Source organism: Homo sapiens, chromosome 7 (assembly GCF_000001405.40).
Source record: "Homo sapiens chromosome 7, GRCh38.p14 Primary Assembly".
Classification (NCBI taxonomy): Eukaryota; Metazoa; Chordata; class Mammalia; order Primates; family Hominidae; genus Homo; species Homo sapiens.
Genome location: NC_000007.14, coordinates 143,800,177 through 143,944,355, shown reverse-complemented (window position 1 = coordinate 143,944,355; position 144,179 = coordinate 143,800,177). Strand labels below are relative to the sequence as shown.

The 144,179-nt window shown below is 39.1% G+C and overlaps 2 protein-coding genes, 2 long non-coding RNA genes and 2 pseudogenes across 20 annotated transcripts, besides 10 other annotated features; 2 read left to right on the top strand and 4 right to left on the bottom strand.

Moving 5' to 3' along the window:
* Positions 1–8,169: 8,169 nt before the first annotated feature.
* OR2F2 (olfactory receptor family 2 subfamily F member 2) lies at positions 8,170–9,123 on the bottom strand. Its single transcript, NM_001004685.1, has one exon. It carries the CDS (start codon positions 9,121–9,123, stop codon positions 8,170–8,172), a length of 954 nt encoding a protein of 317 aa, NP_001004685.1.
* Positions 8,275–8,774: an enhancer, noted in NCBI's record as "NANOG-H3K4me1 hESC enhancer chr7:143632675-143633174 (GRCh37/hg19 assembly coordinates)". NCBI's record gives its function as "activates a minimal SCP1, AML or CMV promoter by ChIP-STARR-seq in primed H9 embryonic stem cells {active_cell/tissue: H9 hESC(primed)}" and the evidence as "EXISTENCE:reporter gene assay evidence [ECO:0000049][PMID:30033119]".
* Positions 37,010–37,566: an enhancer, noted in NCBI's record as "OCT4-NANOG hESC enhancer chr7:143603883-143604439 (GRCh37/hg19 assembly coordinates)". NCBI's record gives its function as "activates a minimal SCP1, AML or CMV promoter by ChIP-STARR-seq in naive H9 embryonic stem cells {active_cell/tissue: H9 hESC(naive)}" and the evidence as "EXISTENCE:reporter gene assay evidence [ECO:0000049][PMID:30033119]".
* Positions 38,107–38,607: an enhancer, noted in NCBI's record as "H3K4me1 hESC enhancer chr7:143602842-143603342 (GRCh37/hg19 assembly coordinates)". NCBI's record gives its function as "activates a minimal SCP1, AML or CMV promoter by ChIP-STARR-seq in primed H9 embryonic stem cells {active_cell/tissue: H9 hESC(primed)}" and the evidence as "EXISTENCE:reporter gene assay evidence [ECO:0000049][PMID:30033119]".
* Positions 42,020–42,159: a silencer, noted in NCBI's record as "silent region_18728". NCBI's record gives its function as "represses an Ori minimal core promoter by ATAC-STARR-seq in GM12878 lymphoblastoid cells {active_cell/tissue: GM12878}" and the evidence as "EXISTENCE:reporter gene assay evidence [ECO:0000049][PMID:35858748]".
* TCAF1 (TRPM8 channel associated factor 1) lies at positions 42,180–92,981 on the top strand. 8 transcript variants are annotated; one of them, XM_005250077.3, is made up of 10 exons: positions 61,504–61,620; positions 62,257–62,433; positions 67,734–68,367; positions 80,560–81,554; positions 81,843–81,940; positions 83,048–83,261; positions 83,909–84,148; positions 85,195–85,532; positions 87,006–87,256; positions 90,214–92,981. In XM_005250077.3, the coding sequence occupies exons 3-10, from the start codon at positions 67,748–67,750 to the stop codon at positions 90,221–90,223; spliced, it is 2,766 nt and encodes a 921-aa protein (XP_005250134.1). In that variant the 5' UTR covers positions 61,504–61,620; positions 62,257–62,433; positions 67,734–67,747; the 3' UTR covers positions 90,224–92,981. The 8 variants fall into 8 exon arrangements, with proteins under 8 accessions (XP_006716254.1, XP_005250131.1, NP_001193867.2 ...); XM_006716191.3 differs by lacking the exons at positions 61,504–61,620; positions 62,257–62,433 and adding an exon at positions 42,180–42,282; XM_005250074.5 differs by lacking the exons at positions 61,504–61,620; positions 62,257–62,433 and adding an exon at positions 42,180–42,329.
* Positions 42,403–58,905, bottom strand: LOC105375549 (uncharacterized). Of its 2 annotated transcripts, XR_002956526.2 has the most exons (4): positions 58,806–58,905; positions 57,711–57,849; positions 46,995–47,144; positions 42,403–45,404 (listed from the first exon to the last, which is right to left on the bottom strand). It is a non-coding gene; the product is annotated as an uncharacterized LOC105375549 (long non-coding RNA). The 2 variants fall into 2 exon arrangements; XR_007060574.1 differs by having other exon boundaries at positions 42,403–47,144.
* Positions 42,675–43,212: an enhancer, noted in NCBI's record as "H3K27ac hESC enhancer chr7:143598237-143598774 (GRCh37/hg19 assembly coordinates)". NCBI's record gives its function as "activates a minimal SCP1, AML or CMV promoter by ChIP-STARR-seq in primed H9 embryonic stem cells {active_cell/tissue: H9 hESC(primed)}" and the evidence as "EXISTENCE:reporter gene assay evidence [ECO:0000049][PMID:30033119]".
* Positions 42,950–42,999: an enhancer, noted in NCBI's record as "active region_26796". NCBI's record gives its function as "activates an Ori minimal core promoter by ATAC-STARR-seq in GM12878 lymphoblastoid cells {active_cell/tissue: GM12878}" and the evidence as "EXISTENCE:reporter gene assay evidence [ECO:0000049][PMID:35858748]".
* Positions 59,091–59,150: an enhancer, noted in NCBI's record as "active region_26795". NCBI's record gives its function as "activates an Ori minimal core promoter by ATAC-STARR-seq in GM12878 lymphoblastoid cells {active_cell/tissue: GM12878}" and the evidence as "EXISTENCE:reporter gene assay evidence [ECO:0000049][PMID:35858748]".
* Positions 59,181–59,230: an enhancer, noted in NCBI's record as "active region_26794". NCBI's record gives its function as "activates an Ori minimal core promoter by ATAC-STARR-seq in GM12878 lymphoblastoid cells {active_cell/tissue: GM12878}" and the evidence as "EXISTENCE:reporter gene assay evidence [ECO:0000049][PMID:35858748]".
* Positions 84,147–107,593, bottom strand: LOC112267988 (uncharacterized). Of its 7 annotated transcripts, XR_002956524.2 has the most exons (4): positions 105,321–105,406; positions 103,865–104,227; positions 101,104–101,263; positions 94,222–99,994 (listed from the first exon to the last, which is right to left on the bottom strand). It is a non-coding gene; the product is annotated as an uncharacterized LOC112267988 (long non-coding RNA). The 7 variants fall into 7 exon arrangements; XR_007060571.1 differs by adding an exon at positions 84,147–84,248 and having other exon boundaries at positions 99,854–99,994; positions 101,104–105,405; XR_002956525.2 differs by lacking the exons at positions 103,865–104,227; positions 105,321–105,406 and adding an exon at positions 107,248–107,593.
* Positions 107,505–107,644: a silencer, noted in NCBI's record as "silent region_18727". NCBI's record gives its function as "represses an Ori minimal core promoter by ATAC-STARR-seq in GM12878 lymphoblastoid cells {active_cell/tissue: GM12878}" and the evidence as "EXISTENCE:reporter gene assay evidence [ECO:0000049][PMID:35858748]".
* On the top strand, positions 107,639–132,388 carry LOC154761 (family with sequence similarity 115, member C pseudogene; annotated as a pseudogene). The gene is given in 3 exon segments (NR_015421.1): positions 107,639–107,716; positions 110,473–111,109; positions 130,577–132,388. The product of NR_015421.1 is annotated as a family with sequence similarity 115, member C pseudogene (transcript).
* Positions 107,665–107,764: a silencer, noted in NCBI's record as "silent region_18726". NCBI's record gives its function as "represses an Ori minimal core promoter by ATAC-STARR-seq in GM12878 lymphoblastoid cells {active_cell/tissue: GM12878}" and the evidence as "EXISTENCE:reporter gene assay evidence [ECO:0000049][PMID:35858748]".
* TCAF2P1 (TRPM8 channel associated factor 2 pseudogene 1) lies at positions 128,967–134,366 on the bottom strand (annotated as a pseudogene). Its single transcript, NR_110549.1, has 5 exons — positions 133,375–134,366; positions 132,670–132,767; positions 131,179–131,392; positions 130,600–130,839; positions 128,967–129,690 (listed from the first exon to the last, which is right to left on the bottom strand). The product of NR_110549.1 is annotated as a TRPM8 channel associated factor 2 pseudogene 1 (transcript).
* Between the last annotated feature and the right edge of the window lie 9,813 nt (positions 134,367–144,179).

Here is a 144,179-nt window from a genome sequence, read left to right as displayed (position 1 = left end):
GAGAAATTCTAGACGACCTTGAGTTTGGCAATGACTCTTTAGATACAAGACGAAAGCCGAAGGAATGATCCATGAAAGACATAACTAATAAGCTGGACTTAATAAAATTAAAATGTTGTGTTCTGTGAAATAAGCTGTCAAGAGAATGAGAAGACAAGACACAGACTGGGATAAAATATTTGCCAGCAGCATTTAAAGGGTCATTTTAGAAAACGACAAATTATTTCCTTGTAAAATTAACTGCAGTTGTAGAATGAGACACTTGAGTGAAAAACACTCTCTTTCTCATGCATAGTGATAGTTATTTCTACTATAAAATAACTAAGAACAATAAAAAATGTGAAAATGTCTAGAATAATCCATACCTAAAATAGACCCTAATTATTACTTTAACACTCAAGAAAACTGATTAGTTTCTGCTCTTATATTGGATAAAAAAGGAAAGGAAATCTAGTTCCTTTCTAAGACAGAATATGTAATAAAATTATAAAACTCACGAAATTTACTCTTAGTTTTTTATATAATGTACCTACAGAGTAAAAAGTTAAGGTCCTTATGATTAAGACTAAGTCATATAAGCTTATACAGCCTATATTAATTTTTCAAATACTTTTATTTAGTTTGGAAAATAATGCGTTCATACTTTGAAGTTCTTATACTGAATAAAATAATAACATTTTTTCCCCAGGTCTGCTATTTTCTGTGTATCTGACTCAGTTACAGACTAGGAAGTTAGGTTTTAACTAACCTAAAGAAAGCACCCAAGAAATAAATTATTTGAACTTCTTTTTACTGCCTTGTGTTATTACAAAATATGTGAAACATAATATGAGCATACCTGAAAATATCTGTGCATTTATGTTGTAATTCATGTTAATGTCCTCATTTGAATATAGACAAAATATACTTAATTCATAAATTGTGAAAAAAAAGAAAATATTTGCAAAAGACATATCTGATATAGGACTGTAATCCAAAATCTACAAAGAACTCTCAAAACTCAAAAATAAGAAAATAAACAACTTGATTACATAATGGGACAAAGACCTTAACAGTTGACTTACCAAAGGAGAGATACAGGTGGCAAATAAGCATATGAAAAGAAGCTCCACATTATATATCATAAGGGAAATGCAAATTAAAACAACCACAAGATATCACTACGCACCTATTAGAATGGTCAAAATCCAGAACACTGACAATATCAAATGCTGATAAAGATGTAGTTCAAGGGAAGACTCATTCAGCGCTGGTGCGAACGCTAAATGTTACCATTTTGAAGGACACTTTGGCAGTTTCTTACAAAACTAACCATGCTTGTTATGAACTGAATATTGGTGTTCACCCAAAATTCGTATGTTGATGCCACAGTGTGATGGTATTGGGAGGTGAGACCACTGGGAGTTAATTAGGTCAGAGGGTGGAGCCCTCATGATGGGATTACTGTTTCGTTTTTCTTTTTTTCCTTGAGACGGAGTCTTGTTCTTGTCGATCAGGCTGGAGTGCAATGATCACTAGTCCTTCAAAAAAATTCAAATTAAAACCACAATGAGATGTTACTATGAATCTATTAGAATGTCTAACTTCAAAAATTGTATTAAATTTCATTCCTAACAAGAGCGTACAAGGGTCTTTTATCTCTACGCCCTCACCAACATGTTGCCTGTAGTATAATTTGCAGTTGGGTAGCTTGATGCCCCCAGCTTTGTTCTTTTGCTTAGGATTGCCTTGGCTATTCAGTCTCTTTTTTGGCTCCATATGAATTTTAAAATAGTGTTTTCTAGTTTTGTGAGGAATGTCATTGGTAGTTTGATAGGAATAGCATTGAATCTGTAAATTGCTTTGGGCAGCATAGCCATTTTGATATTGATCCTTCCTATCCATGAGCCTGGGATATTTTTCCATTTGTTTGTGTGTTCTCTGATTTCCTTGAGCATGGTTTTGTAATTCTCATTGTAGAGATCTTTTACCTCCCTGATTAGCTGTATTCCTAGGTATTTTATTCTTTTTGTGGCAATTTAATTTGGCTTTCAGTTTGGCTGTTGTTGGTGTATAGGAATGCTGGTGATTTTTGTACATTGATTTTGTATCTTGCAACTTTGCTAAAGTGGTTTATCAGCTGGAGGAGCTTTGGGTCCCAGACTGTGTGGTTTCCTGGATATAGAATCATGTTGTCTGCAGGGATAGTTTGACATCTATGCAGCCATAAAAAAGAATGAGATCATGTCTTTTTCAGGAACATGGATGGAGCTGGAGGCTATTATCCTTAGCAAACTAACTCAGGAACAGAAAAGCAAATACTGCACATTCTCACTTATAAGTGGGAGCTAAATGATAAGAACTTACGAACACAAAGAAGGAAACAACAGACACTGGAGTCTCCTTGAGAGGAGAGGACGGGAGGAGGAAGAGGAGCAGAAAAGATAACTATTGGGTACTGGGGCTTAATACCTGGGTGATGAAATAATATGTACAACAAACCCCCATGACATGTGTTTACCTATGTAACAAACTTTCACATGTACCACCAAACCTAAAATAAAAGTTTTGAAAAAAATCTTTAAAAAGTTGAACTCATAGAAGTAGAGAGTATAATGATGGTTACCAGAGGTTGTGGTGGGGGTAGGGTACAGAGGGAAACAAGGAGATATTGGTGAAAGGGTAAAAAGTTTTCAATGGACAGAAGGAATACATTTTGAGATCTATTGCGCAGCATAATTACTATAATTAATAATGATGTATTGCATATTTCAAAATTGCTAAGAGCATAAATTTTAAGTGTTATCATCACAAAAAATAAGTGTATGAGGGGATGGATATGTTAATTACCTTGATCTAATTACTTCACAATATATGCATATATCAAAACATCACATTGTATCTCATAAATATATACAAGTATTGTCAATTAGAAATAAAATAATATAATAAATAACTACCAATAGTAAATGTGGAAAATGATGTGGAATAACTAATATATGATAGTATGGATGCAAATGCAAAGGGTACAATCACATTTAAAAATAGTTCAGCACCTTCTTATGAACATAGACATGCTCTTGGCATATAGCCTAGCCATACGACTCCTATGGGAGATTTCATCTTACCCAATTGAAATAAACACGTATGTTTACCTAAAAATCTGTACTCGAATGTTTACAATAGTTTTTGTCACAATTATAAAATGTAGAAACAATGCAAATGTACTTCAAAATAGCAAATTGACATATTGTGCATGCATACAATAGAATATTAGTCAGCAATAAAAAAGAATGATCTACTGTAACTTGTAACATCATGAGTGCAACTTAATGCATTATGCAAGGAAAAAAGTCAGAGTAAAGAAGCTACATGCTATACTATTTCATGTATATGATATTTTGCATAGGCAAGCATATAAAGACAGAAATCTAATTAGTGATCACCAGTGGGTGATGTCCAAGAAAATAAATTGAGCACAAAGGAACACAAAGGTATGTTTGGGGAAATGAAACTCTTATATAACCTGATTGTGGTGATGTTTATGCAATTACATGCATTTTTCAAAACTTACAGAACTGAGAATAAAAAAGGGTGAATTTCACAGTATATAAATTATACCTTAATAAAGAATGCAATATAAAAAAGTATTCCTTATTATTTATTAATAGTAGCATAGCATTTAGGCTCAAAAAAGTCAAATGCAAATTACGGACTTTGCAGTGTTGGTTCAACATCAGTTTATACCATAAAGACTTGAAGCTTTTTGATTGAGCATTCTTGGTACTGGTTATTCACTTTAAAAGTTGAAAATCTAAAGCCATCTAAACACATTTATAGTACTTACAAAGTCCAGGTTATAAGAAATAGATAACATTGTGAGTTACTCTAAGACAAAAAGCATTTGTAATTTATAAGAAGTACAGTGCTAAATAGATATCCTAAGGATATTTCTGAAATGATTATATTAAGAAAAATCTTTGTGTGTTCTTCAGTAGGCTAATTGCTGAAATAAGCAATTCCAAAATAACCATCAATTAGCACAATAAAACTTTCTTTCTCATTTACACAAAATTTTTATGTAGGTGACTCTGGTGAAGTGGTTCTTTTGGGAAACTCTCGTCCTGTCAGTGACTCGGGACCCACACCTTCTCCACCAGTGACTCTTCTACTGCCCAGGCCCACCCTGTTCTAGATTCCCGAGATTGAGATGATTTCAGAGCAAGACAATAAGCACCAGAGGCTGGCGCTCAGGAGGTTTCAACCGGCCAGGCCTGGAGGTGGCATATTTTCTGTGTATGCATGCTCCAGTGGTTAGAACTTCGTCCCGTGGGCCGGGCGCGGTGGTTCGCGCCTGTAATCCCAGCACTTTGGGAGGCCGAGGTGGGTGGATCACGAGGTCAGGAGATCGAGACCACAGTGAAACCCCGTCTCTACTAAAAATACAAAAAAAAAAAAAAAAAATTAGCCAGGCGCGGTGGCGGGCGCCTGTAGTCCCAGCTACTCAGGAGGCTGAGGCAGGAGAATGGCGTGAACCCGGGAGGCGGAGCTTGCAGTGAGCCGAGGTCGCGCCACTGCACTCCAGCCTGGGCGACAGAGTGAGACTCCGTTTCAAAAAAAAAAAAAACTTTGTCCCGTGGCCATAGCTGCCTTCGGAAATAGGCTCATATTTAGTCTAATTCTGTACCAAGGAGAAGAAAACAATGAGTCCAATTAGCAACTAGCCAGTCCCTGCCACAGAATTAGACACTGATCGGATCAGGTCACACTTGAAGTCACGTGTTTATTTCAGACCTCTACAATTTAAGAGGCGTATTTAGAATTTTCAAGCCCCTTAGAGGAAAGCCCAGAATAGTGAGAAGTCTAGGATTCAGGCTAATGAATACGCATTTGGAAACATTTAGCCTGATAATTTAATTCTCTGCATAACCTTAGTTTTAGAAAAATTACACCCTTACATACACCTATGATTTCTCACTATTAAGATTTGACTGATAGTCATTCTGCCACTTATAAAATTCTTCTCTCCTAAATCTCCTTATATAAAATTATCTAACCAGTTCTAGACACATCTATGCTTTCTTGATCACTAGAGCAGAAGGGATCCATTCCCTTCTTGAAAGTTTTTTGGCTGTATCTTTATTCATTTCATAACTCAGAAGAAAAGGACCGAGAGGCAGAAACTATAGTGACCCACCCAGCCTTCCAGCCCAGCCATGGAGGCCCCAGACCAGTCCATCTCTCAGGAAAGTCTGTGGAACCCAACCTACTTCCCTCCACAGGGAGGGATAAGGCCTGGGTAGTGTCTGTTCCATCTTGACACCATACACTTCACACTTCTTAACTCCCTGTCTACAGGAGTCATCTTATGAGGACTCAGCAGGAGCACATGGTCTTAAGCCTCAACAGACCAGACCACAGAATCTGATCCAGATTGGAGATCCAGTTTCCTTCTAACTTGGTTTGCTCTTGATCCAAGAAACAAGTAGTGCAAAGAATAGGTTGAAATATAGGCAGGGGACACGTTGTATTTCATTAAAGCTCATCATAAGTCAATGATCCTTGAAGCCCACACAGAGTGAGTCATTCATGTCAGTATCTTCAACATTACACCGTATACAGCAATAACTTTTCTAATTAGTGAACTAGGTCATCAAGGCCTAATGTCTGGGTAAGCAGCCTTGAAATTTTTACTATAATGATAATGATGCAATTTCCTCTTTTATCTGCACCTATGCTTCAAAACTCAGTGATCTCCACATTTTTCCATTTGATATTTACCGTGAACTGACCTGTCTATGCTCACCCAGCCTGCTGAGCTCAGCCCTGCAGGCCTAAGACGACTGTCACACCCTTAGTTCAGATTCCTCTAGTGTCTAAATGGCATTAATGGAGCAGCCCACTAGATTGACTTCTTGCTTCCAATTTTTTATTCCTCTATCTCATTTGCCAGTGATATTTCAGAAATGTAAAATTTATCAAGCCATTCTTCTGCTTAAAAATCATTACTGACTTCTGGCCGGGCGCAGTGGCTCACGCCTGTAATCCCAGCACTTTGGGAGGCCTAGGCAGGTGGATCACGAGGTCAGGAGATCGAGACCATCCTGGCTAACACTGTGAAATCCCATCTCTACTAAAAATACAAAAAATTAGCTTGGCGTGGTGGCAGGCAACTGCAGTCCCAGCTACTAGGGAGGCTGAGGCAGGAGAATGGCGTGAACCCAGGAGGCGGAGGTTCCAGTGAGCCGAGATCGCGCCACTGCACTCTAGCCTGGGAGACACAGCAAAAGTCTGTCAAAAAAAAAAATCATTACTGACTTCCCATTGCTATTAGGATATAGTTGAAAGATAATGTGGCATTCAGTGCCCGCCATGAACCAATGCATACCTACCCATCCACTTCATCCTCACTACTTCTCACTACTTCCTCACTCTTCTCTGCCCTACAAGTGCAGCTTCCAGATATTTCTGGATACTCAAGTCTCGCCCTCTGCACTTTGGCTCAGGTTTTTCATTTCCTCCAGTTCCTTTTCATCTGGATAACTTGCTCTCACTTTCCTGGTCTCAATCTAGACATTTTATGTTGTTTTCTTTTAACAGGAAGACTTTTGTGACACCCCTGATGGGCTTACTCTATCTGTAATATTTACAACATTACTTTATAATTGCTTCATTATCCATCATCCCTGCTATGCAACCCAGAATTGTATCATATTCACTACAGAGTCTCCAGAACCATTCATTGTCACTGACACGTACTAGACACTCCATTGATAATGCTTAAGTTAACACCAATAGAAATTTTAGTTTGCTGCCATTGACATTTTTGGGGATGCTTGCCTACCTTGCAAAATTTAAGATAGAATAGTAATTAAGGTAAAACTGATATTTCAAAAGGGCTTTGGATTATATGAACCTTCATAAATACCTGAGGATCTGTGACAACGTGGTCACCAATGGAAGAACAGAAAATTAACTTACTGAAAGAAGAGACACGACTTAGGTTACTTCAAGCAAGTGAGATGATCAGCTACTATCATAATTTTTCTCCTCTTTCCCCTTCTTTACCTTATATATTTGTTTCTTCTTCTTTTGTATTATTTATAAATTTTAGCAGCAGTGAGGCCCACTCTCGAGCTCAGATGACTAGGTTTAGAAAGTTGACTAGTGCCCTACTGTATGTGTGAGAAGAAATAAGAAAAGTCCTTAATATGGAAGCTTGAAGGTAACATTTGCACAGGTGAGGCATCTATCCTGACTCCTCAAAATTCATGTTAAAATTGTCTTCTCTTTCATTGGTATTGGCTGAAGAGTGTCATTTCTTAGATTAACTATGTCTTTGATGTTTTATAAATTATCTCATAATTTATTGCTTATTTTGTTTCTAAACATTAAAAAATGGAGTTTGTGAATTTTCCTGAGATTGGACAATTTTAATATGTTAAATGATACCTCTTATACAGTAAAATTTCTCTCAAACTGAGTGCTGTGAGTAATGCCTGAAACTTAAATTTTCCTTGGCTAATAATAGTCTTCATTACAAACAACCATTTTTTAACCCTATCAGGGCAAAATAAGAACTTTCATTGATATTTCTTCACTGAATTACTTCCAGCACTCAGAGAAAGACATTTTGTTCACATTTCGAAGGTCCTGCACAAAATCATTTTAATAAGCCTTGACAAACAACATCCTTCTCGGAATGTTGATTCATAATTATTGTATGTGGCTACATAAACAACCAATTATTTTCAGTGAGTCTTCAAATGTGAAAATGCATTTTGTTTTCAATGCAAACACTACAACCTTTACAAAATGTCAATAAATAAGAACCACTGGTCCAAGGTAAGATGTATGAATAGGTCTACGGTTATAAATAATGTGACAAACCAAAACAGTAAGTAGTACTTTTTTTCAGTTTTTATCAGAACATAAGAGTGGAGATTGAGAAATTGTGGAAGGTTCTGTTACAGCAGTAGCTAACTCCACTAATCATACTGCTGGGATATAAAATTATCCCCACATCCCACACCCCATCCAACTCAACCACTCAGCCTCCTACATAACATCCCCAGTACATGTTACATCATCTCCTTCCCGGTTGCCAGAGCAACATAGTTTATCCCTGCCATATCTGAGCTGGGTGGAGAAAAATGAGGCAAAGCTTCTTCTTAAAGTAATGTTCATGAGTCAAGTTCCCAGCTTGGATGTTAACCCAGAGAATTTCTCTAATAGTTTATGCCAGGCCCCCTTCACCTCTTTATTCCTTAGACTATAAATCACAGGGTTCAGCAGAGGCATAACAATGGCATAGAAGACAGAGATCAGCTTCTCTTGAAGGACTGAGGGACCAGAGTGGGGCTGGATGTAAGTGAAAATCGTTGTGCCGTAGCACAGGGCAACCACCGTGAGGTGAGAGGCACACGTGTGGAAGGCTTTCTTTCTTCCTTCTCTGGACTGGATCTTTAGGATGGTGGAGATGATCCGGATGTAGGACAACAGAACCAGGCAGAAAGGTGTCATCAGAAGAACAATGCTAGACACCATGATGGCAGCCTCATTGGAGGAGGTGTCCACACAAGCCAGCCTGACCACAGCTAGGAGTTCACAGGATATGTGATCAATAAACTTGTTAGTGCACATGGGCAGCTGAAAGGTGATAGCAGTCTGCACAAGAGAGTTGATGGAGCCACTGACCCAGGATGTGATGGCCAACCTAGCACACAGCCCTCCATGCATGATGGCCGAGTATCGCAGGCGGTCAGACACAGCCACATGGCGGTCATAGGCCATCACTGCCAGGAGAACAAACTCAATCCCACCCAAGGCCAGGGAGAAAAATAACTGGGCTGCACAGCTCTGGAATGGGATGGCTTTATGTTCTGCAAGAAAATGTGCCAGCAGCTGGGGGACTACGCTTGTGGCATAGGAGACATCGACAAGGGAGAGGTTGGTGAGAAAGAAATACATGGGAGTGTGGAGTCGGCTGTCCAGTCTGATCAGAAGGACAATGAGACAGTTCCCCAGCACTGTCATGAGGTATGTGACCAAGAACAGGGAAAACAGGGATATCTGAGTGCACCAGTCACTGGATAAGCCAAGGAGAATAAATTCTCTCACCCACGTCTGGTTATCTATTTCCATTTAAAAATGTGAGGAATATTAATCTGTAGAAAGAGTCAGAAAAAAACAGAAGCTGTTGAATCAAAGAATCATAAGAATAACTTCTTAGGAATGCATACTGTATACGACATTCCAGCCTTGGCCAAATATTTTAGATAATTCACAAGGCCAAGATGACAGGCTTGTTTCCAACATACACTATATTTACTTTGCATTAGAGAGACAGTAGTGCTTTCATAAGGACATGATGTGGACTCAAATAAGCCAGTTAAAGCCTGTAGATAATGCAGTGCAATTTTTGGAAGCTTTACCTCTTTACTAGCTTACCTCAGTATCCAGGGCAGGGAGTTTGTTTTCTGATGATGTCAGCAAAAAGGAAGAATAGAAAGTCCCAGGCTCTACTCTTCTCCACAGAACATTCAACTAGCAACTATCCCCAGACCAGAATATCTCTTTTAAAACTCCACTACTTGGACACTAACATGAGACAACCACAAGGTACGTGGAATGAAAATTGAATTAGAAGGCTAAGAAGCATAGTTTCACTTCAACCCTGCCACCTTGCCTCCTGCCAAAGTCAACACAACACCAGACAAAGAGGGTTTTCCTGGGCCCATGGTTTTTACAGGAGGAAAGGAAAACTAGAGGCAGTCATTCAGCATCTCTAGTTTTCCAAGATGCTTCTCAGAAATCCCACTCTGGGCTTATCTCATGGAGAACACTGGGGGTAACAGCATAGCTAGACTACCTGGTGTCAAGTAAAAACAAAGAAAGGAGGCAGAGGTCTTAGTGACCAGCACACAGATCATGGCATTACCTCTGTGTTCTTGCTAGCTGTGGTGCCCAATCTGAGACACTAGTCAACTTCATAGTTCATTTACAAAGCTAAGCTGGTCATCTTCAGAAGCATGGTGGGAAGTACAACCTAGCTTGAGGCCTTAGATAGCTAGTCCCCATGTCCAGTCTCAGAGCCCACACCAGTGACCTCTGCCAAGACAAGGAGATACACACCTCCACCCATTTCAGAAACACACATGAGGTAGACCTGCTTAACCCAGGAAGTCAATCCATGGCTCTACTCAGCTAAAAGGCCCCATCAAGGACATCTACATGCCTTTCAGAGAAGCATGAGGGCTAGAACTGTTTGACCTGGGAAGTCAAACTCAATTCAGCCAAAAGCCCATCTTAAAGGGAAGAAACCCTACAAGGAAGCTCCACCTTAACAGGGAAGCAACCATCAATTGTGTTTTTCTGAGTGTAGCCTCTGGCCTCAATCATTCTAAGCAGCAACTTCTCCTAACTTTGGAGTTCAGCCTACAGCCCTGCCCAACTGCAAATCCCAGAAAGCATAATTTTCCAGCCAGGGAATAAATTCTGTGACTAGTCTGACCAGAAGCCATTGCAGTACGCAGTCAGTAGCTCTGTGTGATAACAGAGCTCAGCCAGTGGTCTTGCCAGACAGCAGGGCCCAGTCAATAGCCCCAGCCAATATCAGAGCAAAGACAGCATCCCAGGCAGGTAGAAAATCCACAGTTAGCTTTGCTTGCCCAGGGCCATTACCAGCTGGCCCTTGAAGAATTACAGGCTACACTAAATAGTATAGGTCTAGCCCTGCCAAAGAACACCTGTAAAGGCCAGAAGGAGGGGGTATCTCTTCAAATGAAAAGATAACAATGCAAAGACACAAGGATTACAAAGCACTGGGGAGTTATGACACCTCCAAAAGAAACTAATAAAGGGCTAATAATGGACCCTAAAGAAATGGAGATTTATGGGGTGACAAAAAATTCAGAATAATCCTCTTAAGTTAAAAAAAAGTACCAATAGAAATTTTAAAAAATTTGGAAAAAAATACACAAACAAGATGAGGAGTTTTACAAATAAATAGAAACAATAAAAAAGAACCAAATAGAAATCCTAGAGATGAAGAATAAAAAGACTGGATTGAAAAATTCAATTAAAAGTTTCAATGGCAGACTCAAGCAGAAGAAATATCAGTGAGCTGAAAGAACATTTGAAATTATCCAGTCAGAGGGGCAAACAGACAAAAGAATGAAAAAGAACGAAGAAAGCCTGTAGGAATTATGGGAGACCAATCCTTTATATAATAGGAGTTGCAGAAGGAGGAGAAGGAGAAAAAGGGGCAAAAACCATATTTAAAGAAATAATGGCTGAAAAATTCCCTAATCTGGAGACAGAAACCAACATCCAGGCACAAGAAGTTCAAAGATCTCCAATCAAATTCAACCCAAAAAGGAGTTCAGCAAAACACATAATAATCAAACTATTGAAACTCAAAGACAAAAAGAAAAGGATTCTAAGAGGATCAAGAGATAAGAAACACATCACATAAAAAGGAGTTTCAATACAACTCTTAGCCGATTTCTCAGCAGAAATCCTGCAGGCCAGGAAAGATTGGGATGATATAGTCAAAATGCTGAAAGTAAAAAACTTGCCAATCAAAAATACTTTACCCAGAAATACCTGCATTTCAGAAATAAAAAAGAAATAAAAACTTTCCCAGACAAACAAAGGCTAAGGGAGCTCATCACCACTAGGTCTGCCTTATAAGAATTATTAAAGAAAGTTATTCAATCTGAAGCAAAATATTACTAATTAATAACATATAACTTACAAAAATAGAAAATTCAGTAATATAAGTAAAACAGAGCCGTACTCAGAATACTCTAGGACTGTAATGATGGTGTATAAAGCAATTATATCCCTAGTACAAGTATTAAAAGACAAAATTACTAATAACAACTACAGCTAAAATAAGTTACTGAAAGATACACATTAAAAGCAATGGTAAATTCTGGGCCGGGCATAGTGGCTGACATCTGTAATCCTAACACTTTGGGAGGCTGAGGCATGTGGATCATTTGAGGGTCAGGAGTTTGAGACCAGCCTGGCCAACATGGGGAAACCCTGTCTCTACTAAAAATACAAAAATTAGCTGGGCATGGTGGCAGGCACCTGTAAACCCAGCTACTTGGAAGGCTGGCACAGGAGGAGAATTGCTTGAACCCAGGAGGCAGAGGTTGCAGTGAGCTGAGATCATACCATTGTACTCCAGCCTGGATGACAAGAGCGAAACATGGTATCAAAAAAAAAAAAGTAATGGTAAATTTCAATATCAAAAACATAAAATGTGGCTGGGGGACTAAAAGTGTAAAGTTGTTGGATGCAATCAAAGTTAAGTGGTTATCAGCTTGAAATAGGCTGTTTTAACTGTAAGATATTTTATGTAAGCATCTTGGTAACCACAAAGCAAAAATATTTAGTCAAAGCACAAAACAAAAATAGAATTGATTCAAAACATACCACTACAGAAAATCATCAAACCACAAAGGAAGACAGCAAGAGAGAGAGGAAGAAAAAAAAAAAAAGTAGAACCAGAAAAAAACAAAAACCAGAAAACAATTAACAAATGGTAGTAGTAAGTCATACCTATCAATAATTACTTCAAATGAAAATGGACTAAATTCTCTAATAAAAAAGACATAGAGTAGCTGAATGGATTAAAAAAAAAAAAGAAGACTCAACTATACGCTGCCTACAAGAGACTCTGCTCACTTTTAAGGATACACATGGACTGAAAGGGAAGAGATGAGAAAAGATAATCCACACAAATAGAAAACAAAATACAGCGAGGGTAGCTATACATATATGAGAAGAACAGATTTTAAGTCAAAACTATAAAAAAAAGAAGGCCAGGTGCGGTGGCTCACGCCTGTAATCCCAGCACTTTGGGAGGCTGAGGCGGGTGGATCACCTGAGATCAGGAGCTCAAGACGAGCCTGGGCAACATGGTGAAACCCCATCTCTACTAAAAATACAAACATTAGCTGGGCACAGTGGCATGTGCCTGTGATCCCAGCTACTCAGGAGGCTGAAGCAGGAAAATCACTTGAGCCTGGGAGGCGGAGATTGCAGTGAGCCCAGATTGCGCCATTGCACTCCAGCCTTGGTGACAGCGCGAGACTCCATCTCAAAAAAAAAAAAAGACAAAGAAAAGCATTATATAATGATAAAAGGATCAATTCATCAAGAAGATATAAATATTATAAATATATATGCAGCCAACATTGGAGCACTTAAATAAATAAAACAAATATTAAAGGATCTGAAGTGAGAGATAGACGGCAACACAATAACAGTAGGGGACTTCAATACACTAGGTTCAACAATGGAAGAATCATTTAGACAGAAAATTAATGAGGAAACATTAGACATGAAAAACACTTTAGACCAAATAGACCTAACAAACATATACAGAGCATTCCATCCAACAGCAGCAGAATACAGCTTCTTTTCAAATGCGCACTGAACATCCTTCTGTACAGTATCCAGGCGAGGAAGGATGGTAGGTAAAATGGTAAACAATGAATATAAACATGGTTCAAATATCTACCTTGCATATATATCTACCCTGCATATATATCTACCCTGCATATATCTACTACATCAAACATGATGAAATGTATAAATAAATTACCAAAAAAGATTCTGAAGAGACAGAGGTATAGTAACAACGGAAAGATAGAGTATTAGAGAATCTGGATGTGAATCTTGTTTCTTATGACTTACCAGGTGTGTGATTTGGGTTATAAACTTAATTTTTTATATTCAAAATGGGATAATATTACATAACTCACTAGGATATGTAAGCTCAAATATAGATAACTCATGGAGAAACCTCTTCATAAACTGAGCCTCAGAGCCAAACAATCCACAACCCTTTCTGCTTCTTGAGACCTGGAACAAGCTACTTAGCCTTTATGCACTTCATATTTCTTTATCTGTAAAATATGGATGAATATTGGTTAATTGAAAGGTATGTTGGTGAAAGGTATGTTAGGTAGTAGTACTCTAGCAGTACAGGTATTAGTGGTAATATGACCTCTACTCTGGGGGAGACAAAGTAACAAACAAGTTTTCCCCTTACATCCCCTCAAGTTCAGACTTTTTGAAAAAGGAAGCAAAACTGTTAATATATTTAAAGTCTTGGAGGTAACTTATACTATTTGAAGTTCCTGGGAACTTTGGGTCTTACTGAGGATTTAGGCTCTTTCAATCTTTGGCAAAAGAGGAAGGGGAGTGGTAAATATATCTTGTTATTTTTATTTTTCTATTGTTCTGTTTATTCCTACTCACTCTTTTTATTTTTCTAAGAAAGCCTTTGCATATGGTCTCAGAAAAAAGATGGTAGGAAAATGGCTGCTTAAGCTTTCTAGCATAAAAGAAAAAACACATCTGGAAACCTTTGTTGACTATATAGCAGATCTGCCTCCACAGCAGGTATTTCATTTTCAATTAATTTGGCAAACAACTATGAAGTGCCATTTTTACTAGATGCTGAGATTTCAAGGTGAATATTACATTTCCCTGTCCTCAAAGAGCTGACCTGGCAAGTGGAGTGAAAGACACAGAACAAATTGTTATCACAAAATTTGTTCCTCTGCTGCACTATGACAGCTGCCTGGAGAACATGCAAGCCCATGACTCATATGCTCTTCTCACCCACTCTGCACATCTCTCTACTACAGCCTTTGTCTCACTATGACTGATTGACAGCATCACATCCTAGAAAAAGCATGAGCCTCAAAGCCAAACAATCCACATCCCTTTCTGCTTCTTGAGACCTGGAACAAGCTACTTAGCCTTTACGCACTTCATATTTCTTCATCTGTAAAATATGGATAAATATTGGTTAATTGAAAGATATGTTGGTGAAATCTAATGCACTGAAGATCTAAAGTTGCTACACTAATGACTGAATCACTTTAGTGCTCATCATTTACTGATGATAATTGGTTGACCTTTCATTTCATGCCCTTGATAACTTTCATAGCATATTCTTTCATTATTCCCCCTCCTAGCATCCTCTGGTTTATCTTGCTCTTGATCAGCTCCCACTTGCTCATTATAAAAACTATACAGTTCTTTTGGGGAGAAGACCTTTTGCTACATAATTATCATTTTAATTCTCTCTTTTCTTTCACATCCAGCATTCCCAAAGGATTGGTATCCACTTGTTGGGTTTATTTCCTCATAACATTCATTCTTTAGGCCCTGAAAATCTAATTTCCACCTTCACTAATCTATAGAAATTGCACTCTTAGAGGTCACTTGTAGCTTTCTAAAAATCATATCCAGAGACTTTTATTCTACCTTCATTGTTTGTCTTTTAACACATTTAACTACTTGTTTCTTAAAACTCTCAACTCTGTGAAACTCTTCTGTCCTGATTTTATTCCAAACTTATTTTTTTTCTGTATTCCTGGATAATTATTTCAAATTTTTCTTATTCCATCGCTGTAAGTATTTTCTAAGTTTCTGTGCTCAGAACTTGCTCTCTCCTTTCTATAGCTTTTCTTTGAAGGACTTATCTTAACTATAATAATTCTTATCAACTTTATATGGCCCAATCTCAATTCTATATTTATCTCCTATACTTCTCTCCAAAGGTTCAGTTGCCTCCTTCAACAGCTTAATGAATGTATTCTAAATATTTCACCATAGACTCAACTCACATCTCTACAAGCACCTGACTCCCTTATTTCTATCAATGGAACTAAAATTCTTCCACTCTCCCAATGTATCATGTTTAATTTTTCTCTTTCTTGCCCCTCCTTGGAATATATCAGCTTCTTGTATTCTTGTGTTACATACCTCCCATCTATCCTTAGTTTTCATTCACACTGCTAATGCCTTAACACATGCCCACATGCCTCATCACTTCCCATCTGATGAAATACAATCACCTGCTTATGAGTCTCACTGATTTGCCCTGGGCCCACTCCAAACCACCTTACACTGTAAACCAAACTGATTATCCTAAAATATATTCATACCTAAATTATAATCATGTACAAACATATCTTACGATGTCTGACTACAGGGCTAAGTATATTCTGGACAGAGGAGTGTCCAAATTCTTGATAATAGGTCCTATCCTATCTTTTATTTTATTAGTTGTAGCATTTATTATCATGATGTGTTTAGAGCAAAGTTTTCACTAAAATATCCCTCTAATGCTAAATACCATTCACAAGTATGTCAGCTAATTATTTTTAATCCATCAGACTATATTTAGCATTGCCTTGATTTTAAAATAATTTAAACCTAAAATAACTGATATCCAAATATTCCTGGTTTTTAGCCATAGAGCCCTTCTTAGATTCATGGCAGATAAAAAAAATAGAAATAGTGTCTGCATTTATAAAGATAAATGGAGGAGGAAATGTGTTAGATGATTTTGACACACCTGCAGTTAACACCATCTCCTCATTATCTTGGACTCAGCTTTCAGCTAAATAGAGCTGGATTCCTAATCTGTCTTCAGAATGAAGAATGAAATACTTGCTAGATGGTGTTCTGCATATCCAAACACTTGGTGTCAGAAGTCTAAAGCCTGGTCTACTCCAGTGTTTCAGGGGATCTGAAACTATCCCAAAACCTGTTTCTCATTGATATCAACATCAGTGAAAGACAACATCAAAAAAGATAGATTTTTGAGAACATTTGATCCATTTTTCTCTGTGCAAAGAATTCTGGTTTGGTTACCTGACTTTTCACACATCTGAGTCCAATTATCTAGACCCAGTTTCTCAAATATGTGCATCTCTGACATTCACCTTTGGTAACATAGTTTATTATGGTCTTATTGTGTAAATTTTCACCTTTATATTTCTCATTCCCCTAGCCTTAAGGGGGATAAGAAACAGAGCCTTGAATCATATTTTCTATTTCTCCTTTTTTTGTTTTTTTTTTTTTTTTTTTTTTTTTTGAGATAGAGTCTTGCTCTGTTGCGCGGGCTGGAGTGCAGTGGCACGATCTCGGCTCACTGCAACCTCCACCTCCCAGGTTCAAGTGATTCTCCTGCCTTGGCCTCCAGAGTAGTTGGGACTATAGTATAGGGCAAAGGATGCAGCTTTTGTTCAAAAGTCAGTTTTGAATGTGAGCACAGATAAGAGTCAGCTCTGTTGAGATCTTCCTCCTCTACAAGCCTGTTTTTGTGCTCTTTTCTCAGTACTCATCCCAACTCCCGCTGTTTTATCTTTTTGAAGACACCCCATTTTCCTTTAATAATAAAATCCAATTTTACATCCGCTGGGTCATATTATCCTCATACTGGACACACCTCAAACCATACCTCTCTATATATGTTTTGAGATTTTGTTGTCCATTCAAAAATAATGTGTGCTGTCTGTTCAGAACATAGTATTGAAAAATGACATACCTCTGAGGTTCATCTTCTTAGACATGAGCACCAAGAAAAAAAGACTTCCTCATGCCTGTTTTATGAATTGTAGTGGATATAGAGTAATTTCTTTGGTCATAACAAATAGAACACAATAAGTGATAGAATAAGAAAGTTGCCATTAAAATATTCTGCTACAAATTATCTCTTTTTTGCCATGACTAATGCTTGAAATTCCAATATTAGTAATTTATTATTTTATATTGAAATTGTCTTTCTTGTGAATTTTTAGATGTAATTATTCTAAATGGAATTTTTAAAATATGAATTACCTGGCCTTATTGTGACCCTTTAAAATAAGTCATGCAAGAGCAGAAAACTGAGACCCTTACAAATGGGTAGAGAGGAGGAATGACATTTACATTGTAGGGAAAATTAGACATGAGGTATAGATAGCAAAGACCAAACCTCATTGTTAAAATATTACTTTTGTTTGCCCTAGTTAAAAGTATCATCATGTACTGTCTGTTATTAGCCTTTATTAATGGTTACAGTAAACAGAGACATGATGTCTTCTTCCTATGACAGAGGATACAAGCAAAAAACAAATTTTTAGATTCCTAATATATAAAACATTTTATACAACAATACAGATAATTAAAAGTTTCTATTTTAGTTAGTTATGGTTTTTTGTGTAAATCAAGAGAATCTAATTATTTAGCATTTAACATATTTGACCTTCCGTATTGGGGATCTAAATAATCTTGGCTAGGACAAGTGAAAGCCTAAATACAGAAACAGAGCAAAAAAGGGCAAATGTTTCTTTCTACTAGTCAAAACAACTCAAAGTCATACCTTTACGAAGTTGAGCTGTCAATAGAAATGGCACCTTCATTTAGAGAAAGATTTCTCTGACTCATGTTTGAAGGGTTGACTGATGTAAACACAGTGTGCGTCCACCATGAGCAGGAATATTTGCATTATCCTAATATTTGGAAAAAGAGAACCCCAGGACCCTTTGGATGATGAATATCTCAAAGATAGGTTTGACATCCTGGAAGAACAATTTTTTTTCCTCTTTGGGATCTTGTTATCCTCTTCCAGTCTGGTTTGGTTATCTGACTTTTCACATATCGGAGTCCAATTATTTAGATCCTGCTTCTAAAATACGTGCAACCCTGATGTTCACTTTTAATAGCATATTTTACTATGGTCTTATTGTGTAAACGTTCACCTTCTTTATATCTCTTGCCACCTGTAGCTAAGAATAGTGCATTCTTTTGCGGTATAAAGTATAATTCTTTCCGTTAGCAAGTCTTCATAGTGCAATCCGTACAGCCAATTCTAGGGAAACCAACCCTAGAATAAGATTTAGGAGACCTAAATTCTAGCTCTAGGTCACTCTCTGAGTGCCAAAGTTCTTTGAATAAACTGTTAATCAACTTACATTTCCATTTTTCTGTTATTAAAAGGAAAATCATAATTTTGTGTAGATGAAACCCTTAGGGAAATAAATTGAAACAGGAAGCTTTAAAGCAATTGGCAATTTATCTTACTTGGAAATGTACTATACTAATATTCCTACCACCTGCTAATCAATATCAATACCTAAATAAAAATTTTATACTTCTGGGATTCTCTAAGTATTATTCTCTCTCTAGGTTAGTACTAAATATCAAAATTGAGAAGTCTGTTGAAAATAAAATGTACCCAAGTCTCAAGCTTCTGCAAAGCAGTTATTTTACATTTGCTATAATACTTAGGATGAGAGGATTTTTACCAGCCATGTCCCATACTCCTAATCCAAAGTCCCTAAGAAGTCAAATTATTTCTATTTCATTCCCTTCTAAACCTACAATCCCACATCCTGTGGAAGCCTCTCTAACATTAATCAGTGCCTGACAAAACAGACATGCCTACTTCAGTCCAGGTTTAAGTTGGCTTTTAGCCTTCCTCCAACAAAGTGATAGACCATGTAGATTAGATATCCCAAATTCCTTGGGCTCCTGAACTCATAAATCACTGAGGATTAATTGTGATTATGAGAAACACTGCTGGGAGGAAGTTGACAAGAGCTCTGAAAACAGCTAGAACACAGGCCTAACAAAGCTTGGCAGCAGCTCCATTGACAATGTAGAGTGGACGGATTCCCCTTAGGAGTCTTAGAATGTTAATTGTTGTCACCACTCCCATTTCTCAAGGGCAGGGCCTCTCTTCTGCCCTTCTTCTCCCTGTGGAAAGCTGTTTTCCTCCATTCCTCTCTCCTCTAACATCTTCACTGAAGTCTTAGGTCATTCCAAAAAGTCAGAGAAGCTAGTACATTTCTTATGGTACAATTTAAAGTCCAATTATAGTAGCATCACATAGACATATTGAAAACTGCAAATCTGCATAATGTTGGTAAAAGGAGTATTACTGGCTATTGCAAAAATAAAATAAAAAAGAATCAAGATCATCCAAAATCCTTAATTTTGTGAAAGTATGAAATTTCTACACCTCTTCAAATTTTATTGTCAATTAAACTTTGTATTTTCAGATCATTGTGGATTCATGCATTATTTTACGAAATAATACAGAAGTATCCCTTGTGCCCTTTATCCAATTTTCATCAATGGTAACATCTTGCAAAGCTATACTAAAATATCATAACCAAGATATTGGCATTGATATATTAAAGATACAGAACATTTCCATCACCACAAGAAAACCTAATGCTGATATTCTTTCAGAGCCACACCCAACCCAATTCTGTCCTGCCCCATCCTCTCCATAACCTCTGGTAGTCACTATCAGTTCTCCATATCTATAATTTTGGCATTTTAAGAATGATCTATAAATGAAATCATGCAGTATATCCCTTTTGGGGTTGGCTTTTTTCACTCAGCATAATTTCATGAAGATTCATTTAGGTTTTCATGTATGTCAATACTACATTTCTTTTTATTGCTAAGAAATACTCTGTTGTACATACCTTTTGTTTAACCATACTCATGTTGAAGGACATCTGGATTATTTCTGGTTTCAGGCTATAATTAATAAAGCTGCCACAAATGTTCATGTACAGCTTTTTGTGTGAACATTGTGTTCATTTCATTGGGATAAATGCTCAGGGATACAACTGCTGGTAGTTGCTTGATTAGGTCTTGGGGTTTTTTGTTTGTTGTTTCAGGAAAGTGCCAAGCCATTTTCCAGAGTGGTTGCATTGTTTTACATTTCTCCCAGAAATGGATGAATGATCCAGTTTTTCTTCATCCTCATCAACATTTGGAATTGTCAGCCATTTTTACTCTAGTCTTTCTGATGGTTTTTCTTTTCATTTTCCTAACAGTTAATAATGTTGAAAATCATATGTGCTTATTTGCCTTCTGTATATCTTACTCAGTAAAATATCTCTTTGTGTCTTTTGTCCAAGTTCTATCTGGATTGTTTGCTTTTCTACTGTTGAATATTGGGAGTTTTTATGTACTCTAGAAAGTAGTACTTTGTTGGACATGGAGTTTGCAAATATATTCTCCCAGCCTATAATTTAATTTTTTGTCTTCTTAATAGAGTCTTTCTCAGAGAAGAAGTTTTTAATCTTGGTGAAGTATAATTTAATTTTTTGTCTTCTTAATAGAGTCTTTCTCAGAGAAGAGGTTTTTAATCTTGGTGAAGTCCAATTTATCATTTTTCATTTTATGGATCTTGCATTTTGTCTCAAGTCTAAGAATTCTGCCTATTCTACATGTCAAAGTGTTTCTCCTATTTTTTTTGAAAAAAAATGTATAGTTTTGCATTTTACATTTAAGTATATGACCCATTTGGGTTAACTTTTTTATAAGTTGTAAGGTCAATGGAGTTGCTTTTATTTATTTATCTAGTTATTTTTGGCCTATGGATGGCCAATTTCTCCAGCATCATTTGTCAAAAAGGCTATATTTCCTCCACTGAATTGCTTTTGCACCTTTGTCAAAAGTCGGTAGATTGTTTTTGTGTGGGTTTATTCCTGCTTTTCTATAGTGTTCCAGTTATCTATGTGTCTATTCCTTTGCCATTCCAATGTTGACTTGATCACTGTAAATCTATAATAAATATTAAAATTGCATAGACTAATTCCTCCCACTTTATTTTTCTTTTGCAAAGTTGTTATTAGCTCTTCTACATTCTTTGCTATTTTATATAAATTGTAAAATACTCTTGTCTATATTTATGAAAAGAAATCTTGCTGAAACTTTGTTTTTTCTTTTTTTATTTTGTTTTGTTATTTTTTTGTTCTTACTGAAACTTTGATATGTTAAACGTATATATTGATTTGTGGAGAACTAAAAGTTTTACTATTTTGAGTTTTCTAATTTGTGAATATAGTATGTCTTTCTAGTTACTTAAATCCTTACTAAAACTTTATTTCATTAAGAATATGTAGTTTTCTACATGTTTCTGTAATTCCTGTACATAATTTGTTAGATTTCTACCTAATTATTTTGTTTTTGAGCTCTTATAAAGGGTACTATACTTTGAATTCCAGTGTCAGCTTATTTACTACTAGCATGTAGAAATACAAGATTTTTGTATATTTATCTTGTATCCTCTAACTTTGCTTAACCCACTTATTAATTCTAGAAACTTTTTAGAGATTTCTTAGGATTTTCTGTGTACACAATTATGTTTCCATCTGCAAATACAGACTGTTTTATTTCATATTTTCAAATCTATATGTTTTTATTTTCTTTCTTACTTTATTACATGGATAGAATGTTTAGCACTATGTTGAACTGAGAGAAGATATCATCATCTTGTTCCTGATCTTGGGAAAGAGCACTCATTTACCACTGAGTAGAGCATTAGCTGTAGACTTTTTGTTGACACGTTCATCAAGCTAAGAAGTTCCCTCCTATTCCCATTATTCTGAGGGATTTTTAATCAGAAATATGTATTGAACTTTGTCGAATGCTTTTTCTGCAAGAATTGATATAATCATGTAATTTTTCTTTTCTAGACTGTTAATATGGTGAATTACATTGATTTATTTTCAAACATTGAATAAGTCTTACATTGCTGAAATAAATCTTGCCTTGATCATGCTGTATAACTTTTTATGCATTTATTAATTCTATTTGCAAGTATTTTGTTAAGAATTTTTGCATCTATATTCTAGAAAGATATTGGTTTGCAGAGTAATACTAGCTTCATAAATAAAATTGGAAGTGTTCCTCTACTATTTCTGGTAAACACTAGGTAGAATTAATGTTACTTCTTCTTTAAACATTGGTAGAAATTTCCACTAAGATCATATGAGCCTGTGGAGTTCTTCAGGAAGTTGTTATTGTTTTTTAATTACTACATCATCTGAAATGAGATGAGATCAGGCATATTTTGGGAAGTAAAGACACTATAAAGCAACTACGCAATCAAGTCTACAAAACAACTAGCTAACAATATGATGACAGGATCAAAATCTCACATAGCAATGTTAACTTTGAAAGTAAGCCATCTAAACATTCCACTTAAAGGCATGGTGTAGTAAACTGGATAAAAAGACAAGACCCAACTATCTGTTGTCTTTAAGAGACCCATCTCACATGTAACAACACGGACAAGCTCAAAGTAAAAGGATGGGGAAAGATCTATCTCGCAATCAGAAAACAGAAAAGAACAGGGATCACTAGTCTTATAACAGATAAAACAGATTTTAAATAAACTATAGTCAAAATGGACAAAGAATGACATTATATAATGATAATGGATTCAATACAACAAGAAGACAACTATTATATAGAAATATATACATCTATTATATATTCTAAATCTATCTATACATATGCATATATAGATGCACCCAACATTGGAAACACCCACCTTCATAAACGATTTTCTCTAGACTGATTAGAAGAGTTATGAACACAAAGAGGGAAACAACAGACACTGGGGTCTACTTGAGGGTAGGAGGAGGGAGAGGAGCAGAAAAGATAATTATTGGGTACTAGGCTTAATAGCTGAGTGATGAAATAATATATACAACAAACCCTCATGACATATGATTACCTAGCTAACAAATCTTCATATGTACCCTCAAACCTAAAATAAAGTTACAAAAGAAAGACTTAGACAGCCACACAATAATAGACTTCAACATCTGATTGACAGCATTAGACAGATCATCAAGGCAGAAAATTAACAAAGAAATTCTGGACGTAAACTCAACACTAGACCAAATGGACCTAACAGACATCTACCAAATATTCCACTCAACAACCACATTCTTCTCGTCTGCACATAGAATATACTCTAATATCAACAACAAGTTTGGCTGTAAAGCAAGTCTCTATAAATTAAAAAAAAAATGGAAATCATACTAAGCACACTCTCAGACCACAGGGCAATAAAAACAGAAATTACCACCTAGAAGATATCTCAAAACCACACATTCCTTGGAAATTAAACAACTTGCTTCTGAGGGACTTTCGGATAAGCATCAAAATTAAAGATAAAACAAAAAAATTCTTTGAAATAAATGAAAATAGAGACACAAGATAGTAAAATCAGAGCAGAATTGAATGAAATCGAGACACCAAAATCCATACAAAGATTGATAAAACCAAAAGTTTGTCCTTTGAGAGAATGATATTGATAAACCACTAGCTAGATTAACAAAGAAAAAAACAGAGATCCAAATAAACACAACTAGAAGTAACAAAGATGACATTATAACTAATCCCACAGAAATACAAAAGATTATCAGAGACTGTAATGAACACCTCTAAGCACACAAATTAGAAAATCTAGAGAAAATAGATGCATCCCTGCAAACACCCAATCTCTCAGGATTGAACCAGAAGAAATTGAAAACCTGAACAGACCAATAATGAGTTCAGAAATCAGTAATAAAATATCTACCAACAACAACAAAAGAAGCCCTGGACCAGATGGATTCACAACCATAATCTAACAGATGTACACAGAAGAACTGATACCAATCTTATTGAAATTATTTCAAACCATTGAGGAAGAACAACTTCTCCCTAACTCATTCTATGAAGCCAGCATTATCCTGATACCAAAATCTGGTAGAGACACAATGAAAAGAAAAAACTTCAGGCCAATATCCCTGATGAACATAGATATAAACATCCTCAAGAAAATACTAGCAAATTGAATCCAGCAGCCTATCAAAAAGTTAATTCACCATGATCAAGTAGGCTTTATTCCTGGTATGCAAGATTGGTTCATCATATTCAAATCAATAAATGTAATTCACCATATAAACAGAATAAAAACAAAAATCATATGAGCATCTCAATAGATGCAGAAAAAGCCTTCAATAAAATTAAACATCGCTTCATGATAAAAACTTGCAACAAACTAAGCATCAAAAGAACATACCTGAAAATAATAAGAGCCATCTATGGCAAACCAGCTCCCAACGTTATACTAAATGGGCAAACGCTGGAAGCAATGCCCTTGGTAACTGGAACAAGAAAGGATGCCCACTGTCACCACTCCTATTGAATATACTATTGGAAGTCTTAGCCAGAGCAATTAGGCAAGAGAAAGAAATAGAAAGCATCTAAATAGGAAAAAAGAAGTCAAACTGTCTTTCTTCACTGACAATATGATTCTATACCTAGGAAACCCTAAAGACACCACCAAAAGGCTCTTGGAACTGATAAACAACTTTAGCAAAGTTTCAGGATACATAATAAATGTAAAAAAAATCAATTGCATTTCTATACACCAATGATGTTCTAGCTGAGAGCCAAATCAAGAATGCAATCCCATTTACAATAGCCACAAAAAGAATAAAATACCTAGGAATAGAGCTAACTTAGGAGGTGAAAGACCTTTACAAGGAGAACTACAAAACATTGTTGAAAAAAATCAGAGACAACACAAATAAATACAGAAACATCCCATGCTCATGGATTGGAAGAAAAAGTATCATTAATATGACCATACTGCCCAAAGCAACTTACAGATTCAATGCTATTACTATCAAATTGCCAAATCATTTCACAGAATTAAAAAAAAAACTATTCTAAATTTATATGGAACCAAAAAAGAGCCCAAAGAGCCAAAACAATCCTAAGCAAAAAGAACAAACCAGAGGTATCACATTACCTGACTCCAAACTATACTATGAGGCTATAGTAACCAAAAAAGCATGGTACTGGTACAAAAACAAACACGTAGAAGAAGGGAACAGAATAGAGAACCCAAAAATAGAGCCACACACCTATAAATATCTGATCTTCAACAGAGTCAACAAAAATAAGCAATTTGGAAAATACTCCTTTCTTCAATAAATGGTGCTAGGATAACTGGCTATCCATATGCAGAAGAATGAAACTGGATCCCTACCCATCCCCATAAGCAAAAATTAACTCAAAATGGATTAAAGACTTAATGTAAGACCTCAAACCATAAAAATCCTGGAAGAAAACTTAGGAAATACCCTTCTCAATATCGACCTTGGCAAAGAATTTATGATTAAGTCATCAAAAGCAATTGCAACAAAAACAAAAATTGACAAGTGGGACCTAATTAAACTAAAGAGCTTCTGCACAGCAAAAGAAACTATTAACAGAGTAAACGGACAACACACAGAATGGGAGAAAATATTCACAAACTATGCATCCAACAGAGGTCTAATATACTGAACAACCTATAAGGAACTTAAATAAACCAACAAGAAAAAGTAAATAATCGCATTAAAAAGTGGACAAAGAACGTAACGGATACTTCTCAAAAGAAGACATATAAGCAACTCACAGACATATAAAAAATACTCATCATCACTAATGATCAGAGAAATGCAAATCAAGACCACCATGAGATACCATATCATACAAGTCAGAATGGCTTTTGTTAAAAAGTCCAAAAATCACAGATGTTGTTGAGGCTGTTGAGAAAAGGGGTCACTTACACACTGTTGGAAAGCAAATTAGTCCAGTCATTGGGGAGGGCAGTTTGGAGATTTCTCAAACAACTAAGAGTTGCACTACCATTCTACCTAGCAATCCCATTACTGGGTATACACTCAAAGGAAAATAAATTGTTCTACCAAAAAGATACCTGCACTAATATGTTCATCACAGCACTATCCACAGTAGCAAAGACATGGAGTCTATCCAGGTGCCCATGAGCAGTGGACTGAATAAAGAAAATGTGGTGTATGGAATACTATGCAGCCATAAAAAGAACAAAATCACGTACTCTGCAGCAATATGGATGTAGCTGGAGGCCACTATCCTAATTGAACTAACACAGAAATAGAAAACTAAATACCACATGTTCTCACTTATAAGTGGGAGATAAACATTGGGTACACATAGACACAGACACAAAAATGGGAACAATAGATGCTGAAGGTTCCAAAACATGACAGGAAAGGAGGGGGGCAAGTGTTAAAAACTACCTACCAGGTATTACTTTTACTACTTAGTTGACAGAATCATTAGAAGCCCAAACCTTAGCATCAATATACCCATGAAACAAACCTGCACATGTATCCCTAATTTCAACATTTTTAAAATCCAGTAATAAAATAATAATAAACAAATCTAAAAACCAATTTTCAAAATCTTGGCTCTATCCCCTACTAACAATTTCGCATTAAGGAAGTTTCTTAACCTATTTGTGCCTCAGGAATAAAAGTGCCTTCCCCAAAGGGCGGCACTCAGTGCTAAATGAGTTAACACGTCGGAAGTGCTTCCAAGCACTCCTAGTAAGAACTGAAAACTCAAAATTTTCCCTATATTGTTGAGAATTTTTTTAAAGTAATTAGTCTAATGCTTAAGGGTCCACAAATTTCATAAGGTAATCCATTATCCAAGTATAATAACTTATTGAAGAATGAATATGACTCCAACTACAAAACAATATTTTGTGAGGTTGCTTTGTTGTATATGCTCTCGCTGAGTGGTTCTCGATTGGGGCAAATGCCCAGCTGTGGACATTTGGCGGTGTCTGGAGAAATTTCCGGTTGTCTAATGAATAGAGGCCAGGGATGCTGCTAAACCCTCTACATTGCACAGGACAGTCCCCCACAACACAGTACTGTATGACTCAAAATGCCAATAGTGCCAGGGTTGAGAAACTGCTCTCATCTGTGACCAGCATATGGTTCTGTTGCCTCCAGAGCCAGAAGAGTAGTCAGATCCAGGTTCCAAAGGGTATATTTTTCACTGTTAACACCTGTTGTATCAAAAATTACTCAAATGCATCATTTTTAAAATTAGGAATATACTAAAATCCTTTGTTCGCCTTTATACAATGCAGAAAATAGAAAGACAAATCAAGATATTTTTGATTAACCAAAAAACGACTATTTATACATGTTCTAAAATTACACATATTAAGTAATGTTATCCATAGCGACCAATTATCATAAAGGCCTATGGAGATTTAAAGAGAAGTCAGTCTTTGAAAGCCAAATGTCCATTGCTTCTCAGCCTTTTGGCTAAGATCAAGTGAAAGAAAATGTCCCCAGAGGGCTTGTTTTACAGGTAACCTTCAAAGATGTCTTCATGCCTATTGGAAAATCCGATTTTTATTCTCAAATATTTTCTGGTGCTCGATTTTAAAAAACAAATTTCTTCTTAACGGCTTTCTTGGTTAGAATTTCATCTTATTTTGCCCTTGTATCAATAGCTCCTTCCTTCCTCCTATATGTCCAAATATCTTTCATAAGCAACTACTAAGTAGGAGTGCCTGTAGTCTCAAGCTGGCCCACAGGAATTTAATTTATTAGCACTGGCTGGTAAAATGCTATCCTAAAAACTTAAGGCTGGGCTGGGCGCCATGGCTCATGCCTGTAATCCCAGCACTTTGAAAGGCCGAGGCGAATGGATCACGAGGTCAAGAGTTGAAGACCAGCCTGGCCAAGATGGTGAAATCCCGTGTCTACTAAAAATACCAAAAAATCAGCCAGGTGTGGTGGTGGCTGCCTGTAATCCCAGCTACTCGGGAGGCTGAGGCAGGAGAATTGCTTGAACCTGGGAGGCAGAGGTTGCAGTGTGCCGAGATTGTGCCACTGCGCTCCAGCCTAGGTGACAGAGCAAGACTCCATCTCAAAAATTAAAAAGAATTAAAAAAAAAACAAGGCTATTAAATAAAAAAGAGAAAAATAGAAGTCTAATAGATTGACTGTGAGGTACATGATATTCAGTTTCCACATACTTAATGCCCACTCTAACATTCCTTCTTCAGAATGAAGATTCGGATAACCCCTTGGGTGAATAATCCAAACAAGCTAAGGAGCTGGGTGAGGGCAAAGGGATTATGGAATGGGTGGAGCAGAAAAGTCACAAACACTGTGACCACGTGGCCAGTCACAGAAATGAGGATATAGCGTCTTCACAAATTTTTCTCCTTGATGTGTCACATGTATATTGGTATGTTTTATTAATTCTTCATTCATCTCCTGTCCCTTACTATTTTATTTGGGTTTGTTCATAGCAGCACATTTTTCAGATTGGTCCACAGGTTATAGAATATCAAGGCAGGATTTTGACATTCCAGAGGAGGCCTGGTATTTGTTGAAAACATCCAGTCTCGGAGATGGGTGAAACTCTGACATCATCTGAGAAGACGGCTAGTGTGTTCCAACTGTGCACAGTGTCAGATGAGAACGTTTTAAGTGGGAGGCATTGTTAACATGAGAAGAAAGAAGTGTATGTATGTTGGAGGAGCCAAAGATGTGAAATGTAAACATCTGTCATGATGTTGTTTTTCTGTCCAGCGTCTTCTTCCTTTGATGCTTGGGGTATCCTCTCTTAGGAGAGGCTAAAATATTCTCAGCATCTTCTGCAGTAGGGGCACAGGTTTGTGACCCGGTCTCTATTACTCAGGTGTTTTTGTGCCAGTCAAGGACTAGTGATACAAAAAGGGAGGAACTGCCCAGAATTAAATGTGGTGAGACTGACACTAGAGGCAGTAGCAAGTCCAGTTTCCTGAATAACTAGTGTTAACAATTCTAGGATTATCCGGTGTACCATGGGTATCAGCAGCACACACTACCCTGTCTGTGCCTCCCCCCCAAAAAAACTGCATCAATGCCTTCATAGAATCACTTCTGTAGAATGATTTTTTAAATGTTTTTCTTGACGGTAGTCAACTCCAAGCATTATTCTCAGAGATTACGTGAGCTATTAATACTCCTTAATAAATGTGTTTTCTGCTAAAACTAGCCAAAGTTTTCATCTGTTGCTTGCAACTATAAATACTGGATGATGATGATAATGATGATGATGATATATGGAAACTCGGTAAAGGCCACCGCCACAACACTCGGCTAATTTTTGAATTTCTGGTGGAGACGGGGTTTCATCATGATCTTTTAAAAACACCACACTTTCTTAATTACTGTAGCCTTATAGTAAGGCTTAGATGCAAATAGTGCAAATCCTCTGAATTTGTAATTCTTTTTCAAGAGAGTTTTGGCTGTTATACACCATTATAAAATACTTGAGACCAGAAAATAACTACCTTCAAGGGTTAAAAGGAACAAAACCCAGCGCTACAATGGGCCAGTACCAATGCTTATTCCCATCAATCAGACCAGAAAAAAAAAAAAAACCCTGATAATTTATAACCCTTTGCATAGAGTACTTAGAGCTTCTTCCCTCAGCAGTGGTGAATAATTAACCCTAGGGTAAATGCTGCTCTGGTCCTACCTAACAAATTCGAAAAGCAAGACCCAAAAGGATCAAACTAATTCCAGGTAATTTAACTGAATGCCAGAACAAAGTTCATGAATATTTAGAGGAATACAAAAATATCCAGCACGCAAAATGACAAAAACTCACAATGACTATCAACCATGTATACAAAGGAGCAGGAAAATATGACCAATTTTAAGAAGGAAACTATCAGTCAAGAAAGACCCACTTGGTAGGCTGAAGTGAGAGGGTTGTTTGAGCCCAGGAGTTTGAGGATGTAGTGTGGTATGATCTCACCTGTGAAGTAGCCACAGCACTCCAGCCTGAGCAACATAGTGAGATTCCACCTCTAAAAAAAAATTAAGATTAAAAGAAGACCCAAATCTAGCACAGGCATTTGAACTAGCACTCAAAAACATCAAAGCAATTATTATAACTGCAATCATATGTTTAAAAGATTAAAGTCATGGAAAATATTTTTAAAGAACCAAAACTAACTTCTAGACATGAAAAATACGGTTCCTAAGAGAAAAACACAACTGGATGGAATTAACAGCAGGATTATGCACTGTAAAAAAAAAATTAGTTAAGTTGGTGACACAGCAATAGGAACTATTCAAAATGAAATACAAAGAGAAAAAAGAGCAAAAATCTAACTGAGCATATATAAAATATGAGAAACTTAATCTACCTAGTTTACATGTAATTGGAAAAATATTTGGAGAAAGAATTCCCCCTCAATTACCAAATTGGACGAAAACTATAAATCCAAAGTTCAAAGAACCTTGGTGATCCCCAAACACACACACACACACACACACATAAAACTATACTAAGACATATAATAAATTGCTTAAAATGAGTAATAAAGAGAAAACCTTAAAAATCGTCAGAGGGAAAAAATATACATACAAAACTACAAAAATAATGATGAAAGCTGACTTATCATAAACAACGCAAGCCAAAGATAGAGGAGCCACATCTTTTAAGTCAGAGATGAGTAGAAGAGAGGGATTGTAAATGAGCATAGGGAAAGTCTTGGAGATCATCTCCAAATGTTCATTTTCTTGATTGTAGTAATGTTTCCACTGGCATATACAGATATCAAAACTTATCAAGTTTTACACTGTTAATATGTGCTGTTTATTGTAGGTCAGTTACACCTAAATAAAGCTATTAAAAAAATAAATGCATGAAAACAAGGTCAACTTCACTGATAATGAAATGAGTATGAATCAAATCAACAATGATATTTCTTTGTCTCTTTCATGTGCTTGAATATATTATCTCGATCTTAGTAATTAATGATCTTGATAGTTTAGTGAGAAATGACACTCAATGCATTTTTAATAGAAACAACACTTTGGAAAACAACTTGGAAGTAAGCCTCAGAAGCTTTGAGCCATTAGTTCCACTTCTAGTCATATAGCAAGAAAATCTCAAACATAAGAAATATTTAATCCGGAATGATTTTTCAAGGCAATATTATATGTAAGAGTCCAAAAACTGAACTCAAGGCTACTACTGTGAAAATAAACAACACGATGGCTTTGCACACAGAAGTTTCTTTCTTCTTTACACAAAAATGCAAGCCAAGGGGCATTCTTTCATCCACTGATCAGAGATCCATACTTGCTCCATCGTGAAATTCTGCTATCTCAATATATGGCTTTTACAGGCACTGTGGCAGGGGAAGAGAATATGACAAACTCATACCTTAATTGCTTCTGACCGGAAGCGAACCACGTAATTTTACTCACAGCCCATTGGCAAGCACTAATTCCATGTGCCCTATCCTGAATAAATGAAAGGCTGGTAACTGTGGAACATACAAAACAGCACTACAGGCGCTACTATAATCCACAAGACAGGAATTGCTTTGTAAAACATTGCCTAGCATAGCTCATGTCTTGGATATCCACCAAAAAATATTACATAGAAATTTAAATAACATTTTAAAAGAGCTGTTAATAACATGAAAGAAAGCTTATGCCAGGATGTTTTAAAAAACACATTATAAACTTGCGTATGTTACTTATTCATCTTGCAGCCTTGTGATTTCAGATTAAATCATTTAATCTTTATACACCTTATTTTGTTCATAAGCAAAAGGCAGAAAATATACCTCCCTCATCAGATTTCTGCGAAGAAAAACAAAACAGCTATGCATGTTGAATTCTTAGCCTAGTGCCTAAATCTATAAGCTTGTCAAGAAATAATACCAATTTCAAAAATGTATTTTTATCTATAGAACTCATCATCTAATACCTATTATATTATATGTTCAGTTTTTGGAATTGCTTATTTTTTGTCTCTTCTCAATAGAGCAGAGACTTTTACTTGCTTAGTGATGCATTCCTAGTATCCAGAACAGTGCTTGGTACATAGAAAGTGTGCAAAAATTAGATGTCGTTAGGGGTCTATGTGGCTATAGAGAGGTAGCGTAAGGGAGCTTTGTGGTAATGGAATAGTTCTGTATCTAGATTGTGATGGGTATACAAATCTAAACACATGATAAAGTCACATATAACTATATACGCATACATACAGATGAATGCATATAAAAGTGGTAAAATCTGAATAAGCTCTGTAGATTATTCGGATAATCTATTTTTTGATTGTGATATTGTACTATAATTATGCAAGATGTTACCATGACAGAAAACAAAGTAAAGGGTGCACAGGAATTCCCTGTACCTTTTTCTGCAACTTCTTACAAATCTATCATTATTTCAAAATGAAAATGTTTTTTAAGTTGTTGCACAAATAAACACAATTTGCAGCTGTGTTTTAAAAATAGAAATTTGAAAAGCAAGACGTAAATATTTAATACTGTTAAGACTGTCTTTCTTTGGACCTTGCAATGATGGGATATTTATTTTTATCTTTCTGTCTTTCTGTTAAAATTCTTAATGGAAAAAAATTAACATTAGGCCTTAATTTTTGGTTTGTTCCTTTATTTCTTCTTTAGCTATTCATTTAGTCTCCTGCCACAGAAAGAGGCCTTCAAATAATGTTTGGAATTTAAAGGCATCAACCCTACCTCAACCTCGGCCCCTAATCCAAGCCCCTAATTTGCACTAAGGTGAGAGAAGGTCCATGGAGCACAGTGAATCACATGGATTGTCAGGGAAGCTGTTTGGAGGTTTTCTGATACTCACAGTCTCTCTCAAAGTCTTTCTAATCCACTTGCCTGCCTTCTGTCACTGCAATAGTCTACTCTTCTTGCTTAGATTTGAAAACTCATTGAAGGAACAGATTTAGTTTATGCTTTTTAGCTACTTTGCCTAAAGGAAATATTTTCTCCTTGCCCCACCCACCTGAAACAGAGAGAGATGCTCTGTGGGCAAGTAGTTGCAAAGCCCAAGCCCACGACTAATTCTTTCCATTCCTAGAAGGCAGTGCAGCTTTTACAATCATACTTATTTAGTTAATTTAATACAAAAGAACCTCCTTTCTTCTCCTCTATGCCACTTTACCAGATAGCCACTTGGTGATAATTTTCAGAAATCTGTTGGAACTAGTAATCGCCCATGGTGCAGAATGTCTCTGACAGTACTTCAATGAGAAGGCTGTATCAGAACCAATGCCTAAGAAAGAACTTCATTAATAATAATAATACAGCACATTTTAACAAGAGTACACTATTTTTGAATGGTTTTGTAATTTCCACACAGCTCTACAAATTTCCTAAGCACAGAAGTCCCATAAGCTGTTTCTATAAATAAACCTCACTGAATCATGGGGAAGCTCCACAGCAAAGCTCCGGCCCCCTCTAACCTCCACTCAAGCCCAGAAAGAAAGATGGAGATGTCTATGAACAATAGTTCTCCTTTTCACACTCTTTTCCTACTTTTTTAATCTCCAGGCTGTTTGTCTGTCTCCTCACCATTTCTCTGAAGGTAAATCTCACACTAAGCACATCTGAACTACAACATTAGTAGCAAAGAGGGTGTCGTTACCCCTAAGAGTGTCTGAAATATAACACATTTAACTTAAAAGGCTGCAAGGACAAGGGGACAGATGGACAGTTCCTTGGAAAGCAGTCCCAAAGGATGTGTGTGGTGGGATCTTTGGAAATGTGTGAAACACAGGAAGGTATGTCTATGGGTTAGAGGTTCTGTGAGCCCAAAGGGGACAAAAGTGTCCTTGATGTTTATGCTTCTGTTTGTCTCATCTCAGAATTTTACAGTCCTGACCTATCATTTTTTATTGTGCAGTGTTGAAAGAGATTCCTCTCTCCTCATTTCCATGGCATGAAAGTTAAGGTCCCAAGAAGAAAAAGGATTGCTCAGCATTACACAAGAGTTAATAACAGAGCACAGGCAGCTTTCCCAAAGTTCTCTCTCTTTCATCTTGCTCTTCTTACTGCATGACCCTTAGAGCTGAGCTTATTCACCCGCTGGCTCCCTATGTCGGGAGACAGGAGGCAGGGACACCCCACCCACTCTCACTCTTGGCACACAGACTTAGGTGCAGGCATGATTCCTGATGGTGGAGGAGGACACTGCTCTCCCTCTTCAGTATAATTTTCCCACTTCACCCCGTCCTGACCTTCCCTTCAACTTCAACTTCTTCTCATTTGAAAATCAAAATTGTACTTTACATTTAATTTTCCAACAACCTAATATTTAGACAAATAATTTGAGGTACATATATATATAGATGTGTGAACTTGATTTGTATATACTTGATTTTGTATATATATGTAAATACACATATCTATATACTTAAGTTTGTTTCTATACAGAATAAAAGAAATTCTTTGGTCAGTCTTCCACACAAGAGATTGCAATGACCTGAAAAAATAAACTTTCTGCACATTAATGTGTATATTAAAAGTAAGATGTTGGAAACCAGTGGTATGATGTTCCTATGTGTATATTAGGAACAAGTGATACTGCATATCAAAAAAAAAGAGAGATGTTCTAAATAATTAAATAAAAAAGGCTTATGTGATACAAAACTGTACAAATAAAAATAATGCCAAATTAGTGGCCTTAATGACGCCATTGGTGCCACAGTTGGAAGGAGTGACTAGGTGGGGCTGTAAGGTAGAATACACTAAATTAACTATATTATACGAGAGCTTGGAAGATACACCTTTAATCAGGTAATGATCATGAACATCATTAGTAATTGGATACATTGAGATCATGTGACATCTGACAGAATGAAGAGCTCAGCTTCACAGAAGTGATGATCTTGTTAAAATGCATAACCTGAACCTAATCATAGGGAAACACCAGGAAAGTCCAAAACAAGGAAATATAAAATAATTGGCCTGTAGTCTTCAAAAGCATCAGTCATAAAAGTCAAAGAAAGACTGAGGAACTATTCCAAACTGAAGGTTAAAGAAACATAACAACCAACTGGAACACAACTCTAGACTAGATCCTATTGCTATTAGTGCCATTATTGAGATAACTGGAAAATTCAAATGGGGTCTGGAGATTAGAAAGTAGTGATGTACCAATGATAGCTTTTCTGATTGTGATGATTATATGATGCTTATAGAGGAGAACCTTCTTAATATTCAGGGGTGATTTGTGGCACTATTTTAGCAACTCGTTCTCACATGTTTCAGGTAATAAAATGTTCTCTGCACTTTAAACTCCAGTAGAGTTTGGACAATTTAAATGGTGCTGATTGCATCCTTATAATGCCCTTTTACATACTCCTTTGTCCACTATTTTTTAATGTGTTTCTTTAAAAAAGTAGTTCATTTTCTCCACATTTTAAAGTATGCTAAACTAGGGTGCTTTTTATAATCAGTGTCAAAACAACCGGCTGTTTTCCAAACAGAGGAGAACTCCAGGCTTGAACCAGAGTTGTTAAGACACTTTTAATATCCTGCTTTAAAATAGATTGGTTTTTTGTTTTTCCTTTAGGAGGACGTTAGGACATTTTTTCCTTTCTCCAAACCACCCTATTTGAATTTCCTAAATGGGATTGAGGTAGGGCGGGAGAAAGGGGTTGCAGGTTTAGGGTACAGAGGCTATATATTTCAGTGACCAGAAAAAAAAAGCTTATAAAGTTTTCCATTAGATAGTGTAAAAACTATGACGGCTTGGGAATTCTGTCAAAGAAAATTGGTGAAATCTTTCCAGGAATGAGTTGGCTAGCATAAATGTTTACTTCTGTTAGAAGGCAATGGCAGAAATTGCCAAATAAAGACGCCAGAAAAGTAGATTTCCTATCAATATGTCATAAAATTAATTTAAAGAAACTTTTAAAAACATAAAGAATTTTGTAGCATAAACCAACGTAGGAATGGGACACAACCTCATTCCATAAACTTCAAACAGTGAATATAATTTAATAGAAAATACAGGCAAGGCACAGTGGTTAACACCTGTAATCCCAGCACTTTGGGAGGCCAAGGCAGGTAGATCACAAGGTCAGGAGATCGAGACCATCCTGGCCAACGTGGTGAAACCTGTCTCTACTAAAAATACAAAAAAAATAGCTGGGCATGGTGGCACGCACCTGTAGTCCCAGCTACTTGGGAGGCTGAGGCAGGAGAATTGCTTGAACTCGGGAGGCGGAGGTTGCAGTAAGTCGAGATTGCACCACTGCATTCCAGCCTAGCCACACAGCAAGACTCCGTCTCAAAAAAGAAAAAAAAAAGAAAAAGAAAAAGAAAATACAATGGCATTTGCTGAGCATTTACTATGTGCTGAGCATTTACTAGGTGCTAGGCTTTCTTCACACTACATCTTACATAAGAATGTATATTTGAAGCCAGACTATTTGGTTGCAAATTCTGCCTCCATAAAAATAAGAGTCTGGTTCATCTTGGAATGATGCTTAAACACTATCACTCACTCATTCTGCCAAAGGGCCCACTCTGAGAAATTGTACAAAGGAAAGAAGTAAGTTTATAAAACACTAAGAATTCCAGCCGATATCACCCTATCTTCAAATAGTGGCCTGAGGTAATGAGTAGCCCCTGAAAACGTCAGAATATTATCCTTCAAGTGTAGAAATGTCTTCCTACCTCCACCAGTGTCTTCTCAGAAACTAAAAAATAACCCAGCATCATTCATAGTTTCCACCATTCATGGGTACTGTTCCTTAATGGGATATCCCCCAATCACGTGGAGAAAACCCCCACACAGAACACTTAACAATATTTCAAATGTTCATATTGTGGAGAACCACTTACCTGAGCAATTCCTTGGTTTCCTTATTGAATTCAAGTGAACCTTTTCTTCTGGAGCATTCCCAAAGGCCTGTCAGGTCACCTTGCGGGGCTGCATCCGCTTTTCCTACTCAGGTTGCAACACTGCAGGAATCCCTTTGACCCACCGCAGGGAGTACTACGCAGTGAAAGGGCATTGTTGGGAAACATTCAGGACCTGATTACAAGTCCCACTGCCTACAAAGGTCAGGCAGTAATGTGAAGGGGAAAAGTGGGCCTGGTACAGGATGTTGGGAAGGTAAAAGCGCAGTCTAGGCAGCAGAACAGTCTTCTAAAGGGGGACTTTAGATTGTCATGCTTTGAGAATGCAGGCCCTCTGATGCTCAGTTTCCAATTTATTCAAGAGAAGCTGGGAGTCTGCTCCTTATGTGAAAACTCCTGATTCCTTAAATGTTGGAAATTAGTGAAAAGATTTAGACAACTACCCAGTCCCCCTAAACACACCCTTGGGGACCAAGTCTAGCCTATGGGCTGCTGATCTGGAACCTCTATTATAGGTAAATTTGGAAAAAAATCTTTCTGCTTGCTCATGAGGCAAGTATCAGTCTCAGTTGAAAATTTCATGTATGTAAACAGAAATGATTTTGTTTTTATTCAGTCAACTCAATGCTGACGTTGAGTTCCTATCCCACTGATTTAACAGAAAATTCTGTCATAGTCATCGACCGGGTCCTGGGCATCCCCTCTGGGGTCTGGCCAGCTCCTTAGGGTACCACAGTAACACATGCATAGGTCAGTTAGCCCATCACTGCTCTTCTATGGTCCACAGGCCCTACCCCAGGTCTCTGCATTCTCTCCTCTTGGCTTTGGCGGTTTTCCAAGGCCCTCCCACCCTCACCTCACTGTCTAAGCAGCTTTGGTAATCTGTCCAGTGGCTCAGGCTTTCACTAAAGACTGACTCCTTCGGGATGCTTTGCAGAAGCAGCTACGTAATTTGGAGGCACGGTGCAAAATGAAAATGTGGGGCCTCTTGTTCAAAACGTATTAAGAATTCCAAGATGGAGACAACAGCGCATTAAACCAAGGGTGAGGCTCTCCTAAGTGTAGGGGTCCACGGGACTGCAGTGGTCACACATCCGTGAAGTGGCCCTGACGCTTTGCTTTCTGCATTGGAAAAGTACCTGAGGCAAGGAATTACACATCCTAGCTACCGGACTGAGAGATGGCAGGGAGGTTGGGAAATGGAGAAGATTACATTGCCATGTTTTCGAGAACCGGTTCAGGTTTAGATTCCTAAACTATAGACAAGACTACAAATTTCATAAAGCTGAGAGCAATTTGCTGGCCATGTTACCGAGGGCTGGTTTCAGAATTCAGCACCAACCCTCTCCATCCATCCTTTCCAGCTTCCAGTCAAGCCAGAAGGAAGGGAATCAGATGGATTCTGTCTCTGTCTCTGTCTCTCTCTCTCTCTTGCCAATGACCTCACTCTAATATAAATAAGACCTTCTTCCTGCACTGTGGGTTCCTTCACTCCCACTGCTGTGTCTCTCCTCCCTACAGCACCTTTCTCAAAAGCAAAACCCCTCCACTTCCCTTCTGAGCCTGTTTGACCTGTTTTCCCTTTCTGCCCCAATCTCACAGGTCTCCCTCAATTCTAAACCCTGCTTCCCTTTTACTGCTCATTTCCCTTGGGTCTTTCTGTCCATCTTCTCTCTTACATATTGTTCACCTTCATCCCCGAGATAATTTAATTCCTTACAGGTAGAGAGCATCGTGGGCAGGAACTCTTACCAACAGACCACTTGCCTTGTTGTCTAGTACTGCACTTACTAGCCACCAAAAAGACTGCTGCTCTTCAGAGCTATAAAACATGCGATGACGTGTAAGAAAGGTCATCTTAAACTCCTAGGGGCTGTCAGCACTCTGCTTGCAGTCTGGCAGGGCTCCCCTCTCTCCTCCTTTCCTCCCAGGATCACAGCCAGTCCACAAAGAGCAAGCCTGAGAAGGAGAGGAAAGGGGTGGGGGAGTGGTGGGTGAGGGGGTTGGAGGAGCTGAGGGGTGGCCAGTAGCGGGAGGAGGCAAGTGAAATGGAAACTCCTGGCCTTGGCTGGCCCAGAACTCGCACTGGCCCAGGTTCAGGAGTCTTGGTGTGCTTGCTGGTGAAGGGGTTTTCTCTGCTGCACTGGCTCCGTGTCCTTCCATACCCTAAAACATATACACACACAAACACACACACACACACACACACACACACACACACACACACACACACACAGAAACATGAGGCGCCGAGAGGACTAGCCAGTGATCTCAGCCTCAAGGACTTTGTACTGCAAGAGCGCTGGCATCTGAATTCCAAGGTCATGCTCCACCTCTACCTGCTGCAAACCCCTTCTGCTGCTTGCATTTCAGTGTTCCTTTTTGTATTAATATAAAGGAGGAGAGTGGATGAGATGTTGTAGCTCTGAAATTCTATGACCAATTGCACAGCAAAAACAACAGCAACTAAAAATGGTGGGTTTTGCTTGTGTGCCTGGAGAGGGAGTGGGGGTGGGCAAGCTTATGTCCTGTTGACTGTCAGCTTCTGAGGGGAGAAGGGATCTGGCAAGAGAGAAGTGCAGCTGTCTTGGCAGAGAGAATGAGAAATGAGAGAATGAGAAAGAGAGGTAACTGCAAGCAATCCTGGTCTTTCAGACACACTCAGTCTACAATCCCCAAACACCCACCTGCCCCCACAGTTTCCCCCCAGACACCCCATTTAACCGCACAAACACATCCAGACGCTGGTTTTTCCTTTCACCATAGTAGTCATAAACTATGCCTCTGTGCTAGTAGCTGGGTGCATTCACTTCTAGAAATCTCTTAGAAGTAAAGTCCCATCCATGTCTGCCCTCCAATCTCAGGCTAGGCCTATGTAGTTTTGAGGGGAGACTAGATTTGCAGGGAAATGAGGAGAGAACACACAACTTGGAGATTTGAAGAGCAAAGGAGACAAGGGCCAAGGAAATCATGGAAGAAGTCTGGAAGGATCTGTCCATTCTCTGGTAATGGTGAACATTCACATAGGGTTTTCCATGTGCCAGACACTGCTTTAAGAGCTTTATCTGTATTAAGTCATTTAATCTTCATAAAAATTCCATGAAGTAGAGACAATTATTATCCCCAATGTTACAGATGAAAACACTAAGATAGAAGTTAACAAGCCCTCTGTGATAGGCAGAAAAATAGCTCCCTAAAGATGTTGATATGGTTTGGCTATGTGCCCCCACCCAAATCTCATCTTGCAGCTCCCATAATTCCCACGTGTTATGGGAGGGATCTGGTGGGAGATGATTGAATCATGGGGGTGGGTCTTTCCCCAACCGTTCTCATGATAGTGGAGAGGTCGCAGGAGATCCGATGGTTTTAAAAACGGCAGTTTCCCTGAACAAGCTGTCTCTTTGCCTGCCGCCATCCACATAAGATGTGACTTGCTTCTCCTTGCCTTCTGCCATGATTGTGAGGCCTCCCCAACCACGTGAAACTGTGAGTCCAATTAAACCTCTTTCTTTTGTAAATTGCCCAGTCTGGGGAATGTCTTTATCTGCAGTGTGAAAATGGATTAATACAGATGTCCAGATCCTAATTCCCAGAATTTGTGATACGCAATGCTACATGGCAAGGGAGAATTAAGGTTGCAGACAGAATGAAGGCTGCTAATTAGCTGACCTTGAGATGGGAAATTATCTAGATTATCTGGATAGGCACAATGTAATCACAAGGTCCTTCTAAGTGAAAGAAGGAAGCAGGAGACTCAAAGAAGGAGATGTGACACAGAAGCAGAGGCTGGAGCCATGAGATTGCTGACTTTGAAGATGAAGGAAAGGGCTGCAAGCCAGGGAATGCGGGAGCCTCTGGAAGCTGGAAAAAGCAAGGAAAATAGATTTGTCCCTAGATCCTGCAAAGAGAAACACATCCCTGCCTACACCTGGATGATAGCCCAGTGAGACCTGTGCTGGACTTCCAGGACCTACAGTCCTGGAAGATAGTAGTAAATCTGTGTTGTTTTAAGCCACTAAATGTGTGAAAATTTATCACAGCAGCCTTAGCAATGAATACACTGCCCAACTTGTAAGCAGAGGATGTGGTGGCTTCAAAGTCCAGGCTTTTTCCCTGCTACTCCTTTCTTTCTTTCCTCCCTCATGCCCAATATCTGTCATCTGTTGATTGGTTAGTAACATTCTCAACGCCTTACTGTTTTATTAAACTTATAAAAACAATGTATTGGTTTAAAAAAAAACAATTCAGTGGTTGTGAAGGTAAGAATCAATAGACAATTTCTCCACCGTTAGCCCCGCCTCTTATAGAAGCACATGCAGCATGTCTTCTTCATACACGAATGTAATGCTAAAGCTGATGCAGTGGCTCAGGCCTGTGATCCCAGCACTTTGGGAGGCCGAGGCGGGAGGATCACTTGAGCCCTGGCGTTCGAGACCAGCCTGGGCAACAAAGTAAAACCCTGTCTCTAACAAAAAATCAAAAAGTTAGCTGGGCGTGGTGGCGGCGCACTTGTGGTCCCAGCCTCTGAGGTGGAAGGATCGCTTGAGCCTGGGAGGTTGAAGCTGCAGTGAGCTGTGATGGCACCACTGCACTCCAGCCTGGGTGGCAGAAGCAGACCCTCCCCCTGGAGGGGAGGGGAGGGGAGGGGAGGGGAGGGGAGGGGAGGGGAGGGGGAAAGAGAGATCCTACTCTCCATTTTAATACAACTTGCTTTTTTAATTAAAAACTATAGCTAGAACCGATAGATTTCACTCGTCCTTAAAAATAGTCCTGTATTATTTTATATAAACATCTCTCGCTATTTATCAAGGCCGTCACTTGTTCAGAAGTATTCTCACTTTTGTTTTGTTTTGTTTTGTTCTTAACAATTTGCTCCCTATATTCCTGGGCTGGCGCCTAGGCCTGCATCCGGGATTTGGCGCCACATCTGCGGGCAGGGCCTCTGAGGTCTAGGGGAGGGACGGCGCCGGCCAAGTCCCGCCCCCGTCCGCGTCGACCAATCAGCTCCCTGGAAGGCCCCTCCTCACCACCCCCCACCCCCGCAGTCTCCGCCTAAGACTTTCCAAGTCCTGTAGTTTCGAGCCCGCTGCCCTTTGCCTCCTGGGCGGAGAAGCTGCTTCCTCCTGGGAACAACCGCCTCCCGCTCCTAGCAGGTTGCTACTGCCCCGAACCCGCGCTGCAGGGAACAGCGGGGCAAACAGTGAGTGGGGTTCAGCGTAGACTCTGGACCAGGAGAGGCCCGCGGTGACCGAGGCCTGGGCCCCGGGTTAGTGTCCGGGGCGGGGAGCGGTGGGCGGGGTGCGACGTTTAGCGTCTGGGGAGGGCCGGGCGTGGATTGCGGCCTCTGCGCGCGCCCCCAGGTGATAGAGCCGTTCCACCGAGGATCCCTTCCTTCGTCTCTACCCCGTTGATGATTTTTCTCTGCAGCTCGGTGCCTATTTCATTCTCGCCGCATTGTTATGCCCTCTGCTGGGCAGGAGGCGATGACCCCCCCTATTTTCGTAGGATTTGTTTTTTGCTCCGCAAGGAGCCATTAAGATCTGAGCTAGCAGGAACCCTCGAGGCGATTTGATCTCGCCAGCTGGGGGCTTGCATTCTTCTAGGCTAGCTTGTCTCCGTTAAGCCCAGGTGGAAGTTCTCATCCACCCCAGTGCTCTAGGCGCCCACGGGCGCAGTGTGGGTTTGTGGTGGGGGAAGGGACCTGGGGAGGGGTGGCGGTGAGAGCGGCGCGGGGATTCAGGCTGAATGTTAGTCTGGAATGCATTTGGCCTGAAGCAGCAAGTGCTGGGTGATACAGTTCCCTGGTAAACAGCCGAGAGCTGGCCGCTAGTTTGGCCCAACCTGCAACGGAAGAAGGCCTTAAGTACAGGAGAAAAAGATCTTTGCCAATTGGATAATCATGGAAATTTAGAAGAAGTACAGCTCGAACTAGACGTAAAGGACAGAATGTGTCTGTCTAGCTGACCAGCCAACCATCGGTCCATCACTTTCATCCTCCAAACTAGTGATTTGTTGATGAATTGGTTTCAATACTTTGTTTTAAAATGTTGAATAAAAAGTAAATGAAATATCTCAGAATGGTCTAAAAAATAATGAAACGAATGCCTGACCATCTCCTTGGGTCAAGAAATAGGGCGTCACAGTACCTTAGAAGCCCATGAGTCCCAACTGATGCCCATGGTCCATTCTCCTCCATTCTCTGAGATGTGACATCTTTCGTGATTTTTGTCTTAATTTAATGAATCCCTTGCTTTTCTTTTTAGTTTTACCATATTTGTGTGTGTATTCCTAAAACATATGTATTGGCTTTCTCATTATAATGACATTATATTAATGACATTATCCTGTACGTATTCTTAAGTTTTATAGATTCATCTTTCATGCTTCCTTCCATTTTCGTTTTCGTCATTTAAGGTGTAAATGTACATAATTTATCCATTCTACTGCTGATGGACATTGGATTGTTTCTACTTTTGGAGGTGTATGATTTATCTATAAGCTATGTAACAAATTACCCCAACACCTAGCAGCTTCAAACCAAAGCGAACAAACAAAACAAGTCCTGTTACCTCCTATCTTACAGTTTCTGTGATCAGGAATCCAGGAGGGGCTTAGCTGGGAGTCTCTGACTCAGGGTCTCTCACAAGCTGTATCAACAATCAAGGTATTGACTGGGCCTCAGTCATCTCAAGGCTAGGCGTAGGGTCGAGGACCTCTCCCAGGCTTACTCACATGACTGCTGGCAGGCCGATTGGCCTCACTGACCCTGGCTGTACACATCAGTTCTTTGCCACATGGGCCTCTGTATAAAGAATGGTTGCAACATGGCAGCTTACTCCCCCCAGAGAGAAGGCTCCCACAGAGAAAAAGAGAAAGACAGAAGTCAGATTCTTTCTGTAACCTCAGAAGCGACATCCCATTATTTTTGCCATTTTATATTCATTAGAAGTGAGTCCCTAGGCCCAACTCACACTGAAGGGAAGGGGGTGACACAAGGACATGAACACCTGGAGGCAGGGATTATCGGGGCCACTTTAAAGCCTGCCCATGTCCTCTAATATTCAAGTACACTTGTGTGGGAGCTTCCCTAGAGTATATAGCTGGGAGTAGAATTGCGGAGTTATAAGATTTATGTGTATTCAATTTTATTGGGTCATTTCTAAACTTTCCAAAGTGTTAAACCAGTTTGCACTCCCTCCAGCAGTGGATGAGCATTCTTGTTGCTCTACATGCTTGCCACAGCTTAGTCTTGTAAAATTACATTTTTTGTCAGTCTGGCAGGTATGAAATAGCATTTAACTGTGATTTTAACTAGCATTTTCCATAACTAATGAGATTGACTTTTTATATGTTGATCAGTGCTTTCTCTTTGTGAAATTCTGATTCCTGTCTCTTTCATTTTTGTATTGGATTGTTTGTTTACCTTTTTTATTGACTCATTGGAATGCTTTCTTTATATAATCTGGGTACGAAGCAGTAATTGTTAGCTATATATGCCACAGACATCTTTCCAATTTGCTTTTGAGGTTTTCTTTCTCTCTATGTCTTTATATCTGTTTCTTTCTCTGTTTCTATCAATGAATCTAAGTTTTGAATTTAATTTCAAGTTAGTAGTACTTTCTTTTATAGCTTTTCTTGTTTGATAATTGTTTTCTCAAGATCATAGATTAATTTTAGTGTATCGTTTTCTAAAAGTGTTATAGTTTTGCCTTTGGCAATTAGTCTTAATCCACATGGAAACTGATTTTTATGTTGTTTATTCCATATGGATAATCTGTTGCCCCAGCACCAGTGATTTGCATGAATCAGGATTTCCATATAAGCATGAATTCGTTTTAAGCCCCCATTCTTATTTTCTATTTGTCTAACTCTGCCTCAATACTAAATAATTTTTAACCACTATAGTTTTATTAAAAGCCTTGAAATTTGGTAGGAAAAGTCCTATCACCTGTTTCTTCTTCTTTAAGAGTGTTTTAGCTTTACTTGGACCTTTGACCTTCCATATAAATATTTAAATAAACTTATCAAGTTCTCCAAAACAAGAAACAAACAAGCAAATAAACCTGTTGGAATTCTGATTGATAATGGATCAACTCTGTGTCTTAGTCTGTTTTGTGCTACCATAGCAGAATACCTGAGACTGAGTAATGTATAAGGAACAAAAATTTATCAGCTCACAGTTCTGGAGGCTGGGAAGTCCAAGATTGAGTGGCTGGCATCTGGCAAGAAAGAGCCTTCTTACTGTGTCATTCCATGGCATAAAGGCAGAGAAAGGCTGAAAGAGAGTGTAAAAGGAGGGTGAATGCCGCCTTTTATAATGAACTCACTCCTACAGTGATGGCATTAATTCATTCACTCTGCTGTCATGACCTGATGGCCTCTCATTAAGCCCACCTCTTAACACCATTGCATTGGGGATTAAGTTTCCAACACCTGCTTTTTGAGGGACACATTCAAACCATTGCACTCTATAAATTATTTTGGGCAGAAATTATTTCTAAGACATTGGCCCTTTTCCTCAATGAACATGGTATATGACACTATTTAAGTCATCTTCAATGTTTTGTACTATTTTTTATTGTTTTCTTTTGGCTCAGTTTTTGTTAAATTTCTAGGCACGTCATATTTTTACTGCTATTGTAAGCATTTTCTTTTGTAAAAGTTATATTTTGTAGTTTATTGTTGCTGGCATACAGAAATTCAGTTGCCTTTTATATATTAATTATATATCAATCAAACTTGAGAAAATTAATAATTCTAAATTTACCTGTAGCTTCTTTCAGATTTGCTACATAGGCAATCATATCATCCGAAAATAATGATAATTTTGTTTATTCGTTTCTAATTCTCATACCTTCAATTTATTTTTTCTGTCTTATGACAATGACTAGGAGCTCCAGTACACTGTTGAATAAAAGTAATAAAGGGCATCTTGTTTTGTCCTTAAGATAATAATGAGAAATATTTCATTATGTCAACTTAAAAATGACATTTGCTATAGTTACTTTGTAAATGTCTTCCCCATCATAAGAAAATTCTGTTCTTCTTTTGGTAAGCACTTTTATTATAAATGGATGTTTTTTCAAATGCTTTTCCTGTAGCTGTTGAGAATATATATACTTTTTTTCCTTTAACTATATTAACAACATAGTAAAGTATAGTATTTAATTTCTGATATTAAACCAATTTTGTATTCTTGGAATAAACCTTTTGTGGTAAATATGTAGTAATTTCTGTATGTGGATATAGATACAAAAGGTAAACATTGGATATTTATATTTATACGTGTGATTTAAGATTGGCATGTAATTATACTTTTCTGTACTATCCTTTTCTGATGCTGGTATTATCATAAAATAATATGAATAGTATTCTCCCTTATGCTATTCTTTGGAAGAATTTGTGCAAGATTGGGATTATCTGGTCCTTGAATATTTCCTTGAATCACCTGTAAAATCATCTGTGTTTGGAGTGTATTTTTTCAGAAGATTTTAATGATTATAGTACTATTTAGGTTTTCCTATGGAGTCAGTTGTAGTAAATTGTATTTTCCAAGATATTTAACAATTTCACATATACATGAATGTATCAGTATACGTACATGTATATGTTTATTCAATATATATAAATACATTTGACCATTGAACAATGGAGCAGTCGGGATACTGACCCCCCTCAGAATTGAAAATTTGTATATAACATTTGAGTCCTACAAAACTCAATACTAATAGCCTACTAATGAGTGGAAGTCTTACCAGTAACATAAGCAGTTGATTAACACATGTTTTATATATGCATTATATTCTTAACTAGAGAAAAAGAAAATGTTATTAAGAAAGTCATAAGGAAGAGAAAACATATTTACCATTCATTAAGTAAAAGTGAATCATCATGAAGGTCTTCCTTGTCATCTTCACATTGAGTAGGCTAAGGATGAGGAGGAAGGGAGGAGTTGGTGTTGCTGTCTTTGGGGGTGGCAGAGACAGAAGAAAATCCAGACCAACGCGGTTCAAACCTGGATTATTCAAGGATGAAGTGTTTATATATGAATATATATATATATATATATATATATATATATATATATATATATATTCAAGATTAACAAAATAAAACTGTTTATAAAATCCTCTCATTCTGTTTATAAATCTTTCCATTATCTATTGATATGGCCACTTTTTCATTGTTAATATGTGTACATTTTCTCTTTTTGTTTTAATTTTTCCAGAACATGGTCTACATTATTAGTTTTTCAAACACCAACATAAAAGCTTTATGTCTTTTTCTAATTTTTACCTATTTTATTACTTTCTTCTTTCTTTGAATTTTTTCTGTGATTTATTTTCTAAGCTTTTAAATTATATGCTTAGCTCATTAATTTTGAGCTTTTCTTCCTATGTAAGCTTTTAAAGCTATACATTTCTATCACTACTTTTTAGCTACATCTGACAAGTTTTGATATGATTATTTTTGACCATGTAGCTTTAATTATTTATAATTTTCCTTATAGTCTGTTCTTTGAGACATGAATTTTTTATAAATGTACCTTTTAAATTCCATTTGGCCATATGAAGTTTCTTTTGTTATCTTGTAGTTGTAGTTGCCTAATTTATATTGTAGTCAGAGATTGCATAGTGCCAATTCTTTTAAATTCGCTGAAGCTAGCTTTAAAACCCAGTAAGTTTTCTTTGTGTGCGTAAAAAGAATGTGTAGTCTGTAATTACATGATGTTCTGTGTATCAACTGTTTTAATTATACAACCCAATCTTACATATCTTTAACTTTTTATTTGCTTGAGTTGCCAATTACAGAAATAGGTATGTTAAATATTCTCACCATGATGGTGGATTTGATAATTTCTCATAAATGTATATATTTTTGCTTCATATATCTTGAGGCTATGTTATCAGTGAATTGTTGTAAATTGAACATTTTATCATAATGTAGGGACCTTACATTATGATACCTATTAATGTTTTCTGTTTTAAAATCGTATTTTTTTCAAAGATCAAATCAAGGTTTCTTTGGTTTTTGCCTCATTTATCTCTCTTTTATCGTTTGACTCTAACTCTTCAGAATCTGTTTTAAATATATATGTAGTAAACTTATTTGGATTTTTTAAAAGTCTGGATTTTTAAAATATTGTTTGACAATTTATAACTTGTCATTGAATAATCTGTGTATATTTATTGTGATTAGTAATACAAAGTTAGATTTATTTCTACCATCTTATTATTTGCTTTTTATTTTTCCTGCCTTTTATGTTTCTTTCCCTGCCCCTCCCCCCACCCATTTTTTTCCTTCTTTCTTTCTTTGCCCATTTTTTTCTTTCTTTTATTTGGAAGTTACATGTCTTAGTTCTGATGTTTTAATTTTATAATAGGTTTAACGCATATAATTCCTAATTTTTAAGATGTTTAACTAGTTTTATAACAGATTTAATTTAGCATACTTAAGTTAAATTGATCCTTAGTACCTTGTCTCTTACCCCGCAAGTATCAAATGATTATTGTTATTTAATACCATCAGTGTATTAAATATATGTTTACCAACATGTGTTTACAGATTTTTCTTTTTACAAAAAAAAACCCTGAGTTATAATGTGCGTAGAGTTAGGTTCACAAATAATAAGTGTACAGATCAGTGAATTTTATATATGTATATGGTCCTATCAGGATATAGATTTACAACACCTCAGAAGACTTTGTTTTTCCCTACTCTAGGTAATTTTCACTCTCAAAAATAACCACTATTCAGACCTCTGTCATGATATATTGGTCCAATCTTGATCTTCACATAAATTGAGTCATAAACAGGTATCCTTTTGTGTTTGTTTTATGCAGTTTTAGGTCGATGAGATTCTTCCATATAGTGGCATATAGCAGTACTTTTTTTTCTATAGTATTGTATAAGTATATCACAAATTATCCATTCTACTGTTGATGGACATTTATTTTTTCCAGTGTTTCTGACTATTACAAATAAATCTCATTTGAACATATCTTTGGTAGACATAAAAACTTACTTCTCATGAACATACATCTGGTCAGCCTAAATAATGTCAGACAGTTTTGCCACATAGCTGTATCGATTTATGTTCCCATCAGAAATATATATAAGTTCATCAGCTCCAGATCCTCATCACAATTTGATATTGTCACTATAGTTAATTTTAGCCACGTGAAATGGATATAGGTATCTTATTATGGTTTTAATTTGTATTACTTTGATGACTAATTATATTAAGCATCTTTTTGTATGCTTATTGGCCATTTGAATACCATATTTTGTGATGCACCTGCACATGTATTTTGTCTATTTGGGGGTAAAGGGGTGGTTTCTTTTTTTAATTAATTTTGTGAGTGTGTTAAATTATATTCCGAATATGCATATATATTTTTTCTTGTATCAGCGATTTGCAAATATCCTCTTCCAATCTTTGGCTTGCTTTTTCCCATTGGTAATTATGTCTTTTAATAAAAAGAACCTCTTTATTTAATTTTTATAATATCTAATTTTTATTGTTAATAAATCCAAACATTTATGCTTAGGACTTGAGTTGTATTGACGAGAATTTTGCCTACCTCTAGGTCACAAAAAGATTCCTTATGCTTAATAGTTCTACCATTCACATTTAGTTTTATAATTTATCTCAGAGTATTTTTTGTATATGATATGAGGTATGGGTTAAGGGTTCATTGGTTTTTATATAGACATCTAATCAATCAAGAACTACTTATTGAAAAGGCATTTCACACCATTAGACTTTTTGAATCTATGTTCATTGAGTAATATTCGTCTCTAGGTTTTTGTTCTTATAATGTACTTACGAGATTTTGCTATCAAAGTTATGCTGGGTGTAATAAAAATGAGTTGGGAAGAGTTTCTTCATTTACTAGTCTCTGGAAGAAGTTTTATGATATTAGTATTATATTTTTCTCAAGTGTTTAGAAAAATTCACCATAAAAATCCTTTTGGGACTAAACTTTTTTGCAGAATGTTTTTGATTTTGGACTGCATTTTTTTTATGTATAGGATTATTTATATTTTCTGCTTCTTCTTGCTGTTTTGGATAAATTATGTTGTTTAAACAATTTGCAAATTCATCTGAGTTTGTTAAATTTATTGGCATATGATTACTTGTAATATCACTTTGTTATATTTTTAATGTCTTTTGGGACTGCAATAATGTCCCCTGATAATTATAATGGATTCTCTCTCTGTGTCTCTTTATTGATCATTCTTAGTTTGGTTCATTAAAACCAACTTTTGGTTTTACTGAATTTCTAAATTTTTTAAAATTTGATTCTTGCTTTTATGTTTATTATATTCTCTGATTTACTTTAAATTTGTTATTCTTTTTCTAATGTTTTGAAATAGTTTACTTTCAGTCTTTCCCTTTTATTAATGTATGCATTTAGAGCTATAGAGTTTTCCTTTATTAAGTAATTCCTTTATTAAGTAATTGCTTTTGCTGCCTCCTGCAAATTTTGATAAATTGTATTTTAATTATTATTTAGTTAAGATATTTTCTAATTTCCATTGTGATTTCTTCTCTGACCTAAGGGGTGTTCAGAAGTGTGATCCTTAATTTCCAAACGTGGGAATTTTCTAATTAAATAAATAAAAATTATTTATTTCTGGTTTAATTCCATTAAGATCAGAGAATATATTCTACATCTTTTTGAGTTTCTTGAGACTTGCTTCATACCCAGTATATGTTTTATTTGAGAAAATGTTTGACACGCACTAAAAATCATGTATATTCTGTTGTTGGTAGGTGTATATGTACCATATGTGTCAACAGGGTCAAATTTGTTAATTATGTTATTCAAATCATGTATATCCTTACTGATTTTTATGCACTTGTTTATTCAGATTACTGAGAAAAATGTACTTAAATCTTCAACTATGCTTGTGGACTTGTCTTTTCTTCTTTTATTATTGTCAACTTTGCTTTATAAATTTTGAAGTTATTAAGGATACAAATTTAAAATTTTTGTATTGCTGTACTGAATTGATCCTTTTATCATTATGAAATTTGTTTTATATCTACAGTAACACTTGCTGACAGTAATGTTTACTTTGCCCATTGTACATAAGCCATACTAGCTTTCTTTTGGTTAATGTTTGCTTGGTGTACCTTTTTCCATCCTTTCACTTTCAATATTTCTCTTCTAAATGAACTCTTTTTCTAATTGGATTTTTAATCCATTTATATTTAGTATAATTATTTATATAGTTGGTATCTTAGTTGTTTTGGGCTGCTGTGACACAAATGTGATAGACTGGTGGTTAAACAACAAACATTTAAAGATAAACCAGCAGATTTAATGTCTGGTGAGGGCTGGCCTCCTAGCTTATAGACAGCTACCTTTCTCACTGTATTTTCACATGGCCAAGAGAGGGAGCTCTAGTCTCGTTCTCGTCTTATAAAGATACTAATCCCATTATGAGTGTTTCACACTCATGACATCATCTACATCTAATTACCTCCCAAAGGCCCACTTCCTAATACCATTCCATTGGGGGTTAGAATTTCAACATACAAATTTTGGAGGGACACAAACATGCAATCTATAAATATTGGGTTTAAGCAAGGTTGCAGTGAGCCGAGGCAGCAGTGAGCCAAGATCGCACCACTGCAATCTAGCCTGGCAACGGTGACACTCCTTCTCCAAAAAAAAAAAAAAAAAAATTGGGTTAAAGTCTACCAATTTGCACAGTTTTCTCTTTGTTCCATTTCTTCTTTGTTATTTTCTCTTTTCTTGATTTCTTTCGAATTCAACACTTTCTATTAATTTTTCTTCAATATTTTGAATTATAATTTTTTAAATTATTTTAATGGTTACTTTAGATATTACAGTTCACCTTATTGATTTATTATGACCTACCTTAAATTATTACTTCTATGTATTCTCAATGCAAAATTTTAAGTTTATCTCCATCTTGCAGCTGTACTATTGTCTGTTTTATTTTTTATATGCTTCTGTATTCCATAAGGCATTTTGTTTATTTAAACAGTCAATATTCATTTATATTTGCCTATGTATTTACTCTTTTCAGTGTTCTCTATTAATTCCTACAGCACTGTACTTCTATGAGGAATAATTTTCATAAAAAATTAGTTTTAGTAGTTATATTCTAGTGGAAAATGCTTTCAGCTTTAGTGTATCTAAAATTACATTGCCTTTATTTTTGAGGAATATTTTTCTTGTGTATAGAATTTTAGGTTGGCAGATTTTTCTTTTTCTTTCATCTTTTAGGAATTCTGTTGTGTTCTTATTTTCATCACTCTTTTGAAAAATTAGCTGTATTTTTTGTTCATTTAAATGAAAAGTATCCTTTATCTCTGGCTGCTTTTCAGATTTTCTCTATGAATTTGGTTTTCAGCAGTTTGAATGTGATGTGTCTCAATGTAGTTTTCTTTCTGTGTATTCTGCTCGGGGAACATAAAGTTTCTTCAGCTTGTGGTTTGATGTTTTTCAAATCATTAATTGATAACATTTTGCTTGTTTTATTATCTCCTTCCTTTCCGTCTGGGACTGTGATTACTCATGTGTCACAACTTTTCACCCTATCTCATAATCCTGTTACACTCTTTCTGTATCTTTTGATCTCTTTGTGTATCATGTTTTCTTTCCTCTTATGTTATGTATGGATACTTTCTACTTACCTTTGCTATACTTCACCAATTCTCTGGTCTTTTGTGTCTAATATGCTATTAAAGCAATCTATTAAGTACCAATTTTAATTATTATTATTTTTCTTTTTTAATTTTTCATTTTACTTTTTTATGAGTTTTATTTCTATGCTGAAATTCCACAGCCTTGTTTCTAATTTCTTAACGTATGAATCACAGTTAAGTTCTCTAAGAACTCAAGTATCTGAACCACTTGTGCCTGTGTTTATTTTCTGTTATTTCTCTTGAGTTATTGGCAACTTATTCTGTTTTTTTAACTGCTTTCCTAATTTTTGATTCAATGCAGAATATTGTGGATGAAAAAATATAAAGGTTTTGATTGATGTTATTTTCTTTCAAGAGGATTTTTTGGGGAAGTGGGCAGATAAAGTACCAGCAGATTACTTTGATGCTATCAAATATTAGTTTTAGGCTTTGTTAGGACTAGCCCATTTAAGGTTTGATCTTTCTCCAAGAACATAGTCTTTAAACCATAAGATATGCTTCTTCATATGTCAGGGATTTTCTTATGTGTCAACTGAAATCATGGAGTGTTTATTAGAATGTTTCTTTTTGTTGGGGCATAAACTCCATTGCTTTTCTCAGAACAATATAACCACTGAAATGACTGCTCAACTGTTTAGCTCTTTGGCCACTATTTCCTACAAGTTTCCTTGAGGTCTCTCCTATTGCATGCATAGCTTAGGAATCAGCCAGTGACATTAGGGGAATTCATATATAAAATTTTAGATTAACTTGTCTGGTTTCTTCATGTCTGAAACTTTGCCCTTTGAGCTCCACCTGGTTTGATAGTCTTGAACCAGTAAGACTGACACTTCCTTTTCAGCCTCAGTAACCCTGCACTGTAAAATGAAAAATGCCCGAAAGTAAAAAGCAATAGCGAATATACAACTCATGTCCTGTGTTTTCTGTTCATCAAGGATTATAGTCCTTTTGTCCTGTTTATGTTGTTTACTTTTCTGAGTCTTCAGTTGGTTTCCTATATTTTGTTGAGCTTTTATTATTGTTTCCAATGGGAGGATTATTCCAAAGATATGAGGGAATTTCAAGAAGTTTGTGGGAATAATGGAATTAAAAATTTTTTGAAAAATAAATGTTGCCTCAACATAAGCCCCTTCAAGTTCAAGACACTTTTGTAAGCAGTGATAACAGCAATTTAGTCCATCACTAAGAAACTGAAGGTCCTAGGAATTTAGCCATGTAGATACAGTATTTTTACATTATTAACCAAACAAAAATGGGTGCCCTTCTCCCAGCACTTTGGGAGGCCGAGGCGGGCGGATCACAAGGTCAGGAAATCGAGACCATCCTGGCTAACATGGTGAAACCCTGTCTCTACTAAAAATACAAAAAATAAAATAAAATAAAATAACTGGGTGTGGTGGCGGGTGCCTGTAGTCCCAGCTACTCGGGAGGCTGAGGCAGGAGAATGGCGTGAACCTGGGAGGCGGAACTTGCAGTGAGCCGAGATCGAGCCACTGCACTCCAGCCTGGGCAACAGAGCGAGACTCCGTCTCAAAAAAAAAAGAAAAATGGGTGCCCTTCACAGATTTTTTGAGATTAGGAAACGAAGTCAGAAGGAGCCAAATCAGGACTCTAAGGTGGATGCCTAATGATTCCCCATTGAAACTCAAAATTGCCCTTAGTTGATGAGAGGAATGGGCAAAGTCATTGCCATCGTGGAGGAGGACTGTCTGGTGAAGCTTTCCTGGGTGTTTTCCTGCTAAAGCTATGGCTGACTTTCTCAGAGCACTACAGTAATAAGCAAATGTTATCATTCTTTGGTCTTCCAGAAAGTCAACAAGCAAAACACCTTGAGCATCTCAAAAAACTGTCACCATGGCCTTTGCTTTTGACCCATCTGCTTTTGCTTTGACTGGACCACTTCTGCCTCTTGGTAGCCATTGCTTTGATTCTGCTTTGTCTTCAGGATCATACTGGTAAAGCCATGTTTCCTCTCCTGTTACAGTTCTTTGAGGATATGCTTCAGAATCTTGATCTCACTTGTTTAAAATCTCCATTGAAAGTTCTTCTCTTTTCTGCAGCTGATCTTGATGCATCCCATCAAGTGGAGAGTTTGCTCAACTTTCATTTTTCAGTCAGAATTGTGTAAGCTGAACCAATTGAGATGTCTTTGGTGTCTTCTCTTCTTTAATTCACTACAGATATTTAGATGAGTATTTCTTTTTATCATTTTAGGATTTGTTAGACTCCCTGGATCTGAGGATTGGTGTCTTTCAAGATCTCTGGAAAATTCAATCATTTCTTTCAATAATAACTCTCCCACAATCTTTCTATTATATCTATTTGAACCTCAGATCAGATGTGTCTTAGGTCTTCTCACTATATGCTCTATATCGTCTATCCTTTTTCATATTTTCCATCATTTTTTCGATTTTAGACTGAATTATGAATAATTTCCTCTACTCCAGATCCAGTTCAGTAATTCTTTCTTCAACTTTGTTTAATCTTCTATTTAGTCTCTTCAATAAATTTCTATTTTGAACTATTTTATTTCAATTATTTTTTAATTTCTAGTTTTGATTCTTTTTTATAAATACAATTATTTTCTGTTCAAGTTTCTAGTTTCTATTTTATTTTTCAAATGTACAAAACATGGCTATTCTATGTTCTGTGACTAGTAATTCTGATATCTAAATTTTGCCTGTTTCTGATTCTCTTGTTTGTAATGGCTGTCTTTCATTGTGCTTTATTTCCTGAGTGTTATGTGGTTTTAAAAATTATTAATGTGAGCTTCTCCTTTCATGTGAATTTTTGTCCTAGAAATTATTTCTAGATACATTAAAGTTAAATTTCTCTAGAAAAGATATGCATGTGCATCTTCCAATTGAATACATTAGCAAATTGGGACCACCTCAAATTATTTGCTTAGGGTTTTTGAATTCACAGATGTAGCATGAATTAATATTGCAAACCTATATGGAAAACTGGTTTGTGATTATTCATTCTCATTGATCTTTTTCCCCTTCATCTTTCAGCAGGGTCAAGACAAGCAAATTGCATTGATTTCTTCTGTGACATGAATTTACTTCCTATTTACCTTTACCCTGTTGGAATACCCCTTTGGTGTGTGAGCTTTGTGCTGGGATGTCATTTTTAATTATATTCTTTTTGTGAGCTTGGTCTTAATATCCTAGGCTGGAAACCCCATAGAGTCACTCCCCATACATTCTCCAGGGTTTTGTGGAAGCATTGTGGTGAGAGCCAGCTTTCATGCTTGCTTCCTTCAATGTTTCCTGCTTTTAGTTTGTTTCTGGCTTTGTGTACTCTCTACTTTCCTATCATTTCATTGATGAATTTATAATATTTTGTGTATATATGTTGTTTGCATCAGTAGTATGTTTTGGGACATTTATCTACATTCCTAGAACTAAAACATTATTTTTAACACCTTATTAAAGTTAGATATTTGCATGTGTGATTATATATCAGTATATCATAAATGTACAGCTTGATACATTTTTACAAACTGAACACAACCTTGGGCCAGCACCTAAATTAATTAAGAGAACATTACCAGTAACCCAGAAGTCGCCTTTGTGTTCCTCTCTAGTCACTACCTGGCCCAAGAGTAAATATTATTCTAAGTCTTAATATCAAATATTAGTTTCACCTGTTTTTATATTTATGTAAATATAACAATATAGTATGTACTCTCTTGTTTCTGGCTTAGTTCACTACAGTATGTTGGTGAGATTCAGCTATATTGTGAAAAATGCAAATCATTCATTCTCATTGCTGTACCATATTTCATTGTGAATATGCCACAATTTATTTAAACATTCTACTGTTGATGGTACCCAGCTGATAGAGAGCAGGGTGGATTAGAGCTGAGAAAGCAGGGAGGATAGGATTTGAGTAGTTTCCAGTTTTAGACTACCTTGGATGGTGACACTTTGAGGATTCCAGTACGTGTCCTTCAGTGAAAATGTGTATATTGGGTACACACCTAAAAGTGGTATTACTGAATAATAGTCTTATTTTGCGTTGCAAAATAATACTTGTAACATTTTCAAAATCCAAAGTGTCTAAAGAAAAAAATTACTGCTCAACCCTCCCCCACTTCCTGAAGTAGCCAAATTTGTCCTTATGTTTTCTGTGCTTAAACATAAACACGCAATTATAGAATTTTTTCCCTGCAAAAAGTAGGATCATACTTTTATTGCTGAAAATATACATTAAGACAATTTCTCAAGGTATGAATTGAGCTCATTTTAAAGAATTGCGTAATATTTTTGATATGGATTTTTAATTGTTCATTTATTCACATGTTTCAGAATATTTACCAAACTTAGTATCTCAAAAGTTATTTGAATACTTTCAGGATTTCATAGCAGTCTTCGTTACTCAGAGCTACTCCAGGCAGAACATTAGAAAGGAAAACAAACTCAAGGGGAAGTAGAAATAAGAAAGGATCCAGCATTTAAAATTTAGCTTATAATGTGGTGTCTGAGACTGAGAAAGAGGAGATAGAACCAGCTCAAAATTTGAGGAAGCAGCCAGACAGGGTGGCTTATGCCTGTAATCCCAGTACTTTGGGAGCGGAAGCAGGAGGATCACTTGAGCCCAGGACTTCAAGACCAGTCTGGGCAACAAAGTGAGACCCCATCTCTACAGAAAAAAAAAAAAAAAAAAATACAAAAACTCCCTGGGCATGATGGCGCGCACATCTGTAGTCCCAGCTACTGGGGAGGCTGAGGTGGGCGGATCGATTGAGCCCAGGAGTTCGAGGTTGCAGTGAGCCTCGCTCCACTGCACTCCAGCACAAGACCCTGTCTCAAAAAAAAAAAAAAAAAAAAAAAGGTAAAATTTGAGGAAGCATTAAAAGAGCATGAAGGAAGGAGAAAACTTACTTACAGCACAGGAGGTGTGTAATTTCATCCATTTTCTGCTTTAGGCTGCTGTTTGTTTTTTTGAGGAATGATCCTAAGGATTTTCTTTCTTACCCCATTTCATCCATCCATCCAGTGGACATTACAGAGCACCTGTTTGTGACCTAGTTGAAGTGGGGAATAGAAAGAATAAAATAGAGTTCTTAACCTATGCTTCCTGTAGTTGGAGCAGTTGAAATGAAACCCTTAATTTATATGGGATGTCGTACCCTGTCCCTTTCACCACTGAAGCCACCTTCCCCTGGAAGGTCCACTCTGGACACTACACTTTTGTAGTAAGGGAGAAAGCTTTGTGATGGTCTCTTCCAGAGAACAGTTTGGTCCCAGGACAACCCTTCCTTAGGTACCCAGCAAACAGGGGCCAGGGCAGTGAGGGGTGAGGAATCTGGAGACAGGACAGGGGCCATGCAAATCTCCCTGGGGCCCTGGGGACCAGCCATAAAAAGAGATGAGTGGTTCCTCCAGGTTTTACAGTTGAGCTCTCCAGGTTAGATGAGTAGATGCGAGTGCAGGACCTGGTCAGGCATAAAGCCAGTTCCTGCTCCATGGTCAAGTCTCGTGTTCCACTCAAATAACATGGATCAGAACTAGCAACAAAGTTCTCCACAGGGAGAAATCATATTTGTAGAGAAGCCGCTGCCAGCTGCTTGGGTGAGGATATTTTATGTAGTTTTTTAGTTGATTAAATTTATTTTTATTACAAAATAATGCGTGTGACTATTGAAACGCTAATGAGGTGTATCAAGAAAAAAATAACAAGTAATCCACTTTCCTGTCTGAAGTAACTGGTTCTAATAGTTTATCTTCCATACAATTTCTGTGTTTATATAAGTACATATGAACAGTTTTGAAGTTTTTTTTACACAAAATGGAACGTTTTTTACTATGTTAGATGTTTATTTTAAAAATAATATATAAATATATAGATAGAGGCAATATATAAGTAGATTTATATAAGTAGATTTAACCCATCCTTGGAAATAGTTGTATATTATTTTACACAGAGATCATCATTATTTATCCATCGCTCCCTTGTTAATGAACAGTCTCAACGATTTACTTTGAAACAAATCGTCCTGCTGCACTCTGAGGGCGGGCGTCTGGGTCTCCATCCCGGATCTGGGGCGGCATCTTGGGGTAGAAACTGACACAAAGCCGGGCCTCTGCGGTCCGGGGGCGGCGGCCAAGCTCCGCCTCCACCCGCGGCAGCCAATCAGCTCCCGGGGACGCCCCAACCCCCAACCGTCTGCACTGCAGCCCACCTCCCCCCACACGCCTCCTCCTAGCCACTTCACTACCAATTTGCAAATTCCCAAGGCGTCTGCCCCAGCGCCTTCCCACATCTCTGTGGAAGACTCCCCACTCCAAAGTAGCCTGGTGTGGAAATTGCTGGACGAAAGGGTGAGTCTCGTCCAAAGCTGGTTTCGGGGACCAGACCAGGCCCGGGCACACGGACCAATTCAGGGGCGGCTCCCGATGCAGTCCGCTGAGGTGCGGGTGGGAGAAGGAGGCACTGGGTCGGGGTCCTTGGGGAGCGCGGCCGAGGGGGGCGCACGCGGGGCTGCCAAAGTGGTCGCGTTTTTGGCCTGGGACCCCCTTGGGTTTTGGGTCCAGGGAGGTAGATGTCTTTCAAAAAGGGTTGCCTGCGCTTTCTCCATTGCTGTTTCTATTTCAGCTTCTTTCTACCAGTCTCTTATTTCTTTCATACTGCATTTCTTCTCCAGGAACATAACCAGCAACATATTTTATTTTATTATGAAATATATTTCAAAGCTACGCGCAGGAGATAATATGACAGATTTATTATATGCTGACATTTTATCACCTTTGCTTCAGCGCTCCCTCTCTTCCTCCACCCCCCTTTCTTTCTAAGAAATAAAACACTTAAAAACCCCTTCCCCCCACCAAATCTCATGCCCCCATCCTGAGAGGTAAGTTAGCTTGCATCCCTTACCTTGTATATTTTGTCCTTTATTATTAATGTTTATTTTTAGGTATGCGTTTTTGTTCTGAATTTAAAATTTTTGCACGAGATTCAGTATTACAGGGTTTTAACTTGCGGTGCTGTTAGTCCTGACATTGCAGACCCGGAAGGGACTTAGTGAGTGCCAGTCACTAGCCCGCTTCATTTAGCTGAAAAATCTGAACACTGGAGAAGATAAAAGATGTGCTCACTGTCTCTCAGGTGGGCCTTGACTTGGCAGAATCTTGAATTCAGGTTCTCTTGATTTCTCTCCCTGCCATTTCCTTTACATAAAACCTGCCGCGGAGCTCACCTATCTACATGGCCTTCTGACTTGTTCCTAATGATCCAATTTGGAGAAAGGGAGTTGAAGGGAGATGGGGAAAGGGAGTATGGCTTGGGTTGGGACTCAAACCCCAGTTAGGATTAAAAGGTATGCATTTTCCTGAAATATGAAATATTGAATTTTAGGATGATTTGAATATTTATTTATGAGGCACTCATCCAGTCTTACCGTATACCAGACATTGATTCAAGAACTTTACAAGCATAAACTCACCTAACTTAAGCCTTATAATAAGGCTTAGTATAGGTATTACTTTTCTCATCCCCGTTGTATAGGTAATAACACTGAGGCACAGAGGAATTAGGTAACTTCCCCAAAGTCACACCGTTGGTAAAGTGTAGCTCTGGGATTTGAATCCAGTCCACTTAGTCTGGGTCCCTGTCACCACCCTGCATTTCCCATGCTGGAGCCAGCACCTGTGAGAAAGGTGAAGTGGCCACATACACAAGAGAGAGGAGCAGCTCTCAGCTGATATCATAAAGGAAAGAAATGGGGAGCGGGCACGATGGTGGCTCACGCCTGTAATCCCAACACTTTGGGAGGCCGAGGCGGGCGGATCACTTGAGGTCAGTGATTTGAGATCAGCCTGGCCAACATGGTGAAATCCCGTCTCTACAAAAATAAAAAAATTAGCCAGGCGTGATGGCGGGCGCCTGTAATCCCAGCTATTTGGGAGGCTGAGGCAGGAGAATCTCTTGAACTCGGGAGGCGGAGGTTGCAGTGAGCCGAGATCGCGCCATTGCACTGCAGCCTGGGCGACAGAGCGAGACTCCGTCTCAAAAAAAAAAAAAAAAAAAAAAAGAAAAAGGAAAGAAAGAAATGCGATTTGAACTGTACACCGAAAAATACATTTTGGTTAACTATTGTTTGAACTGTATATTATTTTTAATTTACAAAAGTAAGACACGTAACTGCAAACAGTGCAGAGTTATATAAAAAGTTGCACCTCTCCTATTTCTCAAGTTAAACAATATTAATGGGTAGAAATGTAGCCTTCCCTTCTCCCCACCATAATACAAATATATACGGGGTTTGTTTTTCCTATAAAAACAAAAGCATATTCAACAATTTCTACAATTTGTATTTTCCCCTTGGCAATATATCACGGTATATTCACCGACTAAATGGAGATTCAAGCTCTTCCTAAGAACTGAATAATACTAAGCAGAATGTTTGTCCCACAATTTGCTCAGCCTTTCCCTTACTAATGTAGAGTCAGAGAAGTTTGTATCTTTAATGAAACAGCCGTCCACACTGCCAGGATGGGGTCTCCAGGCGTCCCTAAGCCACAGCAATGCCAAGCCACCAGGGCCGGCGACACAAAGAAGCGCTGTCCCCCGCCAAGCGCCGCCCCCTGGAGCTCCCACTCCAGCCTGGGAGGAAGTGGGGAGGAGGGGACTCCCGTGGAAACCCCTCCTCTCCTCCAGCTCCAGCCTCCTCCCCGCTCCCAAATCCCGGCTCGGTCGCCCAGTCACTGGTACAGGGAAGCCTCTTCCCTGTGCATTCCTCTCTGCGCCAGGCTCTGCCCGCTCCCACCTGCCCCCGTGGAAATCGCAGGGTGACCTGGTGAGTGGCCCTCTCCAAAAGCCTGGCAGGCTGGAGAAGGGGCCAGCAACGGTGGACTCGGCCTGGGTGCTGCGGGGGGGAGGGCAGGGCGGGAGGCCGGGGCGGGGGTGCGGGGCGCGATGGGTGCGCCGTGGGTCTGGGTGTGCCGAAATCAGAAATCATCGGGGACAGAGAATCCCCTTTGTGTCCGTATTTCTGCTGGTGATTTTCCTCTGCGCTTGGGTCCCGCATCCCCCTGCCGCATTGCTCCTCCTCTCCAGGTTCTGACATCTGATGTTTGTGTGTGCTTGCTTTGTGTGGTTGAGTTACCTGAGGGCCTGACCTAGAGAACCGCGTCTAATCCGCTGCTTTGTCGGATGAGAAGGCCCGGGGCTTGAGCAGGGTCGCGGGTAGCTGGTGACAGAGCATTACTTGTGGCCTACTGTCCTACTGCCCTTTGATCTTTGTGAACACTGGCTTTGGGACTGAGCTCTATCTCCCACTGGCACTGGCCCCTGGAGACTTGAGTGAGCGTTCGTGTGTGTGTGTGTGTGTGTGTGTGTTTACGCGCATGGAGGAGCTCCCCTCCTCCCTGCCGGCTGCCCCCCACTCCCCAGCCCCCTCCCTTCTCAGACGTCACCGTTGTGCTCTTTGCAGACTGGCTTTGGGCCTGGGAGGAAAGAAGAGAGTGGAGCCCCGCCAGACTCCAAGCTGAGTGCTGACAGCCTCTGGGAGTTTAGAACATCCCTTCTCACACACTGTGCATTTGATAGAATACTCCCTGAGGCACGCAGATCAACAGCTGGGGGGTAGGCAGCGCCCACATTTAAAAAGGTAATAATACCCAGGTCTTCTCACTCCTGGGCTTGTGCTCCTCAATTATGTCATCCTCTTGAGTGACCTAGGAGAGAAGTGAGAGAATAGGAGTAAGAGAAAGACAGAGCCTCTGGGGAACTTGAGAATTAAGAAGGCAGTTCGGTAAGGTAGAAATAGAGGACTAGAAGAAGCAAAGACTCCAACCCTGCTTACTCCTATGGGGATGGTAGAGGGGCTGAATGGGGAGGATCACAGGAGGGGCTTCAAAGATGGTGGTAAAGGTCTATTTTTTAAGCTGAATGGTAGGTATATGGGAGTTTGTTTAATTTTTCAGATTGTTTTATTATTACCATCTATATCCCTCCACATGTATTCCATATTCTTACAGGTGTATGAATTAAACAATCTTAAGTGAAAAATAAGACTGAGCTGGGAATGTCTAGGACAGAATTCAAAAAAGGGGTTGAACTAGCCCGATGTCTTGGAAAAGACACTGGATATAGAAAGGAAAAGAAACAGAAGGTTCATGAGAAAAAAACAGCATGAAGGAGAGAAGACCTATGGAATTGAATGTGTGTAATATAAACCAGTTTTCGAGGTCAGGCTAGCTAGTTGCTGAAAAAATGATCCTGGGTTTACCCTTATACCCTCATCTGTCATTTAATCATCCAGACATGGAATGTCTATTCATCCAAAGAATAAAATGTATACTCTGGCCTCAGACACTTACTCTAGTTTCAGGATTTGAAATCACACTACCATACGGGATATGGGTGGTGCAGCATCCAGCATGGCCCTCCATCCACCTGCCCTTCCACGCATCTCTCAAAGGGAAAACCAGGTTTACGAGCCATGGCGCTGCTCTGTGGTGGGAGTGGAAGCTCTGCTCTCTCCCTGAGTTACAGGTTGTGCCTTCAATACTTTCTGCTTTGGAGTTGGCTTTGGTTCCAGCAAGCTAAAAGGGGCCAGAGGTGGGCCCAGGAGAAAGAAAGCAGGAAGCATGGGAGGGGTTAGGGAGAGAAATGAAAGGACATTTCCCCCAGGTTTTATTCATTTGAGCTCACCAAGCTTGGAGGACAAACATGGATTCGGGCATAGAGAGGGAGCATTTGGTTCAAAAGTCAAGTGATGGAGTCACTGATAGCTGGTTAAAGTGGGGACACAACCAGCTGCAGAGTTCAAGGGACCCCCATAGAGGAGGAAATCAAATTTATAGATGGGCAGATGCACAACCTGATCAGAGATGGAGGAAGACCTTTTAGGTCCAGTGAGCCAGGATCAGTTGATCAGTCTACCTCATCATGTAAAAACTGTACCTAATCTTTTAATGTGTGTTTACATGCTTAACTGAATTTGTATTAACTCGGTGTTGTTTCTCATTGTAGTAGCAATACATACAACAATTCAAAGGATGCAGATTTGTATAAAGACAGAGAAAATGGTTCACCTCTTTCCTTCCTAATGTAATCAATGTGATTATGTTGAAATGTGGCCTCCATAGATTTTCAATGCATATAAAAGCCTGGTATGTAACAGGTACTTATGTATTCCTGGTGCTTAAGAGTATGGACTCCAGCACTGGGTTTCCTGGATTTGAATCCTAGATCCACCACCACTTAGCACCTGTGTGATTTTGAGCAAATAATTAATTCTCTGGGCATTATGATTTTGGAGTTTTTGTTTTGCCCATCCATAAAATGGGGATAGTGATAGTAAATATCTCATAGGTTTATTGTCAGCATTAAATAAGTTACAGAAATCACGTGTAGTAATGCCAGGAACCTGGTAAGCATTGTGTTGTTACTACTACTAATAATAATTACTACCACTACTAATTACAACTATTACTATTATCTTTGCCCATACAAAAATGACTTCATGTTCTGCATATCATAGTGACTTGAAATTTTCACTTGAAATGTATCTAGGACATTCTTCTAGGTGGATGTAAAATATATTCAACTCATCCTTGAACTAGCTCAGAAAACAACTAGTGAGACAGATATGTGAGGTCCCTGTTCTGCTTGTACTCGTGCCAGCGTTAGAGGCAGCAGAGGCTGAGGGAGAAGGGTTCTGATGGGCAACTCTTTAGTGGGTGTGTGTGGATAGATGGCTGGGGACAGTGCTACAGGGTCTTATGCTGGGTACAATGGGGTATCTGGGGGCTATGTGGAAGTTGGATAGGTGTGGGTTTGGGTTAGAGATCCTGCACCCACAAGAATCAAAAATGGTTCTAGGAAACATTCTTTGTCATTAGTCTATCTGTCTGTACTTCTAGGTTTTCATTTATCTCCCTTTGTAATTTTGTGTGGCAGTAAGCATCCTGTACGTATATCTTTGATACTGCCCTTCTTAGTTCTGTAAGAACGGTTATTAGAAGAAAGGTTGTTGGGTCTAAAGATAGGCACACCTTTGAAGCCAAGTAGGCACCATAAAATTGTTTTTGAAAAAGAGCGCAGACATTCTCCGTCATTCCTGCCGATTGTGATGGTCTTTTAAGTATTAAACATTATTAGCCTTTCAAATATTAAACTTTACTAGCCACCTTTGTCTTCTTCATCTTCATCTCCTTCCCCTTCTTCTCCTCCTCCACTTTCTCCTAGAAAGAAGTATCATCTTTTTTAACAATATTATGAGCAACACATGATATATTTTCCATTACTTGACTACTAGTGAGATTGAGCATTTTTTCCACACAAGTGGCCATTTATATTTTCTTTTCTGTGCCATATCTTCTCTTAGAAGGACAGGATTTCCGTAGATAGAAAGATTTGGGAGAGGGAACAGAATGGAAAGAGATTAGGAAGATAATCTAAAATGAAAACAGGGCATGTCCAAGGGCGCCTGGCAGACGGGATGCTGCAGGGAGAAAGGCAGCAGGAGAAAAGGCAGGAAAAGCCAGGGAGCAGCCAGCTCTGCAGGCAGTCCACACCAGGAGGCAGTAGATGGTCCCCAGAGACCAAGGTGGAGCTTTGAGATTAAATAACATGATTAGAGTGGTTTTAGAAAAGTAAAGGTGGGAAGAGGTCTTGGTAACTTAGAAATTGGGTCGGTTGAGTCCAGGCATGAATTACTAAGGACCTAAACTAGGTTAATGGCAGTGTGATTGGAAACCATGAACAAGGACATTAATAGGACTTGTGACCAGCTGGATATGGCAGCAGCAGGGAGAAGAGACATACTGTGACACTGTGCACTTTGCTATCCTGATTATTTGTGGGCATCAGGAGGAGCAGGGAAGAGACAAGCTTCTTGCTTACCAAATGTTCATATCAGTATCTTCTCAATAGTCCCCTGAGGTAGGTAGGTCATTAATGCTTCTGTTTAACTACTAGAAACGTTGAGCTTATGTAATTTGCCTTAAAAGAGCTCACTTAGAGGGAAATTAATAAATTCAAGACTTTTTTAGTTTAGAGACTGGCTATAAATGGCCAGTATGGTCTTGAACTTGTTACCTCAAGACTGGGGCTATTTTATCCTGGCTTGTGGAAGGCCCACAGCCTGTGTGAAGGGCTTTCTCAAGGGTACACAGAGATATATGAGAAATGAATGTAATAGTAATTAGCATTAGTGTTAGTGTTAGTATTAGTATGGTACCAAAATATGAAAACTATTAAATCAGAATCAATACATGCTCAATTCAGTGCTTGTAAAATCTATGTTAGGTTAAATTGTTTTTCCACTGCAAGAATTCTCTATTATTCACATGCTTAAATTAAATGGTTTATTCTTAACCAAATAATTATAAACATATACGTTTATGCATATAAATAATACTTATGAAAAGGCATTTAACCTATGTTATTTCCCTTAATCCTCAGGACAAGCGTATATGGCAGATATTATTATTCCTATTTAATTAATAATGAAACTAAATCTGAGATGTGTTGTCCGCGTCTCACAATTGTTAAGCAACAGAGCTGAAATTCAAACTCAGACTGCCATAACTCCAGAGCCCAAGTTTATAATCAGGTTGCGTATTATGTTGGGAGTGAGCATATTATCTGACAAGGGAGATAGACAAGTAGTAAGGGCCAGTGATTAAATTGTAAGGGCTGTCTGCATATTCCAAGAGGAGGTCAGAAAAGGACAGAAAGTAAGTGGTTCTAGAGGTTGGATATAAAGAGGTTACCTCGGGCCGCACTGACAGAGGTGGTTCAGCCTCATGGACTGAAGAGCAGTGATGTCCTGTGCTGCTGAGTGGTCACTGAGGATGAGACAACCTGCATGACCTGACCATGAAAACACATCTGTCCTTGGAGGAAGTGTTTCAGTACAGTGCTCATAGCAGAGGTCAGACTATAGAGCATCATTAGTGGGGATCTCATTGTGAAGAAGCCGAGGATATTTGTGAATTCACCTCCACACTTTTGTCAGCTGCATCCCAGGTGCAATTAGGATGCTGCAGTAATTGCATATCTTGTTACCTTCTGCTCCTGGTTATGTGAGACTTGCATTTAAACCACAGAGGACTTCCACTTTCCTCTTACCTAGCCTGTGGCTTTGACCAAAGAACCTTTTCTGAAAGCCCAGGCATTTCAGATGGAAGTTCTGAGTTCTCCAAGCTGGGATTAATCTGATTAGTGTGGGAGCCAAGAGGGATGGAATGGGCTGGGAGCACAACATGCCGCACCACTGTATGAATTCCCAGCAGCTGCTGTAGCAAATGACCACAAATGGGGTGGCTTAAAATAACAGGAAGACATCATCTCACAGTTCTGAAGGCTTAGAAGTTTGAAGTCCAGGTGTCAGCAATGTGGCGATTCTGAGGCAGAATCTGTTCCCGGCCTCTCACTTAGCTCCTGGTGTTTGCCAGCAATTCTTGGTCTTCCTTGGCTTGTAGACTCATCGCTCCAATCTCTGCCCCCATTTTCTGATAGCATTCTCCCCTGTGTTTCCAAATGTCCTCTTACAAGGACATCAGTCATTGGACTATGACCCATTTGAATCACATATGACCTCATCTTAGCTTGATTACATCTGTGAAGACCTCTTTCCAAATAAGTCCTATGGGTTAGGACTTCAAAATATCTCTTTGGGGGACACAATTCCTTGCTCATTCTTTCATTCTGTTTGTTTCCTTCTGTGATGGAAAAGTATCAAGCTCTCTAAGTTTGACTGCAGAATTTAAGAGGAGAGGGCCCATTGGGGTCTCCTGGACTTCAGACACTAACACCGAGTGCTTAAATCATTTCCCAGTGTCAGCCTCATCTGCATAGTGGGAAGAATAGCCCAGCTACTGGAAGAGTGAACTGCTCTATTTGTTTCTTTGTTTATCCATTCTTCGCTAAGCTGAGCCTTTGCTTTCTTCTCTGCAGAAACCAATAGAGCCATGGCGACTCCCTCTGCTGCCTTCGAGGCCCTTATGAATGGTGTGACAAGCTGGGATGTACCCGAAGATGCTGTTCCATGTGAACTGCTTCTTATTGGAGAGGCTTCATTTCCTGTGATGGTGAATGACATGGGCCAGGTCCTCATTGCTGCCTCCTCCTATGGCCGTGGCCGCCTGGTGGTCGTGTCCCATGAGGACTACTTGGTGGAAGCCCAGCTCACGCCCTTTCTCCTGAACGCAGTGGGGTGGCTTTGCTCTTCCCCTGGGGCTCCCATTGGTGTACACCCATCCCTGGCACCTTTGGCCAAAATCCTCGAGGGCTCTGGAGTGGATGCAAAGGTTGAGCCAGAAGTGAAAGACTCCCTGGGGGTTTACTGTATTGATGCCTACAATGAAACCATGACAGAAAAGCTGGTCAAGTTCATGAAATGTGGTGGCGGCTTGCTCATAGGAGGACAAGCCTGGGATTGGGCCAACCAGGGGGAGGATGAAAGGGTTCTGTTCACGTTCCCTGGGAACCTCGTGACCAGTGTGGCTGGCATTTACTTTACTGACAACAAAGGGGACACGAGTTTCTTTAAAGTCTCCAAGAAGATGCCCAAGATCCCAGTGTTGGTTAGGTGAGTATGTTACCCCACTGGGGAGTTGGCTCCAGGGTTGAAAAGCAGACCCAGTTCTTATCTTCAGGTTGCTCCAAGGCTAACAGAAGAGTGCTCCCAGGCACTCAGATATGGAATCACTACATATCAACTAGATTTTTTAAATGCCCTGAGACATAGGAGGGGCAAGGTCCTCACTGCCCCTGTCTTCCCAAACCAGACCATTTAGCTCTTTGATAATTTGAACTTAATGGTGGCTATGGTCCCAGTGTCTTGCTTAATCAAAACTGTGCTGTTGGCCCCAACAGTTGGCATAGTTAATCCAGATGGTTTATAGGAGAGGTTGCTTTCAACAGGAATGTGAAGAAAAGGAAAACAGGCATGAAGGACCCCATGAGCCAAAGCCTAGAGAGGTGTGGGGAAGGTTTTGAAATGTCTATCCAGATGAGGTTAGGATGCAATAGGAAGTAGAAGCCTTCAGAAGTTAAGATATCAGAAAAGATGGTTCAAGTTATATGTGCTAAATCTAGGATTTAGGAGGGGCAAAAGGTTGATGATCAGTAATGAAGGAGTCAGGTGATGGGTGCAGGAGAGCCTGCACTGAAAGTTTTTGGAGTGTACTGCCCTGCCTGCTTTGCTCTCACTGCACTCCAGCACCACATATAGTGCCTAACAGATAGCAGGTCAGTAGGTGCTCAGTAAACATCTCTTGCATGCATGACTGCATGAATGAATGAGAGGGATTATAAGCTGGATTAGTCCCGGGAGCAGAAAAAGTACATTAGGCCACTCTCTATGTTGTATATTAAAACTCTCAGCATTCTCAGAACAAACAACACTGATATTTCTGACTGATGGGAATGGAGCAAGGTAGGATTGGGTGAGGACGACACACCAAGGGTACTACGAAGGTATGGGGAATGAGCTATGACTTCTCCTTGGCATGGGACTTTTAGGGAAGTTTTAGGAAGATCAACCAGAATAGTTAGTCTACTATGTTTTTGGACAAAAAGATGACTCGTATCATTTTAGCCCAAATATTGGGCTTCTGCAAAGGAGTTCAAACTCTCTGTTCATTCATCCATTTATTTAGCCAGGGTTTATTAAACATATTATATATCCCAGGCATTATTTCTTATTTCAAGAACCTGATTTGCAAAGATCTGAGAATTAGGGGCACAGGAACATCTCCAATTACAAGACTTGGAAACAAAAGTCAAAAACCAAGTAACTGTTGTAGGAAGAGGGTTATGCTATCATTGTTCATAAAACCTGGAAACCTGGGATCTATAACCAGTAATGGCACAGTGTGGCACTAGCATGTCCTTTCAATTCTCTTTTTCTCTCTAAAGGAAAGTGGTGGCATAGAAGCTCCTACTGTCCCTTGTAGGACATTTTTCAGTCTACAGTGATCTCTGTATGTTCACAAAGTCATCAGAGATGCATAGAAAAGAACGCCGTACAAATGGTCATACTCTAAATGCCCAAATGCTCCCATAAATTTGGTTTGAAAATACCCTCACGAAACCTGAATTGACCAGCCTTATAAATTGATGCTATCCATGCCCCCTTCAGTTTGAAAAATGGTGAAGGGATATTAGACACAAAAGAGACTTGGTTGTAAGTTTATTTATAATAAGGATCTTGCACATCCTTGGAGGTCGTTGCTGGTTATTGCTGGTTATATGTTAGGCATATATAGAATCCTAATTATAGGTTTTAGGTCAGAATCAATGCCCAGGCATGGTGGGGTGAATGTATTTACCTAACTCCTGCTTTGTACTTCTTACTATATGCTTAGCCATATATACTAAAATTGTTTTAACTGATTTTCACAAAATAGAACTTTTTAGAGAGTGAGTACAAGTGGCAAAATATGCTGTTTTATAAGAGAGATTGCCAAATCACAATTGTTTTCTTTTCCTTTTAATGAACATTTTTCCTTTTTAATTTTAAAATATGTGCTTCTTGGGAAAAAAGTAAAATAATTCAGAAGCATACAAAGTAAAAAGTGAAAGATCTTTGTCCTCCACCTCATCCTCTGCCTCTCGCTAATTCTTTTCTTCCCCCCTTCCAAAGAAATGATCACTGCTAATGGTTTGGATGGTATCTTGTCTGATGTTTTTCCTACATTTATGTATTGGGGTTAGAGTTGGGAGAGCTGGACTGGTAGAAAGAGACACAGAGAAAAAGAGAGAGATCTGCAACTTGCTCTTTCACTGACTATATCCTGAGCGTTTTTTTCATATCCCTGTAAAAAGATGGGCATCATCCTTTTGAAGAGCATCTTGCATTCAGTTGGATTGTCCTGAAATTCATTTAACCATTTGCCTATTAGCACATTAATGTTATTTCTATTTTTTCTTATAAATAATAATACAATGACTATCTTTTCGCTACCACCCCTAAGCTTGACATACACCTCTTCATTTTAAAGACTTGGTAATTTCCGTTTAGAAACATCTTATTTTGGAAATTTTCAAACACGTAACAGAAATAGAAATAGAACAATGAGCACATGTACTCATCACCCAGGTAATGGTATCAAATCACACCCCACCCACTCCTTAACCTTTCCCGTTTGTTTTGAAGCCAATCTCCAACAGTGTGTCATTTCACCCATAAAATAGTATATCTCCAAAAGATAAAGACAAAATTTTAAATGTAGTCACAATACTGTTATCCCATTTTTAAAATTATCACTATTTTTCTGTCCTAACAAAATGTCAAAAACCATATCATTTTCAAGAGGATTCCATAAGTGTCATCTGTTATGTACCTATATCTGTACTTACCCTTTAGATCAACTGATTATATAATCAGTTAAGTCATGGAAATATAAATAATATATTTATATTATATATTGGTCTAAAGGATAAGTATAGAGATGTATATCACAATTGTTTCATACTCTCAGTGTGATTTTAGAATTGAATTTGGCTTTTGCTTTATATATTTCAAAGCTATATTTTAGGTTTATAAAAACTCATGACTTTTTTATGGCTCATACATTTTTGTCATCTAAAATATTATTTCTTGCATTTAGTATTTTTCACCTTTATTTTGTCTAATATTAATTCTGACTCCTACTTTGTTTTACTTGTTGATCTTTTTATTCTTTCTTTTGCTTTTAAAGATACATCTCTTAGTACAAATCTGATTTTTTAACCCAATTGAGGGTTAAAAATTTATATAATTAAGGACATTGATGTTTTTATATAATTAAGGACATTGGTGTTTTTCTTCTAGTTCCATCATCTTATTTGATGTTCTTTGTTAAACAGTCTCGTTGCTTCTTTTCAAATTTTCCTTTGCTGCCTTTAGCTTGATTGATGGAGTTTCTTTTCCCCTTCTCTCTGTTTAGAAGTTATACACAATTTTTGTATCATTATTATAGCTACCTTTAATTTTTCCCAGCTCTTTCTTTCAAATTTTTCACACTTAAGGAAAAGTTGTCAGAATAACATAATAATCACCGCACCCTTTACCTAGATTCACCAGTGGTTACATTTTGCCACATATGCTGCATAAGTATACATACGAAGAGATTATTTGGCCTAGCCATTTGAGAGTAACCTACAGATCTCAAGAATGAAGGAGGCAGGTGATGGATATGACACTTCATACCTGAATACTTCAGCCTGTATCTCCTAACAAGGACATTTTCCCATATAACCACAATACAGTTATCTCACTCAAAACATGTAACATTGATAGAATGTTGTTATCTAATGTCCATGTTCAAACGTCTCTAATTGTTCAAAAAAATCCCTTTTTTAGATTTTTTAAGATATAGGATCTAATCAAGTTTCCATATCATATTTCTTTAGTCTCCTTTAATCAAAATAGTTCCCTAGCTTTTTTTTAAATCTTTCAGGACATTAGTATTTTTGAAGTATGCAGTCCCGTTGTTTTATGGAATGCCCTTCAGTTTGGCTTTGTCTAATTGTTTTTTTTTTTCATGATTACACTCAGTTCACACATTTTTGGCAAGAAAATAATTTATGTTGTTTTCATCACAGTGTCACAAATTAAAGGTGCATGAGGTCAGTTTGTCCAATTACTGGTGATGTTAAAATTGGTCATTTAATTAAACTGGAGTTTGCCAGATTTTCCTATTTTACTGATTTTATTTATTATATTTTATTTCTACTTATTTTATTCCTTTCCCCCTTTTTTAAAACTAATTTAGTGTGTGACAATTTGAGATCTGTATGAATATCCTGTTTGCCAACAACCTTTCACCCAGTGGTTTTAGCTTTCATTGGTGATCTGTGCCTGAGTAAATATTTATGAAAGTGGCTACTTCTACCACTTCAGCCACTTCTGAACCTTTCTTCAAAATTCATCTCAGGTATCACATCTTTAGAAAGCTGTCCCTTACTCCTCTCCTCTCATTCTGATATAGATGAGTCTTTTGTGCTCCCATACTAACCTAACATCTTAGCACTTACCTCAGGCTAAGTGTTGGTTTACTTGTAGATTTCTATAAGAACTGATTGACATCCTTTGGTAAATAAGACCTTCGCTTCCCCACCTTCACATTTACTGTTAGGGTTGTTCTTCTTTTTAAACGTTTGTTTTAGTATCACCCTATACTCATGGATCCTTTTCTTTTAAGATCGAATACATTACAATCCATTTATAGTCAGTATTTTTTGAAGGCTAAGTTGTCCCAAATTTGGCAAGTTAAAGCCTCGTTAAGCTGTCTCCTGAGCCCATCAGTTTTTTTTTAGTATTTACTTAGTTTCTGACATAAAAAGATGTTGCAAGGTTACCTTTTACTTTTCTGGTTCAAAACCTGGATTCAGCCATTTCCTCAAGGAATGCTAGTTCCTTCTAGTGGTGAACGGTATTTAGAAACCAAGATCTAAAGCATGCTCAGTGCTATGGTGTCATCATTTCTGGGTTCTGAGAGAGCCATATCTTTTAATCATACATTCACACTGATACCCCCAATTTTACTTCAAAACCACAGGATTCTTCTTCTCTTTCACTCATTCCATATTAGTATTTTTCTTCTGCCATAGTGAGAATCCTGGTTTCAACAGCTTCAACATTTACCTATTTGCTCAGTCCAATAATACACACAAACGAGTTTCATGATTCCTATACCCATACTATTGCCAATAACAAACTTGATAAGTTATTTTTGCCTTCTGAATACACCACACTGAGCATATAGAGTCCAGCAAGTACTATATTCAAAAGTATTCAAATTGCTTTTTACATTTGGGCCTGTTTTTATTCCATGTGGGGTTTTCTCCATATTTGTTTATTTAATTTTATTTTATGAATGCTAACAGCATGGCTACAATAGCAGAATACACATTCTTTTATGTGCACATGAGATAGTCATGAAGATAGACCGTGAAGATAGACCATCTGCTGTGCTATAAAATAAGCCTTAGCAAGAGTAAAAGAATTGAAATCATACCATATATGTCCTCATCACAGTGGAATTAAATTAGAATTCAATAACATATCTGAAAAATTCCTAAATATTTGTAAATTTAAAAATGTTTCTAAATACTCCTTAAGTCAAAGCAGAAATTACAAAGGAAATTAGAATATATTTAGAACTGAATAAAAATGAAAGCATAACATGTCAAAAATTGTGCAATTCTATTAAAACAGTGCTAAGAAAGATATGCCTTTAAATACTTTTATTAGGAAGGAAGAAAATTTGAAACTCAGTGAACTATGTTTCCATATTAAGAATCTAAAAAAGGAAATTGAATTAAACCCAAAATCTGTAGAAGAAACGAGGAAATAATAGAGCAGAAATCTGTGAAACAACTTTAAAAAAAAAAGTAAACAGTAAAACCAAAAGCTGATTAGTTGAAAAAAAATCATTAAAAGTGATTAACCTCTAGATAAGCTATGAAAATAGGAGAGATAACACAAATTATGGATTTCAGGAATAGAAGAAGGAATATTAGTACAGATCCTACAGACATTAAAAGGATAGTAAGGGAATATTACAACTTTATGCCAATAAATTTGACAATTTAGATGAGATAGATAAATTTCCTGACAGCCAAAAATTACCAAAATGGATACAAAAAGAAACATGAAATATATGCTAAATAAATTGAATTGTAATTTTAAACATTCCAACACTAAATGCAATGTGGTATCCTGGATTGGATCCTAAAAGACATTGGTGTGAAGAGTGATGATATTTATATAAAATCTGGAGTTTAGTTAGTAGTGTTTGATCACTGTTGACTTCTTAGTTTTGACAAATGTATAATGGATGTTTTACTATATTGCAAGTTTTCGATTTTCTTACATTTTAAAATAGAAATTGTATTTAAAATCAACAACGCAAAGAAAATTCCAGGCCCAGACAGCTTCATTGATGAATTTTATCAAACATTCAAGGAACAAATAATACAAATCCTACATAAACTCTTTTTAAAAATAGAAAAGGAAGATCTTCCAACTTGATTTATTAAAACAGCATTTCTCTAATACTGAAACCAGAAAAGGACATCGTAAGAAAACTACAAAACAATATCCTTCATGAATATAGATGAAAAATTATTAATAAAATATTAATAGAATACGGAAATATATAAAAAGAAGAATACTTCATGACCAAGTAAGGCTATCCTAGGATGAATGACTGGTCTAACATTCAGTAATCAGATTAACTCACCATATTAATAGAATGAATGAGAAAAACCATGTAATTCAAGGCTGGGCATGGTGGCTCATGCCTGTGATCCCAGCACTTTGGGAGGCCAAGGTGAGTGGATCATTTGAGATCAGGAGTTTGATTTGAGACCAGCCTGACCACCATAGTGAAACGCTATCTCTATTAAAATACAAAAGTTAGCTGGGCATGGTGTTGTGTGCCTGTAGTCCGAGCTACTGGGGAGGCTGAGGCATGAGAATCATTTGAACCTGGGAGGCAGAGGTTGCAGTGAGCTGAGACCGTGCCTCTGTACTCAGCCTGGGCAACAGAGTGAGACTGTCTCAAAAAAAAAAAAAAAAAAAACCAAAAGAAAAATAAAAACCATATAATTCAATAATACACATACAAAATATTGACCAAATTCAATACCAAATCATACCAAATTATGATAAAATTTCAGCAAATGAGAAATAAAAAGGAACTGCTTCAACCTGATAAAAATGTCTACGAAAAATATATAGTTAAAAATATTCTTAAAGGTGAATACTGAACATTTTCCCCTAAGACTGAGAACATGACAAGGAATAATACCTGCTCTCACCTCTTCTATTCAACATTGTGCTACAGGTCCTACCCAGTGTAATAAGGCAAGGAAAATAAGGCATAGAGATTGGAAATTTAAAAAAATATATATATATGTGTTTTGTTTTTCTAGAACACTGAGCCAAAAGACAGGAAATGTTTGAATCTTGGTGTTGGAAAACAAATTTAAAAGAAAAAAGTATTTTACACATTTAGAAGATTTTTAAATGACAAGATCCATTTAAACATAAAGTTAGAGCATTTCCTAGAATGGAATTATTTTATTTTTAGAAGTATTTGCAAAAAGCATGATCATCTATGTAAAAAAAAATCCTAAAATATCTACAGTAAAGCTATAATAATTAATTTTAACAAGGTTGTAAGATACAAAATTCAATTTACAAAACCCAATTACTTTTTTAATATATTAGCAACCAGCAATTGGTAATTACAATTTTAAAATACAACATTTAAAATAGAACCCAAATTATGAAGTAGTAAGTGTTAAATTTAACAAAATATGTCATGAGACCTGTATGGTGAAAACTACAAAACATCTCTGAGAGAAATTAAATAAAACCTAAAGAAATGGAGAAATATACCATGTTGATGGATCAGAACACTTGATATTTTAAGATGTCAGTTTCCCCATTAACCTACAGATTTAATGCAGTCCATAGTTCAAACCGATTCTAAAAATATACAAATGAAATGGAACTAACATAGGCTAGTTTTAAGACTTTTTACAGAAATGAAGTAGTCAAAACACTTTGATATTGGCATAAAGATAGACATGCAGATCAATGAAACAGACCAGATAGTTTAGAGATAGACCCACAGATTTATGGTAAATTGTTTTTTGACAGAGTTGCTCAGGTAATTCTATGAGGAAATTACAGTCTTTCCAACATATGGTTCTGGAACAACTGGATACCCTTATGGAAAAAAGGTGAATTGTGACCCTCACCCTACTCCATAAAAGCAAATATTTAAAAATAGATCTAGACCTAAATGCAAAAGCTAAATTTTAAAAACTTCTAAATGAAAGCATAGGAGAAAATATCTGACCTTGACCTTTGCAATTTTTGCCTACATAGGACACAAAAAGTACATGAACCATAAAAGGAAAAGATTAATAAATTGAGCTTTATTTTTAAAAAGTAAATAGCTCTGCAGTTCAATAGACAGTATTAAGGAAACAAAAAGGCAAGCCATAGACTGGAAAAAAAAATATTTGCAATACTTATATCTGACAATGGACTTGCATTCAGAATACATGGAGAACTCTTATATTCCAATAATGAGACCACCTATGTTTCTTTGTTTTTGTTTTGTTTTTTGAGACAGGGTCTCCCTTTCTGTCTCAGGCTGAAGTACAGTGGCACGAACATGGCACTCAAGCAATCCTTCCTCCTCAGCCTCCTGAGTAGCCAGGACTACAGGTGCACGCCACCACACCTGGCCATTTTTAAAATTTTTTGTAGAGATGGAGTCTTGCCATGTTGCCCAGGCTGTTCTCAGACTCCTGGGCTCAAGCAGTCCTGCCTTGGCCTCCCGAAGTGCTGGGATTATAGGCATGAGATACCACACCCTGCAAGTTTTTTTTTTTTAAGCCAAAATAGTTTAACACACTTCACAAAAGATAAAATATAAAAGGCCAAAAAGCCCAAATGATTCTCACTATCATTAGTCATCAGAGAAATGCAAAAAACTAAAATCACAATGAAATGCCCTATGGCCCCATAAAAATGGCTAAAATTAAAGACTCGCTATATGAATTGCTGACAAGAATGTGGTTTTATACATTGCCAGTGGGAATATAAAATGACACAACCACTTTGGAAGACGGTTTGGCAATTTCTTATAAAGTTAACTGACAATTAACATACAATTTTGCCATTTCATCACCCTTTATCCAAGAGAAAGGAAAACATGTCCACACAAAAACTTGTACATTAATGTTTAGGGCAGCAAGCCCAAACCAAAGACTACCCAAATGTCCATCAACAGATGACAGGATAAACAAAGTGTAGCCTATCTCCAGAATGGCATAATACACAGCTGTAGAAGACGATGCATTACGGATAGATGCCACAGTATGGATGGTTCTCACAAAGTTATTCTGAGTGAAAGAAGCCAAACTCAAAGGAGTACATACTTTATGATTACATTATATGAAGCTTTAGAAAAGACAAATGTTTATGGATAGAAAGCACATCAGTAGTTGCCTGCGGTTGTGTGTGGGACAGTCTCAGCTCACTGCCAGCTCCACCTCCCAGGTTCATGCCATTCTGCTGCCTCAGCCTCCCGAGTAGCTGGGACTACAGGCGCCCACCACCACGCCTGGCTAATTTTTTGTATTTTTAGTAGATGGGGTTTCACAGTGTCAGCCAGGATGGTCTCGATCTCCTGACCTCGTGATCCGCCCACCTTGGCCTCCCAAAGTGCTGGGATTACAGGCGTGAGCCACCACGCCCAGCCTAATCAATAATCTTTTAGAGTAGCCTGTCCCATTTTTTCACGAGAGAGGTAATATATCTTCTTAGAACTTTCTGATGATATGCAATACCTACTTAGAACGTTCTTCTCCATTTGTTGCTATTGTTCCCTTGGGAGTTTAGTTGGGTGCTTCTCTTTCATGCTGTTAATTTTCGTCAGATATTTGGTGGTTCTTGTCTATTTAAATTTTAAATTACATTTAAATCCTAGGTTGATCATTATTGGTTACTGCAGAGCATTTTCTTGGGACAAATGATAATCTTTGGTCCTTTGTTCCCCTGATCTTCTCTTTCACATGTACGCAGTTAGATTCTTCTGTTCTCATGGCTTTCCAATCAATCAGATACCATTTGATTTATATTTTTTATAAATGTCCCCACTATCTCAGTTTGTTGATGGCACCCTTCTCAAAATCCAATGCTATTATGGATTTACTGAGTTTCACTCTGTCGCCCAGGCTAGAGTGCATTGGCATGATCTCAGCTCACTGCAACCTCTGCCTCCCAGGTTCAAGCAATTCTCCTGCCTCAGCCTCCTGAATAGCTGGGATTATAGGCACCCGCCATCATGCCCCGCTAATTTTTGTATTTTTGTAGAGACAGGGTTTCACCAGGATTTATTTTTTTAAGTAACTTTTGTTTCACTTCAGAAGAGGGTAAGGAAGAGAAGTAAAATCCAACTCATTTTTTCAACACATGAAAGAATTACTTAGCCCCTACTGTATATAAATCGTGGCTGTTGGAACTAATAGACAGATGCCTCCGAGGGTGCCCCCTGGCTAAGCACTGAGCAAGACCTCATGTAGTCTCATTGTTCAGATGAAGTTCTAATAACTCAGTGTCTGAATCTCAGCTTTGTAGGTTTAATTTCTCTCATCAGTAGGCTCATGTAGAAATCCTGAAGCTGATGTATTCACTTAGAGCACAGTAGCCCACCTCTTCACTGATTTTACTCTTAAAAAAAAATAATTGCATGAACTTCGTAAACAAGGCCAGGTGCCATGGCCTATAATCCCAGCACTTTGGGAGGCCGAGGCAGGAGGATTGCTTGAGCCCAGGAGTTCAAGACCAACCTGAGCAACATAGTGAGACCCCCCCCCTTCTCCATTAAATTAAAAAATCAAAAATAAAAGAGAAAAAAATTATAAACAGAACTCTAATTATAAGAACTAAAACACATTTTTCATTAAATTTTGTATACATGTTTAAAGGACTACAATTGAAAATGAATTTTAAAAAATTTTAAGAGTCACCAAATTAAATACAGACTATCCAAAATGTTGCTTGAATAAAATAAATAAATGTTACAAATCTAGAATATTCTGGTTGGCCTAGCCAGTGACTTCTTTCTCTCATTAGGCAGGTGATCATGGAAAGCAGTATTACAATCACAGAGTTGTTTGGTAAGCCTCGAATCAGAGCAAGAAGAGATAGTTGAATGATGTTAATGATAGTTCTTTACCGAGTTAGAGAGTCATCCACCAATTAGTATGGTGGTAGCTTTATCTTTAGTAAAGGTTCATACTTGCTAAGAGGACCATAGCTTTCCCATCAGTAGAGCTCTGCCAGCCATAGAGAGTACAGCACGAACACTGCAAATTTGTTGTCTACCTGACCCCCATTTTTTGGTGTTATCTTACAGCTGCATCCTACTATACTATAGTAGCTGCATCCTACTATACTTTACCTAACAAAAGTGACAGAACCAACTCTGGAATCTCAAGCTCAGAGAGGCCACTCTATTCCTTAACTCCACCTTATCCAGTGTTCCATCTCATTTTGGATTTATGGGCATCTTGAGGGCTTCTAGGGCTGGATTACCCACAGACAGTAAACAGATGGTGCTGAGCAAAACCTTACAGCATGGATGTGCATCACTCCTGTTGGGCAGGCAGTGAAAAAGTGGAGTTCTAGATGCAGACAGTAAAGTCCTCTTGGGCTCAGGTAACCAGAGGGTCTCACTAGAGTTGAGGCCAGTCAGTTCCCCTACCCCACCTTTTGAGATAATAATGATTCTTCACTAGCACTACTGACTTGTCCTTCCACAGACTTTATTTGTAGGAAATTAGCTGCAATTTCCTGCAATTTATAAATAAGACTCCTTATAAGGAAAAAAAAACATGATTTCCCATTTTTTTATATGTATTGTTTAGAGGGTTGAAATAACCATGAACTAAAATCTGGAGTATTTAAGACATGGTACTGGATAAACACAGCAGGGCTCCCTTTGCAATTTCCATTGGAGAATTTGTGCTCTAAGAATGAGCAGAGCAGAATTAATGCTGAGTCCCTCTGCCACCCCTCCAACAAGTCTCCATACCCAGTGAGGTCAGAGCTGTCCATTTTGTTCTCCCAACTTTCCCCTAAGAACTAAAAATAACAATATTAGCAAAGCTAACACATCTATAGCGCTCACTGTATGCCATCCACTGTTCTAACAGCTTTATATAGAACTGTACCTCTAATAAAGAATGCATGTGTCTTTTGCAGTTGTGAAGATGACCTCTCCGACGACAGAGAAGAGCTTCTGCATGGGATTTCAGAGCTGGACATCAGCAACTCGGATTGTTTCCCATCCCAGCTGCTAGTGCATGGGGCTTTAGCCTTTCCTCTAGGGTTAGATTCCTACCATGGCTGTGTTATAGCGGCTGCCCGCTATGGCCGGGGCCGGGTGGTTGTGACTGGCCATAAGGTATTATTCACTGTTGGTAAACTGGGCCCCTTTCTGCTCAATGCTGTCCGCTGGCTGGATGGGGGCCGCAGAGGCAAGGTTGTGGTGCAGACAGAGCTGAGAACCCTGAGTGGCCTCCTCGCAGTGGGGGGCATAGACACCAGCATCGAGCCCAATCTGACCAGTGATGCAAGTGTCTACTGCTTTGAACCCGTGAGTGAAGTGGGGGTCAAGGAACTGCAGGAGTTTGTAGCAGAGGGTGGCGGGCTATTTGTTGGAGCCCAAGCCTGGTGGTGGGCCTTCAAGAACCCCGGAGTGTCCCCTTTGGCTCGATTCCCAGGAAACCTCCTCCTCAACCCCTTTGGCATCAGCATTACAAGCCAAAGCCTCAATCCAGGGCCCTTTCGTACTCCTAAAGCAGGGATAAGGACCTATCACTTCCGCTCCACCTTGGCCGAGTTCCAGGTTATAATGGGCAGGAAGAGAGGAAATGTGGAAAAGGGCTGGTTGGCAAAGCTGGGACCAGATGGTGCAGCTTTCCTGCAGATTCCCGCAGAAGAGATCCCTGCCTACATGTCTGTGCATCGACTCCTGAGGAAGCTGCTAAGTCGATATCGGCTTCCAGTAGCAACCCGAGAGAACCCTGTTATCAATGACTGCTGCAGAGGTGCTATGCTTTCCCTGGCCACAGGGCTGGCCCACTCTGGAAGCGACCTCTCTCTGTTAGTCCCAGAAATTGAAGATATGTACAGCAGCCCCTATCTGCGCCCCTCAGAATCTCCTATCACCGTCGAGGTCAACTGCACCAATCCAGGTAAGGAACAAGGGTTGGAAGCTCAGTATTATGGGAATGGGGGAATGGGGACAGGCTGACATCAGCAGTCCATTTCAGGGACCCGATCATGTCCAGAAGGTGGTCTCCATTTTTTACCATGAACTTTGAAGAAGATAAGGGTTGGGATTTTAAGTACTGTTTGGAAGAGTTGAGTCAAGGCAGCATGTAGGGGAAGATACGTGCTTACGAAGGGTCTCTGGTGATGCTGGGTGGAGGTGGCATCATGGAGGAGGGATAAAGTCTGCCTACCCCTCCTGCTTTTGGCAGGCACCAGATATTGCTGGATGAGTACTGGGCTCTACATACCTGGAAGGCAAATTATAGAAGTCTCACTGCCTGAAGCTGCTGCCTCTGCCGACCTGAAGGTAAGGCCATGCCCCACCTCACCATGTAACATGGAAGCCAAAGGCTCTTCCTAGCACAGTCAGTATCTTATTTGATTCTCACAAAGCCCTGTTGGTAATACAGAGCAGGTGATTTTACCCTTGTTTTAAGGATGAAGTAACTAAGGTGCAGAAAAGCTGATTGATTGATTGATCGATTGAAATGTATAGAGCTAATACAAATAAGTGCCCAGGACTCAAACCTAACTAATTTCTGGCTCTTAAGTTTTGTGCTTTTGACCTACATCCTAGAGTAGGGAATAAGAGGTATCAAATGGAAGGTAACCTAGCACAGAGTAGGCATTCAGTAAATCTGAGTTCACTGTTCATCTCCGTATCCATTCCCATGGTAGCACAAGGTCTTTCTGACTTCAGCTTCTTCCCCATGACATCCAAGACCATTCCTCAATTGCCCAGTTCACCTTCCCTCTGTCACTTTCACATAGAACCCATTTGCAAAGTTAGTTTGCTGTCCTTCCCTATCCCCCTTGGGGGTCACTGTGATGGTTAGCATCTATTCTGTGCCTGTACCTATCCTGGAACTTGATTAGCATAAACCCAGGGAAAAGAATCCTAGGACTCTACCAAGTACCTGCCCAGGAAGAGGGCTTGGAGAAACCCTCCACTATCTTAGCCAGATCACACCACCTCCCACTGGGCCCTCTCTCTGATCAGCAAAAGGCAGGGTTCCCTCTGCCCCATTCCAAATGCCAGAATCACCACCATGAGATAGGCGATCAAGTGTTCTATTTGTTAGCAACACCAGGAGACCGGGTGTGGGAGTCAGCCCTCCTCAGAATTGGCCTTACAGGTTACACCTGGCACTTCTCACATTAATGTCTATCTAACATGACCCATTATGGAGCTGTTTGAATGCTTTGGGAAAATATTTATATATACTTCAGTCCATATGCCCCAAGGAATGCTACAGTTTCTTGGGGTATCACACATGGTTCATCTGTGGTGGGAAGGCTGGGCTCGCTTGGGTTCATGGCTGAATGACCCATCCTGAGTCCCTTGCTGGGCTCTCTTCTTCCACCCACTCGTGCCCCATGGTGACTCCTTGAGGGGGGGATCTTTCTGCTCCAGATACAGATTGGCTGCCACACAGATGACCTGACCAGGGCCAGCAAGCTTTTCCGAGGCCCACTCGTAATTAACCGGTGCTGCTTGGACAAACCCACAAAATCGATCACGTGCCTCTGGGGTGGACTCCTCTATATAATTGTGCCTCAGAACAGCAAACTGGGTTCTGTGCCTGTCACCGTGAAGGGGGCTGTGCATGCTCCATACTACAAGCTGGGTGAGTGGGAGCTCTGGGTGCCCCTGAGGGAAGGGGAAGAACTGAGATGAGGATTCCAGAGAGCATGGGAGTCCAGGAGGTGACTAGAGTCTGTTTGGTGCAGAAGGAGAGAGACACGGGCTAACAGAGGAATAAGGGTCAGCTTCCTTAGATTCAGCTTTGGGGTTGTACAGATAAAGACCAAACCACATCCTTGGAGACTTCATAGAAGGATAGAGAAAAGGGATATAGCCTCAGCAAACTAACACAGGAACAGAAAACCAAACACCACGTGTTCTCACTTGTAAGTGGGAGCTGAACAATAAGAACACATGGACACAGGGAGGGGAACAACACACATTGGGGCCTGTCAGTGGGGTGGGTAGCGGGGGTGGATGGAGGGAGACCATCAGGATAAATAGCTAATGCATGCTGGGCTTAATACCTAGGTGATGGGTTGATGGGTGCAGCAAACCACCATCACACATGTTTACCTATGGAACAAACCTGCACGTCCTGCACATGTATCCCGGAACTTTACATTTTTTAAAAAAGAGGAGGGATATGGCAGTTCATGATTTTGTTGTTCTCTTCCTGGAGTCTAAGTTGTATGTTGTAATTTAAGGGATTTGGGAAAGGATTTCAAGCTCCATGGTCTCTCTTCCTAGGGGAGACCACCCTGGAGGAGTGGAAGAGGCGTATCCAGGAGAATCCAGGGCCCTGGGGAGAGCTGGCCACGGACAACATCATTCTGACCGTGCCGACCGCAAATCTTCGTACTCTGGAGAACCCTGAGCCGCTGCTCCGCCTCTGGGATGAGGTGATGCAGGCTGTGGCGCGACTGGGAGCTGAGCCCTTCCCTTTGCGCCTGCCTCAGAGGATTGTTGCCGACGTGCAGATCTCAGTGGGTGGGTGCTCCAAGCAAACCCTCTGTGCATGCTGCCTCTGAGCGCCTTCCTGTCTTTCATCAGCCATGCAGTGGGCAGCCAGTAGGGGAAACATATTTTGCTAGCAAGACATATAGATGTATCCTTGTTATTTAAATGGGAAGGAAATATATATAATATATATTATATATTATATATATAATATATAATATATATTATATATATATTATATAATATATATTATATAATATATATTATATAATATATATTCCGTAATATATATTATATAATATATATTATATAATATATATTCCGTAATATATATTATATAATATATATTATATATATGTATATATGTATATGTGTATATAAAACAGTTTAGGTCAGCATGTCAAGGACATCAAGAAATGCCACCTGAGCTTTCACAGGTATTCATCAGGGACTTCAAGCCGGTAAAAATGGCAGAGGGCCGTGACCTAGGTCAGAGTTGTTGGGTTGGAAAAGGGAATTTTACAACTTTAAGAACACACTGAATAAAGCGATCTTTGCCTATGGTCAAGGAACATGAAAAGTGAGGGAAATATACAGACATTAAAGAACCATGGGAATTTCTCTGGACCCTCATTTTCTTTCTTATACGGATGTTCACTGTAAACTTGTGTTGATATGGCAACTCCATATCTGAACAATGAGAGAGGAGCTACCCTTAAAGAGCTCTGAATTTTGAGAAAAGGTTATAGTGACACAGATTCACATGGATAAGGCATCCTCATCAAAATAGAAAAATTGAATGGTAACATGAACAGCTCCTTATATATAAGCTGCATCTCCTTCCATAGCCACACTATTCTGGGTCAGAGTAGAGATGAAGGAATTCTTCCAGAATGAAAAGAGGAGAAGGAACACCTAGCAGGGTCTTGGTTTGGGTTGCTTTTCTGAGTATTATGGTGTGCTGGAATTTGGCTGGGGTTACTGAGTGTTTTGGAACACACACAAAACATAGAAGAATATTACGACTTAAATGGGGAGGACCCTAACTCTCTCTTCCCTCCTTCTGCATTTTCCAGGCTGGATGCATGCAGGGTACCCCATCATGTGCCATCTGGAGTCAGTGCAGGAGCTCATCAACGAGAAGCTCATCAGAACCAAGGGGCTGTGGGGCCCCGTCCATGAGCTGGGCCGCAACCAGCAGCGGCAGGAGTGGGAGTTCCCACCACACACCACCGAGGCCACCTGCAACCTGTGGTGTGTGTATGTGCATGAGACGGTCTTGGGCATTCCTCGAAGCCGTGCCAATATTGCTCTGTGGCCCCCAGTTCGGGAGAAGAGAGTCAGAATCTACCTGAGCAAGGGTCCCAATGTGAAAAACTGGAATGCATGGACCGCACTGGAAACGTATTTACAGGTACTGGGCAAGAATGGCGGGTGATGGGGGACCCCTACTGCGGGGACCATCAGGGCAACTATCGGATAATGTTCTAGTGGCCCAGAAGACCACCCATGGCCCCTGTCTCCCACACTGGGATATGGGAGGCCCTGACAAAGTCCAACTGTGACAGTCGTATTGATGATGTCTCTTAGTGCATCGCCTTGCATGACCCTCAAGTGGATTTCATTGCCTGAGCCTCACCTTCCACCCCATAGAGATATATGATAGTAAATAGAAAGCACTGAGAAAGGTTAAAAATGGTAGAGACAAATAAAGTACTATACATATATTCACTCTCTCTGGCTTTAAAGCCAGACATACCTGAGACTGAAGCCAAACTCTCCTACTTAATAGCTATCTAAAACCAGTTCCCCCCAACCATACACATAATCCATAGGATATGACTTATTTTTTTTTTCCTTAGATGAATGTACCATCTTCTCACTATGCCTTGGCCGTGCCTCAGAGCCCCCATTATGTAGGCAATCCAAGAGTCCTCACTGACCTGGACAAGGAGGTGGCCTTGCCTTTGACCAGTTGTTTAATGCCTAGTTCCCTCCCTGCAATGCCTGGATCAGTTCCTGGCATGAAACTGGAGAGTTTCATCACCTTGAATTTCAGAACTCAGTCTCAGGCCAAGCATGCTCTATTCTGGTTCTTCCACCTGCTGGAGGCTCTCTTATTCATTCCCACTGCCGTGAGAATTATGGGAAAACCAAGGAGGCTCCACTTTAACCTTGTTATGGCTGCTTTGCCCCAGGAACACCAAGTTTCTCATTGGTGAAATAAATGTGAAGTTGGTCTGGGGAACTGCTCAAGTGCCTCATAATTCAAGCTCTGTAACTCAACAGCCTCAAGATGGCTGCCTTTTTCAAAAATTACAACTTATTCTTAATTCTAGTTACCCAGACAATCTGCAGTCTTCTACTTCTATCCAACTCACTTTTTTTCCCCAAAAGCCATTTTAATACCCTTGCACATTGACAAAGATCTATGATTAATGAGGATTTCTTTGTGCCAGGATGAGGTGGAAGTTTCCCTATTGTTGAGGTTTCACTTTTCAACTCTTGAGAAGAGGATTTTTCCAATTCTGCCAATTTTAAATCCTTGTGTAATATCCTATCTCTATTTGCGTGATCTAGTGGGATACGTGGGTAATGATACTGGTAGAAAATATTGATATTAATCATTGCAGTTGTTACCATGGCCCTCACTGATTTAGTATCCACTTGGTGTTGAACACCGTGCTGGTCCCAAGGCCCTTCCTAAGATTAGAATGTGGAAGAGCAGGGCATGAGGCCAGGAGGCAAAATGGAGGAGAGCAGGTCGGTGATAGACGTGAAGCTGATGGGTAAGGGGTTACATATACTAAGTTCACTTATTATAGTGGTTGTTGTTGGACCCTTTTTTATTTCCAAATCTGATCTGTATTTTTCTTTCTCTTCCCAGCTCCAGGAAGCCTTTGGTTGGGAGCCATTCATCCGTCTCTTCACCGAGTACAGGAACCAGACCAACTTGCCCACAGAAAATGTTGACAAAATGAATCTGTGGGTCAAGATGTTCTCCCACCAAGTGCAGAAGAACCTGGCTCCGTTCTTTGAGGCCTGGGCCTGGCCCATCCAGAAGGAAGTGGCTACCAGCCTGGCCTATCTGCCTGAATGGAAGGAAAATATTATGAAATTGTACCTCCTCACACAGATGTAAGGAGTGCCCATCGAGGTGGCAGGTAGAGAGGTTTGGGGAGGTAGGCAGAGGTGGGGATTCACTCCTCTACCTCTGCCTCCCAGGGTCTGGCCTTGTCCTCTTAGTTCATTGCCCTATACCTTATTACCGACCTCTGTCTCTAGGAAGTGGGTTCAGAACACAGCCAAAAGTGGAATCAGAATTTCTCAGGTGCAAGGGCTTCTGTTTCTGCATCTTGTTCGTCTGCTTTCAGCTGTCACATTCCCTCCTGACCCTGCACTGGCCCAGTTCCAAGAGCTTTGGCACCTGCTTCTATATCAGCCCTGGATTCACCATCATAGGTCATAGCCCAGAGGGGGTAGTTCTCATGTTGGCATCCTGAAGACTCCCTTTGGGCTTTTGTTTTTGAACAGTTGTTCCAAAAACTTGACCATAAAACTCAACTGGAACACAAATTTACCGTGAGACCCAGATAGCTCTTGGATGGACTCATATATTTTGTGACTTGAGTAGTTTTCAAAGTAGACAAGCATTCTGGTATAGTGGGAAGAGCCCAGAACTAGGTAGGGTTAGCTCTCGGGAAAGTCATTTCAACTTGGTACTCTCATTTCCTGTGTGTAAAATGGGGATAAAAATTCCCAGTTCACAGGGTTGTCGTGGAGGTTCAGAGTGATAAATTCTGAAGAGGCTTGTGAGGTCTGCAGAGCATGTCATCTAAGGGGATTTTCTATTTTATGCTGGTCCACAGGATAATGAGCTTACTACTTTCCATCCTGTCTCCAGAATTTAGAGGTTAGGATAACTCTCTCTACAAGTAGCTTCCCTGTGTTCAAATCCTGGTTCTTTCACCTACGAGTTGTATAACCCTGGCAATTTCCTTAACTTCTCTGTGATTTAGTTTTCTCATCTATAAAATAGGATCTATCTCATAGGATCATTGTGAGGATTACATTTTATAATACCTTTAAAAAGCAATGAGAACCGTCCCTGGCAGGTAGTAGGTGTTGAGAAAATGTCTGCTGCCATTATTATTATCTAATTGACTCAATACTCTTTATGAGCTAGACTTTATTTTTAGATGACATTTACAGAGGCAGTTGTAGTTAATCCTAGCCCATCTTGCACTTTATACAGCAACTTCTGAAAGGATTCTGCTATGTTGCCTTATGAATCTAAAGGAAGAACTCTAAATTCACAATGGGTTTTTTTAAATAGCTAAAAAATTTTGTTTCTTTTTAACTTAGATTTGTAAAGCTATTTATAAGAACCTCATTGTGAATTTGGAGCTCTTCCTTGGATCTCCTTATCCAATTGTATTTTACAGATCCAATTCCTTCTTTGATTAAATCAAGAGTAGATGTCTTGAAGAAACCAGATCAATTCCATAATGACATTTGTCCTTAGCAAACAGAGGGTATCTGGTTTCATGACAGTGTTTTTATTTCTGTAACACAGATTCAAGACATAGTGCCTGTCAAGAGTTACTCAACAGTTTGGCAGACGAAGTCCACACACATAGAGGACTTTACTCTGAAACAAGATGATTGGATAGAGTTGACCCAAACTTATTTCTTTTTAATTTTATTCAGAATCCCCTATTTCTTTACAGTTTTAACTAAAGTTGGGTCCTTTTGGTTGATGTCATATACATCCAGCCAGTTTTTCTTTAGCTCACTTTTTATTTTAGTTATTTTAATATATCATTTTATTTGCTTAATTGGTAATTGGGTAGATATGTAGACTGTAAGATTTGACCTATAGAGTTTTTTCTTTGGATTTTTGTTTGTTTGTTTGAGATAGCGTATCAGTCTTGTCACCCAGGCTGGAGTGCAATGGCACCGTCTCGGCTCATTGCACCCTCTACCTCCCAGGTTCAAGCGATTCTCCTGCCTCAGCATCACAAGTAGCTGGGCTTACAGGTGCCCACCACCACACCCAGCTAATTTTTTGTATTTTTAGTAGAGATGGGGTTTTGCCATGTTGGCCAGGCTGGTCTCGAACTCCTGGCCTAGGTGATCCACCCACCTCGGCCTCCCAGTAGATTTCTTTGTCATGTTATTTGTCGGTCCTAGGATTATTTCTCCTGATTGCACAAATATCCATTGCCTAGGTGCTTTAAACATGAGACATTGGATATTTGTTCAACATTTAAAATAATTGTTATCAATTATTGGGTGTGTACCAGTTATTGTAGTGATTCCTTTCTATAGATTGTTTCATTTAATCTTCACAATAATCTCATGACATGGCAACCATTATCACTCCCATTTTATTTTATGAACGAGAGAACTGAAGTTAAGGAAGATAAGGTAAATTATCTAAGGCTATATTGCTAATAAGTGGTTGATCTGGGATTTGAATTCAGGCATTCTGATTACAGAATGGGCATTCATAACTACAGTGCTTTGAATGACCCCATCAATGGGTAAATAAAGAAGCCGACCAGCAAACCAAAGGATCATTATGTTCCTACTTGCCAGAGCTTTGGCTGCATATACTTACCTATCATCTACTTTTATCAGAACAAAAAATCATTTTGTTTATCCCAAATGACAATTCAAAGAATTTAAGGTAGGCTCCTGAAGTGCTTCCCAATAGATAGTGCTGGAGTGAGCCCTTTAGCATCAGCCAGATCTTTTAGGTTCTGCATTACTCAAGTTTCAGTTATTCTTTCTAGGGTACCATGAAAGTGTTCTCTAGTTTGTTGGATTTTGAATGATGGACTATTTCAGTGAAGTGCCTGACTCCCAGAGATCCCAAACACTGCATGTTCTCAGAGAGGAAATTAGATCCTCCATCTTTGAGAATATGTGTATCCATCCTTGCCCTCTTTAATATATTTTTAGCAGTACATCCCGGGGATATATTTAAAATATAAAGTTATCCATGTTACTTCCGTGTCTAAAAGCCTCCACTGGAATTTCTAATTTGAGATAATGGAGTAAACATAAGTTTACCTTCCCTCCCTCCCCAGGCCCCACTGAAATTGAAGTCAAGAAATGCAAAAAGGAACTGACACATCTCAGCAAAGAAAACTGAAGGGATTTGGTTATAAGTGGAGAGGATCTCAGCATATTTCTGGAAGATAGAAAGTGGATGAAGCATGATAATGAAAGAGTGAAGAACCTTTCAGATAAAATGTAAGCTGATCTGAACAACATAACCCCAAAGAGACTTGCGCACCTGAAAAGCTTGTCTACTGAAGAATTACTCCAGTTGTAAGATTGAGCCCTCTCCTACTCTCCCCCAACTCTTATGCACAGAACACAGGCAGTCTCCACTATTGATACCAGTTAAAAATTTCTTGTTATTGTTGCTGTTGTTGTTTGTATAAAGGAATTGAACAGGCTGCTTGCAGAGAGATAAGAGTTGGTGCTCCAGAAAAAAATTTCTCTTCTAGTGGAAATAAGTGCCCCTACCCCCAGCCGGTCAGCTAATTCTCTACTGACAGCTGAGACCTCCTACTCAAGTGCCTGTTGCCTTCAGGTATAGAAGAGGTTTCCTGAAGAAACAGACCTAACTGTACAACAGCAGAGGAAACCCATGCCAACTGTTATACAAGTTAACAGTTATGTTGATTTTTAAATGGGAATGGTGAGTTAGAAATTCCCAGACATGGGCGATGGGGAGGGAAGAGGAATAAGAAAAGTCACGAGGTAGAATTAGGGGCCTTGAAAATATGACAAACTCTGAGGGAAACAAAGACAATGTGGAAAGAATAACTTAATTTTAATTCCATCTCCAGAGAGATTTGAGGTGTATTTAAGATGAAAAACAGGATACTACAAAGAAACGGAAAACTCAGGAGTTCGAGACCAGCCTAGGCAAGATGGCAACATCCCGTCTCTACAAAATAATTTTTAAAAATTAGCCAAGCATGGTGGCATGTGCCTGTGGTCCTAGCTACTTGGGAGGCTGAAGTGGGAAGATCACTTGAGCCCAGGAGTTCAAGGCTTCAGTGAGCCATGATGGTGCCACTGCACTCCAGCCTGGGGGACAGAGTGAGACCCTGTCTCTTAAAAAGCAAGAAAAGAAAGAGAAGACTGAGAATAAGAAGATCTCTTTGAAAATAAAATAAGACTGCTAAAAGTATTTGGTATACAGTCTGGAAAATAAAGTTGAGGGAATCTCTCCAGATAAAGAGCAAAAAGAAATAGATAGAAAAATATAAAGAAAGAAAAAAGACATAGACAATCAATATGTAATGTTAGGAGTTCCTGGAAGAGAGAACAGAGACAGTGTAGGTGAAGAAATAAAAAGAAAAAGAATTGAAGAACAGAGCAAGCTAAGTCTCCAGATTGAGAGGGCCCAATACAATCTACATCTAGACACAATATTGTAAAATTTTGGAATATTAAGGATAGAAGGAAGATATTAAAGTGGCCAGGGAGAAAACAAATGAGGTCATCACGATTAGCTCAACACAAAAATGGATGAGAAATAGACTGCTAACAGATTTGTCATCAGCAACACTGAATGCCAGAAGTCAATGGATCAACATCTTCAGAGCTTAAGGAAAATTTTTGTACCTAGAATTTCATAGTAAGGCAGACTGTCAAGAAGAACATCAAAGTGAAGACATTTTCTGTCAGGCAAATTTTCAGAAAGTCTCCTTTGCACCCTTACTGAGGAAGTATCTTGAGGAAATTCTCCAGCAAAATGAGGATGAAAACCAGGAAAGAAGAAGAAATGGGATCCATAAAACAGTGGACCTTACTTAGGATGTCTCATTCTAGAGTGACAGCCAAAAGGGTATCTCACCCTAGAGTGACAGCTATCCAGCAGACTAATTTCAGATGAGAGCATACTGTCTCGGGCTTTCTGGGAAGAATGTGCATTCAGTGCCATAGATAGTATCATTGAAGAGCTGGGATGCTTGAGAAGATTATTTAGTCAAGAAAAAAGAAAGACAAATCAACAATATGTCAAAAAATTCAGGTCCAATTATAGAGCAAAATAAAATGAGGCATGATTTTGAGTTATTCATGAAGAATAAGAAGAGGCTTGATAGGTACATTTCCTTTTCTATGGCACAGGCATGATGATATTGGGTGTGTAGGGAAGAAAATATCCTAGCTTATACTAGGCTCCCAGTAAGAAGTATTTAAATAGCCAAAATAATGTGGATATCATTTATTAGTATTCAATGTTCAGATCAGCCTATTAACAAAGTGTGAAAGGTTTCATTTTTTATTCAGAACTGAAGTTGAAAGTAATTAATGCTGACAAAGGGAAAGAAAGCAGAAAGAGATTGAGAATTAGAGGAAGAGAAGTGGAATCAAAGGTAGAGATACTTATATATTCAAAGTGGGGATGAAAAGATCTTCAGTTAATGGAACAAGAACTAGAGGATTAGTGTATTGTTCAAAGCTATAAAATCAAACCAATAGATGTATTAAAAAGTGATGTAACTATCAGACATTTGGAGAGAGATGGACAAAGGAAAGTGGCGATAGTGTAAGTTAAATCCTTATCTTTTGTAATGGGGAATTATTAAAGATGTTGTAAAGTCAGTAAGTCAAGAAATTATTGCTCAAACATATTATTTAAAGTTAGAAAGTTACCAGACGATCTAAAATAAATATTGTTAAAAGCATTACCTCTAGGGAATGGGATTTAGATTTAAAAAGGGTGGGATGGGAAACTGTGTTTTTCATTTTAAGTCCTTCTGTACTATTTAATTTTTTACCTTGTGCATGTATTACTTTGAAAAAATTTTTAATAAACCCAAATAAAAATCTTCCAGTGACTTCACATTGATTAAGATGCAACCCAGCTAAAGCCTTTAAAATGGTTTTCAAGGTCCTCAAGTATCTAGGTCCACTTGATGTGTCCAGGCTCATGATATCTCCCCACAAGTCTCTATTTCCAACCAGATTAAGTATCTTCCAGTTATTAAAACACACTTCACATTCTTTTGTTTGTATAGGTGTTCCACAAAAAACAAAGCCTACTGCTGATCTCACCATGTCTGCTGAGTAAGCTTACCATCTAGTGGGTTTTAATATTTGTTGAATGAAGGAATGTCCAATACAGCATTGAATGAAGTTTGCCAACTTCATTCTTTTCCAAGAAGGCCTTTGATGTTTGCCCCTGTTCTGGGAAACATTTCAAGAAGGACCATCCAGGGCCCTAAGCTTTCCTGCACTCCCCTTCATTTGACAGCTTTAATAAGTTTTAGTCTTATATGAGGCCAGCTAGTGTCAGAGCATTTCTGTCCATCTGTCAGTCTCCCTGGTGTACTCTTTGCTACTTTCCCTGAACATCGTAACCTCTTTTCAGCTATTTTTAACCCTGTACTTGGGAGAAACAGCCAACTATCTAGTGGAAATCTTTAGGCCACCAAGTTTCTTTTTTTTAAGTTTTATTTTACTTTTAATTGACTCATAATAATTGTACATATTTATAGGGTATAGTGTGATGTTTTGATACACGTATATATTTTGTGATGATCAAATCAGGGTATTTAGCATATTTTTCACCTCAAACATTTATCATCCCTTTGTGGTAAGAACATTCAAAATCCTCTCTTCTAGCTATTTTGAAATATACAATATAATATTGTTAACTATAGTCACCCTACTGTGCAATAGAACACCAGAACTTATTCCTATCTAACTGAACCTTTGTACCTGTTGACCAGTCTATCCCCATCTCCCCTGCCCCACTACCCTCCCAAGCCTCTGGCAACCACTATTCTACGCTCTGCTGCTATTAAATCAACTTTTTAAATTATAGAATCCACTTTTGTGTGAGATTGTACAGTATTCGTCTTTACATGCCTGGCTTATTTTACTTAACATAATGTCCTCTGGGCCCAATTACGTTGCCACAAATGACAAAATTTCTTTTTATGGTTGAATAGTCTTCCATTGTATATATACACCACATTTTCTTTATCCATTCATCCACTGATGGACACTTAGGTTGATTCCATGCAACTACTGTGAATAATGCTGCAATAAACATGGGAATGCAGATATCTCTTCCACATAACTGATTTTATTTCCTTTGGATATATACTCAGTAGTGGGATTCTGGATCATATGGTACTTCTATTTTTTAACTTTTTTAGGAACCTTCATTCTGTTTTCCATCATTGCTGGACTAATTTACAACAGCATATGAGACTTCCTCTTTCTTCACATCTACCCCAACATTTGTTATTTTTTGTCTTTTTGATAATAGCCATTCTAACTGGACTGAGGTGATATGTCATTATGGTTTTATTTGCATTTCCCTGATGATTAGTGATGCTAAGCATTAGTATGTCTTCTTTAGAGAAATGTCTATTTAGGCATTTTGCCCATCTTTAAATGGAATTATTTATTTTTCTGCTATTGAGTTATTTTTCTATATATTCTAGGCATTAACCCCTTGTCAGATGCATAGTTTGCATATGTTTTCTCCCATTCCTTAAGTTAACTTCAATCTGTTTCCTTTGCTGTACAGAAGCATTTTAGTTTAATATAGTACCATTTCTCTATATTTGCTTTTGTTGTATGCTTTTGAGGTCTTATTCAAAAAATTCTTGCCGAGACCAATGTCATGAATTGTTTCTCCCATGTTTTCTTCTAGGATGCTTACAGTTTCAGGTCTTACATTAAAGTTTTTAATCAATTTTGAACTAATTTTTACATATGGTAAGAGACAGGGGTCTAATTTTATTCTTCTACATGTGGATATTCAGTTTTCCCAGTGCCATCTATTGAAAAGCCTCTCCTTTTCCTAATGCATGTTGCTGACACTTTTGTTGAAAATCAGTTGGCTGTAAGTGCATGGATTTATTTCTGTTCTGTATTCTGTTTCAGTTATCTATGTGTCTATTTTTATACCAGTACCATGTTGATTTGGTTACTATAGCTTTATAGTATATTTTAAAGTCAGGTAGTGTGATGCCTCGAGCTTTATTTTTGCTAAGGATTACTTTGGCTATTTGGGGTCTTTTGTGGTTCCATAGAAGTTTTAGGATTTTTTTTTCTATTTCTGTGAAGAATAGGGATTGCATTGAATTAGTAAATTGCTTTGGATAATATGGACATTTTGACAATATTAATTTTTGCAATTCATTATTATCTTTCTATTTATTTGTGTCCTCTTCAATTTATTTTATCCATATTCTATAGTTTCCACTCAAGATGTTTCACCTCCTTTGTTAACTATATTCCTGGGTATTTATTTTATAGCTATTGTCAGTGGATTGCTTTCTTGATATCTTTTTTTAGGTAGCTTGCTACTGGCATATAGAAACACTACTGATTTTTGCATGTTGAGTTTGTATCCTGCAACTTTATTGAATTTATTTATTCTAACAGTTTTTTGTGGAATCTTTAGGATTTTCTATATATAAGATAATGTCATCTGCAAACAAGGACAATTTGACTTCCCCCTTTCCTATTTGGATGCCTTTCATTTCTCTTGCCTAATTGCTCTGGCTTGGATTTCCAGTAGTATGTTCAACAAAAGTGATAAATGCGGCATCCTTGTCTTATTGCAGATCATAGAGGAATAGCTTTCAACTTCTTCAGTATGATGTTATCTATGAGCTTCTCATTTATGGCCTTTATTGTGTTGAGGTATATTACTTCTACATCTCATTTGCTGAGAATTTTTATCATGAAGGGATGTTAAATTTTATCAAATTTTTTTCTTTGTCTATTAAAATGATTATGTCATTTTTGTCCTTCATTCTGTTAATGTGATGTATCACATTTGTGATTTACATATGTTAAACCATCCTTGCATCCCTGGGATGAATCTCACTTGATTGTGGTGAATTATTTTTTCAATATGCTGTTGAATTTGTTTCACTTATATTTTGTTAAAGATTTTTGCATCTATGTTGATAAAGGAGATTGGCCTGTAGTTTTCTTTTTATCAAGTTATCCTTGTCTGGTTTTGATAATGTTGGCCTCATAGAATGAGTGTGGAAGAATTTGCACCTCTTCAACTTTTTAGAATAGTTTGAAAAGAAGTGATATTATTATTTACATGTTTGGTAGAACTTAGCAGTAAAGTCATCAGTTCCTGGGCTTTTCTTTGACGGGAGACTTATTATTACTGATTCATTCTTGTTACACATTATTGGCCTGTGTAGGTATTTTATTTCTTCATAGTAGTTCAACTTTGGTAGGTTGCATGTGTCCAGGAATTTATTTATTTCTTTTAGGTTTTCCAGTTTATTGGCATATAATTGCTCATAAAAGTCTTCTATGATCCTTTGTATTTCTGTGACATCTCCTTTTTTAGCTCTGATTATATTTATTTGAGTCTTCTCTTTTTTGTTAGTCTAGCTAAAACATTTGTTTATCTTTCAAAGGACCAACTTTTTGTTCTACTGATTTTTATATTATTTTCAGGCTCTATTTCACTTATTTCTGCTTGATCTTTATCAGTCTTCTCTTCTAGTAGTTTAGGGTTCAGCTGGCCCTCGTTTTTCTCATTCCTTGAGGTGCCACATAAAGTTTTTATAAAAGATTCTTATACTTTTTTGATGTAGGCATCTATTGCTATAAACTCCCTCTTAGAATAGCTTTTGCTGTATCCCATAGGTCTTGGTACATTATGTTTCCTTTTATTTGTCTCAAGGAATTTTTAAATTTTCTTTTTAATTTCTTTATTGATGCCCTGGTTTTGTAAAAACTTGTTTTTAGTTTTCACATATTCGTATATGTTCCATAGTTCCTCTTGGTATTCATTTCTAGTTTTTATTGCATTGTGGTAAGAGAAGATACTTGATAAGATTTTGATTTTTTTGATTGCTTGAGATATGTTTTGTGGACTAACATATATTCTATCGTGGAGAAAAGTTCCATGTGCTGTTGAGCAAAATGTACATTCAGTAGTTATTGAGGGGAATGTTTTATAAATATCTGCTGGGGCTATTTGGTCTAGAATGTAATTTAAATCTGATAATTCTTTGTTGATTTTCTATCTAGATGATCCATCCATTGCTGAAAGAGGGTGCTAAAGTCCTTTTTTATTTTATTTTAATTTTTCTCTCCCTTTAGATCTCATAATATTTGCTTTATATATTTACTTTATATATTGGGTGTTCTGGTGTTGTGTGCTCATATACTGACAACTGTCCTAACCTTCTGCTGAACTGATTTCTTTATCTTTCTTTATATAATGACCTTCTTTTCTCTTTTGACAGTTTTTTACTTAAAGTCTATTTTGTCTGATGTAAGTATTACTACCCCTGCTTTGTTTTGGTTTCCATTTTCACAGAATTTCATTTTCTCTTCTTTCACTTCAGTCTATGTGTGGCCTTATAGGTGAAGTGCCTATCTGGTAGGCAGCATGTTGCTGAATCTTGTTTTTTTTTTTTTTTAATTTAATCCATTCAGCCACGGCGTATGTTTTAATTGGGAATTTATTTCATTTACATTCAAAGTTATTATTGATAGGTAAGGACTTCTGCCATTTTGTTCATTATTTTCTGGTTGTTTTGTTTATCCTTTGTTCCTTTCTTCCTCTCTCATGTTTATCTCTGTGGCTTGATTAGGGTATTTGTTGTGTTAAGCTTTGATTCCTTTCTCTTTCTCATTTGTATATCTGTTGTAATTTTTTCTTTGTGATTAGTATTGGGGTTACATTAAAAATCTCTCATACTTATAATAGACTATTTTAAGCTGATAACAAGTTAACTTTCATTGCATACCAATACTCTAGACTTTCATTCTGCACCCAAATTTATAATTTTGTTGCTTTAATATACATCTTTATATATTGTTTATTCCTTAACAACTTATCATTGCTATAATCATTATTACAATTTTCACTTTTTGGCATCCCACAGAGCTGCATTTTTTTAATTATTATTATTTTTTAAATGGGGTCTCATTATGTTGCCCAGGTTGGACTCAAACCCCTGGGCTCAAATGAGCCTTCCATTTCAGCCTCCTAAATAACTGGGACTACAAGCACATGCCACAGCACCCAGCTGTTTTGGCCTTTAACCTTCATACTAGAGGTTTGAAACATTACATATCACCATTGCAGTAATGAAGCATTATGAATTTGATAATGCATTTATCTCCAGCAGTGAGATTTATACTTCATGTTTTTTTATGGTAGCAATTATCATGAAAACTTTTTTTTCCAATAGAAATACTCAAGCATTTCTTGTAAGTCTGGTCCAGTGGTAATGAGTTCCCTCAACTTTTGCTGATCTGGGAAAGACTATTTCTCCTTCATTTCTGAAGCAAAGATTTGCTGGTATAGTATTCTAGGCTAGCAGCTTTTTTTCTTCTAGTATTTTAAATATATCATCCCATTCTCTCCTGGCCTGCAAGGTTGCTGCTGGGAAATCTGCTAATAGTCCAATGGCAATTCCCTTATATGTGACTTGATGTTTTTCTCATGCTGCTTTTAGTATTTTTTTCTTTGTCTTTGACTTTTGACAGTTTGGTTATATGCCTCAGAGAGGACCTCTTTGAGTTGAATCTTTGTGGGATCCTTTGAACTTCATGGATCTGGATGTCCATATCTCCCCAAGACTTGGGAAGTTTTCAACTATTACTTTGTTAAATAAGCTTTCTTTGCCTTTCTTCATCTCTTCTTCTTAAGTTGCCAAAATGCAAACATTTGTTCACTTATGGTGTCCCATAAATGCCATAGGCTTCTTCATTCCTTTTTTTTTTTCTTTACCTCTGACTGGACTATTTCAAAAGGCCTGTTTTCAAGTTCAAAAATTCTTCTGTTTGATCTATTTTGCTGTTGAAGCTCTCAATTGCGTTTTTTTATTTCATTCATTGAATTTCTTGGCCCCAAGATTTCTATTTTGTTCTTTTTTATGATATCTCTCTCTTTGTTGAATTTCTCATTCAGATCATGAACTGTTTTTCCCGATTGTTGAATGATCCGTTTGTGTTCTTTCATGTCTCACCAAGTTTCCTTAGGCTCACTATCTTGAATTCCTTTTCAGGCAATTCATAAATTTTTATTTTTTTATTGGGGTCAGTTACTAGAGAATTATTGTGTTTCTTTGGTGGTGTCATGTTCCCTTGCTTTTTTATGTTTCTTGTATCCCTGCACTGGCATCTGTGCATCTGATGGAATAATCACCTTTTCTAACTTGGTAGCATAACTTTCAGCGGAAAAGACTTACACCTGCAGATGTGTCCTAGCATGTTGGTTGGGTAAGGTACATTTGTTTTTGTTCTGGGTGGATGCAGTAGTGTAGTCTCCATGCAGCTTCTTTAGCTGTAGTTAATGTCAGTGGTGCCTGCAAGTACCTCAGTGGCCTTGGCTGCAGAAGTTTGTGTGGCTGGTATGCCCACTCAGCTGCTTGTCCCCTGAAGGCTGGGCACTTAGCTGGTCTGTTTTCTGAGGATCCATGGCTGGTAGGTTCTCCTTCGGTGCTTATCTCTTGGTGGCTGCATAGTGAGCTGGTCTGTGCTCTAGGGAAGTGCAGGGCTGGTTGTCCAGTAGCTCTGCTCAGTTGCTGCTCCTCTGGAGGCAAGGCACCAGACTGGTTCATACTCACTACCAGGTTACCAGGTTTTTTGTGTCCTACTATCCCTAGTTTCTTGGTAACTGTTCCTTCTCCATCTTCATTAACATTTCTGTCTGAAGGTAAATATTTGTATAATACAAAGACCTTTTCTTACCTGAATTAGCATCTGTCCTATTTTCCATGTATCATAATAGAGATTTACCCTCACAAATGGGAGTAGTTTCCAGATTGCCCATGTTATCACAGAAATAACCCAAATTATTTTATCTTCTGCCACACCACTGAGTCTGAATTTCTGTAAAGAGAAATTGAAATATGTCATGAGTTTACTTTCCTCTGTTGTCTAACTCCCATAGTCAACTGGAGCTCTCTGATGAGTATTGGCCTTGCAGCCAATCTTCAAAGCAGTATTTATCAGAAACACTTCCTATCTCCTCTTCACGGGATTAATCTGATCTATTTAGTGCTTAAAGCAATGTCCTCACCCAAGGTCAAAACCTCACCTAATATATGTACCTAACAGGCCAACAGGTAACTAGGCCTTAGATGTTGACTCTTTTTTGCCAACAAAAGTAGCAGACTCTATCCCTTCTTTCAAGACTATTTCCCTCCTCTGTTCTCTACTCCTTACAAAGCCTTTGTACTCCTGCTTGGCTTCTACTCTTAAAATGATTTCTTTCTTTGACCCACATCATTGCAGTCAGTCTTCAATAGGGAGTGGGCAGAAGGTGATCTTCAACTTCTCAGAGATCTTTCTTCTAACTACACAAAAAAACAACTTACCTCACAATCAAGACAACTAAGAAATGCTTCCTATGCATTTGGATTCTTGTGCATTTCAGTGCTATAAAGAAGCATTTCTTTGATAGGAAAGCTTGAGTAGCTTAAGTTATTGATGTTCTAGTCTGAGACTGGGTGCGTTTCATAGGTGCTCATTATATTAGAAATAAATAGAATAAAGGGATGAGTAAATAAATGAAAGATAAATAGAGGTTGGGAAGCAACTGCAACTTAAAAAAAAAATGTAGTGACCAATGATGACAGTTAGGAACCAAGGTTTATTTTAATACAAATATGTGTACCTGAAGGTCATTAAAAAGTTACTTCTATTCTTAGGAACTCAAATATACATAATTGGTTAAGAAATCTGTACATGTAGGTACTAAAAAAATATTTCCATGAATCGCTTAGTGACATAAAATTCATTTTTCACATACTGCCAAAATTATTTAGAATATTTAAAGTCTGAGATAGTGCCCAAAGGGGGTTAGGGGAGGACAAAATGATCAAACATACAATATAAAAACAATCTATAAAAGAGTCTAGAAGAGATCTCACAGGTTTAGAGAGAAGACCCCTCTTCTTCCTGAACAGACCCCGTAGGCCAGGGCCCAGCAGGCTTACCTATTGTCTGTGGTTTCTGTGCTGCAAACAGGAGCCTAAAACCTGCAAATAGGTTATAAACCTTTTCTTGACCCTCCACCAAGGTAGATAGGCAAGTGGAGCTTTAATAAAACAGAGTTTTTCCTTTTCTTCTTGCTGCTTGTGTAGCCTTGGAGCCGACCTATTCCAAAGGAGAAAATAATAAGCCTTAATTAAGGCTTTTGACATTTAACCACAAGACAACTGGCACTATGAGCTTGTTGCTCTCAACACCTAGAGCAGAGTTAAATCTCAGATCCTCATAGAAAACTCTGAGATAAACTATTTCAGCTGGCAAAAGCATTAAAAGACAAACAACTGACTTGTGTCCGTAATGTTAGAGTGACCTTTAGCAGAAAGCCTGGTGGATCTCTAGCACTGGTAAAAGTACTTTTGGCTATAGGGCATTATTAATGTTATTAACGCACTAATAGTACATAATATTATTAATGCCCTACAGCCAAAGACCAATGGAAACACACCTATAATTAAACAAGTTGAATCTGTTGTTCATTGCAGCTAGGGAAAATGCACACCATAGAGAACTGTGGGTATATCAGTAAAAAGGTGTCAGAAAGAACCTATTATAGGCTGTGGGCTTTGGTTGGATAGTTTTGGGAAGTGTCTGAAGAAGGGAGACTTTGTTTTGGATGACATACTGTCAAGAACCAGAAACAATTCTACAACTACGATCTCAATACATATACAAGGAGAGCTGACTAAAATAAGCATAAAGGCTGGGCGCGGTGGCTCACGCCTGTAATGCCAGCACTTTGGGAGGCCAAGGTGGGCAGATCACCTGAGGTCAGGAGTTTGAGACCAGCCTGACCAACATGGAGAAACCCCGTCTCTACTAAAAATACAAAATGAGCCGGGCATGGTGGCGCATGCCTGTAGTCCCAGCTACTCAGGAGGCTGAGGCAGGAGAATCGCTTGAACCCAGGAGGCTGAGGTTGTGGTGAGCTGAGATTGCACCATTGCACTCCAGCCTGGGCAACAAGAGTGAAACTCTGTCTCAAAAACAAACATAAATAAAATGAGAATAAAGCTGCGATTGGTTTCTAAAACGTGCAATTACTCATTTTAGATAACAGAAGGATGATCAGTATTTTGTGGGTTGCATGGTGATCGTGTATGTGCCTTACTTTATGACGGTCTCTGAGTGACCTTATCTGATGTTGATGTTTTCTGAAATTGTTTTTGTACAATGGGAGAACAATATGGCCTCGCTGTTAGCGCCAGACAAGTTTCTGGATGGCAGGAGCTGCTGCTTTTTTTTTTTTTTCTCAGTTCAAAGGTTTAAAAAGGGAGAACCTTTGCTCTTCTTATAGAGATTCAAGTCTGCATTTCTCTTGATTGACCACAAGGGACAGACTGAAAAAAAAAATAATAGCAGAAAGTATGCATGATGTACCTTGGGAAAGGATAGTTCCGTACAGATCCCCTAGACTTGGTGGAAGTCTTGGGGCAAACCAAAATGAAATTAAGACTACACGTCTCAATATATAGTGAAAAGCCTTGAGAAGGAATGATCTTGATGTCACAGGAACTTTGTAATTAGTCCACTGGGAAATAATTGTTTACATTTTCAAATAAGTAAATAAATAGACAATAATAGTCGCTGGTCCCATAGGAGTAGGGATTTAGACTCACTCTCTGTAGGAATTTTCTTATATAGTATTGACCTACTATGACCCTCAATTCCCATACACTATCCCCCGGCATATTGATATCTACAACCCTTGTGGGATTGTGAATGAAGACATTTATATTACACTGATGTAGGTGCAATTAAAGAAAATTGGATCTACTGAGCACCTGTCCAATGAACCTGATATTTCAAAGGCAGAAAGAGAAAAAGGACATCCACTCTCATTCTTGGGCTAACTCAGTTCCACTGGCTCCAAGACAACTGAAATCTTCAGGACAAAATCAAACTTTATGTCTGGTCTGGTGGTGGGAGAAACAGTTTATAAATGTAAGAATATCTCTTCTCACCCCCACCCCAGCCATGTTCCTTACTAGAGGAAGAAAGTTTCAGTACCTCTGGAGTGGCAGTGATGTGTTCCAAGACATCCTCTGTGATTGGAATATAACTGGCTCTTACCACGTATGTTTCACACACTTATGATCCAAACAGAAAAAAAAAATGTATGCCCAAGTATATTTTACAGATATGCCAAAAGCAGAATATGAAAACTTTTATAACTCTGAATTAGGGCTGGCCGCTTGTCAAGAGAAGCAACAAACTCCCCCATTGCTTCAAAGTTCCACTGTTTTCAATGAAGACGCAGGCAGGAACTTGCCCTTGGAGATAGACCATGCTACAATTGGAATAAAAGTTATTATAAATGTACTAAAGAATGAAACTTAATGGGTGAGTGTTTCATAGATACTCTCAAGTTAGTAACCTTGCTTTTTACTTCCACTACAACACAATTTTAGTAATTACACTTGAGAGATTTAAAGTGAGGAGATATAATTATGACAGTACTTGTGTTATTCTGGGTCCTCCAAGAAGCAAAAGCCAAGACAGGATCAGATATGCGAGAGATTTATTAAAGGAAATGCCTGTGAGAGAAAATGTCGAGGGAGCCAGAGAAGGCCGGGAGAGCCACCATTAGACTGCAATGTAGGTTTAACCCTTGGGAAGGAGACAGCAAAGGAAAGACAGGCTTCCACTGAAGTACAGGTCTCAGAGAGTTTCTTTCAGGACCATGAGGAGTCCTTGAGCCAAACTCACCTATCGGGAGAGTCCCATGTCTTCCAGGAATGGGCCTGCCTGAGGATCCTCACTACATTTGATCACCAGCCTGGAGAAGCCCCTGGCAGCATGGCCTTGGCGCCAAGGATTCCAGAGCACACCAGCTGGGGCCATCTGGCAATTTCATACCCACCCCCTGCAGTTGGACATCTGAGAGGAACATTTTCATCACCACCATAGTACTCATTCTTAAGGCAGCTGTAGACACCTGTTCTGGATCATCTTAAATAGTGACTTAGTGAACTTCCCCAGTGACTCATACCAGTAAATGTCCATAGGTGGATTCATCCATCTCTGTTCCTAAATTAGAGTGTGGCTAATTCTTCCCAGATTCTTAAGGTCCTTAAAAGAAAGAATATATGGTACCACATTAAGTTAAGCTCATGACTGAAAATAATTTAAGAAGGAGGCCAGTGACTATTAATAGTAGCCCACAATTAGAAGGCATATGTATGAGTAACCCCTGCATCTGGCTTAGTGATAAACTGCAATTACTGCAGCAATTGCTCTCTATTTGACAAAAAATGGACTCATGTACCACTGGTAAAGATAATATTTCTGATTTGTGTTTGCCTCTTGTATATGCTGGACAATGAAGTATAATATTGTTTATGTATATTTATTACGTATAACCCAGAAAGAGTCTGTCATGGAAGCACAAGAAGTATGAGTTAGCCTGCCTGATTTAAGCTAATACAGATCTATCCTTGGAAATGGAGATGAATTCATTGTCCCCTGAATCTCATAAAGGAGAGGTGGATTATCTGATTTAAAAAAAAAATGGATTTGGTTAGAAAGGACAATAGGGGTAGTGTAGGGAATAGATGTTGAGGAGGCAACCACAGTGTTTACTAAATGGTGCTTTTAAAAAATCTTCCTCCACACTGTAGAATGGAATCCAAACTCCCTAGTATGGCAGCCAAAGTCCCTCTAAACCGAGCCCAAACTTCTCTTTAGAGCTAGCACTATGCAAGTTCTGCTAACAAGTTTCAGTCACTATGAACATTTTGTCTTTCTCAAATTAAGCCTTTCACATTCATATCTCTGTGCTTTGGAATCTTATACAGCCTCACATTGTAATACCTTCCCCTTTATCTCCCCGCAAATATACATTTTTCTAAGCTGAGTTTCTGTGTCACCTTCTGTGCACATTCTTCTCTAATCCTTTGATCAGAAATAATTGCTGCTTCTTTTATGTGCCCTTGCACCTGATTCGTAGCCAATTTTGGTATAGTTGTTTTCTTGTCTTTTTTCCTCTCTAGATTTACTGACCATAATAGCATTTCTATCTCCCAGAGTGCCTCACAGAATAAGTGTCCAGTAAGGATATGTTGACTTTCACTGAATGGCGTCTGTTTTCTCCCAAGTAAAAGGAAAGATCTGGGGCCTGCACCTTTGCATAAGCAGTAACCATTTCGAAGCTTATCCAACCCACCTTATTTTCGTTGTTGTTGTTGTTGTTCCGTTTTCTTTTATTTTAGGTTTCTAGCTGCCTGAACTCACGGTTTTTAGTTTCTGTCTCTAGTGAAAGGGGAAAAGAGGGATGAGGAAGGGGTTTTACTCGCCTAACCAAAAACAGAAACTAAGAACCCATGACTGTATTCTCTCTCGGACACCCTTTAGTCAGAACGTAAATGCTGGTTACCATCTTTAATCTTTTTTTTCTTCTTTTTTTTTTTTTTTTTTTTTTTTAGGAACCGTTATGCCGTTCCTATGTTGTTAGGTTCCATTCCTCAGGCAGCTCCTGCTCCCAAATGGCAGGTACTTTCTGCTCTCTGACCCTGGAAAAATCACCTTTGTTTAAAGCCCCTTTCTTCTATTAGAGCAACACCAAAATACTCTCAGGAGTTAATTTAGAACAATAGTAGTACTTTACCATGAGGAGTGAGGTTGATGTAGGTGGAGACTGGTTAAAACCTAAGAGTACAAACACACAAAAGATACCGAGCCAGCTTTTTGTTGTTGTTGTTGAGACGGAGTCTCGCTCTGTCGCCCAGGCTGGAGGGCAGTGGCATGATCTCTGCTCACTGCAACATCCGCCTCCCGGGTTCAAGCAATTCTCCTGCCTCAGCCTCCCGAGTAGCTGGGATTACAGGCCTGTGCCACCACGCCCGGCTAATTTTTGTATTTTTAGGAGAGACGGGGTTTCTCCATGTTGGCCAGGCTGGTCTTGAACTCCTGACCTCAGGTGATCCACCCACCTCGGCCTCCCAAAGTGCTGGGATTACAGGAGTGAGCCCCCGCACCCGGGCCTGAATCAGCTTTTAACGTGGAACTTTACTGACCCACTTTCTTTGATGTCCATCTCCCACTTCAGCTCCCAAAGGTCAGTTGTTCCCTGATATGAAGCCTAAGAACTCAACGTACTTCACCGCACGTTGGATTTCTAGCCGGAATTATTCCAAATTCTGGCAAGTCTTATCCACAATTTCTTTTCTGTGTAAGTTTCTCCTTGCTCTTTATTTCTGAAACCTGAATGTATTTGGTCCTCTGCCAATCAGATTTCCACTAGTCCTCCGAAGAGTCAGTTATTAACTCACTAATTCGACAGATATTTTTGGACGTTCACTATATCCTTATTTATTTAGCATATATTTAGTTATTTATTAAGAAACTAAAGCCTATTCTATGTCAGAAATGAAAATAGGCAATGAGGACTCAATGGTGGGCAAAATGCAGACAGACTACTTTTTTCCCCTCATTCTAGCACAGTCATCACTTTCCTAGGTAAGACGTTCCTAAACTCCAGACTACACCAAATCCTCCTCCTGACCACACCCTTCCACCTTGATTTTCACCTTCTGACCTCTCTTGCGTAGAAATTCGAGCACCAGCCACTCTATAGCTTTAGCTTAATTTCTCCAGCCATGCACGGACGAATCTGTGTTAGTGATGCCACAGGCACGTTTCCCTCCCAGCAAGAATATAACTTGCTGGGCAGCATTTCTGTGGATACTTTGAGAGAAAAATGCCCTAGTTGAGCACCCCGCACCATGGCCATAAGCATCCACCGGGCTCGAAGTGCATGGCCCGCCGCTGACCACTAGGGGGCAGCCCTCCACGCAGAGGCTCGAGCGACGGAGGCGACGCGGCGGCTACCGGCTCTGCTGAGCCCACCCCAAGATCGGAGGGAAGGGAGCCTGATTCCACGCGGGGCCTCCCCCGTGGCATACGTTGTTGTTAGGGAACTATTCGCCCCAAATATGGTTTATTGGAGACTTAGGGTTTGCTTTTCTTATCAAGTGCGACAGCAAACTGGCTGGGTCCCCTCTCGCATCCAAGAACCCGCAGAGACCCTGAGGGAGCCGGTTTGGGGCCCCATGCAGGCCAAAGCATCCCTCCGGGAAGGCGGGGTCGCTCACCTGGTAGGCGCCCCGAGAGCCCGCAGCACGGCCCGAGGTGGGGTCCACCGATGGAACGGGAGACCACGGGCGTGGCTCAGGGAGCGGTAGCCGCGCCCCGGGCCCGCCTCAGGGTCGGCTCCGCCTCACCCCAGCCTGTGCCCCGCCTCCGGGACAGCCCAGTTTCCGAGACCTCCTAGCCTCCAAGACAGCCCCGCCGCCAGAACAGCCTCTCCTCCAGGACCGGCCAGCCTACGAGAGAGCCCCGCCTACGGTACAACCCGCCTCCGGGACCGCAGGACTCCACCTCCGAGACAGCTCAGTCCCCAGGACAGTCCCGCCTCCGAGACGGCCCCGCCTCCAGGACGGCCCCTACCTCCGAGACCGCCCCGCCTCCGGGACCGCCCCGCCCCGCCTCGCCTCCGACACGTCCCCCGGGCGCCACTGCAGAGCCTGTCCGTCAGTCCCTAGGTATCCGCACTGCTCAGGGGTGAGTTTTCCAATCCCAGCGGGTCCTGGGGTGGGGGCGGTAGCTGAGCACCTAGGGCACTGGGGGTCGCCGCAAAGTGCTGGAGGCCCCAGACCATACCCGGCGTCAGGGGGTGTCCCTCCCTTCTTAGGTCTAGGTCTTTGGTTTCATTTCGTTTTGTTAGTCTGGTGCTATTTGCAGTTTGTCTCAAAACACGTTTCTCCCTCCTATTTGAACTTGTAAATTACGAATTTGACAAAGATGTGCATGGTGTGTGCGTGCACGAGGGCACATTTCGTTGCGGAATGCTGGGTCAGCTTTCCGGGACATATTACTCATCTGAGGTTTTTTGTCTGTTTTTGTTTATCCTGTCAAACTGGTACTGCCCCAGAAGTGAAAGACGTCGCTTGTCTTCTGGGAGGTAGCTAGCACGATCTTGAGCTCAGGCTTCCGGATCTCTCTCGGCTGCTTTTTTCCACTGGTAACTTCTGAGGCTGAGATCAGGTACCCGCATTCTCAATGCTCTGCCGAGTATTGGCTCTCTTTTGTGAATTTCTTTCCCGCGAGCAGTATTAAGAAAAAGGTGGCGGATAGGAAGGGAAGAGGGGAAGAGATGGAATTCTACAGGAAATGCAGGGCATGCTCAGAATGCCAACCTTTCCGAGCTTGGAGAGATTTAGTGGAAGAAAGTAGCAGGAAAAACGTCCAGTAATCACTGGCATGCCAGACCCTGGAGAAGCCAGGCTGAGGCGCTCTGCAAGTTTCACCTTAGAGAGAGTGGACGAAATGTAACGGTTCTTGTTAGAGTTCTTGTAGAGGACGATTGTGGATGAGAATACATCCTGGGGACTAAAACCATATTGGTTTAGTCTGGAATGATTGCCAACTAAAGGGACTGATGTTTGAGAGAGATGGTGAGAGATTAACCAAATGAGGTGGTTGACTGCATATAGAAGCAGGAGGGAGAGAGGAAGGAGGCACTTGTGGCTCAAGGGCTTGGTGTGTGTTTTAGTTTAGATTCTGCCCTAAAGCAAAGCCTTATGCAAGGGCTTACCTGCAGGTAATTTTTTGGGGGTAAGTGAGACCAAAAAGCCCAAATGAGGAAGTGGAGAGAATGAGACAAGGAAAAAAGGGAAAGCCAGGAGGAGCATGTGGCTGAGGGTCTTCCACATGGCGCTCCTTTCCTCCGGGTGCCTTCCGAGGACCTCTGATGGGCACCTCGGGAAAGCCACGGGGCACTCTTCTGTGAATCCCCGCTCTACTGGGCGAAGCTCACCCTAGTGTCAACTCACCGCTACTTCAGGGCTGCCTTGTGCACCTGCAGAGGTGAGAAGCCATCAGAGCACAGAGGAAAGTCCCTTACAGTGGGCTCGTCAGAGACGCGCAAAGGGAGGCGGCACAGGCAGCCAGGGGACTACTGCACTACTGCAATCTGCAACGCTGCCCTCGGCAACCCGGGAAACTTAAAAGGACAGCAAAGGGACAGACACTCTCGTTTATTCCGTGCTCACTGTATGTGTACCAACCCCAGACAAGGCATTTTTAGACATATTCTTTGCTTTATTTTATTTTACTTTACTTTATTTTATTTTATTTTATTTTATTTTATTTTATTTTATTTTATTTTTTGAGGCAGAGTCTTGTTCTCTCGCACAGGCTAGAGTCCACTGGTGCGATATCGGCTCACTGCAACCTCCGCCCCCCACCGTCAGGGTTCAAGAAATTCTCATGACTCAGCCTCCCCAAGTGGCTGGGATTACAGGTGCACGCCACCATGCCCAGCTATTTTTTGTAGATTTAGTAGAGACAGGTTTCGCCATGTTGGCCAGGCTGGTCTCAAACTCCTGAGCTCAGGTGATCCACCGGCCTCGGCCTCCTAAAGTGCTGGGATTACAGACATAAGCCACTGCGCCTGGCCTATCCATATTCCTTTAATCTTCAAAAACAATCTTCCCATGGCTGTATTATTCTCTTTTTGTAGATGGGGAAACTGAGACTGAAGTCATTTATCCAAGAGGGGCTGCTTAAAGGGACAAATAGTCTCAGTGTTAGGCACAGCCAATTTTAAAAGACCTCCGGAAACTGCATAATGCTACCAAATAGAGGAGGGTCCTCTCCATTAGGGCAGATTTGATAAATTAGGGGGCACTTTCCAACTTAGCAAAGCTGTCAGAAGAAAGGCATGTTTTGACAGGTCTATGACCTTTCTGTTCAAAAAAATCAAGCACTGTGTCCACTCAGGCACACGAACTTAACTATCACCTTGATTTACTGGCCCTGCAGGATCTAGCCCGTCCCTCCCTCCTCCTGGGGTCCTGCTCCTCCCTGCTCCTGGCTCTCAGCCACCCCAAAGTGGTCTCGTTGCTGGAATGCCCTTTGCTCACTGCATTTCAGGTTTCAGCTTCAATGCCACTTTGTCAGAGTCCTTTCCTATCACCCAATCTAAAGTAGTCTTCCAGTTCCTCCATGTCACATCATTGTGTTTTATTTTCATCATAGTGATTGTTGCATTTTATTTATCTGTTTATCTACCTATTTATTCATTATCTTTCTCCTTCTAAAATATTCAAATCACGAAAAGGGAAACCTTATCTGTTTTGTTTCTTGCTGTACTCCCAGTGCTAGAACAGTGCTTGGCCCACAATGGGGAATCCAGTAAAATTTGGAGGTGAATGCATTTAGTTGTTTGCTTTTTTCACCTGTTCCTTCATCTGTTCTGACCAGCAGTGCTTATCAGTATCTCTTAAATACATGAAAGTCTTTGCTTCCCCCTGCAGCAGCTGATAGAACCATGGCGACCATTGCTGCTGCTGCGTTTGAGGCCCTCATGGATGGAGTGACATGCTGGGATGTCCCCAGAGGCCCCATCCCCAGTGAACTCCTTCTTATTGGAGAAGCCGCCTTCCCCGTGATGGTGAATGACAAGGGCCAGGTGCTCATTGCTGCCTCCTCCTACGGCCGAGGCCGCCTCGTGGTTGTGTCCCATGAGGGCTACCTGTCGCATGCTGGCTTGGCTCCGTTTCTCCTCAATGCAGTGAGCTGGCTCTGTCCCTGTCCTGGGGCTCCCGTGGGAGTGCATCCATCCCTGGCACCTCTAGTAAACATCCTACAGGATGCTGGGCTTGAGGCACAGGTCAAGCCAGAACCAGGAGAGCCCCTAGGGGTTTACTGTATCAATGCCTACAATGACACCTTGACTGCAACGCTGATCCAGTTTGTGAAACATGGAGGGGGCTTGTTAATCGGGGGCCAGGCCTGGTACTGGGCCAGCCAGCACGGCCCTGACAAGGTGCTCTCCAGGTTCCCTGGGAACAAGGTGACAAGTGTAGCCGGAGTGTACTTCACTGACACCTATGGGGACAGAGACCGGTTCAAGGTCTCTAAGAAGGTGCCCAAGATCCCACTCCATGTCAGGTGAGTGTTTGTTCCCCTCTTAGGGAGTCTGACTCAGGATAAACAATAGAGTTGGTTCCCCTCTTCAACAAGCTTCCATTGCAATACAGGTGATTTTCCACTCAGTTTGGAACCACCACAAATCAAAAGCAGGATGATTAAAATGCACCAAGACACAAGAGAGGCTGGGCCCTCACTGCCACTCCCTCCTGTGGCCAAAGCTGAATAGAAAAGCTTGTCTTACCACTTTATCTCCATGTCTAGTAAATAGAACCTAGAGAGTGCTCATCAGTACCTCTTAAATGCATGAAAGAATATTTGTTTGTTTGCGTGAGCACCGATTGTTGATCATGCTGCATTCTGGACAATGGGGGTCTAGCAGAGATCGAGGCAGGCAAGTCATGCCATCATGAGGTTTGTATTCCAGGGGAGAGATAGGTATTAAGGAAACTAATATATATGTGCTCTATCAGGTATTGCTAAGATCCATGAAAGATGATAATATAAGTGGATAGCATGACAACAGGAAGGCTGATGGAGGCTATTTTATTTAAGACGTTCAGGGAAGTCCTATCAGTCAGACCAAGTTGGATTGGTCAGGATTTGTTGGCGTTGCTAGCAGAAGGGATTTAGTATGGGGAATTGACTATACCCATGATAGAGGAGCTGAAAATACACACAGGGGACAGCAAGTAACCCAGAGATCAGCAACAGCAGAACCAGCAGAGGGAGATGGTGGTATTACTGAAGTCCAGGTGCTGCGGCCACCTGGTAGAAGCTGGAGCCATGCTATGCCTTCCCAGCAGGAGCTGGAACCACAGATGAAAGGTCTGTCTGCTAGAAGCTGGAGTCTCAGAGAAGACACTGTGGTTACCAGAAATACAGCCTGAAGAGAGAAGCAAACACTTAAACTCCTTCCTTCTTCCTTCCTGATTTCAGTCTTCTACCTCTCTCTCCCATGGGCTGAACCCACCAGGATCCAGGGAACAGGAGAACCAAAGAAATGCAGTTTTCTGCAACACGGAGGATGACCAAGATGAAAGGGGAATAGAGATGAGTGCAAACAAGCTCATGGCCGGCTTGGAAGGCTGGTCTGGTAGGTAGCACTTGAAAGGAGACCTCAAGGAAGTGAGGGAATGAGCCATGTGGGCATCTGTGAGAGGAAGATTCCAGGCAGAGTGAGGAGTGAGGGTGAGAAAACCTGGAAGGGAAGCCTGCTTAGTATGTTCCAAGGGAAAGGGAGTGGCCCTTCTATAAGGTCGGAAGGCTCTGCAAAGCTCCAGGGGAGAATAGCTGAAGGCAGCTGTTCTGTGACCCTGAGGCAGAGGGCAAGGAGTAGGTACAAGGGAGTGTAGGAGAATTTGTCTTGATCAAGCCTGTTTGTTTGAAGTTGTCCAGGAGCTGACATTTGAACATCCGCACACATGATGTTCTCTGAATGAGGAACAATAAATGTTAGTCATTTACAGATTGTGTAGGCTCCAGGCTTTCGGCATTATGCCTGCAGTAAATAAAAGCAAGCAGCTTCAGCTTCTCGGGGCTGCTCTCTGGCCACTACAGCCAGGCAGTCACCTAGCTGTTCTTACACTGCATACTTGTGTCTGAGTACTCATTTCATCCATTGGCCAGGGACACACCTGGCAATCAGGGAAGCCAGAATGATGGGAACTCAGTGAATGATAGCTCAGGTCATGTAAGAACTGACAGGCCAGGAGTAGAACTTTAGACCTTATTTGCAGTGAGATGGGAAGACATTTTGTATTCTCTACAGAAGATTGCTATGATGTGACTTAAATTTCAAAAGGAACCCTCTGATTGATGGTGGAGAACAGACTGTGGGAGGCAAAGATTGAAGCAGCAGACCAATCGGGAGGCCACTGAAGTAGACCACAGGAGAGATGGTGGTGGCCCAGACAAGACTGATAGAAGCTGTGGAGCTACTGAGAACAGGTTCCATTCTGGACACACCTCAAAGGGAGAACCCAACAGGCTTGGCTGATGGAGTGAGTAAGGAAAAAGAGGAGTTGAGATTTTTGGTCTGAAAAAGACCAAAAATTAAACACAGGTGCTGCTGTTTAGTGATCTGTGAAAGGACAATGAGAAGATGGATTAGAGGAGATCAGGAGTCTCATTTTGGATGTTTTAGGTTTCAGATATTAGTGACTACTTACTTATGTTTGGCCACATGTAGCAGAAGCCTTAGTATAGCAGATTAACCATGTAGCAGTTTATTTTTTCTATGAAACATGAAGTACAGGTAGGTAGTCCAGCTCTGGGGCAGTGACTCTATGATGTCCCATGGTCAGTCTCTGTCTCCCTGTCACTGCCTGACCCTGTCATGGTGTGTTATTTTATCCTTATGGCTACAAGTTTGCCACTACTACTCCAGGCACCATAATTACACCCATGCAATAATAAATTGGAATGGATACACCTACTTTTAGTTTATAAAACCATGTATTTCCTGGAAGCCCTAGACTTCTATTTATATTTTAACGGCCAGCCTAGTTAAATCAGTAGTCCCTAGCCTTTTGGTACCAGGACCTGTTTTGTAGAAGACAATTTTTCCATGGACCTGGCAGGAGTTTCAAGATAATTCAAGTGCATTACATTTATTATGCACTTTATTTCTATCATTAGTACATTTTAATATATAATGAAATAATTATACAACCCACCATAATGTAGAATCAGTGGGAGGCCTGACTTCCAGACCTAACTACCAGGAGATCTGAAGGGCTGGCTATTTTTAAATGGGCACTGGCGTCTCTGAAGAAATCAAGATGCTGTACAAAGAAGAAGGGGCATACAGATACTAGTGAGCAGCTGGCAGTGCCCTGAACCCTCAGCCCCAAGCTCTGGACCTCTTTGAATTCCTTCCCTTCTGAGAGATTTGGGGAGGGGATGGGTTTACTCAGAGACATTGGAGTGGATCTGATTCGCTTCAACTTTTTTATTCTAATGCGAAGGGACAAGCAGGTGAAATCTCATCACTATAATGCCTCTTAATTGCCCCAAGGGATTCTCCTCTCTAGCTAACTCAACCTGTTTTTCTTCATCTATATCTACATTTTTAATCCCTGCCACCGATTCTAAGGTATATTTTGTGTGTTTGTTATTTTAATTCTTAATTACTGAAAATATTAAACATATGCAAAAGTAGACAGAATAGTACAATGAACCCCCATGTAGCCATTCCCCAGTCCCCAAAATAGTCAACTCCAGGTCTGTCCTATTTCACCTGTAGCCCCACTCTTCCCCACCCAAGATTATTTTGAAGCAAACAGCAGACATCATGTCTTTTCATCTGTAAGTATTTAAATATATATCTCTAAAGGTATGAAGTCTTTTAAAAACATAACTGCAAGTCATCATTATCACACCTAAAAGAATAATTCCTTAGTGTCATCATTTATTTCCATGATTGTCTTATTTTTCAAAATGTGTTAACATTGGGCCAGGCATGGTGGGTCATGCCTGTAATCCCAGTCCTTTTTGGGAGGCCAAGGCAGGTGGATCACTTGAGGTCAGGAGTTTGAGACCAGACTGGCCAACGTGGCAACACTCTACTAAAAATAAAAAAATTGGCCGGGTGTGGTGGTACGCACCAGCAGTCCTAGCTTTTTGGGAGGCTGAGGTAGGAGAATCACATGAACCCGGGAGGTGGAGGTTGCAGTGAGCCGAGACCATGCCATTGCACACCAACCTGGGCAACAGACTGAGACTCTGTCTCAAAAAAAAAAAAAAAAAAAAGTGTTAACATTGAAATTTAAATAAAACCCAAATATTTTGATTTCTTGATACAAATTTTATATCTCTTTTAAGATACGCGTTTCCTTTCCAACTTTCTATTTCTTGCAGTTTTGTTGCTGTTGTTGAAGACACCAGCTACTCTTTGTTGAACAGTTTACTTCAGTCTGGACTTTGAAAGTAGACCTCAAGGAAGTCAGGGAATGAGCCATGTGTGCATCTGTGGGAGGAGGATTCCAGGCACAGTGAAGCGCAATGGTGAAAACCTGGAAAGGCAAATTGATTGCCTTCCTGTGGTATCATTTAATATGGGGGTACCAGTCCATGGCCTGTTAGGAACCAGAACACACAGCAGGATGTGAGCAGCGGGTGAGCAAATAAAGCTTCATCTGTATTTACAGCCACTCCCCATCACTTGCGTTACCACCTAAGCTCTGCCTCCTGTTAGATCAGTGGCAGCATTAGAGTCTCATAGGGGCACGAACCCTATTGCAAACTGCTCATGCAAAGGGTCTAGGTAGTGTGCTCCTTATGAGAATCTAATGCCTGATGATCTGTCACTGTCTCCCATCACCTTCAGGTGGGGCTATCTAGTTGCAGGAAAGCAAGCTCAGGGCTCCCACTGATTCTACATTATGGTGGGTTGTATAATTAGTTCATTATATGTTACAATGTACTAATAATAGAAATAAAGTGTGCCATAAATGTAATGCACTTGAATTATCCTGAAACCCCTGCCAGGTCCATGGAAAAATTGTCTTCTATAAACAGGTCCCTGGTACCAAAAGGTTAGGGACCACTGATTTAACATATTCATCTTTTGCTTGTATTTTCTGTATAATACAAATTAAAAGTTAGATCTCGATTTTAGGTCAGGATTGACAAACTGAGGCCAGCCCCTGTTTTTGTGAATGAAGTTTTGTTGGAGCACAGCCATGCCCATTCATTCACAAACTGTGGCTGCTTTCAAGCTACAGTGTCTGCCATTGTTGAATAGTTTCAGCAGAGACCATATGGCCCATATTTGTCTAAAATATTTGTCGGACCTTTTAAGGAAAACTTTCTCAGCTCCTGATCTAGAGGTTTGATCAGATTCATGTTTGAATTTTTGACCTATTTTATAGGTGGTAGTATGCACTTCTACTGGGTAGAGCACAATGGTCTGATTTTCTCTCTTACTGTGAGGTTGGCAGTCCTTAATAACCGTTGCTTAGCCCTAGACCCATTAATTTGTGTTTATAAAATGATGGCTTTAAAATTTTAATATTCCTTTTATTTGTTATTTGGAATAGTTTTATAAAACACACTTTCCTTCACCAATTACATACTCTATGGTATAATTTATATAGAAAAGGCAAAATAAATATTTAATTCTCTCTTTCTCATTTTAAAACCAGTTTCCAATATTGAGTTGTTTCCCTAGCATCTTCCAGAGGTCACCAATGTGTTTAAATTTTTCTTAGAATTATTATGAAATCATGATTGGAAACACAATGTGTTTCATTTATTATCCTTATTGATGTTGAAATTGTCCTGTTTGGCCATTGGGAGCCAATTCAAGATGATTCCTGAATCTTTTCCACCCAACCTTAATGGGCTTCCTGGTTTTTTAATATAACAGGAGGTTTCAATTTCATCTCATGTATTTCCTGCTCAGGCCCAGAACTGCCATTTCTCCAAAAAGCCCTATTTTTTTCTTCCTTCTTTTTTTAACGTACAGCCCATATTTCTGGGAGTCCTAATTTGCATTTAGAAACTCCAGTCCGGGTGTTAGAGTTGTGCATTGTTTGATCTTTGTTTCTAGGCCTTCTAAATAGGCACAGCTAAGAAATAGATATTTTTGGTTTATATTTTGATACTTCGGATCAGATTTGGGGCTACAGGGTTTTAATTTGATTTCAACAATCTTACCTCTGTATCTCCTATCTCTCATGATGAAAAATTCCGGTTCTATAAGACACCAATGTAACGACTCATTTGCTCTATCCCAAGATATACAAACAACAGTTGCAAAATATGAATAATAGCACTACTACCAGCAATATGATGATTATTGTAACAAAGATTACTTGCAGTTCTTTTTGTCCCAATGATATATTTTATTATATACATATATAAAGTCAAAATACTATCTTTAAAGTCACTTCCAATACTTCCGCTCTTTGTGGTTATACCGCTAAACAGATGTACATGTCAATTCATTGGTTATTTTATTTTTTAGTTTTGGAATTGCTTGTGTAATTTAATTTTGTTTAAAATTATGTAAAATAGTAATCTGGGTCCAAAGTAAGATCTTAAGAAACCTATATTCTGTCCCTGTTTCCTTCAAACAATTCCCTTCTTCCTTCTGTGCATTTTTTGTGGTTTAATTCTCCACAAACACACACATATTAGTAGTCTTCTCTTCACTGGATAAGGCAATAACATACTCTATACATTTTTTCCTCCTTACTTTTTTTCACTTAACATTATTTCCTGGATATGGCCTGATAGTAATGTATAGAGATACACTGTATACTCTATTATACCATGGTGTATGGATATGATATTGTTTATTCAATAAGTCCCTTATTGACAGGCACTTGAGTTTCCAGTATGTGTTATTTTTCTGGTACTTCTACTGTTACACATGTGCTGCAATGAATACCTTTGTGCACGTATCCTTATATTTCGCGCTATCACTGGAAATGGGATTTCTGAGTCATGGGGGAAATTCATATGTAATTTCGCTAGGCACTGCTAAGTCCCCCTTGTTGCAGCTTGGGTTACTGGGAATCTGACTCAGAGATAGAGATACATGTGTGGGAGGTTTGTGAGGGCATGCTCCCAGGATCAGCATCTGTGGAAAGGTGAAGGAAGAAGCACTGGAGACAGGGAGAAGCCGGGCTATGAGGCAAATATTTTTTAGCAATATTTTCACTGTTAAGTGGAACACTGGAAGAAACGTGTCTGTAATAGAAGATTGCTTAAATAAGGTATAGCATATCCTAGAGTGATTGAGTGAGTAATTTTGCAATCATTAAAAATTCTATGTTCAAAGACTTCTTAAAGGAAATGAAAAATATTCATGATAAAATAGACAAAATTAAGATATAAAGCTCTGCATTAAAATGATGCTAAATTCATTAAAACAATATATGTATAGCCAGGAAAATAAAACATTAGAAGAAAATATAATAAAATATTAGTAATGTGTCTCTGGGGCTAAGTTGGTAATTGGTTTCATCTTCAAATATTTTTGTCCTTTCCGAATACTCTATAATTATAAATTGACAAAAAAGACATTTTTAATATTACCTCTTTGCCTTTTCAGAACCCTTAAAAAATAAAAAACCTCTCCCCAGATCACATTAAGATATCTTTCTTTGACCTGATATCATTTATAGTTTTCATTGATTCACCAACAAAAAGGAGAAAGGAACAAATTTTCTTAACATATCAGTTTTTTTCCCTCTTTCTAGTATCTTGTATCCATGTTTTAATTTATCTAAAATATGTGAGTGCCTGTTCTAGACACTATTCTAGGCACTGGAATTCCCACAGCGTTTAAGTCCATATTTTAGGACTAAGAGAAGCGTAGTGAAAGTTCAGCTAATACTGTATAAAAATAAATTCCCACATTGTTAGTTTTGATTAATTAAAACATTTATTGAAAAAACAATGACACTAAAGTATTTGAATATTTGTAATTTCTGTAATGTCCTCAACCAAAATGTTTATGCTTACATATCTTCTATCTTTGCATATCTTTACAAATCAATACATCATTTTTGCTAGCTATGATTACATGCTGCTATTTTGTATTCTCCTTAAAAATATTTTCCCATTTTTATATATGATATTTTTAATGATAATTTTTAATCATAAGTTCTGTAATTTGTTTTAACTATTTCCTCTTTGTTGCATACTCAGATATTTTCTAGTTGAGTATCGGGGGGTTGGCGATAACATATATTATCCATACACATCTTTAAAGTATTTTAGAACTGTCCCTCAATGTAAAGACCACAACATGTAACATTAGATTTCTTGTTTTATAAAATATCAAGATATTTGTTCCTATTCTGCACTTTCTTTCAGCTCTTGAAAATCCAATTTATTCTTCTTAATTAGTTTCAACTCAAACACCCTCCTCAGAGCAGTCTTCCCCAGTGGCCATACTGAAATTTGGACTGTCCATCCAGTTTCACTTCATCACATTTCTCCATTTATTCCTTAAACATTATCACTCTCTATAACTATCTCCACTGTTTCTTGCTAGGGCCTGTCTAACCAACCAGAATATAGAGCTCCATGATCTTGCCTGTTGCGTTTACTGCTTTATTCTCAGTGCCTGGAGTACTTAACATTAGAGATCAACAAATATTTGTAAACTATATAAATTAATGAAAAAATATGAATGAATACACATCCAAAACCATAACAAGAGAAAAGACAGCCTCATATACTACTGTTAATCCTGCAGACAACTTCCTACTATGGAATATAGGGCTGGGGGTTGCGCCAGAGCCTTCCAGCCTCAGCCAACAATAGAGCCAGAGGGAACCAACTCCTTGAGAGTCTCAGAAGGTCAGAGTCTGAGTCTCTGGCTCAGATTCCTCCCGCCTTCAGAGCAAGTCCCATTAGAGGTTTTCAGTGAACATTCCTGCCACAAATATTGGTCAAAGGCGCTTGGACTGACCCAGCAGGTTCCTTAACTTTAAATCTCGGCTGGAAGGCCCTGGAGCTTCTTAAGAGAATTGATTGCTGGCCTGCCCCAACTCTGCCTGCCAAGGAGTGGGGCAGTCTCTAAACACCAACAAAAGCTCCTCTCACATCCTATCCCCAAGGGCACACCTATGTTTATATAACAGGAGTATACTGCAGTTGCTTTAATATTTAAAAGCAAATCCAAAGGCACTTGCTACCTTTATACCATGACAGAAGAGTCTGGAAGAAAAGTTAACCTCAGATACTAAGCAGCCACCCATTACACTTACACACGGTATAATCTACAAGCTCTAAAATATGTTAGCAGCTGCCCATATAAAAGTAAATATGTAACTGGGCATGCTGATGCACAGGTACTCACATACTCGAGAGGCTGAGGTAGGAGGCTCTCTTGAGGCTGGGAATCCAAGGCTGCAGTGTTCTGTAATTGCACCTGCAAATACGCATTGCACTCCAGCCTGAGCAACATAGTGAGAACCTGTCACTATTTGGTAAGTAAAAATTGTAAATATGTACTAGTGGCTTAGGTTTATGACTGTCTTGAGAATTATTTATTTTCTGTGTCCTCAACACAGTCCTGTAGAGTAGGAAAGTCTTTGTCCAAGGAGTTCCAAGTTACAAGCACCACATACCTTTGTGTATGTATCATTATATTTTGCCATATCACTGGAAATGGGATTTCTGAGTCACGGAGGAAATTCATACGTAATTTTGCTAGGCGCTGCTAAATTCCACTTGTTTCAGCTTGGGTTCCTGGGAATCTGACTCAGAGACAGAGATAATTGTGTGGAAGGTTTATGAGGTTTATATTCAAGATCCATGAATGTAGTTTCCAGGTAAAAGCTGAAATGAGACTAGATCCCAGAATTGCTCTCTCCACCAAATCTGACAAAATGAATGAAAAATAATTAATAAATGGCTGGATGTGGAAGGTTTTTATGATGATGACATACATTGCTATGCACTGGCCAAGGAGAACAGGTGATTGATGGGTGGCCCAGGATGGAGTATCTCCTAACACCAGTCAACCTTCCATGTACAATGGAAAGAAAATATTCAAAATCACAAATTCAATAGTTATCATTAATGCTTTCTAATACATAGAAAAGTGAACAAATTGGGTGGATAGACAAGAAAAAAAGCTTTCAAGTGTAAACTCCCCATGTGAGTTCCATCTGTGGTTTGGTGGAAGTGGGCCTAGCTTATTAGGTCCCCTAAGACGGAGAAACCAGGCCTAATCAAAAATCAAAAATCTGAAATTCTCCAAAATTCAAAACTTTTTGAGCACCACCAACATAATGCCAGAAGTGGAAAATCCCACTTTGGGGACACCTTTGCTTTCTGATGGTTCAATGTACACAAACTTTTTTCATGCACAAACTTATTTAAAATATTGTATAAATTACCTTTAGGCTCTGTGTAAAGGTGTATAGGAAACATAAATGAATTTTGTGTTTAGAGTTGGGTCCCAACACCAAGGTATCTCCTTATGTGTATGCAAATATTCCATAACCTGAAAAAAATCAAAATCTGAAACACTATTGGTTGGTCCCAAGCATTTTCCATAAGGGCTGCTCAACCTGTATTATCTCCTTCAATTCTAACAATAATCTTCCAATAATATCAGAAATATAGTTTATTAAGCCAGGAGAAAGAGTAAACATTATGACATTGTTAGGAATGTTTGTGTGTTTAAGCAGGATTTTGGTCTGACATAGAAATATGAATATATCTGTGCTCACAGGTGAGTAGCATCTGTATTCTGACTATTCCAAATGAGTAATTTTTGTACCTGCAATTTGTTACAAAAGTGAGTTTTCCAAATTATTTTCTTAAATCTGACAGGTTAAATAGTTTAAATAAAATTGTGTGTCTAATAGGCATGATTGAGATCTAAAGAGATTTTACCCTGTATTTACCAGCTTAAAATAAAAGAAAAAAAATACATTTACAATTTTAAGGCACCTCTCTGATTATCAATGCCCATATTGTTCAGTGATGATGGAGACAGTTTTTAAAGTTTTCTTATTTACTATGATTTATCTGTATTTAAGAAATTAAAAATACAAAAAAAAAAAAGATACTCAAGTGTTGGGGGCTGCAGGTCTTCAAAATGTTTTTTACAGCATCTGATCAACATAGTTCTCTCTAGTCCTTTTTTTGATGTTATAGATCCTAAGAAAACATCGTTTCTAGATTCTAGTATTTCTGTCCTGTTTATATTTATCAGAGAGTGAAATAAATCCAGAAGAGTATTTTTACATTCTATACAATCTCAACAGAAAAACAAAACAAGCTAAGTGAAGATGTATTTGATTACTACCAGTAGACTTCATTACTTTTATTTTCAAGAAAAAATATATAAATTGTTAGATGTTTTACCTTCAATATGGTGAAAATGACAGCAGCGCACTTCACACTTACCTTTTTATTTAGTGCTGTACCTTCCTAATTTGGCAGTTTTTTAATTGGCATTCAGAAACCTATCGCCCATGTTACCTGTCTGCTCAGATGTGGTTTGCGAACATTTCCTAACCATACCATCCCATCCCTTTCCTTTAGTCCTCAGTGGCTTCCCCTGCACTTCCAGCTCTGAAGTAACACATGCTTTTCCTTTCTTAAACACAGTATTGTTCGCACCTTTGCATCCTGTAAAGCTTCCTTTGCACAAGATATACCTGTCGAAAACCATGTACCCAGATGTAGGTTCCGTCAAAGACTCAGTAATTGAGTGAGAGAGTTCTGGTGTGTAGACAACGGTGGCTTTGGAAGCAAGCCAGCCTGGGTTTAGTAAAAATTAAAGAAATAGGAAAGAAATACAAAAGGTGGCTTGACAGTCACAGACAGGTTTAATTTAGAGAAAATAAACATGGGAGGGGCATCTGGCCGAGTTAGGTCAGAGGCATACTCCCTTACAGACTAAGAGTTTTTAAGGATTCAAGGTGGGAGAGTTTATCAGAGGCCTCGACTGCTTCTGTGTCTCTTTGTTGTGCTTATCTGAGAGGGAGAGTTGTATCTCTGTTCCCATATATCCTTCTGCAGCTGCAGGCATACCCCACTTTTAGCTTCCTATCTTTTAACTTCCCTAACTTAGTGCACCCAAAGGGAAAGGAATGTTCTTATTAAGGCCCACTGTTTAACTGGGGCCCATTGTATGAGGATGAAGTTTGGCAGTTACCCAAGAGACTTTGCTCCCTCCTCCCTCTGTGCCCGAGCTGTCTCATCTGTGTTTTACCGTTCTGCTCTTTCCGGCTGCTTGTAGTTAGAAGAGAAGTGATTTCCTGGAAATGCATGGGGCTAGAAAGGGAGCTGAAACATAAATTAGCGGTGTTTATCCAAGATGACGATGCTCCTGCTTTGTCAGGTTTGCTTCCTGTCCCTGCCAGTTATTAGCTAGGAAACGTGGGGAAAATTGCTTAGCTTTTCCAAACTCCATCTTTAAAGTGAGAATAGTAACTTTCAGGTTTATTATAATGATTGAAAGAGATAATACATATGTTAAATACCTAACATATATTAAACCTTATTAAAGAGCAGCTACTTTCATTGTTTTCCACACTTAAACATTGTAAACAGATATTATACAAGATTTAAATATTGGTAACTAGCTGTCTGAGATCATTAATATTGCCCTTAGGATATTGTCAAATCAGCTGTTGAAATTTACCTGATATACTAACTGCTATGCTTACTCACTTTTCCCTCCCTCCCTCCCTGCTTCCCCCTCCCTTCCCCCTCCCTCCCTCTGTCATCCCCTTCCTTCCTTCTTTCCTCCTTTCCTTTCTTTCTTTAGTTTTCTTTTAAGAAATGCCTTTTTATGAAAATATTTCAAAAGGAATTCAAGTTTATTTTGAAAAAATGCACACCAATACAGAAATATAGAGAGGAAAATGGCAACTCATCCTCCTCACCACACCACCAGCTCCAGTCTCATGCCTCTGGACCAAGGTAGCCAATCCTAAAAGTTTGACATGGATCATCTCAGATGCTTATCTATGTGTGTGTGTGTGCTCTGCACATTGATTTTTTAGTTAATGTATCATGTTGGAGAATGTCTGCCTTTTTACTTCATATTTTTGCAACAAGTTAGCAGAACACAACCTTCTAGGGTCTCAATGTCTTGTCTTCAGGATGCAGGACAATTGTCTTCTGGCTGTAAGTAAGCTTGTAAGTCATTCTGATCAAATCATCTCCATCCTTTTTTTTTTTCCAATGGATGCTGTGAATACATTACCATCTCCAAATGTAATGTCAATTCATATTTTTATTTTCTTTGTAGCAGTTCTTGCTTTCAGTATTGTGTTTTTGCAGGGCATAAAAATTAATAAAAATTTTATTTTTGTTAGAGTGTAACTTTAATCCATAGAAAATGTTCATTTTTAATTTTTCCTCTTTGAAATCACTTGCATCCCTTATTAATGCTGATATGTCTGCTTTTGTGTTTTTGTATTTTTTAAAATAAAACTTTGTTGATTTTGTCATTTTCAATGCTTTTATGTTTAGTTTCAGGTGTGTCTTTTATAAGCAGCTTATATCCAGATGTTTTTAACCCAATCTGACAGCTTCTGTGAGATGGAAATTCAATGCATTCATATATACTGTGATGATTCAAATGTATTTCTTGCTCTTACCCCCTTTTAATTTTATTTTCTATTTTTATGCTTTATTTCTTTTTACATTTTTCCTTGGTTGCTACTAAGCTTTATCCATTTCTTAAATTTCCTCAACACATTTGTAGATTATACATTTTACTTCTATTTTTGGAGCAGTTATCTTAAATTTTAAATTTAATGTTTGATTACCTGAGAAATATAATTGTACATTCTCCTTATTTGAAGAAACAAATTATTGAGGCAAAAGCCCTTTTCATCATCTCCTTCAATGTCAGTCCTTTCTCTCTATCTCACAATCCAAAAGAAAACACTCTTATCAGTTTATTGTGGTTGTTCCCTGACATTTTGGACACATATTGACGTATGTTTACTTTGCTTTATATTGTGTCTTCCATAAGTTGCATCACCAAGTTCTGCTATTTTTGAAATTGTTTTACTCAACAAATATGTTTTGAACATCTTTCCTTGTTAATTAACATAGGTGGACCTATTCTTATTGACTGATAAATAGTAATCCATCATATGATTAAATGCCAATTTTTATTTGCATTCATATTAGTAAACATTTAACTTCTTCATATTTTTTCACTATTACCAACAATTTGCAATGAACTTCCTAGTACTGCCTCCATTTATACTACTATAGGCTGTTTCTCTTTTTAATGTTATTGGATACTGCCAAAATGATCTCCAGTTTTTATGAAAGATTAGTTTTCTCCACACTCTTGCCAACACTTAATATTGTCAGCTTTTGAAACATTTACTAATTTTCTGGGTAAAATATGTTATTATATATAATTTGCATTTGTGTGATTATATCTTTTCAAACGCTGAATATCTCACTTGGATTTCATCTTTCATGAACTGTTTGAAAATATACTTTAAAAATATTTTCTGTTTTTTGCTTTTCTGTTTATCCTTAGAAATTACTCATATATTCTGAATTCTAATTTTGTATCTGTTCAGTCTGTTACAAATATTTGTCTCTCAGTGACCTCACCTTCTTTAACTTTATTTATGCTGCCTTTATGCTAAGAAGTTGTTGGTTTTTTTCTTTAATTCTATGTGGTTCTTGCAGCTTTTGTCAACCATTCTAGTCACTTCCTAGATTCCCAATGCTACTGTAGTTTGTGTGTGTGGGCATGTGGATGAATATATGCAGTCATTTTAATTAGCTGTGGAGAGGATATCTGCAAGTAACTGCAGCTTTCCATATTGAAGTTTTACTACCATTAGCTGAGGCTTTGCCAGGTGCCTGTGAGAAGATGCTAAGAACACTTCGAGTGGAATTTTTCATTATTAAGTCTTGTAGCTCAATGTCATTAACTCCCCAAAATATCTTGAGTTCCAACAGGTAACAAAAAGCCACAGGCAGAACTGATACCTGAACTCTATGACATTTGCCATGTGAGTCTGAAAATGGGATGACAAAACTAAGACATGCCATCTCCTCATTTTCATGCTGAAAAGAAATTAAAGAGAATCTGCACAAGAGTTACATTTTTCAATAATGTTTTACTACTGGAATAAATAAACTATACTTTTTAAAAAATATAACATTTAATTTTTAATTATAAGAGAAATAGATGTTAATTTTAAAATTCGAGAGAATAAAGTTTTATAAAGATAATTAAAATGACCTAAAATCCCACCAGCCAAGACGACCACTGAAGACATTTTTTTTAAACAAAGATATTTTGATAAATATGCTTTAGGTTCTGCTTCTATGTCTGGTTTCTTGGTTTTTTATTTTTTTTACCCCAAAATTTGGCTTATTTAGTGTTTGGGGCTCTCTCCACTATTCCAGCGTGTCTCGCTTGCTATTTGAAAACTTGTTAAAGCATAATAAATTAGAAGCCTTATTCAGGGATGGCAGGGATGAGAAAGGGATATCAGGTTGTTATGGGAACCCGTGGTCTTTAGAGCTATTGGTCAAAAATAGAAGCCTCAGGATGGCAGGATGAAAGATCCTCTCTGGAAGACTAAGAGGTGAAGTGAGTCTCTTGGGGAAAGCAATAGCGTAGGCAGAAAAACAATAAAAAGAAGCACAAGGCACCTTTTACAGAAAGGGGTTCCATTTTTTCTTATGACCGTGGCCACCATCTAGTGGTCAGGCTTGGAAGCGGGATTCAGGCTCCAGATACTGAGCACACGGCCAAAGCCCCATGGTGGAGTTGATGGCGTGACCCTGCCTTTTCTCTCCCGCCTTGTGGGGCATCCTTTACTTCCTGGCACGGAGGTACACTTGCATGGGGTTTTCCTGCCACTCTGGTAGGGAGGCCAGGCTGTCAGCCACCTCCTTCTGGATAGGCCAGCCCCAGGCCTCAAAGAAGGGAACCAGATTCTTCTTCACTTTTTCAGAGAACTTCTTCACCCATAGATTCATCCTGCCAGTGTTGTCTTTGGGGAGGTGAGAGAGGGTCTGGTACTCAGCAAAGAGCTGGGTGAATGGCTCCCACCCGAAGGCCTGTTGGAGCTGAAAAGGGAAAGAAGGAACAGAATGAGGTGTCAAGTTTGCAAAAGTGACGTGACATGTGCGTTCTTAAATATATTTCATTCACATGATCACCTCCCCTCAATCGTTACCTTCATCCTGGGTATGTGCCCCTATCTCCCCACTCTGCCCCTGCACAATAATGCAATCTTGTTGGCTCATTCCTCCTCTTGGCCACAAAACAACACCCCCTGAATCTAGTGGGGGTGCTCAGGGGAAACCTAATGTCTGAATAGAGGTAAATACTCAATAAATGTCCACTATTAGTATCTTTAAACAATTGTCTTCCCAGATCTCAAGTGTTTTCCTCAGCATCAGGACAGGTTTGGGCCTGACTGAGATGAGAAACCCTCACTTCCTACATATCTGGCCTATTGAGATTCTAAAAGCTGCGAACCTCCAATACTATACTTTCCAGACATCATAATAATCCTTATTTTTTAATAGCCATCTTGGACCTGTGGCTATCTGCAATGATACAAAATTGCTCTGTAGAACACTGCATTTAGGGCAGAAAAAGAAAAAAATCCAGCCTGTCTCGAGGGGCTAAAAATGAGAGTGGCTCATACTTCATAAGGGGCAGCTAATGAGAGTGGCTCATACTTCATAAGGGGCAGCTCTCCGGAAAGCCCTTGGCAGAAGGCCCTTGTTTACTAAGATTATACAAATTTCCAGTTAGCGGGGATCTGGGGTTTCACATCCCCACTCTCCCTTTAATAGATGAGCATTCTCTGACTGTAGCTCATAAAAGCCCAAGGACAGATAACACCACCGAAGCCAAGCCTACCTCAGAGTCTCACTGTTGTATCCTTATTATTGCTCATCTGTTCTCACTGGCTTGCTCTTTGACACTTATTAATCAATACATCAATAAATTAAGCATTTATTAAACATTTAACATGTATTAGACACCCACACACCGCCAGCTACTGTGCTAGGCAAACATCATTAAGAGCTCTTGTCCTTCTAGAGAACACTGGCCAAAGGGAGAAACACACGTAAATAAACACATTGCTAAAACTGTTGGTTTATCAAGGAGGCGATGTCCAGGAGAGAAAGGGCCAACAGAGCTGAATTTGGACAGGTGACTTGACAGCTAATGGACAAGATGTTCCAGCATGATTCAGCAGCAGGAAGCAAACAAGGGGAGGCACAGAAGCCAAAACAGCAAGCTGTGTCCGTAACCATAAGCAGGTTGGCATGCCGAAGGGTAAATGTGGAGGTGAGAGCAGTAGGAGATGTAGCTAGAGGTGCTGGTGAGGCTGGTCATGAAGGGCCTCCTATGCCCTGCTAATGAGCTTTGATTTTACCCTATATGTGCTAGAGAACACTGTAAGCATTTGATAGACAGAGTATTAACATTATTTTGGAAGGAGTGTAAGGAAGATGGATCATAGAGGATTGAGGCAAGATGCTGGGACAACTTAGAAGGCTACTGGAATACACTGAGGGAAGACTAACGAGGCCTGAGCTAAGGCAGCAGTGGCACGGATGCTGGGGAGAAGCCCTCTAGCAGGAAGAGGAGTCAGAAGGTGCCTGTTTATCCTGAGGCCAAGTCTCAGACTTGGTCTCTCTAGAGCTATTGAGAACTGATATTCGGGGCTCCACAGTGAGTAGGTAGCAGACTAGGACAGAATTAGGGCTTAAACTTACAGTTTAGGGGCAACCTACCATTGTGGTCAGTGGTCCTGTATACCCCCAGACTGGCTATCTAAGGATATGGAAATGAATGCAATACAAAGTTACCTCATTGACTGGGACTGTCTCACATTCACTCTTCAGAAAATTAGTGAAAGGCACAAAAAACTAAGAGAGGGTATGGCAATGCGAAAGCCTGGGGCTTGTCATTACGTCCTGATTTTAAGTTCTAGGTCCTTCACTTAAATGGGGGCTACTGGAAAGATTGCTTAAATTCTTTAAAATAGTGTGTGCCTCTGTGAAAAGTGGGCCAGACAGCTCCTATCCATAGAGCTGTGGGAGACATTGCAGGAGATCTGAAAGGGGAACAACATTGACAACTTGAAAACATCGACATTCAATGCAGGGCTAGGGGAGGGGGCAGGGATTTGTGTTTATTTCACAGGAAGTAGACTTGCTTTATGAATTCAGTGTTCTACTATTGGGTTGACTGGCTCTTCATTTTAAATCATTTTGGCTTCAAGTGGGGTGATGGATGATGAGACCCTTGTTAGCAGATTTGTCTCCAACAATGCCTTCTTATTGTAATGCAGCTGCATTGCAGACACCCTCCGTTATTATAAAAAAGCATAACTCATTTGACTCATAAAACTCAGGTGAAATAAAACAAAACTAAACAAAGCAATGACCATTTATGGAACACTTATTAGGAGACCAAGAACAAAACCAATGAGGGCAAGAGCTGTGATTCAGCTGCAGGAATGTCTAACAGAGTTTCTGCCCTTGAATAATATGCTATATTTCTATTTTTTTCATAATATTTTTCATTTCCTCTTACATTGCAAAATCAGAAGGTGAGTGAGACAGGTGCCATTCTCTCTGCCTTAGAGGGGTATAACCCAAGAAGCACCACCCTGCGGCCCAGTCTCTCTCATTTCCAGGGGAGGTGGAGGTCCAGGCTGGTGGAGTGGCGAAGGAGGTGGAGAGCTACTGGGATCCAGGTCGCTACATGACTGAGGGGTCTGGTCATCCCCTTCTCCCAGAATTTCTGCTCAGTACCTGTAGATATGTTTCCAGGGCTGTCCATACATTCCAGTCACACAGGGGGGCTCCCTTTCCCAGGTGGGCCTTGATTCTCCTCTCTCGCTCTGGAGGGCTCAGAGCCTCATGGGCCTGAGCCCTGGGGATCCCCAGGACTGTTTCATGCACGTAGACTGACCAAAGGTTACAGGTGGCCTCAGTAGTGTGTGGGGGGAACTCCCATCCATGCCACTGTTGGTTGTGGCCCAGCTCATGGATGGGGCCCCACACACCCCTGCTCCTCATGTCCATCTCATTGATGATCTCCTTCACAGACTCCAGGTGGCACATGATGGGGTATCCTGAATGCATCCAGCCTGGGAACACAGAAGGAAGAGATGAGCATTGAGGAGGGTCCGCCCAAACTATCTCCTTCATTCTTCTCCATTATTGGACGTTTCTTCACCATCCTGGTTATCCCCAATAATTGCAGAATCTCTGTGCTGATTGGAAAGCAAATAGCTTTCCCCTACTTGGTCAGAAACTGAATAGTACCTAATCCCCTTCTTAGTCTCTCACACCTGAGTTGTGGCCTCCTCCTCAATCTGGCCCTGGAGAATTTGGTTATACTTTACATAGTCATTCTTGCTGTAATTCGACACCTTCATTTTGTGTGTGTGAGTGTCCTTTACATGTCAGTCTGAGATATGATGTCCTCTGACTGGATCTGAGATCCTTGAGGGCTAGAACAGTGTCATTCTTTCTTCCCCATGTATACTACTTTTGTCCAAATTTACACTCTATGACAGAGATAATTTTTGTCCTTATTTGAAGGTATGAAAATTGAGGTCCAAAGAACTTTCCCCATTTGGGATCCAGAGTTCCTTATTTCTCTTCCTATGTACCTCTTTCTTTTTAACCACTCAGTACTTACCATAAACCTCCTTACGTATTTCCTCTTTTCATTTTCAACTCTGGCTTATGTTTGAAGAAAATAGTTGATTTTCTATGTTGTCCTTGAAATGACTCTGGTTGCCATCTATGAATTCCCAATACAACGTTTTCTGAGATTGTTTTACCATCCAGTGAAATCTCACCTTGTAGATGTCAATAATTTGTTTTTCACATGTAAACATTCTTTCATCCCCATCATGGTCAATGTCTTTTATATCTTTTTCCCTTGCTTTACTAATAAAATTATGCTTACACATTTTGGACATTCATAAAAGGCAAAGTAATAGATACATGGTTTCCACTGACTAGGAGGATTCCCTGGGAGCACCCACCAGCTGAGATCTGCACATCAGCCACAATCCTCTCAGGACGGCGGAAAGGGAAGGGCTCAGCCGCCAGCCTGGCCACAGCCTGCATCATCTCATCCCAGAGGCGGAGCACAGGCTCGGGGTCCTTCAGGGCCTGAAGGTTTGTGGTTGGCACTGTCAGGATGATGTTGTCCGTGGCCAGCTCTCCCCAGGGAGCCAGGTTCTCCTGCATCTGCCTCTTCCACTCCTCCAGCGATGTCTTACCTGGGAATAAATATCATGGAACCTACCACACCCACTTCTCCAACTTCCCTTGAGCTGAAAAATACCATTTGAACTCTGGAAGAACATTGCAATAATGAACTACTATCACAGGCGTCTATAGGCTGTAAAGTGAAGAAAAGGCTTCCTGACTCTTCTCTTTGTCTGCCCTGAAGTCTCCATGGACACAGGGTATTCCGTATCTTCTGCCTCCATGTTCCCTCCCAACAGTTCTTCCTCTTTCTCTCCACCAAAGCTCATCCCTCTCCCATTTAGCAACCACCCCACAGTTCCCACGGCATCTGCCACTCTTCCTCCTCCCTAAATGTTCACTCCACTTACCCAGCTTGTAGTATGGGGCAGGCACAGCTCCCCTGATAGTGACAGGCACAGGGCCTAGTTGGCTGCCCTTGGGCACGATGACGTAGAGGAGGCCGCCCCAGAGGCAGGAGACTGACCGCTCAGTCCTGTCCATCCAGCATTGGTGAGTCACCACGGGGGCTCGAGATAGCTTCCTGGCCTTGGTAAGGTCATCGGTGTGGCAGCCAATCTGTACCTGGACAGGTGATTCCACCAAGCGTTGGAGAAATTAGAGTCTTTGTGATGCTTTGTGATGTGCGTGTGAGGTTGTGTAGATGGAAGGTATTAGACAAACATGCCCATGAAACCCCAGCTTCCCTTTTCTATGTGCTAGGCATGGAAACTTATGAAATTTTAGCACTCCAAAGTCATTTGGACTTCAAGGCATTTAAAATCATTTTTCTAAGGATTTAAACAGCTCCACTATAAGTCTTCACCTGACATGAATTGGTGAGAGACCAGGCTGATCCTGGCAAAGGTCTTGTGTCTTTCTGCCAGGCAAAATCCTGGGTTCTTCTAGCAGGACCTAAGCCAGTCTGGGGACGCTGATATTGAGGATGAGCTGGGGGACTCTGCTCTGTCCTCTGTGAACACACAGGAGGCCCATCCAGAGTGAGTGAGGTTGATTCTCTCTCCCTCTTTGCCCAGAGCTTCCCTTTCTGGCCGCCAGATGGGTGGAGATCTGTTTTGTCTGGAGTCCTGGAGTTGCTTTTCTTAGGTTTGATATAAGCAAGCTCCAGAAAGAATGCTGACAGAAAAGGGACCCTAGCTGTGGTAGGAAGTGGCCCTCAGAGTCAAGGAGGCAGGATGAATTTAAATTCTGCATGTAGGGCATATTTTGGGGAGTGATGGGATTATGCACACCCTTCAGGTGTCAAGATAAAGAGATAAAACCAGAGTTTGTGCAGAATGAGCTTGCTGACACACAGCCTAAATTTGTACCGCATGTTTCATACTAACTCCCTCTGAGTTTGCACATGGGACCCATGAGGAGGCATGAAGAGGTAACTGCCCATGCCCGAGGATTTTCCAGCCCTTCCTTTTCTTTCTATCAATCACCTACTAATCACAGAATCCACTCCCTACACCTTTTCTACTAAAATAACTCTTTAAAATAAGTACAATGGGACAGATTTGAGCTGGGCTCCTGTCTCCTTGTTAATCAAATTGCAATAAAATGTTTTCTTTTGTTTTTGTTTTTGTTTTTTTTTTGGTGAAAAACTCAAGTGTCATAGTTTTGGCTTCTAGTCCATTCTGCAGTGAGCTTCTCTTGCTTGATAACACTAGGCACTTCAGTCACTCACTTAGATGCCCTGAAATTTAGCTGCTTCATCTGTAAAATCTGTAAAATGGGCAGAATAATCCATCTCTGTACTCCTGGCAGCATTGCCATGAGCTGGAACTAGACAGTGGATGAGAATGACACAGCTCTACGGTTTTGAGAGGTGGCAGATGTGGGTGTTCAGACCTTACCCTCAGGCCAGCAGAGGCAGCAGCTTCAGACAGTGAGACTTCTGCATTTTGTCCTTCCAGGAGGTAGAGCCCGGTACTCACCCAGCAATCATTGTTGCCTGACAAAAGTCACAGAGAAGGCTCAGTTCTTCCTTCCTATGTGAGTATATCTCCACTTGGGGCCTCCCAGCCCCTCCCAGTGGTACAGCTTCTCCCCTGTGTATCTCAAGTCATCCATACTTCTTAGACTCATCCCCTCTAAACCTTAAGCAGTGTCCCAATCCCCATCTTCTTGAAAGTACCTGATGAAGAATGGAGTCAGCTGGGCCCAGTGGCTCACGACTGTAATCCCAGCACTTTGGGAGGCCAAGGCAGGTGGATCACCTGAGGTCAGGAGTTCCGGACCAGCCTTACCTTTACGGTGAAACTCCCTCTCTACTAAAAATACAAAAATTAGCCAGGCATGGTGGCGTGTGCCTGTAGTCCCAGCAACACAGGAGGCTGAGAGAGGAGAATTGCTTAAACCCAGGAGGTGGAGGTTGCATGAGCTGAGATCGCGCTACTGCATTCCAACCTGGATGACAGAGTGAGACTCTGTCTCAAAAAAAAAAAAGAATGGGGTCAATCTTCCTGAGGGTAGGTACCTGCAATGTCCTGTGTAGTGTCAGCCAATCCCACTTTCCCCTACATCTTTAATGTTCTGGGCACTCTCTCCTGTTTTCATACCTGGGTTGATTCCATTGATCTCCACGGTGATGGGGTGTTTTGAGGGGTACAAACTGGAGGAGCAGGTCCAGGTGCCAAGCCCCTGGGCCAGCTGGGAGCAGTCAGTTCCAGAGTGAGCCAGCCCAGTGGCCAGGGAGAGCACCGCAGCCTCATAGGAGTCACTGGCAACTGGATTTTCCCGGCTCACAGCTGGGAGGCCAGACCCTCGTAGCATCTTCCTCAGGAGCCTGTGCAGGGATATGTAAGCAGGGACCCCCTCCGCAGGAATCTGTAGGAAGGCTGCACCATCAACTCTCAACTTTGCCAGACAGCTCTTTTCCAAGTTCCCATTCTCGTGGTTCAGTATAGCCTGGAATTGAGAGAGCGCCTTGCGGAAGTGGTAGCTTCTCATCTCAGGGGTGGGAACGGGGAAGCAGCCTGCTTTGAGAGTCTGAGGCAGGATGCTGAGGCCAAAGCAGTTGAGGATGATGTTACCAGGGAAGCCAGCCAAGGGGCAGTGGCCAGGGTTCTGGGAGGCCCACCACCAGGCCTGGCCCCCAATCAGCAGCCCCCCACCCTCAGCCACAAACTCCTGCAGCTGCTTAGCCTCCTTGTCACTGTATGCCTTGCAGCAGTAGACACACAAGTCGCTGTTCAGATGGGGCTCCAGGCTGCATTGCAGGCCATGCTCCGATAGGAGAGGACACAGATCTTTTAGATTTGTGTTCACCCCAACTTTGCCTGTCTGGCCTCTGGCCAGCCAGCGCACCGCATTGAGCAAGAAGGGCCCCATCTTGGGAGCACAGAGCAGGCACTCGTGGGCAGCCAGGACCACCCGGCCCCGGCCATAGTGAGCAGCCGCCAGGAAGCAGTTGAGTGAGGCATCCAGCCCCAGAGGGAAGGCCAGGGCTCCATGTACAAGCAGCTGTGAGGGGACTCTCCCTGTCCTGATGTCCAGCTCTGAGATCCCCTCCAGGAGCTGCTGCTGGTCCTGCCTGACATCCTCCCCATACCTGGAAGAGACAGGAGAAACAATGAGGCTACAGTCAGTTAATGAGCCACTGAATCGAACTCATTGAGTAGAGAAATCTATGTGCAGGTAAGAAGATTGCACGGTTCATGTCAATCTTCACATTCTTACTAATATTAGGATTTTAGCATGCTAATATCATTTATTTTTATCATGTTTAAGGCATATTTTTTCACTGTTTTTACAACTGATGGCATATTATCATTTAATTGGCAACGTTTAGTCTTTCTTTCTTTCTTTTCTTTCTTTCTTTCTTTTTTTATTTGAGATGGAGTTTCGCTCTGTCGCCAGGCTAGAGTGCAGTGGCACAATCTCGGCTCACTGCAACCTCCACCTACCGGGTTCAAGCAATTCTACTGCCTCAGCCTCCCGAGAAGCTGGGACTACAGGTGCGTGCCACCACACCCAGCTAATTTTTGTATTTTTAGTAGAGACGGGGTTTCACCATGCTGGCCAGGATGGTCTGGATCTCTTGACCTTGTGATCCGCCAGCCTCAGCCTCCCAAAGTGCTGGGACTACAGGTGTAAGCCACCATGCCCGGCCTGGTCTTTCTTAGTGATACATAAAATAATGGCATTTCTCACAATCAATTTGTCATAGATTTGAGGAAACGCTATAGAGGTAGTGCCCTTACTTGCATATCTTAAAATCCACATTTTCTAAATGAACACCTCCAGGAATTCCTCCCATTTAGTCAACTATGTGTTGAATATTTTGGCTTCAGTTTCTTGACTTTTAAAATAATTAAACATATAAACAAGTTAGAAAAACTAGTTTATTATGCCCAGAGAATGTGGTACTGCTTATGAATTTCTCGATCTAACTTTCTGCAAAGGAAGGCTGTAAAAACACCAAATCTGGACTCTCCGTAGGGTAGTTCTGATCTAGGAACACATCACAATTAAATTGTTTAACACTACGCTTGAAGATTTATACAAACACACACTGTTTTTAAAACTTCACTTAGATCTGGTTAGAGTATTCACTTCTTCTTCTTAAGGAATGGTCAAAATGTAATGAATCAAGAAAAGGCTTTGTATTTCAAGAATTTTTTTAAAACAATTTGTATATACTGTAAATGTCAAGCAATAGGAGGTTGGTTAAATAAATTATGGTTAACAATAGATTGCAAACCATATAGTGATTAAAATAATTATTAGGTAACTTGAAAAATGCTTAATGGAAAAAGTTTTAAAATTAGATTCCAGGATACCATGCTCTAAATAAGCCAAATTTTGGGGTAAAAAAAATAAAAAACCATGAAACCAGACATAGAAGCAGAACCTAAAGCATATTTATCAAAATATCTTTGTTTAAAAAAAATGTCTTCAGTGGTCGTCTTGGCTGGTGGGATTTTAGGTCATTTTAATTATCTTTATAAAACTTTATTCTCTCGAATTTTAAAATTAACATCTATTTCTCTTATAATTAAAAATTAAATGTTATATTTTTTAAAAAGTATAGTTTATTTATTCCAGTAGTAAAACATTATTGAAAAATGTAACTCTTGTGCAGATTCTCTTTAATTTCTTTTCAGCATGAAAATGAGGAGATGGCATGTCTTAGTTTTGTCATCCCATTTTCAGACTCACATGGCAAATGTCATAGAGTTCAGGTATCAGTTCTGCCTGTGGCTTTTTGTTACCTGTTGGAACTCAAGATATTTTGGGGAGTTAATGACATTGAGCTACAAGACTTAATAATGAAAAATTCCACTCGAAGTGTTCTTAGCATCTTCTCACAGGCACCTGGCAAAGCCTCAGCTAATGGTAGTAAAACTTCAATATGGAAAGCTGCAGTTACTTGCAGATATCCTCTCCACAGCTAATTAAAATGACTGCATATATTCATCCACATGCCCACACACACAAACTACAGTAGCATTGGGAATCTAGGAAGTGACTAGAATGGTTGACAAAAGCTGCAAGAACCACATAGAATTAAAGAAAAAAACCAACAACTTCTTAGCATAAAGGCAGCATAAATAAAGTTAAAGAAGGTGAGGTCACTGAGAGACAAATATTTGTAACAGACTGAACAGATACAAAATTAGAATTCAGAATATATGAGTAATTTCTAAGGATAAACAGAAAAGCAAAAAACAGAAAATATTTTTAAAGTATATTCTCAAACAGTTCATGAAAGATGAGATGGAGTTTCGCTCTGTCGCCAGGCTAGAGTGCAGTGGCACAATCTCAGCTCACTGCAACCTCCACCTACCGGGTTCAAGCAATTCTACTGCCTCAGCCTCCCGAGAAGCTGGGACTACAGGTGCTCCAAGGTGCTTGAGTTTGGAAACATGAGACAAAACCAGAAACAGAGACCCTGGGAGAGTCTGTGGTCTCCATTTTTCCGCTGAGCAAACCACAGGCTTGTGTTCTGCCTATCTCCCACTTCGCACATGTACAGCATTGTAGAATATTTACATGGATAAGGATTCTATGATATAGTAGAGTGACTTCCCCTATTGATAACAAACAATTATGTCAGTCCCTACACAACTCTTATGCTAAAGGTAATGGGGAGGGTTGAATGGTACTCATTTGGGCAGCTTTTTTTTGGCTATGTATACTTTCAGAAAGAATTTACCTCACCTAGATCACATGACTAAAATATCGGAATATTAATACCCACTGTGTCTAATTGGCAGATTGTTTTGAGATTTTAAATGAGATCTATTCATGAAAACATTTTGTTAATCTTAAAGCACCACACCAATATCACCTATTATATTGTACAGCCATGATCAACACAATTTCCAATCTAGAAGTCCCTCTCAACTTTTCCTGGGACTGAGCTTTCAGGACTTAGAGTTCCTTCTCCTTCTCATTCTTTTTCTGCGCATAGTCTCCCGGTAAAGTGAAAACCAGCTGAGAAAAGATTCGGGCTGGACAGGCCTCCGTGGCGATTAAGAGTCACGAATGTGATGATATTATTCGCAAACAGCAGTGTAGTCATGGTTCAGAATTTTGGAAACAGTGCCAGGAGGATCTTGGACATAATTTTCAGGGTGTATAAGCCCTGCACTAAAGTAAAGTTTACCAGTGCCAAGAGTTTGACGTTTTCTTCTTCATGTTTTCTTTGGCTGGAGCCTGGCTTTAGTTGAAGAGTTCTGTCAACAAATGGAATTCTCTATTTGGGACTGGGATTCTTGATTGGTGGTACTTCTGTCTCCTCTTGCTGTGAGTTTCCTCAAACTTAGAGTCCTGTGGGATCTGTGTTTGAACAGAGACTGGAAATGCTTACCTCATCTCCACATTTCTTAGCCATTTGTCACCAGACTGTAGATTGACTGGTGGGATGCCTGTTTCTAGAGAGAAAAGATACTGCTTTTCTCTGACTCCAGCTGAGAAGAGGTTGGTTAAATTACGAATCTGATGACTATCTATGAACCTAAGGAGGAAAAGTTAATTTCTTTTGAGGGTTTGCATAATGTTTTAAAACAAATTTATAGAAATATAGATGATGGAAAAAAGCAATAGGGTAAACCTAAATTATTAAAAATAAATAATACATAGGAAATAAACAGCATAGAAAAGAAACAAAAAAGAGATTGTTACCAAAAACCATAAGTTTTTTTTTTTTTGAAAATTCTAAGAAGGTGGATAAATTTCTGGAATTTTCAATGAGCAAAAAAGTGAAAAGATACAAATGAATAAAAAATGAAAAGGTAGAAATTAAAATAGGTCTAGTAGAGATTAAAAATAATAAAAGAATATTATTAAAAAGTATTGGTGGATAAAATAGGCACATATCTGAAGATAAAAGCCGAATTGACCCCCTAAAAAGCAGAAAACTTACAATAACAATCATTAATGGCTTTGAATGGCTATGAAAAAATAATATCTCTGCCCTCTTCACTACTCCCATGTAAAATAATTTTACGGGTAGATTTTACCAACGTTTCAAGAGAGACATGATTCCCAAATATTATGTAAGTTTTTTCAGAAAATGAAAAAAAAGAAAACATTAACAACTCATTTTATAAAATTTGCATAATTTAGAAAATGCATACACTAATTTTATAGATAAAAGCATTTAAAAATATTATCCAAGTTCAACATTTTAAAAAGCAACACATTTTTACAATTTTCTCAGGAATAGAAAGATAGTTCAACTCCAGAAAATCTAAAACAGAGTCATCTCAATATACATGAAAAAAAGATGAAAATTATTAGAAAGCTAGAAATACACAGGAATTTTATAATCTAATAAACCCTATGTACAAATATTCCACAACAAATTTCATGTTTAATGGATAAATCTGAGGCACTTATTTTCAAGTCAGGAACTAGATATATATGCTTTGTATAAGTGATACCTGTCAGCACAGTGTGCTAACAATTTTAGTCAATACAGTGAAAAAGAAAATAATTGTTATAAATAATACATTGTAATTATTTGCTGATGATATGATCATTTACATTTAAAATGCAAGAGTATTAATGGCAAACTAGTCACACCAATAAGAAAGTTCAGCAAAATTTTCTAACATAAGATCAACATATAAAAGTAAATAAGTTTTCTCTATATCAACAATATTATATTAGAAACCATAATAAAAAGAAGCAACACACTCATAAAATATATAGAAATGAATTTTTTTAATGCATAGGATTTATAAAAAAATTATAAAGCCCTAGTAAAGCACAAGAAAGAAAGTTCAAATAAATGGAGAAATACACTATGTTCATGAATGGGGAGACTTTATCTTGTAAATACATCGGTTTTTCTAAGTTTGGAATATATTTAATGCATTTCCAATAATAATTACAAGAAGAATCATGGGAAAAATTCCATATTGATTTAAAATATATAGAGAGAAATAAAGGTCCTAAAATAGTTAACACAGATTTTAACTTTTGAATTAAGGTGGAGAGAAGAAAGGATGACTAATCCTTCTAGATATTAACAAATACTGCAGAGCAACAATTAGTAAAATACATTCATTTTTGTATAAGAATAAGTAGATATACAGTACAAGATCGACAGTCCAGAAACAGACTGATATCTCTACATGAACTTGGTAAATGATGGTGATGGCATCGTAAATCAGCGGAAAATGTTTTAAGTTTAAAATAAATGTTCTATGGAAAGTAGGCTAATTATATGAGAAATAATCAGTTAAATGCTCCAGATATACCAAGAAGATATAAAATACATAGGACTTTTCAAGAGAAATTGATGGATTTGACTATAAAAATAAATAGTTTGGCTAACACAGGACAGCATAAGTCAAAATAATAGTCCAGGAAGTGATATTTACATCATTAATGACAAAAATTCTAGAGCTATATAAGGAAAATCACTAATTAATTTAAAAATTAGACACAGGATGCAATTAAACTGTTTAACAAGAGGAATTTGAACGGACAAGTCTTTGAAGAGAGTCTTCTCAGCATTGCTTTTAGGTAGAGAGTAGCATTTAAATTACCATGCAATCTCTTTCTTCTTCATTTTAACCACGTCTTACCATTAGACTTTCAGGATCAAGCTATCTGTTGCTAAGAAACAAAAGCAAAATTGCCTTTTTCTCAACAGATTTAAGTGAAAATCAGTAGTCAGTTCAGGTGTGACTCTAAGAAGACACATTGGAGAGTATGCTGGGCTTACATGAAGCTAGCTACGTGTGTTGGCTCACACATCTATCTTGCATTGGTTCCACGTTCCTTCTCATGATCCTCTGAGCAGAAATATTTTTCACAGTTATTAGTTACAATTTGCTGGAAATTGCAACCCATTGGAGTTTTTTTCCCTTGTTTTCTTAAATTCACTAATAAACATATGTGACACTTTTTGAACTATTTACCAAACGTGACTTTGAGGCTACATTACCAACTTCAGCCAGGTGGTTTAACACATTTGAGCATCACACTTGGTGCTTAAAAGGTGCTAAGTAAAATATTAAATGAATCCAGCAGGAACAAATGAGAAACCCATTTATAATCATTGCATTGGCAAAAATTAAAATGCTGGAAAGCGTAAGTGTTGGTGAGGTTGTAGAGAAACAAGAACTCTTCTCTACTGAGAGTGGAGGGATAAATTAATGTTGTTATTCTGGAGAATAATTTAATAATACTAGTGAAATTACATATATTCATATTCTATGGCTTTGCAGTTTCATTACTGAGTATACACCCCTCAGTTACTCTTCTGGAGATATATTAAAGATAAGTTCTCAGAAGTTTACTTACTGCAGCACAGTTTGAACCAACAAAGAGTTGGAAATAACTCGAATGCCCATTAGTGAGAAATGAATAATCAAAATGTGAAATATGCAAGTAGTGGAGTACCATGCAGTAGTTAGAAGTAATAAACTACATTTAAGTACATCTACATTAATAAATCTCAAAAATATGATGATAAGTAAAACAAGTTAGAAGAAGAAATGTAGCAAAATGCCAAGTATGTTAAAAACACAAGAGTGAGTACCTGCATGTAATGTTATTATAATACTACCAAATATAAGGATATAAAAAGAGCAATCCTGCATCACTGATAATATTCTACTATAAGCTGATTGTTGTAAAGTTAGTTTTTTTGCCTCTAAAATAAAAATAAAATTTGCAGTAACCTTCAAAATTAGTAAATAAAATTAAAAAATAGAACTATTAGGAGCTACAAACGATTTGGGTCAGTGTGAGTCTCATGTATATAATTTCCATTCACATTTAGTGTGCTGCACATTTTCTTACATCAATTCATTCATTCTGTGAATTCATTCATTCTATGAATTCATTCTATCAATTCATTTATTGCTTATTGATAACTAATACCATTCATAATTCATAATTGCTTATTGATAACTAATACCATTCTAATGATTGTTCCTTCTCTTATTATCCATTTTTCTCATTTGAGGTCTATGGTATCACGAGTTGATATCAGAAAGTCTTGTTACCATTGTCTATAAATTTCTAAGATTACTTTTACCATCTTTGATGATTTCTGGTAATAAAGGCTGGGCAATATAGGGATGCAGACAATATTTTTGATCTACTTGCAGTCACATAATCAGTTTCCTAAATGAAGTAATACTTCATTTATGGAAACTTGTTGTCAATTTTCCTGTCCATCTGTCTTCTGGTACATTTTCAGTGACTTCAGCATTTATGTTATAATATGCTAACCATGCTTCCCATTCTTTACTATTTCTATTCCTCTGCTTAGCTAGTAGCAAGGAGATCCTTAAGCCCCATGACCAATTGTCACTAATCCTCTAAGATATCTCCTGAACCTTTTAACTATAAACCCTTGTTTATATAGTAAGACTGCCCATTTATTATAATTTCAGCCACTCCATTAGCTTTGCTTCTGATCAGACACTTAGCAACTTTTTTGATTACCAGTGCCTGGCCAAAGTTCACGTGGGTTCCTATACATGCTTAATAATTGTCTGCTCAGTTGCTGATGAAATCTCTATATCTCTGCCAATCAACCTTCTGCTTTTCTCAAGCCTAATCCTGCTCACTTTATTCTCAGACAGATGTTTTTTATTTATTATTACTGCTCCTGCTCCTTCTCCCTCTACCACTACCACTACCACTACAATAGCTTAGGAAAGCTCCTGGAACATAGTAAACACTCAGTAAATGTTCACTGCTGTTCTTATCAATGCTACTACACTACTGTTAAGTCTCCTAGGACCACCACATGGTGAACATTTATTATATGTCAAGCCTTGTGCCAAGTATTTTACACGTATCATCTCATATAATTTAATATATTTTTACTGAGAACATTGAAACCATTCAAAAAGTAATCTCTAGCTTTTTTCAAAATTGATTTCCTTATAAAGTAACACCTTTTAATCTCACAAAAGAGGTCTGCTCACCCTGTCCAAGACCAACACCTTGACATGTATTTTCATCCTCTGTCTTTTCTGTCACTTCCAAGGCCCTGTTTTGTTGCCTTCTGACTTCTAGATTCTTCAGTCTCTTCCACTGGCTCCTTTTTTGGCCTTTCAATATGCCTACGTCTAATTTGTCTTGAAAACCCCCAGGTCTGAATGTTTTTCTGTAAAAGATTCTTTCATATTTTTCTCCTGCCTATCATTGTGCTTATCGTTAGGCATGTTATCTACGCCTTCTTCTTGACTGAATTACATGCACTTGGAATCCATTTCTATTCTTTCTGAACTAATCATTGGTAATAATTTCCTAGTTATCAAAGTCTTCTTCTAGCTACTTAATCTCTATAGGTTTTTCTAATGCATTTTGCCCCTTTGATCACTGTATCCTTGAATCTCTTTCTTCTTTGGCTTTTATGATAGGAGAAGTTCATTTCTATTACATGCTCCCCTGCCTCTTTAAGGCCAGACGTTGTGTATCATGAGGCACCATCTGAAGGATCTTGGAAGTAGACCATGCACAGAAGGTTCGGAATGGGGCAGCAGTGGAGTCAGGATTTACATTGTCAGAAAGAGTCAAAAGGACACAAGAAGGCAGAGAAAAGCAGAAGATTTGTTTTCCTGGCATCAATTAATAACAAAGATTTTAAGAGAAATATTATTAATATTAGTCAAAGAGTTGACAAAAACTGATGGATAGCTGAGATACCTGCACTAGTTTTAGGTGAAATATTATGAAGATCTGGGCAGAGTTGGCCAAAGAGTTTTGGCTAGTTCAAAAACTGATGGAGCTGGAGCAAGGAAGGGCAGCAGATGTGCAGGTGGGCAGTTGGGTGGGCTGACAGGGAGGGAGATAGGTTGGTGGACAGAAGAACAGATAGAAAACAGGAAAAAAAGGCCAGGCACGGTGGCTCATGCCTGTAATCCCAGCACTTTGGGATGCTGTGGTGGGTGGATCACATGAAGTCAGGAGTTTGAGACCAGCTTGGCCAACATGGTTAAACCCCGTTTTTACTAAAGATACAAAGATCAGCTGGGCATGGTGTTGTGTGCCTGTAGTCTCAGCTACTCAGGAGGCTGAGGCACGAGAATTGCTTGAATCTGGGAGGCAGACATTGCAGTGAGCCAAGATTGTACCACTGCACACCAGCGTGGGTGACAGAGCAAGACTCTGTCTCAAAACAAAAATAAAAAACAAACAAACAAAAACAGGAAAAAAGATAAAGCGAAAGAGACCTAGCTCCATTTACTTACCTTCTCTTGATGGAAGTTACTCCTTGGTTGTTTTTGCTCAGAGGCCTGGGGGTAGTGAAAGCAGGCTGGGTGACTGTGGGATTAAGTGAGGAGCTGGGTTGAGCTGACCACTGGCAGTGAAATGAGTAGAACCTCATAGGGGTACAGAGCTGATGGGAAAAGCACTTGGGCCATCATCATCCTCCCGGTTTAATAAACATCGGTCACCTATACATTTTTAGAGCTTTTTATTATAGACATTTTCAAACATATACAAACATAGTATACTGAGCTGAGCCCTCATGTATTTATTATCCAATTCAATACCTATCAACATTTTTTCAGTTATGTTTAATCTGTGTTTGCTCCACTGCCCTTTGGTGTTTTTATTTTTGCTGCAATGTTTTAAGACAAATCCAAAGTATCCTATTATTTCACCCACAAATAATTTAGTACCCACACTTGTTTTATATTGAAGCACTGTATGTTTTTAAAAGAAGCAGTAGCTGAAAGCCCAGAGGGCTCTGGAAGTGGATAGAGTAGGGACTTTGGTACTAGTGCTTTTGGTTTCCTTTAAGTTTTGTGGCTTTGAGATGCCCAAGGACTAGACCTTATTCCTTAAATTAAAGCAGGGTTTTCATTTCTTAGGCAGTCAGCTTGCTCTTTAAAACTGAAATTTTTATTTTGGGTAAAAAGGACTTTGCCATTTGAAT

Bases quoted from the DNA above. Each gene is read 5' to 3' on its own strand.
- OR2F2 (NM_001004685.1), bottom strand. From the start codon at position 9,123: ATGGAAATAGATAACCAGACGTGGGTGAGAGAATTTATTCTCCTTGGC.
- TCAF1 (XM_006716191.3), top strand. From the start codon at position 67,748: ATGGCGACTCCCTCTGCTGCCTTCGAGGCCCTTATGAATGGTGTGACA. The intron at 68,368-80,559 runs GTGAGTATGTTA...TGTCTTTTGCAG, and splicing joins AAGATCCCAGTGTTGGTTAG to TTGTGAAGATGACCTCTCCG. The intron at 81,555-81,842 runs GTAAGGAACAAG...TGCTTTTGGCAG, and splicing joins GGTCAACTGCACCAATCCAG to GCACCAGATATTGCTGGATG.